Genomic DNA, 144,179 nt, shown 5'->3' with positions numbered 1-144,179 from the left:
GATTCCTTACAGAACATAATAGTTGGATACTCAACAAAAATTACTTTTATAATCTGTATCATTGCTACCTGTAAAAGTAACACAAAGTACCAGGCATTGAATGAAATACAATATTTGCTTCCAGATAAACATAAATGCCCCCTTCCATTTCCTTTATTCTCAACCATCAGCAATGTGAACAGAGAAAAATCAGAACTCTTCTTTGTTAGTTTGCTCCAATTGTCCAGCTCCTAAAGATAAAATGACACGAATAATAAGTGCCATAGAGGGCAAAGTTACAACAAATATATACATTAGTCCAACTATAAGCTTTTGTTGCCGCATATAGTAAATGAAAGTAAATCGTTTAGTTTCATAAGAAACCAATAACATGAACTCTAACTCAGACAATGCTCTCCCACTCCCCCTAAGTCATCCCTCATATGTGAGACAAAACAAGTAATCTTTTTACTAAAGAAACAAGACCGAACAATTGAGAACAAAATAACAGTCATCAGTGTACTTATCACCACAACTAATTGAAAGGCTTCACAGGAATGCTCATAGATTATATAACCAATAGTCAAGCAATAGAAGTACTACCAAGGAAAGCTTATAATTATTATATATGTATATAATGTATATTTAAGTATTTAATGAATTGTAACAACCCTGAATTCTCTCACTTGACAAGTTTTATATCAAAATCAAATTATAGTTCAAATTAAATTTTGACATTGACACTATCTTTTCTTGAGAACTCAGTATGTATCAACGATAAGATAATAATCCTATATGCAAATGTTTATTTGGAGCATTAACCCAAAAGATCAAAGTTTCCAACCAAGTACCCGAATCAATTTTAATATGTGCTATACAATTTGAGTTTCTCTTTTGCCTAACTGAGGCATGAAAGAAGACAGTATTAGCATCACCATACTTCATCCAATTGATGGACGATTTTTGTCTCCAGAATTCACCTTCAATCGCCAAATGCCTACATAAATTGCCCTAGCCTCATTGAGCCTCATCTTGGATTCCAAATCTCTAGAAAGATCATATTCCTTCTCCGTTCGAATAAGCTCCTGTTAGTCAAAACTACATTCCAAGAAACATTCCCAAATTTTTGGTAATTCCAACTATTAAGCCTCCTTTTAACAGCCATTAATTTACAAAAGAAATGGCCCATTCCCAAGCCTAAAGCCGACTGCAACCAAGCTACACGAACCACATACAAGAAATCCTCATAACGAGTCCAAATATTCAAAAACTTGAAAGGAATCTTTTTCACTATTGTTCCTCCATTGGTGCAATTAATGAAAAGAGATCAACGATCAGATCTACGCATTTCATAAGTGTGACAAGTGAGTAAGATTAAAAGCATTTAACCAAGCAACATTAGTTACAGCTCTGTTTAAGCACTGGCAAACTCTCCCATTGGTCAAAGTAAATTTTGAACCATCAAAAGCATGAGGAGCAGCTCCACCTACACGCTCCACTGAAGGAGAAATAATATTAAAATTCCCAATAACCAGCCAAGGATCCAACATAGAATCTGCCAATAACTCCATCACAGCCCACGAATTTCTACTACCAGTTCTAGAGCACATAGCATACACAACGGAAAAGCATAACGGCTGACTACAAGATAAAGAGATCTGAACATGCACCAGCGCACTGATCAGGTCAGGATGAAAGTGAACAGTCCATAAAATTCTTCCAAAACAGCCAAATCTTGCCACCAATAAAGGACTTAGCTTCATCAAAATACAACTTGATTTAACGAGGACAAATGATGATCACCACACATAAGTTCAATCAAAGCTAAACAAAAAATAGCATGAGTTCGACAATGATAGGCAACATATCTCACTGAATCCATTTCAGTGTCACCTCTAATGTCCACACTGAAAATCTAAGAGGCATATAACATATCAACACAATATTTAAAGTAGTACTAGAAATTAAATGTGCTGATCTTCGACTGAAAGACACCTGCAGAAAATGACTAGCCTTGAACCCTTCAAAGTGCATGGATTTGATCTTCAAGAACGCATGAAATATTCAATCTCAAACATATATAAGCACACGTTTTGAGTACATATGTAACATTAATTATTGTAGAATATATAGTGAAGTGAAGGTACTTTAGATTTTCCAACCTTACATTATTCAAAAAGAACACAAGCACGACGAATACACTCTCACACATGAGAGTCACAAATCACAAATTGAAATGAACGCACGAACAGCGGGAGACAATATTCTGAAGACGAAGAGAACGAGCCTAGTTTGCATGCATGCATGCAGGGGCTAAGGGCAGATGAAGCCGTTAGGAGTATTTCTACCGCAATTGTTGAGAATGAGACTGAGAGAAACTGGAACGTTTAGATTGATCCCCAGCACATTTGCTCGAATGGTGGTGCAAAGGCAAACTGCTGCCTCAAGGTCTGCTAGGCCTTGAAGCAAGCTGCAGCACGGTAGGGTAGGAGGAGAACCGATGGTGACTCCAATCAATCCAAGCACATTTGCGCACACACCCAGTTTTAGAGCATCTCTAGGGCACCTTCCTGCTGATCCTGCTCCTGATCCACTGTCATTCCCGCCTCCCGTTCCTGTTCCTTTTCCCATTCCACCGCCTCTGCCTGTGCCCCGTCTTGGGTTGCCGCAGGTGCCACATGAATATGAGGGGGTGAGTAGAGTGAAGACGAGAAGGTTGATGAGGAGAAAGGTTGCTGAGAATGGGGTTTTGGATGCCATGAGAATTTCTCAACTTAATTAGACAGGATATTTGATGTTTTGTGCAAACTTAATTGGATGATTTGAGAATCGGCTTGTAGGATAGGGTATTTATACTTGAAAAGGGTAGGTATTTTCGGTTAAATTAATACTTAACAATCACAAGAAATTGCTGTTTTCTTCCTGAATGAGGGTTCGAGTGGAAATTGGCTAGAGAGTCATAATTGCGGATGCATGACATGCGTGGAGTTGGAAATCTCGGATAATAACATCATATTATCAATAATGATCAATGGCAACATCAGGCACTGGTACTAATTGATCGTATCAATTTGCACAGCTTTGTGTTATACATCACTGTATCAATTGAGAAATTTATGTTATATTAGTTCAGAGCAACCTTTCAAAATTTCCACTTCACCTCCTATGTTATACATCACCGTATCAGGCATTGTGATTTCGTCTATTATCACATGGCCCCTTTAACGTTTCAAAATATTCACTTCACCCCTTATGGTTTTATGTAATGTGAAAATTCGACAGAAAATAACCTATGTAATGCCATTAATTGAAATATTAATAATACCTTTACTTCAATGTTAAATCAATCGATGGCTTAACTTCCTTGTATAAAAGTATAAAAGGATTACGTGAATAAATGTAAAAATCATAGAAGGGTAAAGTAGATATTTATAGAAACCATAAAAGAGTTACATGGAAATTAAGATTTTATCACACGTGCTTTTAGAGCGTGTTTGGTATAATTATCGTAATTGTACATTTCGTCCATTTTTCACTTTATATATAATCATGGGGGAGTTATATAGCAATTTTAAAATTTTAGGGAGGTCATCTGCCATTATATAAATTCACAAGGGGTTATAAGTAATTTATCCAAAATTTTATATTGGTCTAGAGCAACTACTAGACATGCTTAATAGTAGGTCCAAAACTAATAAAAATAAATAATAAAAACTCTATGTGGACATATAAAAACTCAATTTGCTAATTTACATGTTAGGTGGGATCCACTTGACACATTAAATGAGATCGAGTGGGATCTTTGTATATCTATGTCAAATTCTTTCATTGGTTCGGGAACAAACATGCCAAATAGTTGCTTTGGAACGGCATAAAACTTTCCTAGGTCAGTAGGTTACTATTACCCTCAAACTTGACATATTAGATGAGATCGAGTGAGATCTTTGTATATCCATGTCAAATTCTTTCATTGGTTCGGGAGCAACATGCCAAATAATTGCTCTGAAACAACATAAATTTTTCCAAGTCGGTAGGTTACTATTACCCTCAAACTTGACACATTAGATGAGATCGAGTGCGATCTTTGTATATTCATGTCAAACTCTTTTATTGATTCGAGAACAAGATACCAAATAGTTGCTCTAAAATGACATAAAATTTTCCTAGATCAGTAGGTTACTATTACCCTCAAATCACAAGGTAGGCCAAGAAGTCAGTGGCTATTATTTTCAATTCGTAGTAGGTGATTATTATTTTCAATAACATCTTCGCATGCGACTTTGAAGGTCTAATTGCGCTTGTGAATTGAAATTGATCTGGACATCGCATATTACATACTTGTGACAACCCCACCTCCCCTTAGAGCGTACCCTAGGGTTTAGTGAGTCGCCTGCCTAGCCTCACCAGGACTCATTCACGCTTAATTCGAGAAAAGAACTTACAACCATAGAAAAGAAATAAAATAACGATTTCAAACTTAGCATATACACTGATGCTCAAATCCAACTACAAGTCTCATACATGCCCAAATACATTAAAATGTTTACAATCCAAGTACAATCAACCCCTAGTCGGGTGCTAGCGTGAGAACAATTGTAAAATTCAAAAAAACTAAACCACACTAGTTTGTACAAGTCTCACGCCTCGCTCGTACCCCTGTAAGGAAAACAAATGGCGTGGAATGAGCTAAAAGCCCAGTGAGGTTCCAAATAGCAAGTTGACCATTATTTAAAAGTACAAGTATCAATGTAGAAAAATAGCGAGCATAATAAGTTCATAAAAGTGAGCAATAACACTTCAAGTAGCAAATCTCAAAATAGGCGAGTGTAAAAGTTTTTCAAAAGAAACAATAACACAAGAGTAACGATCATGTCAAAATATAAGGATACGGATGGCTCTCAAGAGCCAAGTTCCTATTGCTTCACCAGAACTTGATCAAGTAGTAGTTGACACTGTGACGACCCCACTTCCCCCTAAGGCGAATCAAAGGGTTGGCGGGCCGCCTGCCCAGCTCTCGCCAGGACTCACGCAAGCATTCTAACCCAAAACCTTTCGAAGAATAACCTAATCTATTACAAAATAATTTTCCCGAAGAAGACCGTCACTAAAACCACATTAACTTCAGAGATAGCGGTGATTTAAAATAGCCAATCGAAGCTCTTAAACGTCCCACATGCTACAATCCAAGGTATAAAGTCGTACAAAACCGGATAGATAATTACATACATCACTAATACAAACTTATAAGCCAAACGCTCGAATTAGGGTTTACACATTTTCCAGCTTCAAGTGGCAATCCAAAATAAAAGTACATTATCCAAATTAACGCATTACAGCCCACAAAATAAGTCATAGCATTCAAATGCATTCCAAAAGGAAAACATGAGTAAGTTTCAAAGCTTTCAATTTCCAGCACCTGTTAAGGAAAACAAATAAACGTGGGGTGAGCTAAAGCTCAGTGGTGCCCCAAAGCATGCAATCACATAAGGCAAGTAACGAGTATGAAATTTAATAATTAAGAAAGCGTAGAACAGCACAAAGTAGGATACAGGGGCTCTCAGGAGCCAAATTCCTCGCTTGATCTGAAACCACCGTAGTTGACCCTCCGTCAACTCTCACTACTTATGATCCATGTAGAGTATCTCATTTTGTTTCCTAACCCGTCACCGTTCATACCCCTGTCCCGGGCCCGAACACCGACAAAGGAAGTAGTATACTCGAGATATACCCTTATAAAATTGGGAACAGTATACATGAGTATACCCTCAGGAATTGGTCGAGGGATTCACCCAGCGACGTTATGTCCAACACGTGGTTACTAGGTCAGGATAAGAGGCCCTCCCACCTTTAAGGTGTGGTACATTCCCCTGCCTAGTGATTTAGTACTTGAGATAGGATAAGAGGCCCTCCCACCCTCAGGTGTGGTACATTCCCCTACTCAGTACTTAGCACATGAGATAGGATAAGAGGTCCTCCCACCCTCAGGTGTGGTACATTCCCCTACTCAGTGCTTAGCAAGTATTCCAAGGTTTTAGCACTTGAGATAGGATAAGAGGCCCTCCCACCCTCAGGTGTGGTACATTCCCCTACTCAGTGCTTAGCAAGCGCAAGCAAGATATTTACGAAAAACACTTCACACAAGTCACCACTCGAACGGCTAGTGTGATAAAGTACACACTGCTCACTTCAATGGATCAGAAATCATTTTTCCCAAATTATCACGTATTGAGTCAAGAAAGCACTTTAACCAAATAAGCATAGAATAAGCAGGGACACTCACCAAGAGTGAAGTTCAGATGTCAAGTTGAGAATCAAATTCCGCGTCCTCGCAATATCCTAAAATACCAAATTTTGAAACTATAAGTTTTCTATTCAATTTTTAAACTTATTCGTATAGGGAATTATCTAATATATTACTAGTTTACTTTCTCAAGAAATTTCAAAAATCTACTTAGGTTGAAACTTGACAAAAGTAGTAAGAATGTTTCTTATAGTTTTCCTTGAGATACTTTTCCTTAGAAAAGGGTAACTAGTATTATTTTCTTGAAACAATTCGACCATCCACTTAGGATTGAAATTTTGTAAAAGTAGGAAATGTTTTATATGGCTTTCCTTAAAAATATTTTTCTTTAAACGAGTGCGGCTAGTACTATTTTTTTTTTTTAGAATAAATTTTCCTTGCCGAGGAAGTTTTCTGCTATTTTTAGTTAAAGTCACTAAAATCTTGTATTGGGAAATTTTCCTCTAGACAATTAGCCAGGGACAATTTTAAGGAAAGAAAAGGAAATAGATCAAGACTTAGGGTTTTAAAACTAGTGAAATCATTTTCTAAAAGTAATAAGGCTAGTTTACGCTTAAAGGAGAAATATCGAGTTGGCAAGGTTTAGAAAATCCCTACACGAAATTTCTAACTTTAACCTTCAGTGCTAAGTTCTATCGTACCATACTAGAGTGAAGATATATTTAAATAGCTTGCTTAAAAACTTCTCAAGTTCACAGGACCAAAATGGATTCCTTACGATTCCGATTTACAAGCGCATAATATTTAAGATTTGTCAATATAACCAACTCACATTTCAAATAGAAATCTCACTAGGGCTTCGTCAATCATTAGCCCTAGGTTTTCAACAGATTCAATTCTGATCAAGAATAAAACGAATGACCAAGGCTTCGTCAATCATTAGCACTTGGTTTTGGCAAGCTCATATCACATCTTAACTAAAACAAAATGAAGGTAAGGCCTCCAGAAATTCCAGCAATTAAAGTTCATCATCCTTTAATATTTATAACCCATTCAAATGGCCAAGGGCTTCATCAATCATTAGCCCTTGACAACCATCAATCACTTCCAACCACAATTCAATCAGGAATTCAAATCACAATTAAGCTAAATGTTCGATCCAAGTCAAAATTCAGTTTCATGAAGAAACAGGACATTCAAGCAGGACAGCCTACTTTGAGGAGTCACGGACAGCAGTACATATGGAGGAAAAATATGACATTTTTACAGAACAAAGGCCCATGATTCTAGTTTCAAATGCCACTAACGTCACCTTAAACGGATTTTCCTACACCAAGATATAAGCATTTTACTGAGACTGGTCAGTAAAATCCGAAAATCTGAAATCTCATTTTTCACTTGTGAAAAACTCCTTTTTCTCTTTTAACACCATAAGGTTTTTATTCAAACCATCCATACATTTCTTATAGAATCCTAAAACAACATATTCCAGGCATTTCCCACCATTATGTTTCAAAGAAAAGTTTCGAAACCAAGCTGAAATTCCAACTCAACCTTCGGCTATCACAAAGAAAAATTCCAGCATTTATATTCCAACATTCTTGGTTCAGTCTTCCAATATATTGCATATTTCATCGCTAAGCAACTTACACAGCTTAAAATACACATCTCTCATGCATTTCTAAACCATTACATTCCAAGGAAGAAATAAAATAACATTCCAGAACCCATTAAAATTTCCAAAAACAAACTGAAAATTCCTGCTCAAACCTCTCGGCTATCAAGACTTTTCCAGCACTTAGAGGTTTATAAATCCAGCTTTTCCTTGGCTAAAACATGGTTTTAGGTTCTCAAATTTGACATGCAAAAACTTGTCTAGCTAATTAACATATCCAGTTCAGAGTTAAGTTCAAACAACAGTCGTAAACCTCAAAAATTTCCAAGTTCAAACCTCGCGGCAGTTCACAAAATTTTCCAGCAATTAGATGTTCTTAATTCAGCTTTTTCCTCGGCTAAAATCAAAGTGTTAAGGGCTCAAGTTCAACATGCCATCACTTAACTAGTTAATTAACATATCTAGCTCAGGAATTAAATTCGATTAACGACGAAAGTCATCCAAAATTTCCAGAAATTTCCAGCTAGCCTCGGTTGCAGCTGCATGAAGACTGATTGCATTTTATTTTATTTTATTTTATTATTTTTTTTTTAAATCATCATCTGAGGTCTAGATTCCACATGCAACACCCTAATCGACTTAATCATTCACTTTTTAGTTAGCTAATCATGATCTCAAACTCAGATTATCAAAATTGGACAGATTAGAAACTGCATTGCCTTATTAACCTCTCAGCCGAACCATTTATCCTTCCAATCAAATTTTTCTTTTTCCAATGTCTCATCCGATGGTTTAAAATCAACATGCAAAGCTTTAACCAGTTTAATCAGCTAGTGATTAGTTGATTGGGCACCAAAACAAGCTCAGATTACTATGACTAAACAGGATTACATCTGCATTTCTGATTAAAGCTCACGGTAATTCCATGTTACCAAGGCAGATTTTTCTCAAGCTTCAAATTTCATCATCCGAATGCATAATCCAACATGCAACCTCTTAAACACTGTCATCTACCACTGATTAGCTTAATCTAGCACAGAAATTACCTCAGAAGCAAGCTAAGCTTACGCACAAGAAGTCTGAAATTTTTTTTCTTCCTCTCGGTTCTCACGCACGGCCTGAAGTGCTGGTTTGCTTGGCTGTGGCAGCCGGTGGAGCTGGTGGTTGTTGCGGCTGGAAAACTGGGTGCAGCTGGAAGAAATGAAAGTGCAGAATGGGTGGAACTCGCTCACGGTTTCTCCCTAGTTTCACTCTAGCTCACGGACAGAAATTTGGAAGTGTTGCAGCTCGCGGATTGCAGCTCTCTCACTCTCTCTCTTCGTCGATGATAACAAGGCAGAGGGGAAATGTTGTTGTGGGTTTGGGGTGTGGTTTGGAATATGAAATGAAGAGGAAGAGGGATGGTGCCGCTGTTTTGAGTAGGAGATTGCGTGTTGAGATGGTTAAAATTTCTATTGGTCGGATGTGCGGTGCTTGTAATGCTGTCAGAGGGATTGTTTGGTTTTGCATGAAAATGTTGTGGTTGTATGGGCATTTTAGTCTTTTCACTTTTCTTCCTAACCTCTACTTAATTCCTCAATTCTAACTTAATTCCAAAAATTATCCCCAAGTGTGATTTGAATGCCTAATTATACACTAGTCATGCAAGACTTTAATTATCGTAATTTCATGCCTTGAGTATGTTTCGCATACTTGTATCATATTTATCTAAAATTCATTGATTTTGTCTTACCGTGAAAAATTTCCTTTAAACCTATAACGCTAGCAACTAATTGAAAATAGTCATTGAGTTTCAAGTAATTTATTTTTAAAGTAATAAGATTAATCGGCTCAAGTATCATTAATTTTGCATAAAGGAATTTAAGTATTCTAACATTTTATGTTAAGGCGAAAAATTTAATCTAACTCTAAAGATATTATTTTAGTTTAGCAAAACCAAGAAATTTCATAAATTAGAAAAATTATATTATTTTTCACATAAAATTGTTTTTACGTACTTATCTGCAAACAAGTGAAAATAATGCTAAAATTTATTAAAGAATTAAAAGAAATGCAAATGAAATATGCACAGGCTTATATATATTTTTGGGATTCTCACAGACACTCCGTCAACTTTCAAGTAAAGGAACCAGTCCAGTAAAGCACCACTTAGCTACAATCTCCGTCTACCAACCAAACCCCCTACTGGGCCCAAAATTCTCAATAAACACTGGTGGTAACACTCGAGTATATTGATTAGTCGAGGAGATAGCACTCCACTCGACAAAACTAATGACCCAGGGTTCGTTAGTGAATCGACCAAGCCCTTGCCGGCTCGACTCGACCAACTAGCCACAGGGTTTCTGGAATTCCAGACAAGATACAACTCATATGCATGTATATCAATTCAATTGAAATCATTGAACAAGAATATGTCACATTAGGGCAAGTGCGATAAAGTACACTCTTGCCCTATCAATCCACTCATATATCATGTAATCACATTGGTCAAGTATTAAACACAAATGTCAAGTTCAATCAAGTATTCGGAAGCACTCACCAAAGATGTAGTGCCTTTATGGGTCACGGTCAGGTATTACTCCTTGTTGGGAGTCCAAATCTGCGATAAAATATCGTTGATGAGCTTTGAAAATCAACTAAGGTTTGAAACTTAAACGTTTCGTTTAACAAGAATCAAGTAATTGAAACTCATTTAGAGAATATTCAAAAAAATCTTGCTCGCTTTTCAAACTGTAAAACTTTGAAACAATTATACTTTGAAATACCATTTGAGTCGAAGAAACGAGAAAAACGTATTTCTATTAGTCGTAAATTTCATTTTTCCAAGGGTACAAGTTTCGGCCGAATTCTAACTTATATACCTTTATGAAAGAAGACTTGAATATCCTAAATGATTCAAGTGATATTCGTTCTCAAATCCTTACTCAAGTCGCACTTACATCTACCTAGCCCTCGAGTGCAAATTTGGGCAGCACGCCCTTTGTGTTTACCTATTTTTCAGCCATTTATGGCTTCATTATTTTTCTCAATTCAGCCCCAAAATCATACATAAATAATCTAACCACAATAGCTTTTCAATAGGCTCAATGTCATTCAATTACAAAACAATGCTAGAAAATGGACCAGAACTAATGTTTAAGACAATTAACAAAATGACAGGTTTGACGTCTCTTAGCATTTTGGTCACCATCGAAGCTACACTTATCGGATTGGGGTGCACCTTATACCGTTTTGAAGCTAAGACAAAGGTTTACAACTTTCACGAAGACAACTCAACCCATTTCACAGTTGATCTAGGTCGAATTTGCAAATTACAGAACCAGAATTCATTATCAGTCTGGTTATAAGCACTGGATTTAAATGGCAAGAACTCAAACTACAAAATTCCGATTGAGAAGTTTTCAGATGCGTTGGAAAGCTGAAACATAGGTTAAAACTTTTATGTTTTGGCCAAATGCTGATTTGATACAGATCAAAGTGAAAAACGAAGCCAAACCTGTGAAATCTCAAAACTGCCTGCTGAAAAGAACATTTGGCAGTCGGGGGGTATTTCAGTCATTTAACATGATACAGTGCTCCGATTGAACTGAAATTTTATAGGAAGCTATATAACATCATTTCCTACAACTTTCATGTTTTGATCTAAGCCTGATTTGGCCTCTAACATGGACGAATTACACTGGTCAGAACAGAGCAGATTCCACTATCAAAACTGGAAATTCAACTTTTAAGGCTAAAAATTACAATCAAGCCACTAATCATCTCACAAATTCCATATCCAAACCAATTACCAACATTTGAAAGTTAAACAACATATTCAAGGCTTAAAATTATCAAACCCTAGCTGAAATTTCATGAATCACCACCAAAACTACAAAATCTTCCATAAAACCTACTACAAACAAGCATAATCTCATTCAAGTGCAAGATTAAAGAAATAAAGTAGCTTCTTGCCGAAAGTACCTTTAAACCTCAAGAAAGATGGAAGTTTAGTGCTTTTCCTCCAAAAATCTCTCCACTCAAGTCCTTAATCTTCCCTAGTGAACCACTTTTATGGAGTATTTTTCAAGCTTGTGGATTGAAACTCAAGATTCAAGCATGAAGTTGGGGTTGAAGATGAACTTTTCTCTCCTATTTTTCCTCTCAAACTCACGGCCAAGATGGAGAAAAAAGTGCAGGAATTTTGGTCGAAAACAAAGTTAAGAAGATAGGAAAGTTTGTTGGTTAAACTTGGTTGGCCAACACTTGTCAAGCCGCCATTGGTCCTCTTGTTTTTTTTTCTTTTTTCCTTTTCTTTTGGTCAAAAATGGTGGCTGTTTTATAGGATATTTTAGGGATGATTAGCTGAAATAAAAGCAAGGTGATTAAGGTAATAAAGTAGTGTTCAAGTGGTGTACTCACTCGGTGACAAACGGCACATGTCGGTTCACACCGTTTTTCCTTAACTCACACGTACTAGGGTTTTCACTTATAATTCACTAATTTATTATTATTACTTCTAATCACACACTTTTTCTTATTTAAAATCCACTTTTAACCACCAAATTTAGTACACACTCCGTATCGATTACTCACACTACCAAAAGACGTAAGAACCCGTAAAAATCCTAATTTACCCTAACGATGAAAGTAAAGGGGAAATTCTTAATTCTATTCTTTATTTCAACTATTGAGGGAGTAAATAAATAGTAAAAAAAATATTATAAAGTAATTTAATCAAAATAAGAGGGAATTTTAAGAAAACATGAGCGAATTTTCCAGTCGTCACACTCTCTCCTCCTTAAAAGAATTTCGACCTCAAAATTCATACATGTATTCATAAATAACTTAGAGTATTTTCCTTGCATATCCGTTTCTAGCTCCCAGGTCTCACCGTAGCCAAAATTTAGCTAAACAATGAAAAACACGAATCGTACCTTCTACTACCTCCGATGGTTCAGGTACTGCCTGTTGGTCCAAGGCGTACACTCTAGGGGACATTAACCCTAGGTATTGCTCAAAACTTGACGAAGTACAACTAAGTACGTATGCGTGAATAGTAAGGGTCCCCAATCTCACTAATATTTTCAATATATCCCAAGTCCAGACTATTCGCATCCCCCTTGCCTTGGCTTTCACCATCCAAACTTATCCTCATATTACTCGGGATACCGACTTATCATAAAGGTATCACTCTTTGGTACTCGGGTATAGGAATTCGAAAATATGATAATTCACTACTCAAGTTAGCTAGGCTCAAGAGGAAATCAACAACTTTTGAGATTCCTACCCAACATACATATCTAAAGTCCCCAACAATAGACATTTATTTCACACTTAACAAGCCAATCCCCACAGTCCGAGAACCCTCTCCCAGCACGAGCTCGATAGGAGCTCTGATACCATCTGTGACGGCCCCACCTCTCCCTAGGGTGTACCCTATATGACGCCCCCACTTCTCCCAAAAGCGAACCCGAGGGTATCGGCGGGACGCCTGCCTAGCTCTCGTCAGGACTCACTCACTCGTATCTCTAGAAAATAACTTACATCCATAGAAAAGTAAATAACACGGCAATTCAAGCTTATAATATACATTAATGCCCAAACCAAGATACAAAGCTTCTATACATCAAAATACTTCATAGCGGTTACACTTCAAGCACAAATCACCTAATCGGGATATAGCGCGAGTACAAATTCAACATTTAAAATAACTAGACTACACTAGTCTGTACACGTCTCATGTCTCGCTCGTACCCCCTGTAAGGAAAACAAATGGCGTGGAATGAGCTAAAAGCCCAGTGAGGTTCCAGACACATAAACAAACAATGAGTTCAATACATTAACCATCGATAGCAAGTAATTCCAGAAAGATGACAATATAAAGCAATAATAACATTCATTAAAAGGATACGTGCTCACATGGAGCCATTCATTCATTCATTCATTCTCTTTTCATTTCCTTATTCCTCCATTCGTTTGCAAATGCATTTTGATAAGTAAAACCATTCATTTCCATTGACATTCGTTCATTCATTTCATTTCACCCCCTCCTGGACATTGGCCAGGTTCCACCAGACTACAAGGTAATACTCGAGTATACCAAACGTTCACCCAGGGTCACCAAATCCCCCGACCGAGTCCGCTTCTGGCTCGAGTCGACCGACAACGAAGGGCAAGGGCCCAGTTCAGCCAAACGGCTTACATTCATGTGCAACTAGCATTTAATTATTTAATCATTAAAAATTTCGCGTTCATTTAGGTCGAGTGCGATGAAGGACACACTCGCCTAGAAAACTCATTTTAAGTAATCATTGAAGATATTTAACATGTTATCATTCGTTCGTAACAAGTCATATAATCAAGAACAAGCCACATAGTCAATGAAAATATAACAAACAAGGAACACTCACCTATTTATGCAAAATAATGTCCAAAATATCCTTCCAAATAACATCCTCAATCACCAAGAAACCCTAATATAATCAAAAGAACACATTATACTTCAACCATCAAAGATGTAAGTGATTCAAAGAAAATTTGAATACGTACTCGTATAAAGTATAAATATGATTTTGGTAGTGAAAAGAGGACATAAGTAATAAGTAAAATATTTGTAAAACTTATGCTCACTCGTAAAACTTTAAAATTTCCATTTGAGTCGAAGTGACAAAGAAAACGTATTTCTATTAGTCAAAAATTTCATTTTTCCATGGGTACCAATTTCGGCTAAGTTCTGACGTATATACCCCGATAAAAGACGACGCAAATACCCTAGATGGTTCAAGTGGTATTCGCTCTCAAACCTTACTTAAGTCGGAAGTATCTCTACCTAGTTCTTGAGCGTAAATTTGGGCAGCACGCCCTTTGTATTTACCTATTTTCCAGCCATTGATGGCTTCATTCTTTTCCTCAATCAATCCCAAAGTCATGCACAATATAAGCTCCTCACAATAGCCGTTCCATAGGCCCAAAGTCATTCAAGTACAAAATCAAGCTAGGAACATGTGCGGAAATAAAGTTTGAGTCAAGAAACAAAAGACAGATTTGACGTTGTTTTACGTAACGGACACAACCGAGGCTACGCTTATCGGATTGAGGTGAAATTTATACCATTTTAAATCTAAGACATAGGGCTACAATTTTGTTGAAGACCACTCAGTCCCGTTTGCAATGTATCCAAGTCAAATTCACACATTACTGTACCAGATTCCTACCGACAAGCCAGTTAACCATACTATGTTTCAATGGCCATAACTCAGGCTACCGAAGTCCGATTGAGGTGTTCTTAGGGGAGTTGGAAAGCTAAAACATAGGGATAAAAGTTTTATGTTTTGGCCAAAGACTGGTTTGGAACAGATCAAGGTTAAAAATGCTGCCAACATGAGGAAATGTCAAAACTGTCTTCTGGACTCTACCTAGGGCAGTCTCAGGGGTAATTTTGTCTTTTCATGAGTTACAGTGCTTTGATTGAGCTGAAATTTTGTAGGAAACTATAAAACTTCATTCCCTACAACTTTCATATTTTGTGATAAGGCTGATTCGGTCTCTAACATACTCAAACAGAAACGGGCAGAACTGAACCATAAGAAATCTCAATTCTGGAATTTCAAGAATATAATGTGCAACTTCATATTTCTAGTTTAAAACCACTACTACTACCTCCTATACAAGCCTACATACACCATATACCATCCAAACAACCATCATTCCAACAACCAAAGCTGAATTTTTTTACACTATAGAGCTGGAATTTACCAAAACTAATACTAAAACCATGAAAGTTACCTAACAAGCCATAACTTTCACTTGTAAACCAATAAGTAGCATAACCATGAAATAATGCCATCCTTACCTAGAATTGGAGAAGCACAACAGCCCCTAGGAAGCTTGAACCACCAAAACTCTCCACTCCAAGATGATAATCCACCCTCCTAAGCAACTTCTATGGATTATTTGGTGAATCTATCGGTTAGTTTGCAAGATTGAGCAAGAAAGCAAGCTTGAATGAAGTGGTTTCTTTCTCTCTTTTTCCTCTCTAAATTTCATGCACAATGAAGCTTAGAAGACAGAAATTGAGCTCCAAGAAAGGGATAAGAAGCTTAGACTTGAGTTGGTCAAAAATGGGTGGATGCTTGCCAAGTGCCATCACAAGATTACATCTCACTTTTTTTTTCTTTCTTCCTTTTCTTTAGTCAACAAAGATGGCTGGATTAAGGGGTAATTTAGGGCTGATTAGTCAAGTAAACATAAAGGGATTAAGGTAATAAAGTGATGGTCAAGTGGTGTATTCCATCGGTAACAAACGGTACCCGTCGGTTCAACCCGTTTTTTCTTACATCGCGTATACTAGGGTTTTAACTTATAATTCACTAACTTATTATTATCACCCCTATTCACACACTTAATATCATCTAAACTCACTCTTAATCACCAAATTTGATCCCCATTCTGTACCGGATAATCACACTACGGATAGGCATAAAAACCCTAATTCGCGCTAACTTAAAAACCAAAGGGAAAACCCTTAATTCTATGTTCATTTACACTTATTGTCGGGTTATTATAAAGTAATCTATTCCAAATAAAAGGGAATTTTTGAAGAAAAATGTGAGGGATTTTAGAATTCCATTGATTACAATTAGGGTTTCAATTAAAAATGAGAGATTCAAGAAAACCGGTTAGTCACAAGTAAACGAGGGTTTTTATTAGACTTTAAGGTTTCTAGTTTTTAAACAAAAAAAATTTAAGGGTTTAACTCAAAACCAAAACGAAACAATTTCCTACCATTCGGGGTATCACACCCTAGGGTTTAGTGAGTCGCCTGCCCAGCTCTCGCCAGGACTCATTCACGCTTAATTCGAGAAAAGATGAAATGACTGAATCAAATGTTCTTTTCAGCAGGCAGTTTTGAGATTTCACAGGTTTGGCTTCGTTTTTCACTTTGATCCGTATCAAATCAGCATTTGGCCAAAACATGAAAGTTTTAACCCTATGTTTTAGCTTTCCAACACATCTGAAAACGCCTCAATCGTAATTTTGTAGTTTGAGTTATTGCCATTTAAATCCAGTGCTTATAACCAGACTGATAATGAATTTTGGTTCTGTAATTTGCAAATTCGACCTAGATCAAATGTGAAATGGGTTGAGTTGTCTTCGTGAAAGTTGTAACCCTTTGTCTTAACTTCGAAACGGTATAAGGTGCACTCCAATCCGATAAGTGTAGCTTCGATGGTAACCAAAATACTAAGAGACGTCAAACCTGTGATTTTGTTAATTGTCTTAAACATTAGTTCCGATCCATTTTATAGCATTGTTTTGTAATTGAATGACATTGAGCCTATTGAAAGGCTATTGTGGTTAGATTATTTGTGTATGATGAAATTCTTAATTCTATTCTTTATTCCAACTATTGAGGGAGTAAATAAATAGTAAAAAAAATATTATAAAGTAATTTAATCAAAAGAAGAGGGAATTTTAAGAAAACATGAGCGAATTTTCCATCATCACAATACTAAATCCGGTAAGGATCGCATATGTCCTTTTTGCGTGCAAGTTCGGAATGCGCGTGAATTTTAGGTATCATTTACTGTTCACTTCACGTTCATAAAATTTTGTAAAGCCTCAATCATCGAAGAGGCTAGATAAAACTGGCAAAATAGGTGTTGCTACACTGAAATATTTGACAACTAGTTTTCAATCCCCGTTCGTAGAACAGGAATGCAAAGAAGGTCTACGCTTTAATAGTAATCTTAAGTTTTAAAATCGTACGATAAATCATTGAGATAAATAATTTAGTTTCCTTAAAATCTAAGAGGGAGCATTGTGATTTTTTGAAAAAATAAATTACCAAATAAGTCATAGCCCTATTTTTTGGCTCAGAATTATCAGTACATATTTGTATAACATGTTCTTCTATATAATCATCGGAGTGCCATGAATTTTAAGAATACTAAAAACGAATTACATCACTCAGACCTATAAAGGAAAAAAAAATAAACTGTAACTTGGAGATGCAATAATAATAATAATAATAATAATAATAATAATAATAATAAATAAAAAAATGAAAATCAAATGAAGCATTGAAAAGTAATCTCATCCCTATTTTCACCGGTTGTGGCATTTGTTAACCACAAATAGGCATATCAATGGATCCGGTCTTAACCAAATCTAACCCAAACCCAATGTACTTGGGTAGGGTTTGGATTTAATTTCTCAAATCCAGACCCTATCTAGACCCAAACCCTGTAAAAGAGTCATGGGTCTGGATAGGATTTGATTTTCTAAGATCTATATCCAAATTCAAACTCATACCAGAACCTACCCAAACCCATGTATATATAATTAAATTTTACACACACGCATATATATATATATATATATATTAGTAAATTTATAAAATATTCTCATATTTTATGGTTATTGGATCAAATACTATAAGACTTCATAACTGTTTTCTTTTTTCAACCTAATCCTAGTTGTCAATAATTAGTACAAAATTTTTCAAAAAAAAGGAGAAAAAGTAAAGGCAAATAAATGAAAGATTTGATATAGATACAGTTGAAATTTTAATAATAAATAGAAGCAGTCGAGGATAGTTATTTTTTTTTGAGTTCATAATACTGCATTCAACTTCTTGAATATTAATTTTATTATTTAAAAATAAAAATTGGATGGCATTTATATTTTTTTGAAATCTATATATTTTTAATGTATTTTTATTTTAGAGCGTTTACAAAAATACAATGGATATCCATTGGATGCCCAAATCCAGGAGGGTCTGTGTTTGAATTTATTTTTTCAGACCCATAAGGGTTTTGGTCTGGGTCTAACTAAATTTAATGGGTCCGGATCTGGAACAAAGGGATCCAATCCAAATTCTATCCATTGACATGGCTAACCACAAATCAGGATGTTACAATTAATACTTCTTTTTTTTATACATAAAATGAAAACCCTTATTTTAACTCAAACTTCCTTGAAAACAAAAATACATAATACTTTCACTCAGTCAGTATCTAAACCTGTTCTGACACAATTGCGTCACTTGATGAGCTACCTAATTTCTCCTCCAGTAATCTACCGTTCTTTAACATCCACAATTGCCCATATGCCCAAAAATTTTTGACAAAATTTTTCCCTCCCCAAATTCCCATCCCTTCTGCACAAAACGAAAAAACAAACCAAAGTTATGCACCAAATAATGGAAAAATGTACCAAATTATGGAAAGTATAAGCACATACACAAACTCTATCAAACCTTGTATATCATCCATTATGTGAAACAATACAAATAATTAATCAGAAATTACTACTAAATTATACTTACTCTTGTGTATGCTTTGCTTTTCTTTTTCTTTTCAATAAATTTTGGATTTGTAGTTGCTTGCACGAAGATATGGGAGATACAGTCTTGCTAATTGTTGTGGCAAATGAGGCTTTCGTGAGTCTTTCAGGTTATACTAAAGAATCCAGAACTAAACCTCCAATTGATATAGTCTAACACACACAAATAATAGAGTTCACTAAAAAATTTAATGAAATTTGGGAAAAAAAATTTACTTACCTCATCAAAAGATCATTATGTAAGGACAACTATAAGATCATCACGAATTTCTTTTGAGACGTAGTAGTAATCAAATTAAAGAATTTTTTCCAAATGATATAATAACGGTAATTGAAACATAGGCAAAACATTCGAGATATGTACTTATAGGTGTAAGCACAAGTGCAAAACAGAATATGTAAAGATCTTGTAACCTTCGATTGCTATCATCACCAACTGCTATCTTCACCAATTTTCAAACGAATATTATGTTCAACAGTTTTTCAATAATTTTCTTGGCAAGATATGGTAACCATTAACAACAAACCGAGAAGGAAAAGAACAATTATCCATTGACACGATGGTTTTTTTATTTTTAAATTGACATGATAGCTTTTTTTTTTTTTTGAAATCAGAAGATACATAACAAAACAATGGTTCTTGACATCGATTATGATGAGGATGGCATATAATAAGGATAATCCTAAATCTTAAATTTTGTAAAAGAAAAGATAAATAACAGATTAAGTTGTTAGTTAAAATGTGAAATAGGTGAGGCATTTGATTGGAAGGAGAGTTGGATTGAGTTATAAACTAAGAAAGTATGTAATTTAGAAGATTTTGAAAACAATATCTCCAACTTACAAAGAAAAAAGGAGGAAGAAGAGAGGGGGGATGTGAGTCATCGGATTTGGGAGGAATAAAAAGAGATCGTCGAGTGTTTCAGGAGAAGCGCTGACAGTAATTGCTGTCTGCTTAAGCCAAGTAGAAAAGAGAATGACTTATTATATATATATAACGTCCCTGTAAAACCTCCCTGTGCGATTCAGAAAATTTGCATGCTTAGAGCGTTGAAAGAATGGAAATGATGTTTTGACCATTTCTGATTCCGACAGAGCTTGATTTCAACCATTAATAAACACAGTCAATTCTTACCAATTATTTCTTAATTTAAAAAAAAATGAAAAAATGGATCAATCTTCTGTCGGGCCAGTTAACGCTGTGTTTGGCTTGGGCTCATTTGACATGGTTGTTCTGTAAAGCCCGTAAAGTTTGACGCTCAACCAGATTAGTGGTGTATGATATTTCAGGCGTGCACTCTTTGTTTGCGGCTGCGGATATTCTGCTGATAAAGTTCGGATATCAGAAGGGCTCCAGGCCCAAATAAACACTCATAGGAGTGCCTAAAATCGTAAAATCTTCTAAAAGTTCAATAGTCACACTGCAAATAAAATCGTCACCACTATTAGGTCTTATGTGTTTATTTTTCTTTATAACGTGGCCAGAATTATCGTGTTTTTAAACAAGCTAACCTCAAACCAGTTCACTTCTTCAATCTATAATGGCTATTTGTGAGTTTGGGATAGAAAAGAAAATATGGGAAATGTTAAGTTATGAAAGAAAAGAAAGGAAAAAAATAAAGTCTTATGTTGTCTGGGAGTTTTAAGAAAGAAATGGAAGTATATTAGACATACATGTCATTAAAATTTCTTTCAATAGCCATCTAAGGACAAAATCGGCATTTAAAACATTAGTGAGCTTTTTTTTTATTAGCAGTAGGACAAATTAGTGAAGCTTATTCTATCTTTCCGTCGTTTCCTTCCCATATTTGGGTTGAAAGCTTCCTTCAATTGGTTACAAAAGTATTCCATCCTTAAAAATCTCCCGAATGACAAAAATCTTCCTCAATTTCTCACTTTCCATTTTTTTTGATGAAATCTCAACTCCCAAATCAGCTGTCAATGAAATCAAGACAAGAGCCTAAAAATTCTTAATTTAGGGGTTCAGGAATAAATTGATTCAAATCACCTTGTTTTTGAGCCATGTTGAATGGACATGAAAGTTAATAGGTCCAAACCTCAAGAATTTGATGATAATTACTTGATAATATTTTTGAACAAAATATTTTGCCCCTTCAAAACAATCAATGAATCAAATATCCAAAAATCTTGTGTTTAGATAAGAGATTATTTAAAATATTATTTGAAATAATTACTATAACACTTATTGTAATGTGATATATATGATATAAAAAAAGTGATTAGAAAGATCAAAATGTGTTTGTAATGCCAGAAAATATATTTTTGACAAATAATTCCTATCCAAAACACACTTAATTGCCCGCAATAGTTTAAGACACAACGAAAATTTTGTGTTCTATCTCAATTAGAGTATACATAAAAAGGCACAAAAAGTACAAAGATAAGCATGCCGAATAATTTGCATTGACTTTGTAGCCTTCAGCACCTAAGGTTTGTGTCAAAGACTTCATCAGGAACATGCAGTTTAAATAGACGTGTGATTTAAGGCAAGTTTGGGAGTTTAAGATAGAAAAGACAAGAAAAGAAACCCTAAGTTATGAAAGAAAAGAAAAGATGAGAAAAGAGAAGAAGAGATTTTAATGTTGTTTGAGAGTTTAAAGAAAGAAGTGGAAAGATTTTAGATATATATGTCATTAAAAATTTGTTCAATAACCATTTAAGGACACAATTGGTATTTCAAAAAAAAATTATAGTCACTCTTCCACTTTCCATCCAAATCAGCCCAAAATGGGCAGAATGTTTTTCTCTACCGTAGCCTCAAAACAAATCCAACCAAATCAGCTCATTTCCCTTCTTTTCTGACACAAAGAATTTCCCAAATGGTGAAAAATTGATTCTGTTTATCACTTTCTTTTCTTTTCTGGCCAAATCTCTCCTCCCAAACGCACTACTAGTTAAAGATGGACAACAATTTTGGGTCTTTTTTATGTTTATATGATTGTTTCATACTTGTAATTATTTGGTTAATAGTACTGAATATTAGCTTCAAAATGAAATATGGGTGAGTACATGGATTAAGTTCCTGTTTCTACAAAACTGGTTAAATTTGGTGCATAATTTTCTGTAACTGACGTATGACAAGGTTGTCATTAGATTCCTTTTTTTGGTGCCTGATGAAGTTGTAGCCACTTAATTGTCATGTGATGGTAATGGGATCGCAATTCACTTCAATTTTTGGGATAATTTCTTTTCTAGGCCGACGGACGAAGGTATATCTGCTTCTTCTTCCATATTCCAATCCTAGTACTCCATTCTTCTTACAGAAAAAGGAGCTCGAAAGGCTAATTCCTAACCAAAAAAATGATAAAAAGAAACGAAACTGCATTTAGCACAAAAGATGTTATCCTTTGATCCAGTTTTCTACAGGCACTTGCATCTAACTTTAAATAAATTTTAGGGCAAAATACACTTTTACTTTCCTATGGTTTAGTAATCCTTCACATAACTCCCCTATAGTCTCAAAGTTATATAATTCTCATAGTTTGAATTAAAGTGTCAAAATGACGGAAACGATTATTTGTAATGAAATTCATAAAAATGTCGAAATTACCCTTATTTAAAAACTAAAGACCAAAACATTTAAATATAATATGCATGATATTCTAATCCCATATGATTTTATATTTATCATATAACCACCTTATAATTTAGTACTTTACCATATAATCCTTTTATAGTTTTCAAAATATATACATAATTCCCCGATAGTTAATAAATTTTAATTGACACTGTTATGGAATGTAAATTCCGTCAATTTTACACCTTAATCCAAACCACGAAAGTGTTATGTATAACTTTTGAAACCATATAGGGGTTATGTGAAAAAGCGCTAAATCATAGGAGAGTAAAGTTACTTTGCCCTAAATTCTATTGGAAACCATACTTCGGTTGCAGCATAATGGGAGTTAAGAGAAACGTACTTGGATTGCTTTGATAGCTAATCCACTTCTACTCCCACTCTAACAGAATTCTATTATCCTAGATGGAGTCCCTCTCAACAAGAATTCTATCATGTAAAACTAGAAGAAACCAACTGATCTGACTCTGAAGATTCATTTTGCAGGTTAATTATGCACCAACCTCCCATTTGGTATACATTACGGAACGGCAATGGCAATAACTATCAAATATGGCAGTGAGTTTTGACAAAACCTTAGTGGTTGTTTGGTATTTGTAATCAAAAGGAAAGGTATTAAATTTTTTTTTCTTTTTCTTTTCCTTTCCTTTCCCTTTCTTCTTCCTTCTGATAATAAACCCTAACCTCGTTCAACCACCATCACCACGACCACCGTCGCAACTCCACCATTTTAACCTAATCGAAAGTATGTTGCCAACCAAGCAGCATTAGTTACAGCTCTATCTAAACATTCAGAAACCATAAAAGGAACCTTTTTCACTGCTGTTCCCCCGTTGGTGCAATTGATGAGAAGAGGACGACGTTCGGATCTGCCCATCTGATAAGTACAACAGGTGAGCAAGATTAGAAGCATTTGACCGAGCAGCATTAGTTACATCTCTCTCTAAGCGCTGACAAACCTGTCCATTGGTCCAAGTGAACTCTGAACCATCAAAAGCAGCATCTGATAAACCACATATGTTTGTAAAGACAAATTGAAGTCTTCCATTTCATGAACACAAGAAGCAGCTCCACCTACACGTTCCTTTGAGGGAGAAACAAGTTAAAATCCTAATAACCAGCCAAGGATCCAACATGGATTCTGCCAATAACTCCATTGCAGCTCATAAATCTCTAGGACCAGTCCAAGAGCACATAGCATACACAACAGAAGAGTATAATGGCTGACTAGAAGATAAAGAGATATGAACATGCAATAGCTCATCAGCTAAGGATGAAAGTGAACAATCAATAAAATTCTTCCAAAACAACCAAATCTTGCCACCGAGAAATAGCATGAGTTCGACAAACATCAGCAGCACATCTCACTGAATCCATTTGAGACTTTTGAGTATCACCTCTAATAGTCCACACTGAAAACTTAAAGAGGCATATACATATCAACACAACATTTAACGTGGTACTAGAAATTACTTTAATTTCTTATTAGAATAATGGTTTACAATGTTACTTTACTTATCCCGGAATTGATCATTGTGCATGTGATGAATTTAAGATTTTTTTTTCAACCATAAAACATCCATTTTTAAAAAGTATCCACTAGTTTATAATTCACTTTAAGGCTGAAGAGTTTTAAAACTTCCTATAATTTTCAATTAACTAGTACAATAAATACTCAATCACATGGAAAACTAGAAAAAGTCTTCTTCAAGTGACAAAGCACTAGAATTTGGTATAGATTTGAAATGATAATTTTTCAAAAACAACGGATGGTTTTGAGTTGGAAAAAATAAATTTTGCCATTATGCTTTTGTACGCTATAGAAAAAGATCAATCAATTTTTATCACATTAAAATTTAAAAATAAAAGCCTAAAACAAGTATTATAAAGCACCTATAATAGTGAATCAGAGTGTTGCTTAGCAAATTGACGATAATATTTTGCTTGACATGAATTGCTGAGCTTTTAAAATAATTCTTAATTAGTTCTATTCATGCTAATTTGTAATTGCAAAAAGTTGCTAAAAAACAAAGAACAGTAGTTTGTGCAGAATAATTGGGAATAATATAAAATAAGTTTCTTGAAAATGAAAGTCTACTCTACAAAGTTTTTCATGTTATGTTGACTTTAAAGCAATTTATAAATTGCAATAATTACCCTTCGTTGAATAATTAAACAATGGTTTAGAAGTGAAACAATATTAAGTTGTAAATATTTCCAAAAAACAATTCCATTCAGGATTCATCTAGTTTCATCAAATCCATTAGCTTGAGAACTCATAAAACTAAAAACTCATGATCACACATAAAACACGACTGCAAAATTCCAGCAACAACCTAAATCTTTTATTGGCATATTTGCATGTAACCAAGTTGCATGTAAGGTTGAACAACTAACTTATAACCTATGGCTATTTAAGAAAAGAAATATAGCTTTAAGACCTATGGTTCTTTAATCTAATTTCAGTACTAGATCGGTTATCATGAATACTTAAACTTACATCTAAAATAATTACCAAAACCAATAAGATAAATCTCATAAGCTAGCATATGAACTAGATCAAAGAAATTTGTTTTAAGACAGAAGTATATATGCATGAATAAAACTTCTCGCAAACTTTGCACCCCAAGTACCAATAATATCATTTTTATTTAATAAACTTACACACTCCTAGCCTTGCCTCTCTTTCATGTCTCGCTTTATAATGTAGTCTCATCTTCCATTAATGACGAAATTTGGAACCCCATCATTTACACTTAACGAATAATCATGTAGGTTACAAAAACATTCCAACTTTGCCATCTTTGTTAATAGGTTTGATATTAATCCAATTAATCATTAATCAAATATTCTAGAACTCGTTCCTTCTCATTACTTAATTAAATTCTAAACTCCCAAATGACAAGTTTTCCTTCTCTAATATTAACCTTCAGAATTAATTCAAAATCATCAATTTTTACTCCAAATACTTAATTCATTCTTATCATTCGTTTCTTTTAATTAATCTAACCTGGTGGTTTTGGTTACAAAAGAACCATTACCATCCATATGCTACACGTGAATATACCCTCTCACAAGTTATTAGGCCTAATGTTTTTGTTCTTTGTTCATTATTTGCTCCAGTCAGTAAGTTGTCATGTTATATTCGTAGTTTATATTTCTAGAAGAACAGCTCTTTTATATTTCGTTCCAACTCCTTGAATAATCTCAGAATAAAGTTTTTTTTTTTTTTGCTTCAACATTAAAATTACATTCCGAATTTTAACTATACACTTAAAAATTTAAACTAGAATATGTGGGGTGTCACTTCTTATGTGCTTGTTTCTCTTTAAAATGTGACCAGCATTATGGCGTTTTTAAACAAGCTGACCTCAAAATTGGTTCACTTCTTCAATCTGTAAGTGAAAGCGAGACAAGACCCTGAAAAATCTTGGATTCAAGGGTTCAGGAATATCCATTACAAATTCCCTATCCTTAACATCAACACCCACACTAGAATGGCTAAAAAAAAAAATTCCCCAAACACCTACTAAATCAAGGAAGTAGATTCTCACCCTGTTCTCCTCAACATTAGATGTCGTTCATGGCACCAATACATCTTGAATCCTCTGAAATTCACTTTGAAAAATGCAATATGGAGCTTAAGGGGCAGCAATCAAATGCAACATTGATCTTGTATGCAACCATTTGTTGCTTTTATAAAGAAAGACGATTTTACACATAACAAGGACTTCTACACAGAGGTTTTCTATTAACAATTTCAGATTCTACCTTCACTTCTTTTGAACAGAAGCATACCAATTATTTGGTAAGTTGGCAAAGAAAAAATTCCCTTCTCCAGAAATTAGGAGACTACACACAAAATTTACTTTGTACAAGTCTCCGTGATCAGGTCAACGATGAATCATGCGGGAAAGGGATTGGAAGATTCACCAAGGCAAAAGGAGAGAAAAGAAGCCCAAGAAAGTAGGAAAAGAAAGACGAGCATGCCAGAAAAACAGCAAGTAGATAATTCTTCAACGGGTCAATCATGGCCAGGTAGTGTTCTTTAACCAGTCTGCCTGGGAATCTGCTATCTCTTGAATTCGTTGTGTTTTAAATCACCTTCTAAGCTTTTTGGGGCGGAATTACCCGTTATTTGTATTCTCTTCGTTCCATGAAGGATCCACAATTGGTAGCCCATACTCTTCAGGTTTGAGGGCCAAAGCAAAATCAGGTAGCGTTGGCGCTGTCTCCATGATTCTACAATGAATTTTTCTAATGTAAGTATTACCTAGTATGCAAGTAACGTGGAATGTACCTAGAATTGAGTTATACATAATGCGTAGTCTTTGATATGTTTCTGCATAATGCATGAGTATACCCTCTATTCATAGAAATATATCTGCGACACATTTTTGTGTACCAGAATTAAGAAGCTGAAATATGAGCTATTCAAACATAATGAGAATCCAAATAGAATTTTATGAGCTGCATCAGAACGTTATACACAGATGGGAAATGGTTTCCAAAGTATGCTAGAAAAGATCAAGGTTAACTATTACTGTAATAGATAAAATTTACTAAAATGCTATTGACATCATGGATTGAGAGGGAAACAGACAAACGAGGAGGTCATAGTAAATGGACTCCCTTGTGAGTCATACAACAGAAATAAATCTAAACTTAAATATTTCAAATATAGCATAGATCCATGTTCTGATGTAAACTTGCTCCCTCTACATATTACCTTTACTTAGCAAAGAAACGAAGAAGAATGGCAAATTAAGTCTACATGTAAGAGTGGGTTCCATAGTGTCAATCACAATGTACTCTCCTACTTGTCTCGCCTGAAGTGCTATTAGTAAGGAAATGATTTTCCAAAGATTAGTTAGTTCTGCGATCGGTATCCTAGACAGCATCCCCCACTGTATGCTGGGATGTGTAATGCAGCTTCTCCCAACCAAATACCAAAGTGAGCAAAAAAGAACACTTACTTCTCATGGGAATACAGATCCCTGTTGATTCGCACCTTGCTAGAAGTATCCTTTGGAATTTTCTCAGAGAGGAATTTCATGGTTCCCCAAAGAGGTGGATTTCTGCATTAGAAATGGCAACAGGTCAAATTCAAAACAAACATTTTGCTGCTATCTTCACAATGAACTATCATGACTGTGTTGAATTTGTAGAGTTTATAGAGGAGACTCATTAACTTAATAACATTCTTCTCCTTTTAATTTCAACTTGCGTACAACCATTCAGTTCCAATTAGAAGGGCAAGAGGAGAACTACCAAAATTAATACCATGAGGATGGCAAGAGAACCATAACTTACCCTAATGCACAGACATAAATACACGTACTTTAAAGAATTCTGCTATATATTTGGATCCATTGAAAAAGGATGCCAGAGGATTACCTAGATAGAGGTATTGCAAGGTTAAAAGCTTCACATGCCTTTTTACTTTCTTTCAGATACTCGTCCGCTGCTTGCAGAGCAGCCACTGCCATTCCATGAGATTTTTCTGTGTTACCCTCATCAAGAATCAGACCATGGTAATAGTAAGCTGCAGCCTGGATAAGAATGCAACGTTGCACGAACTTAAGCTTTAACATCCACGATGATAAGCATAACAACTCTGCTGACCTAATGTCCCCTCTCCCTCTCCCTCTCCCCCCTCCCCCTCCCCCTCCCCCTCCCTCTCTCTCTCTCTCTCTCTCTGGAAAATGTTTCTTTTTGCCCTTAATCAACTTTAGTAGGCAATGAAATTATCATCTCCATTTTCATACTCTAGTGGTGAACTTAAAACAACAAAACACTTTATTTTTTTTATGTTATATTTTATATTAACCAGTTACCAGCCACATAATGATAGTGTCTGGGCAGTGATCTACTGTCAAATTGCAGAAACAAAAGCACTCTGGCATAAACATCTTTGCCAAGATTGCCAACCAATTTAGATATCAGGTGAATGAAATTATCAAGCTCTAGAAAGAAAAAGGAACTAAACGCAAATAGTAAGCAAAGGCAATCACAAGTTACCTTCGCCTCAATATACTTCCATTTAGTGAAAAGTCTATGCTTTTCTCCCCAGCCATTTGATAATGGAAGATTCATTAAATTATCTTGAGCCTACAAATAACAAAGATGAGATAAATGTTCATGTTGCCCAGTAATCAGAATTCACCATGATAGAGTTGCATGACTTCAAAGCTTTCAAAAGAATACAGAATTGAAAAGAAAAGAACTAAAATAGAGATTTAAAGCTGAAAAGAAATTCAGAGTAAGAGAAAAAGTGAAATTGAAGCTCAAAGTAGATAATTACAATAACCATATTGATATTAAACAAGCAAGAAAAGGGCTGCTAAATTCAATCACCATGTAACAAGATCAAAAAATAGCCACAAGAAGTTAATTCAAGCTAAGATTCCTATTCAAAAAGCAAATTCTGCAATATCGGTAAAATAAATGTATCCAGAGAATGAAGAACATAGTTGAAGACATAAATTCATCAGAAAGTTCAACCAGGCTTAAAACCTAAAACTCTGTCGACTATAATTCACCAAAAAGGTACATTCAACCTCATTGAACTAAATAACAACTTAACCATCCTTTTGAGACTGGTTTTATCCAGAAACAACCCCATGCTTCATAAACCATATCTCATACAAAGATGAGTTACACGACCCGTCCAGATAAGTTATAAGCACCAAAACGTATAACGAATAAAACAGGCACCTTGTCTGTTGGTGAAAGAGGAAATCCGTGTATTCACATAAAAGTTTCAAGACATGACAATATTAAATTTTACCAATGCATAACAGGTCAAAAAGATGAGTCTGGAAAACAAGACTAGAGATATGAGGGCAGTATATTTGCAAGGCGCATGCTAACACTTATCACTCATTTGCTGTTCTGTTATTCATGTTTATATGTGACTATTGCTCATAACATTGGAATCCCTTTGATATTCAGAAGAAAAAGAAGAAAAAGAAGGTGACTATGTGACTATTGCTCATAACATTGGAATCCCTTTAAGTCCAGTGTATGCTAAGCCTTCTTTTGCCAACTGGAGCTACTCTTTACTTCAATTCTGGTAAAAAGAAGAAAAAGAAGGTGACAAGGCTTGACAAAATATCCATCAAGTAGAAAACTGGACTAATTCGTAGATTTGCTCAGTCAGTAGTAAATGCAGACTTCCTCCCTTAAATTGCTTCTATCAATTAAAGAAAATGCCTAAAATGAAAAAGTATGAGCAATGACATAGTTGACATAACTTTATGAGTATACCGCATATTGATTAAAAACTTTTTAAGTGACGAGTATCAATTGGCTTTTCAGCAGCAAATGAAAGTACTTCAAATGCAACAAATATTTTTATGAAAAAAACACTCCGAAGGAAGCCTTATTGCTGATCAAATCCATATAGGGGCAGCTTAATTATTTCTGCATCACAAGTAACAGCCAGTTCTTTGTCAATTTGCTGCCTCCTCGACAAGCTATGAGATAGTTTCCTTACTTCTTTTCTGATATAATGTAGTTTATTGCTTTAGTATAAATGCTTTAATAAGGGTGAGCATCGAATTCGAATTTGGTAAATCGGTAGAATGAATTTGGCAATTTCGGAAAATTCACTCCCACAGATTTCAACCTTTTTCGATTTCGAATTTCTTCTATTCTGATTTAATTTGTATTGAATCCAATTCAGAAATTCAGTAAATGTTCCGTTTTTCAGAAATAGGTAGTAATAATAATAATAATGATGATGATGATGATGATGATAATCGTGATGATAATCATGATGATAATCGTGATGATAATCATGATAATAATCATGATGATCATGATCATGGTCAAACGATAAGGATAATGACAACAATAATAATCATGATAATAGTAATGATAACAATAATAATCATGATAATAGTAATGATGATAATAATAAAGTTAAGGATAATGATAACGATAATAACCATCATTATCATGATAATAGTAATGATAATGATAATAATCATGATAATAGTAATGATGATAATAATAAAGTTAAGGATAATGATAACGATAATAATGATGATGATGATGATGATGATGATGATGATAATAATAATAATAATTTGTTGATCAGTTGATCAACCCTGTGAATCATGTGATGAATTAACCCAAGTCACAAATTCAACTAAGCAACTGGTGACTAGAGGAAGAAGTTCGATGGATGATGGCTTAGACTTCAAAGATGAGGGCCACAACTAAAGAATAAAAGGGCAAAAATAGAAATGGGAGGAAATGGAGAGGACTGAAAGCAGGCCGGTGCTGGTGGCAGGTAGTGGACTGGTGGTACCAGACTTGAGTGGTTGCAGTGAGAATAAACAAAAGAAATAGAGATTTGAGAAGAAGGGAATGAGTAGTGGTAGGAAATGGGGGCTGTTTCATTAGGTCTTGTTTCTTCAATTTATCTGTATATATACATCAAAAGACATAGATAATCACGAAATCAAGTGCAGAAACCCAAAGTGAATTCAAGATAAGAAATTCCAAATTCAAAAGTGCATAAAAAATTTCCTACCTACTTCGAAGCTATGAATTCAGAATTCCCTGATTTACTGTCCATTTTACCAATTTCAAATTTTCAAATTCAAATTGAATTCAGTCGGTTAATCAGTATTTTTTGAGTATGCTCAACCCTATGCCTTACAGCACTTTCAGGAATGGAATCTAACCAGTTATCACTACCTAGAATCCAGCAACTAAAGCTTTAGCTTAAAAGATGGGAGTGAAACGCCTTGTCCTGATACTCTCCATTTTAAGTGTGAGATAAACAAGAAAACGAAATTGTTGGGATGATAATGACTCCATCAGATGACATCTTTCCAAGATTAACTAGGAGGAAGAGTTCTTATTGTTCGCTGACCACCTAAATTGCTTATAGGAATTTGATAGGCTTGATTTGAGCTGACTAATTATAACGACTATAAGATTCTGTCAGGTTTGTTGTAGAAAGTAGACCAACTCTGCATTTGTGCACATATAGACCTCTTGTACATCTTAAAAGTGTGAAAATATACAGGATAATTTCTCTCAGTACTATTGTATCAGAGCTATTTCAAGGCAGTAGGACTGGTGGTTGAGGACAAGATGATCAAGAATCTCTATCATTGTCAAACTCCTAGTCTGACGAAAAAGTATGCATATGGTTACTTCAGAGAAACCTCAATAGCATTCCCAGGTTGCTATTATTCCAACTCAAGAGAGTAGCCATGTATTTACAATGTCCTTAGCTACAGATACAATACTCATTTCCGCTGATAAGTTTGCTCATTTTACACAAGTGCTGAGCCTAATTAAAATCAGCTTCTCCGTCTTCTATGACAATGTGAGGTAAACCTACTATCTTATGTCATCCTCTTGCAAATGGGTCATTGGTTTAGGTGCTACAGACAATATTACAGGTCATAGAGGTCTTGCTTCCTCCTCTAGTTCTCACAAATATCTTCCAAATGTTACTATGGCCCATGACTCAAAGAACATCAGTTGTAGATTTTGGAACGGTTGTACCTACAAAATTTTCTCTATTGTCATCTGTCTTGCATTTGCCAAAAACATCATAATTTTCATTCAATATACTTTCTATTTTCTCTCGGTCTGAATTGTTGTACCTTATTTTATCCACAAATCCACTAGACAAGGAAGATTTTTGATAGAGGGACAGGGTCATAAATCTGGAACTTCCTTTAGTCTGTTAATTTGAAACATCATAGTGCCAAAACCAATAGCCTTTTCCTATTCCGACACCCTTTGAATTTCACTGTAGTTTTGTACCATACAGTAATCATTGTCATACTTCCTATTGATTGTTTCTGAGATGTAATTTGTGTAGGTTCCAAAATTGATAGAAGATCTATGGAGAACTGTATCTTTGCTGGATGCCTTGGCTTTCACACTTACTGCTTATGAAGCTGACTGACAATCAAGCAGCTATCCACATTGCATCTTAGTTCAAATTTTTAGCAGAGGACTAAACACATTACAATTGATAGTCACTCCATTCATGAACGGGTATACCAAAATTTAACTTCAACTGGTCATGTCATAGAAACTTACTGGTACTACCATTGCTTACATCCATAACAAGATGGACATGCTTAATATCTGTGCTCTATCTTCATGGGGTTGTTTTTACATGATAAGTATCAACTAAATGACTTGATTGCTGTCTGTTCAAATAATTGATCATAGGACCTTGACCGACTTCTTTTTTTGGCTGGTGAAATATGCTGGTTGGTTCTTGGAAGTAGAAGATTCTATAATTGTATACTTATGGACCTCTTATACATCTGAAAAACGTCAGAGAATAAGCAAGGTATTTTTTTGATAACAAAGAAATAGTAAACAAATTCTATGATTAGCATGGAACATTAATCATGGATGCACCAAATTAGAAAGATGACCCATATATAAGGCCATGCTCCCATGTGCTAAAGTATAAGAAGGCCTACCTGCTGCCAATATTTCACCATCTCACATGCAAGCCTTCGCTTTACTGCTAGGGTGGCCTTAGTGCTATCAATTGCAAGTCCAAGTTGGATATCAACCCCCTAAAGAGAAATCAGACAAATATTATATGATCCAATCGAGAAACATTTGCCACAGGGATTAGGGAAATAAAATTTCTTGTTTACATTATCAGCTGATTGACAATAAAACCAAAATTATACTTAATTCCAGAAGCACTTAGACAAAAATCTCCAGGAACAATTGACACTGCACTTGTTTTTATTAAAAGAACCCAATGAAGATATAGTTTTGTTTCTCCAGTAAATTCCTCATTATACTGGTTGTACCATTTAAAGAAGCCAATGAAGCAAAACTATATCTAAGAATAAGTCGTCACTTTTTCATACCTCACATGAACAATAGTACTGTTAGATTTTTTTTTCTATTTTCATATTTGGCCATATACCTCCAGAATTTTAGCTTCACCTACATTTAGAAATCGATAAAAAGTGACATGACTATATTGATATGCTTTTACACACATTTAGGTGATGAAGCAATTTGATTGTACCATTTACAAGAGTACCTTTATCTTTATATACATTGTTGAGAAATGTCATCACATAATACGAAAAGTTTCATGGTTATTATGCAATATTAGTAATGTTGTCACATAATATTAGAGAAAAGAAAAACAACATATGTGACGTTTATACTTGGTCCTAATTTGAACTATCTTAACACTTAGATAAAATGAAAATAGTTATAAAATATGACTGTGGTTCCCTTCTCCTTCATTTTAAAATAATTTTTTTTACCCTTTAATTACATACAATTAAAATAACAACATATAGAACAATATACATCTAAACCTCATAAGATTAAGTAGTCCAATTAAAAGTTAGTAGTAATTACTATAAATTCATTTTAGATTTAACTTATATAACATATGTTAGTGGGTGCACAAGTTCTTAAATTACCAAAATACTTCTAAATTTCCAAAATTTGTGCATAGAAATATAGAGGGGAGGAATCGCTCAGTGGGGGAATGTGCACCACTGCCAACAATGTGGCTCCGCCACTGCTGTCTGGTCAATTGTATTTGGGATGTCGGTTATTGAGATTTAGATGCAAATTGATGACAGCATTAGTACTTTTCCTTGATGACAGCATTAGTACTTTTCCTTGGAAATTTGGGGATTCCATATGCCAAACTTTGTGGTATGAAGCTTAGAATATTTGGCTAGGCCATATGCATAATAAGATATCCCTTTCGTAGTGGTGCTGATTTGCATTTCAACTCCTTATCCATTACTGCTATTACATGCCCAACTTGCTTGATTCTACCAGTTCTTTGCATTCTTATACGACTATCAATTATGTGTAATTTGATGTAGGACTTGTCTAGGCCGTCCAGGATAACTTATCTAACATAGGGTTGGTATGAGCATAACCTCAAAAATCTTACATGTGCCCAATATTGTAATGTCTCGTGATTGCATCATCACAGGATCACTATCATGATACATTAGACACCTCATACAGCTGTGGTTTTAAACATCCCTTAGAGAAGAAAAGTAAATAACACAAGGCCTTGGATTATCTAAGTGACAAGAGCATTGTAAAGATGCATTATTGGATTAAGCTTTTATAATAATACGAATCTCTATGGCAAGGCTCTTTTGCTAATATAAGTAAGATGTACACTGAGTTAGAAATACCTGTCCTAATGCTTGAAGGCAAAGTGCTCGTAAAACTCCTTCTGCAAGGTCTACTGGTAATTTTCTCCTACAACACATACGTTGAAAAGATTAAACTCTTCAATCTCTCATGTTGGTTTGAATTAAAAAATGGAACTTAACTGGAAAAGTTAAAGATTCTAAACCTCAATTCACTGGGAAACTGTGGGAGAACTTGTCGAACAGCACAATCAAGATATCCGGCTGCTTTTAGGAAGACATCAATACAACATCGTCTGCTCTCTGTTACACATAAGAAACAGGTTGGTGCACAACTGGAAATATCCATTAGAAGCATTTGACAGAAAATAGATCCATGGAACAAGTATGCAAGTATTTTGACTCCCAAGAGTAGTGACAGATGCGTCAAACTTCAGGAAAGCATTCAAAAATATTGCATACAATCAATTATATGGTGAAGCATCTTCTGACATGATCATATGTGATCAAAGCATTTGCCATACCAGAACCAATATAGTGCAATTTATTTATTCCATGGTGCCATGGCATCGTTGTTGATGCTTAGAAAAGGCATTGATCCTTCTCATCATCGAGTGACAAACACCCATGAACAACAAGGAAAATGTCAAAGTAAAATTTGGACACGGAACAGCTTGCCCATACAACCAACAAGAAGAAGACAAATAGAAGATTATATTGTGACAGAAATTTTAAATCTCAAGCTGCAAAAGCAAGGTGTGAAAAGATCAAATAGTGATCATGCAGTGCCTTGAAATCAAATCCCACACTTCACATTCTTTATCCATCATCAAGAACATTGATTTACATTTCCTACATGACAACCAGATAGAACATGCTATTGAAGATTGCAGTGGATATAATTCAGTTTGAACATTTAACGTCACTTTGCTCGCTATAGTGGACAATGTAGCGGCTTTGATAAATTTCACTATTAAGCAGATTCATACATTGGTGATAACCATCCATAATTGGTCAGACTGACAGGATTACATTGCAAAAAGAGATTCCCCTCATATTCACTTGTTAAGGAAAAAAGCCAATGCAGCAAAACCAAGGGAAAAAAACACACGAACAAGAGAGAGAGAACTAAACTCATGGCCAAGGAAAAACTCTAAATGATGAAAGAAACAATTCAGGATGAAGGGAGACAAAAATGAAAGAGAGAAAGGGCAAGAAATTCCCAGAGTGTAGAAAAGATGTCAAAAGTCTAAAATAACCCTTAAACATAAAATTGAAACATGAAAAGTACAAAAGAGACAAGCCACAAGCTATGACAGTTATGCGATGGCTAGATGAGATGGGTGAATGCGTATAGTATGTTTACAAGAGGGGCAAATTTAGTGGAGAAGGAGGCATGGCAGTGGCACAAGAGATGAGTGCCAGGACTGGAAAGTGCATTTTCTGTAACTTATCGTCCCTGCCTCTGTACTTGTTTTCTTCTAACAACTTGGCCCCTCTCTAGCTTCCTTCCTGTAACTCCTTTAAGTGTTTTGAATCCTGTTTTGGGTTTTTACTATGTTTCAGACTTTCCGCATTTCTTAAATGTTCTTTTTTTTATTTTTTCACTTTCTGTTTCTTGTGAATGTAAAATGATGAACAAAACCATTATTTTAGAAGGTAAAAGTAAGTAACATTCTATCCAAAATGTATACTTTGCCCATTACCAAGATTAGTCTAAAAGCTTCAATCACCTCAAAAAGTAGGGGTAACTCTTTCCCCAAAGGTCAACATAGTCAATCCAAGAATTCAAAGCTTTTGCCGTATTACAAGAAAAGATATTAAACTGAAGGTTTACCTACTCTCTAACTGCTAATTCAAGCTAATAATTGAATGACCAAATCTCCTTTTCATGTATGAATAAATTGATCAAATTTCATTTTGATCTTCCGGAAGAATTCATTGTTGCTTTTTTGTAGTCAGAGCTGTAACTCAAAAGAGGCATAAGAATTTTTCTAGCATTTGTAGATTAAATGCTCCTAGAAACAGACTTTTGTACAGTGTCATGTGTATGATGATTTGAGTTGGTGGCTGCTATTGTTGAAAAGAAATCTCATACTATGTAGTGAATGTATACATAATTAAGAGCTTCAGAAGATCTTCACAGAATATCATGCCACCATTGCTACAAGAACTTCAAACAAAATTGAAATGACTGGAGTTCTTCTATCTGGAATCGTGTTAGATCTAATTTATAGTCATGCCTAGTGCTTACAGCTTCTGCTGTGGGAGAAGAAGTGAGTATACATTTCACATGCACTAGATACTTTTGCATGTTACAGTCATTACTGCAGCTTCTTTTCTAGCATTGGCAAGTTTTCAGCATCAATTTATACTAAAATCAGATCATATGAAATAGGTATTCCTTCTTTTCCATTTACTTATACTTCACTCAAAGCTACCTATTTGGCTATATTTGGTATTTGGGGTTATGGTTGCACCACATCTCACTTTTGCCTATTTTACTAACAACTCAAGTATGGTTAACAACCATGTAAATTAACTTTCACTTAAAAAAAAAAGTATCTGTACGACCGGCTACAATACAACTGTTGATGGCAAAACAAAGTTAACAAAAAGTCAAAACTTTTTTCTCTAAATTTTTCAAATTTTTCAAAAATCTGACAAAAGTTGTGTTCAGAAGTTTTAAGTAATGGGAAACCTAGAATAGAAGATACAGCTTAGTCTATGTTGCTTAAGACTCATTTTGGACATGTTAAAAGGGCCTAAACATGGACAGTACAACGACTAGAGTCAAGCTGTTGTTCAAAGCTCAAGACAAAGCAAAGTTAAGAAAGAACTCAAGAAATGGAATACAAGCATGGTTCGATTGAGACCTTAAATAAATGGTTTATGATTTAAATGTATTCTGAACTTCAGAATAACTTCTAATCTGTACAATTAACTGATTCTCCTGTCCATTACACATGTTTTCCAATGCAATAACACAGCACATGGTAATGTGCCATGGCCTCCAACAAATGTATCCATCATTTCGTGATTTAACAACAAAATTGCATCTAAGTTGAGTTATTTTATTAAAACCATATTAATATTCTTTCACTTTAGTAGGATATTTGAACACAAAGAACCAAAGTATCTCTAAGGAATCATCCAACATCAAGTGTTGATCAGTGAACAATGATATCTACAGTTGACAAGAAGCAGAAGGTGTAGCGTATAGATCCCAAAAATGATGAAGCAATCAGTTTGGCTAATGAAATGAGATCAAGAAAAGTGACTGCAAAAGCATGACTTCCTTGAAACTTGATATAGATAAGGAAATCTACAACACTTCAAAAGCTTCAGAATTCATTGTGTTGATTAGGTGCCAACGTACTCTGTTGATTGACTTGCAATTTCATGCAATTCTGACCGAAGCATAAATGCATACCTTCTGATACCTTTGGCTGATAACCATCAGCTGAAATCCTCGGCAGAAGCAGCAAATTGGCTTGAGATAGTGACAGCATTGCCATCAAGTGCAAAACTGACAATACTTCATACCAAGTGCTATGCATTGCTGTTTCCTGGAATATCAACAATTTGCAGTTTGAGTAAGCACAGTGGAGAGTAGAATGCACTAATCATCTCATACACCCGGATATGCAAGCATAAATATTAGATCTCACCTCATCGTCATCCTCCTGATTGATCCAAACAAACTGCACTTTGTGCTGTAATGGACTTCCTGCACGAAACAATATAACAAACACTCAGGAACATGTCCAGAATGTGCGTCTCTATTTAGTCATGTATCCAATGTGTAATACCATCTTTGACTAATCCCAAAAGCACTGGCAAATAATCTTCAAGAGCCTGCAGAAGATCAGCCAGTGTAGAACCTCCTGTAGAGACAGCCAATGGTGCATCAGTACCAGCTGGCCAACAGAAATAAAAATGAGACATAAATGTAACTAACCATGCTGAGTGGCAGTTCTCCTTCTTGTTCTTGTAATTGTAGGAGCTTCTTGGCCAGCCATGACAACTATTCTAGTTCTAAGGGCAGAAAGGCGCTCCACTAAGCTTTTGGACAAGTAGTCACCAAGTGCTTGAGAGAAATCCACAGCCTTTGGTATCCGCAATCCAGGAATAAACACAGAAACTTCTCCAATATTTCCAGGCCGCCTCCGGTTTCCACCAGTATCCTTCGGTGTTGATACCAGGCATCCCATAACTTTTTGTATCCACTACTGCAAGCAATAAGCATTCAGAATTGTCATTCTAAGCATAAAGAAAACAGGGAAAACACTACTAAACTTGAAGATCACAAGAAAAAAATTATGAAAGTGCACGAATCTAAGACCGAGTTAGGTATGATGCTATGCTTTACTCTGCTAATGCAGCCTAAAGATTGCATTGACAATCACAAGGAAGATCTGAAAATTTTGTACCAATTAAAAGTCAAACAGTTGACAATTCATTAAATGAACAACCAGCAAACAGTTGGCTGCTCACGAGCAATATACCAGTAATTGATGCCAGGACCAATCTGTCCAGTCCAGACTTCACGCACCCGAGTAAATAATCTTTGAAAACTGGATCGACTAGCTCACCTGTCTTCTAATGATCAGAGAATCAACACAGCGGTCAAATTCTCTAGTACCTTCTGTACAAAATTTTTAGAAAAAAAAAATCTAATCTATTAGAAAGGCAAATGCAAACAAAAATAAAGGGCGGGGGGGAGGGGGGGAAGAAACGAAAGACCTCGGAAAGCAATATTATCACAAGAAAGACGTGACAAAATAAAATAACTGATAGCTGCTATGCTTATAATTTCCCATCCAACTTGTATTTCAGGAGCCTATTTGTAATGCAACTGAAATGCCAATTCACAAAGAAAGGAAAAAGAGAAACAAACAAACAAAAAGGAGCAAAGCCCTTTGTAAAAGTTTCCCTTTTCCCCTCAAAATCTTCTTTGTAAAACCAAGTTTCTTGTTTATTTAACCAAAACGGGTGGAAACTATTGTTGGTTTTAGAAAAGGGTCATCAAAAATGCTCATCTGATTTGCAGCTTTTCACTAAATTCCATTCCAATACTAACCGTGGAAAGCATAAAGACAAGGAAATCATAAAGAATCTCAAGTGGGCGTTGCAACTTGCAGGTGAAGCAGTTGCTAAGGAAAAGTTAAAAACCAACCACAAACCCAGGATAGAAATTCAATGACGCCCAATTCAATTGAAAAAACCCATAATTCTCAATGAACCCACCTCAAGTCTTCATCTTCCTAACACAAGTACACGTGCAAACAAAGAATTGGAGAACACGAAATTCAAATTTGACACAGTCAAGGACTATAAAAATACCTGACAGAGAAAGAAACTTGTCAGAGGAAACAAATATTCCCATGAAAAACAAGCCAGTTAAAAACCAAAAAGAAACAATTTTTCCCTTGAAATTTGTAAAACTCAGAAACCCCAGAATTGAATCAAATGATAATTCAACCTTTCTTATTTTCTTTTCCTATTGAAGGCCTGAAGCAGCAGAATTCTGAGAGCATATGGTAGAAATGGAAGAGGAAATAAGGTGGTGGATCTAACATACATACACAGTAACAGAAAGAAACATATGATGAGTCTTAGAAGTCTCAACCTTTCAACTTAGAGTGGAATTCTTGATAAGTAGTGTGGGCAAAGCAATAGTTTTGCTGCTAGTAATCATCAGAAATACTACAGAGCAAGCAAGCAAGCGAGCGAGCCACACTTCTTTCTTTATTTGTTTGGTGTTGTTTAAATAGTAGTGGAGCCTGTCCTATATTCTGCTATATAGTACAAAATTGTTTATTAATTAAAACTAATGGTAGTATTAGATTAGATTACCACAAAGAAAGTTGAAACAGTATAAATTAGTACAAAATTATTTATTAATTAAAACCAATGGGTAGTATTAGATTAGATTACCACAAAGAAAAGTTGAAACATATAAATTAATACAGGGGAGCTGATTGCTGATAAAGGAGAGTTGTTATAGGATGTTGGCAGTAATAAAGACAACTGGTCAACATATTTAAATATAGTTGGTGGATTTAAAAAAGAGTTAATTTAGTTTTAGCCTTGTTGGTTATTTTGTTTACTTGTTTTTTTCCCCTAATGCTACCTGTAGGAATCAAATATGGCGCCATTTCAAGCCTTTTGAAGGTCATTTTCTTTCTAGGTTTAAGTTTGGTTGATTTCTACCATGAATATTGTCACATGAGGGCAACATAGCCTCTTCATATCTCCGATGCTGCTCTTTCGGGTCCCGGCAGGAATTTTTCCATTGCGATTTTCTCGGCGAGTTCGGTTAGGAGAGAGAGAGATGGCTTTTGTAACTATCAATTTGTGCAAATATGAGAATCAATTAGGGGTGTCAATTGAGGATTTTGAATCGGATTCTGATAACTAACCTCTGCTTATAAATTAGATGAATTTTAAAATTTCGAACTTTTGAATTTCGTATTTAAATTAAGAGATTCAAACTCACTTCACGCTATTATATGAATTTTGGAGTTAAATCAGATTTGACCCAAACTCATAATTAAATAAATAATTATATATAACATATTTTATAATTATGGATTAATATAAACTTATTTATAAATTATTAACATTTTATGTCATAATATGTATAATTATAAATTATAGATATTATTATATACATATAATTATTCTTATATATGATCCGGATCTTAATTGAGCCTGAGTCTAATATGACTCAAACTTGACTCACATTTAGTTTGGTCCTAATATTTATGCCCAATCTCTGCTCAATCCAATTAAAGTTTAGGTTTAGTGAACTTTTTTTTCGGGTAAATGGGTTAAGTTAGATTGACCCAATCCTATTAACAGCTCTAAAATCAATTGAGATCAGACCTATATTAATTTATTCACTCCTATTTCGATTACTTTAGACGAACTAAAATACCTATATAACATTATGGTAAAACCTTTTATTGAATTTTTATAGGCAATGATGTCCACGTACTCCTTAGTGATGTTCGTACAATCTTATCACCCTTTCTTCTGATCAATGAACTAAAACACCCTTTTTTTCACACGTCATGCTTTTACATATTCGAGTTGCATTTTACCCTCTTGAACTTTTCTATAGACACTTAAGGGCCTCTTTTAATGTGTTGGACAAAACCATCTCTAGTGCCTCGTTTATTTATGTATTTCTTTATTCTCTATTCTTTGTTTTCTTTTTCTTCCCTTTTTCATTTGCTTTCCTTCTTTTCCCATTCTTGTGTGCCACTAACCAATTCTTGCCCTTTGATTTAAAAATACTTGCACTAAATCTTCAAATTTTCTTATCCGAATCTTCTATTTTAATTGTGATTCGTCTATTTGATAGACTTAATAGTTAATAATTTATCATAAACTCTATAATGCAACAAACTCACGTTCCTTACATCAGAAGTCATATGAAAATTAATAAACTGAATAAAGTAAGTACATTACAATCTAATTAGAGTTCAATATTACTCAACCTTTATCCTAAAAGTAATAGATAGATAGATCATGAAAGGAATAAGGGTGACAAGTAATTAATAGTAAAATATAAAAATAAATAAATAAAAATAGTAGTCGATTTATGTATGTGTTATTTATGGCAATCAATAATTGATTGGAGGCAGCCAAATTTATTGTAATGAGATGTGAATGGAGGTTCTACGGCTAAGCGTGATTTTGGCATGGCAAAAATGATATACGGGTATTTTAGTCCTTCAAATAAACGAAAGGTAGTAAGGGTGCTTGGATATCAATTAGGGATGTATGAATATCATTATTCATTTTTATTTGCGAAATAGTCTTAAATTCTTTATGTAGTGATACATACATCATGATTTTTAAACTTTTTTAAGGTATTAAATTCTAATGCTAATAATAGTTTTTTTTTTTTGAAAAAGTAAAATATTCTAAAGAATTATATATTTCTTACCTTACAAATTAGTTTGTGTTTTTGAAATAAATGTAGTAAGCTGTTAAAAATTACTACTTATTAGTTTCATTGGCTTGTATTACAATTCACAAAGGTTGTGTTTAAATTATTTTCTTCCTTTACCCAAGTACTTTTGAGATTAAAGTTATTAAAAAATTAATTTCGAGGTATTTATCCCATTTCTGTTAATGAAAAAGGAAGAGAGGAGTATCTAAAATTAATTTTGAAGTGTTAAAACCATTAGTCTTTATTTCGCAGATTTTTCAAACAATCTTTGTACATATAGTCTAATCCAAATTGTCAATTGCACCCTCCAATTACATTTGCTTATTGTATGGAACATAGTCCCCTTTCTCAGTTGCTAACACTCATAGGCATTCTCTAGTTAGTATTTTTCACCTGTCTTTTTCAGTTTTTCTTTTGATTTTGGATGTACTGGAAAATGAAAGAATTTCAATCCTCTAAAATTGATTTGAATCTTAGATGGGGATGGCAATTGGGATGGGTACCTACGGGGAGTTAATGAGGTGGGATGGGAAATCAAATTTTCCTACCATTGAAAAACGGGGCGGGACGGGTAACATACTTTTTTCAATTCTTAGAGGTGAACATTTTTCCTTTTTCCAATTCCTGTTGATCTTTTTTGTTATCATAATTTTACGAATTGCATTTAGTTAACTCTCATCCTTATTTTGTTTCCTTGACTCTTTTTTTCTTATTCTTTTATTTTTGCGCCATAGTTGGTTGGCCAATTGTTAAGTTAGTTTCTTGTGCATGTGACAATGTGCATCCACTATTTTATTGTATAGTCGAAAAAAAACCTAGGTTATTTCTTTTTTTTTTTGGTACTTAACAGCATTCCCATACCAACCTTGTGTGCTTGAATCTTCTTCTGTTTTAAGTTGTTTACACAAAGGGATCGAATTATGCAAGACATTTCTCATGAATAAGTTATATATATCCTTAATTAGTTACCCTCTTGGTTGTTCAATTGCACTGACATAGTGACATACTTAGTTCAGTCGAGTTGATAATTGTACCATCAATTTATCAAAAATTTTAAATTTATTTTCCGATTTCAAGTGTGAGAGCTATGAATTCTTTAAAACATCTTGGACTTCTATTGTCTCTCGTGAAAGATAGAAACATTTCCGGAATTCGAAAAAATAGCATTTTGGCTTTCAATTATTGAGGTTGAACCATATTTGTCTTATACTTATGGGCCAAGACATGTAATCTTTAAAGTTTTTAAATTTTTCGAAATTGGTTCCTAATGTTTCAGCCTAAACCGACAAAGCCTTTGAAGTATTCAACTCCAGCTAAGTGGATCCCTGATGTTGCATAGTAATCTTAAAAAGCTCATGAAACAAAGATAAACGTACATAAAAAAATCATAAAAACGATAAACATGATACAAAAATTATTAAAAAAAAGACTCACAAATACTGTAAAAGTCATAAAGGTAATATTTTTTGATAATACATAAGCCAATATTATTAATAAACTAGTTGAAAATCATCTAACATGATTTGTTTGACAAAGATAGTTGCACTAATGACAAAAATACATAGAACGTATTATAGATATATATTTTCTGAAAAATTATCAGATTTAATAGAGTTATAAAATATAAAAAAATTACACTATGAATCACAACCATCAGATTTGATCAATTGCACTAGCTGCTCTCTATAAACATCTGTGCATGCTTATTCTCTCAGATCTACTATCCAACTGATTCAAGTTCAAAAATGATGATGAGATCTAATGAGAAGGCCCAAGAAATTTCAGATCTAACATATAGATCTAAAAAAACTCTTAAATCTAAGAAAAAATAATGAAAAATTAAACAAAAATTTCACTAGGATAGGTTAAGAGAAAAGAAAACTCTCACTAGTAAATAATAAAAAAGAGAAAACTCTCATTAGAATACCTTAAAAGAAACTTTATTAAACGTAAAACAAAAACAAAAAAGGAAAAGGAAAGGAGATCTTGATTTGAGGCCAAGATCTTTCTCCTATGGAGGAAGAACAGTGGTAAATAGGGCTACAACTTATTCGAGCAACTTGACTCAAGCTTGTGAGTAGTTTGGTCAATTGCTCGACTCGAGCTCCGTATTGACCGAGCTCGAGCTACTCGATTGGAGCTGCGAGTCAAGCTCGATTAGGAATAATATGTGCCCGTGAGCTCTAACGAGTACTCACGCAAATATTTTATTAATAGTTTAAGAATAATCAATTGACTTCTTTGGGCTGGTTGTTTGAAATAATTACTACCATAACCAATTTCATTATAAAATTTGTAAATTATTTCAGTAATCGAACTTGAGTACTCGAGCTCGAGTACGGCTCAATCTCCAACGAGCCGAGCTCGAACCTGGAATACAATACTTCGAGTCGAGCTCGAGCGCATTATAATGAGCTTACTCGAGCTCGAGTTCAAGCACTGTGTATGGCTATCAAGCTCGAGTATTGGGATACTCGAGTTCAGCTCGACTCGATATCATCTCTAGTGGTAAGAATGAGAGTAGAGAGAAGGCAATAAGAATGGGGGTGGACAGACAAAGAAAGGTAATAACTTTTTTGCTAAACGGTTTGTCATAAAGGTAATGTAAGTGCCCTATCTGTGTGTTTGTACTTTAGGTAATGGATTTTACACTTAAAACAGAAAAAGCTAATTTTACAACTTATGAAATAACTTTTCTATTACTAGATTATCTACACCTAATAAATGAAGCAATTGCAAAAGTAACTTTTAACAATTATGTACTAATTATATTACGTAATCTATCTAAATCAAAGTGCAAAAAAAAAGTAAATTAAAAGAGCACATGCATAACAAATGATTTATGCATTTACTGAATTGAAAAAATATATCATTTGTCTTCATTTAATCAAAATTGAATACTTTGAGTTTATTTTTCATTTTTCAGACTCTTTAAAATTTCTTTGATCTATATGTTTCTTCTTTTATTTTTGTGGTATCCTCTACTATGACTTTTGTGCAGTTTTACGTAGCTTTTATAATTCTATATGAATTTTTTCAAAAATTTTTATGGAACATTAGGGATCAATTTGATGAAAATTGAATATTTTAATGATTAGTTTGGCTAAAGTCGGAAAATTTTTGGCAACATTTGTTTTGGTAGAAATATTAGGGATCAATTGAGGTCATACCTCAGAGTACGGATATTGCATTTTTTCCTTTTCCTTTTTTATTGTCGCAATGATAACATTTTTTTAATCTCATCTATCCTATTTTACAAAAGAGAAGTCTAAAGAGGCTGTGTAAGAGACTAGTAGGTATACAAATCTGATTAAATCAAAGGCGTGTTTTGACACTCCATTTGAATTTTTTTTACTGCAAATAGAGTTCGAACTTCCGACCTACAGTCCAAGAGAATTTAGTCCTTTTTTAATGGTCAGTCAGTGGTTGCATTTTTTACTTTCCTACATTATGGTTTCTTAGCTGTAGATGTGACCCCTTGTCCTAAAGAACAGAACTGCTACCGCCTCTTAGCATATGGACCACATTCCATGAATGAAGCACGGCAACATATATCCGCTTGAGCAACACTGACGAGTGTTACGTTGTTTCAGAAGGTATCATTCGCCGTAAAAGTTAAGAGAAATTTGTAAAAAGAGAAGAATAAAAACAATGCTGCTACAAGAATAAGATTTGAGATTATGGTCTTCAAATTGAGAACTCATTGTATTGATGAAGAAAAGAAACTTAAAACCAACTGTTCAGCCTTAAATCACCAGACGGCATCATCCATTTCCTAGCAGTGTGTTCCAAACTAAATAATAGAATGTTCGGTGATTATTAACTTAAGCATACTCACCTTGTAAGTCAAAACACAATTTGCGAGACACTATGGTGTAACTAAGCACTACTAATTCAGGAGCGTTCAAGCTTGGCTTGACTAAAAGTAGAAGCATTCAAGCCTGATTTAAATACGTTTACTACTAATTTAAGCTCAATAATGAGTTGAGCCAGATGGAGCTCGACTTTAAAGTTAATCATGTTCTAGCAATTTGACGTAATGACTTTTAAATTTTTCAGAAAGGATAGAATCGACATTGGAACAAATATATATATATATATAGAGAGAGAGAGAGAGATAGAGTTAAGAGTCTGATTAAGCATTATTTCAGCATTAAACAACTTAACCTTGATGTTATTAAGCTGAACAACACGTTGAGCCTAATTGAGCTTGGTCAATTTCCCCTCTTTAAATGGAGTATGTGACTGCAGCCGTGTGCGTAAAATATGGGTGTATATTCCATGCACAATGTACATATATTACTTTATATTCAAATTCATTTTACATGATTTTTTTTTGCACGTAAGAGAGAGGACTCGAATAGAGAATCTCTCACTTACTTTCTCTCTTTCCGAATCACCCAACCCATCCCGTTCCCACATTTTACATGTATATGTATATCCTTAAAGAAGTAAAATGTTTATATAACAAAATTTTTTTGGCTACATAACTAAGTGACTATTGTGTATTTTTATCGATCTATTAACGTTCATACCTTGAGTGGTTTGAGCTTTAAATGTAGTATTCAGGTATAGTTGTTTTATAGTCTGCAATATTTTTTTGTATAGCTTCAACTTTCTATTAAACTTTGAGTGATGCTTTTTTAATATTCTATTGGTTTGTTCATTTCACCTAATTATTTCACTCTTCCAGTAATTGAAAATTGTAAAAACAAAAGCTCAAAACGGGCATTCATCTGGGACTGCCGGGGATGTGGGGTTGGATCGCCCCACCCATGCCCATGCCTAGTCCTACTTGCGTGCTGAAAATTGTAAAAACAAAAGCTCAAAACGGGCATTCATCTGGGACTGCCGGGGATGTGGGGTTGGATCGCCCCACCCATGCCCATGCCTAGTCCTACTTGCGTGCTGCTTTATTACTTCGAACCTCAACACAAATGCATAAATCCTGTTTGATAATCCAATTTAATCTAATATAAATTTAAATATATCAAATTTAATACTTAATAATTTAACAGATTCAAATTTTATATTTTGATTTTCAAATTTTAATTTTATCAAACTCATCCTTAGACCACTTCTTTCTTTTTTACTATCAGATTCAAGATTTGAATCTTCTACCTGACCATTGTAAAAGATAAAAAAAAACTTTTATTGGTAAATATAAGAGACTTTGTGGCTGACAAATGTAGAAAATAAAACACTTTTTATTGGCAAAAATGAGAGGACTTCTTGGGAATGGTAGCACCCACGAGCACGAGCTACCTGGTCTGCTTTAACTGGGTGGGAGCTAAAATCCAAGAGTTTGGGGCTGGCAACCATTATTAAATGGTTTACAAGTTTTTTAACAACAAATATCATGTGCAACTTTTACACTTCTAGATGTTAGGATCCATTGTAAGAGACTTACATATCCTTATTCAAAATGTACATTTTTAAAGTCTTGCTTTGTTGGCCGAATCTTGACCTTTAGAAATAAGGAATGATTGCCTCGGGCAATCATACCTGCTCTAATGCCCAGCGTGAATGGTCCAGCGGTAGCACCTTCCACCGGTGACCGAGAGATCCCAAGTTTGAGTCTTTACTCTGCTGGATTTCTTCGCGCACATATCGTGCTTGGACTGGGTTGGGGCGCCTGGCCGGACCGCAGGGGATTAGTCGGGTCCCGTAAGGATTGATCCGGACACCCCTGTATAGATAAAAAAAAAAATCATATCTGCCCTAATATCCCCTCGAATGCCACTGCTCGTAAGTTAACCTCAATAACTTGAGTAAAGGGAAGGAGCAACCATTCCAAAAGATCTTTTTTTTTTGGCTAAGATCCCATCTTATTACATAAAATAACAAGATTACATGTAAAGAATGGGGACCAAACCTTATCCTCTCCGAACTCGAAAATTACAAATACCAGTCTATCTAAATGCATCAACCCTCTAGACAATTTAGGAAGACTATTTCGCGAATTAAACAACGCAAAGGAACCAGAGGATAAAGAAAAAGAAGCTAATGAGTCAGCCACCGTATTGCTTTCAACCATTCCAAAAGATCAATGGTTAGTTTTGGTCCAAATTTCAAAGTTGGCAAAATGTGCCATTATGACAACAAAATGTACCTTGTCACCATAATTTCTTTTATGCGGTGATGTACATTACACAAAATATCAAAATTAGTTTGTCTGGTTAGTAATTTTGCTCCAATCTGCAGTAGGTTAGTTGTCCATTCGCTTGCATTAACCAATCTGTTTCCAAAACAAAATTGAACGTGAACAACTAAATGTAAATGCACCATGTCAGATTCGAAATATCCAATTGCTACTGTCATAATTAGCCATCCAATATACTGGAGTCCATTTTCTTCATCACACAAGTACGAATAAAATCCATTAGAATGATACGTGCAAATATCCAACAGAATGTTTTTCAACCACTCAAGGTAAGGAGGAAATGAACTCATCAAGCATGAAGATTTGGAACTTGGATATTGCCCTTAATATGAGGAAAGACTATGGATTCTGTCATGTTTTTACCAAAGTACATGATACAAACTGAAACAGATACATGTACGAGTAGCTTTGCTGGACAGCTTTTAGGAAGGTTAGGACCGATTAGATAGTGACGAAGCACACCCCATTCAACACCACCAAAAAGGCCATATCTATGTTAAGCCTCTTTCGCTTGCTTTTTTGATACAGTTTTTTCCCCATGTCACGTAGCTATTTCATCCTAGACATAAAAATCTATTAAAAATCTCAAACTTGGACAGCGTATGAAATGCTTGTTTTGTGCCACGTAACCAATATCTAGGACAACAACTAATCGTACTGATAGGAATAGAATATGGATGTTGACTATTCAAGTTTATATATTTGGAAAATTGAACTTCAATTTTTTAAGTGGATATTTTATTATATACCAAGGCACTTTATTTTAAGTGACTATTTAAGTGAGATTTTCTTTTGATATATGGTGAATACTTTATCATATGCCAAGATACTTCTTATTGGCGGATAAACGACAAGCAATTATAATCTTTACAATTTTAGAAATCTCATTATATTGCTGTAAGATATTAAATGTTTTTACTTATATCTTTGTTAGTTATTTTTCTTTTACATACAACCCTTGAATACATTATCAACTAAAGTTCTAACAAAGCTGAAAAGTATTCTTTGAAAGAAAAAAAAAGCAAAGTTGAAAAATACATTCATGCACTAGAGTTATGAAGGAAAATTCCATAAAGAACTTTATGAATGAACCATTGCAGTTGGGTCCACATTAGGAGATGACTTGTTCCTACGCGTCAACAAATATCGACGGTGTATGTTTGAGTAATGTAGTTGACCTAAACGTGGCAAAGAATGAATGGTGTTTAAGTCCCGAGAGAGGGAGAACCTGTGGTTCTTTCCTCGTTCCAATCAAATGATGCCAAATGTTGGGCTTAATTGCATGTGCACCCTTTAGGTTTAGCAGTTTATGTTTGGACACTTTAATCTTTGAGAAATATTATGATCAAGATGATAAAATGTCCTTGCATGTAACTCTGCTACATAGTGTTTTACTCCCTCCTTCCTATTTAAAGGATCAACTCTAATAAGCTTCTCAAAAAATGCCTATTCCTCATATCGTTTTCCTAAATGTTCAACTGAGTCCGATTCATCATTATGCTATTAAATTTTTTCTAATCAGGTACAATTAAGTTGAGCAGCCTAAGCAGAATTTATCATGTGCAATGAACATGGTTTTGGGAGATGACCAAAATACCTCCAAATGCAAATTAAAAAGGACCATGAGACTTTTACCTTCAACACATTATTGTGGCTTGTATACTTTGAACCACCATGCAGTTATAAGAGCTCAAGCGCAAGTTAACAGTGCATAATAATGAATATAGTTTTTCATACAATTTTTGTTAAGGAAAAATACTAATTTTGAAAAACATCTCAAATATCAATATGGTGGGATACCATACTTCTATCTTAGAACTAGCAGTGACTATTAATGCTTCATAATAACTTGAAATTTGGGAAGCAATGATGTTGAGATATGCCAGTTCCTTGCACTTTCTTTTAGATTCTTTCGATACTAGAATAATTTATTTAATTGCTGAATAAATGTGTAGTTGTTAGGATATTTATTAACAAAAAATCATGTTAAATTGTTAACAAATATTTTTGCTAAAATTTCTTATGTAAGATTTGTTAAGTAGAAGACAATATTAATTTGCTAGCAAATGGTTTTATTGATTTTTTTGGGAGAATTGTTAGTCAAAAATTATGTTAGTTTTTTTTTTTATAAACACCATATATAGTGAATTGATAAATGAAGAACATGAGCTCATTTTCAAGTCTCAATATAAATCTTATCGAGCTATTTTTTTTCAATGCTAAGTGTTGTTTAGCAATTTATGCTCTAAATTCCAAAATATGACCATAAAAGTCTAGGGTGGCTGAGCCTAATTTTGAACATTGGGAGCCATGAGAGCAAGACAGTCAAAGCAAAGGGATGCAAATGTAATTAACAATGGATAATTTTAGAGACCTCCTCTGAGGCTTTTGACAGTTTTACTGTCCTCCCTCGACATTTTAAAAATTTCACTAACTTCCCTTAAAACTAATTTTCTTGTAACAAATTAGACCAATTTAAAAATTTAATAATAAATAATGATTTCAATGGTGAGAAGAATATTTCATATCAAAAGTGCCCATCAACTTATTATTAGTTGGTTGATTTAGAATAAAAAAGGAACATTAGTTAAGAATAGAAACTAAAAACTATAACACTAGTATGAGTCAAGTAGAATTCAATAACAATGGCTCGCAAAATCAAAGAATTGGAGAGGAAATTTTATTAATTTAGAATCAATATTTACATGTAGAATTCCTAAATTCTTAGTAGTGGAATTTGGAAGATTTTGAACAAGAATTGGACAAGACAAAGTATGGCCACTTTAAAAAAATTCCATAATAAATAAAAAATATGTTTTTTAAAATTATTTCTTTCATTTACGAGGTTCATTATTTCACATGATTACTAAGAAATGTCCAATATTTGTAACAAAAAAATAACAACTCTCAAGCAATGTTTGCATGAATATAAAGGAAATGACTTAGTGGAATAAGTAAATCAATGTGGAGAAAATCATTTTTAACAATCTTGTTGGGATTACGTATGCAAAGAAAAAAAAAGATATTTTGGAAAAGAAGTAAAGAATAGATTATGTGTAGTTACATTTTATCCATAACTTAATAAAATCTTGTAAGTCCCAAAGACAACCAAGAGGGGGGGGTGAATTGGGTTGATTAAAATCTTAACCAAATTTATGCACTTTTTCTTTAATAAAAATTTACCTTCTTTTCTAGTAATGATCAACCAAGTAGATTAGAAGACAAGAGCAATATTGATCAGAAACACAAGTATAGACAAGCAATGAGAATTTTATTAAACAGAAAAGTAAATTAGGGAATCAAACCAAGTGTCTACCAAGCTATCCTCAAACTTGAAGACCACACACTAGGAAGAGCAACTTCTCTTAGATGAAAGAAGATCAACTAGATGTACAATGGAGGGAGCACTTCTTCCTTACCCTAAGCCTCACTTAGTCAAGCTAAGAAGTTTTACAATCACTCAGAAAAACCCTCAACAAAGCTATACTAAAGATCCTTTCAGTCACAAAAGAAATGCTCACCAGAAATTCACACCACTTTAAAACAAATCTTGATTTGGAGACTATTTTCTAGCTAAAATATCTCTTGAGATCTTGTAAACAAAGTGTGCAAAAGTCCTTCCTTCGTTCAGAACAGTTTGCTTTTAAAGGGGAACAAAAATGGGCTTCATTAAAGCTTCCCACGGATAGAAGGCAGATGAAGGGTCAGCTAGCCGTTGGGGCTTTCGGACGTCCGACGATCAAATCATCGTCCGAACCAAACGTCCGAAAACCGCCAAGTTGAAGTTCGGACGTCCGATGAGATTTTTGTCGTCCGACAGCACAGCGTCCGATCGTAGGCCGAGAGTTAGCAAGTTATCTTGGAATTTTTCGGACGTCCGATCTGGTTGATATGCGTCCGAGGTGTGCGTCCGATCCTTCCGGACGTCCGACAGTTTCCTTTCGGCCGTCCGACCTGATTGTCCTGTTTTTGCTTCTCATTTTGGTTGTCTTGCATTTCATGACATATTTGAACCTGATTCTTGGATAGACAAAAACACTTGTATTTGAAGGAGGTTAGATAAACATTTCAAAGTACCAAGAATGACAAACTAGACATACTTAAAAGACAGTATCTTTGATCGGAACCAAAACAATGACTAAATTCGTTTATATTATTTCAATCTTGTTTGCCACATCCAAAGCATCGTAGATTGGAGTCAATCAAACATATGCTTTCCTTGTTCCATCAGGCCTGATCAATCTTGGTCAGTATAAACGAACTTTTGTGATCATCAAAACCAAGAATAACAAATCTAATTGTAAACATATTTTAACAATTTATCCTTTTTTGTGTATTTCATATTTATCTTGTTATTCTTATGAAAATTTTATGAAATAATAATATCTCAATAGGAATTTTAATCTTTTTTACGGAGAAGAAATTACAAAAACTACTAAAATTTAGAAAAAGAAATTTAAAATATTAACAATTATCGTTATAAATTTTGGTATTCAAGATTTTCAATTTTTTTACATTCCAAATTATGGCGGTACAAGTGGTTCTATTGTTTCTCTCCGTATAATTATATAAAATTTTCTAAGTTGCTTGGGTGATAAAGTCATTTGAGCATCAATGAGGTAAGCATTGGATCCCAATTAATTGACAGGATAGGTAAGTGATATTTTAAAAACCTTGAGAGAGGACAGTGAAATTGTCAGAAATATCAAGGGAGCTTTTTGAAATTATCCCCAATTAACAAAGCAAATTTCTCTTGAATGCAATTACCAAACAATAGCCCAAAGGCGTTGCAGGCAGATCCGCAACGGAAAACTGAAAGCAAGCAATTGCCTTGCCAGAAAGGACAGCATCACGTGGTGGCCACACCAACCAGCTATGGATGATCACCACGTGTTAATTTCTACTTTCGGTAATTTTCACAATTAATAATTGCTGCAGCCAATAATAGCCTTGATTTAGATCCGGGCACGTTTTCTCAACATTCTAAGTGGGGTTTGCTTGCGCCATGGTCGCGCGAGGCTCCTGAAAGAGTTCACGTGGCAAAAGCTGGGAGCTTGGACGGCCAAGTGTGGAGTCCAGGCAGGTGTGACTCCACAGTTTGCCGCTGTCAACGAGAAGCAAAGAAGCTTCTTCATTCATTCAATCATTCCACAAATATCTTCCTATGTCTTCAAGTTTCTTGTAGGATAGGTTGAACCCAAAAATAGAAAAAATCTTAGAATAAGATTTCAATCCATATGGTCGCACCAAATACAAATATTAGTCTTTTAAAAAAATACTAATATATTAGCATGCAACATGATTACAACCAATATAAATTTTTTTTAGCGGGTATTCAACAATCATCCGTTAAAACACCTAACCCAACTTATCATGTGAAAGTATATAATAACAAATTTTTTTTTATAATTATATACTAACAATTTTAAATCTCCCTTTCATTTGTACATCTTCTCATGATTACAATTAATACAGTTTTTTTAATGGATGCTTAGTGTATACTTGTTAAGACATATAAATTACACCCAATTTATCACATGAAAGTATACACAAACAAGTATAAATCTCCCTTGCATTTATATACTTTCTCTAATTAAATTTACTTTTCCAAAAATTTAACTCCTGAACTACATGTGGGCACTTGTTAAACAGATTCATTAATATACACCAATATAAAGATGCACTAATAACTCGTGAGACTTGCATCTAAAATTTCTAACTTTTTCTGGTTTCAATTTTGATTGCTTCATGCTAATTCAAAACCTCATTACATGCCAATATTCTATGTGTATGGGTAGAATCAAATACTAACATATTATGTTCAACATGATCACAATTAATACATAAGATTAATTTTTTTATATTGTCAAATATATGCACTAATAATGCATAAAACATTTATCTTATTACATATATGATATAACGCTGTACTAATGATTTATGAAATTTGAATTTAAAACCTCTAATTCTGATTGTTTCAAACACTAAAACATGCCCTCATCAGTACGACGGGTACCTATTTGATTACTATGACTGAGGCGGAACTGAGATGTTACAAACCCCAAAGCCGAGTCGAATATGCTTTCATGTTGTTTGGTGCTTAGTATATTCAATTCTGCATTCGTCATTGAGGCAAATTATACCAATGATATCTTCATGCCCTCTCATCCGTGCAAATTTGTCTCGTACTCCTTCAATGTGACTTACTTTCTTTTACCTTTAAATTAACCCAACTTGATGCTATAGAAAAAAAAAAAAAAAAAATACAACACGGCCTTGAGATTTAATAGCATCTAAACAAAGTCGGCAACAATCTGATCGAAGCCAAAACAATAATACCTTTTTCCTCCCTCCTTCTCGTTATTACATACACTGATTGAGCTATTAGAGAATGCATTGCATACTTTATAACTTGGGAAAAATCTCTGTCTCTTTAGGAAACCATTCTCTTAATTTTTATCTCTTAGTGACTATTCATGCTATGCATGGGAATCACAAACGGTCAAAAATCATTTAAATTTTAGAACAAAGTATTTAATATTATTCTTTAATATTAATATAATAGAAATATCTAAAATCCTATTCGTGTAACGCAATTATTGATTATTACTTTATTATTGAACTTGAAAGCATAACATTAGTCAAATTTATCTTATAATAAAAATAACTCAAAAAATTTAGAGGGAAAGATATTCAGAACAAAATAGATAATACTAGATAGATTCTAGAAGACATCAACCTGTGAATAATATAACAGTAGATAGTGGTTCAAATTTTAAACAATTAATGTCAGGACAAACTAATGGCTCAAAACAATTATTTCACCATCCCAAATGCTAAATTTTACTTGAGGGTTTGATACGTAAAAACACACAGTAGAATATCCCTATGTCTTAAGATTCTTCGTAGCCAACTTCCTAAATTTAATATATTATCACACTCTTATCCATTTCCGTCCAACTTTTGAATTGAATTGTTAAAATGTTAGAACTCCAAATTCATGTTGTAGCTTTAATCATGGTCAGCTTATATAGCATGATAACATTACAAATGCTGATGACAGAATTCGTACGGTCAGTTCACTACACCTCTCAACAGATTGTTAATGTATCTTGACTCAAGAGGCCTTCATAGATAGAATCAGTTATACTAATTGATCATTTTATTGTAGGGGATAATATTAGAAACCTCCCTTTAGGTTTCTCCTAATATCACTTGGCACTCATGATGTTTTAAAAATATCGCTACATCCCCTGATAATTATAAAAAGACTATATTAATCCTCACTTGATACATAATTTACATATCAAATAAATGGAGCTCAAAAAATAGAAACAAAAAGAAACAAAAATCACTTTCTTCTCTCTCCTTTCTCAAACATTTTCCTTTACTCATTTTTTTTGGATGACTATGAGGTCTTTTACTTGTAAATTATAGTATATTAAATTTTGTTTGCCTTTTAATTTTTGTAATTGTGATAGAGTGCGTTATGATTTTATTTTGTTTATTTTGAGTTAAATTTTATAATGATGAGTATAATTTAAAGGTTTGGGCACGGATTGAGAAGAAGTTAGAAAAAAAAATATAAGGTTCATAAGGAATTGGTTTTGAGCATATAGAGTTAAATTGGTACTAGTGTATTTCTTTGTAAATATCTTTTCTGCTTTATAAATTTATATTTTTATGGACTATAGTATTGTGATATGGTAGTACTATTAGAAATTGTTTTTTAGGTGATAGTTTTCTTAGACCAAACAAAGTGGGTTTGGAGTATTTTTATTTAACAAGTAAAAGGATAGTTTAGGATTTTTTTAAAAATTTTGTTACACAAATAATCAAAGGAAGGGAGGTAAGTGATATTTTTAAAATCTTAGAGGGGCTAGGTGATATTTAAAAAAATCCCCAGTGGAGGTTTCTGATGTTATCCCTTATTGAAAACTAGAAAACAAAAAGGAAAAAGAATTGAGCTTTCTATTCAGCTTACTGATTTATGAATTTCGATCTAAAGGAGATAAAATGTCATGTCAAGAACTTCCACTTGAAAAAAAAAAAGTCGTTAATGTCATGACCAAAGAAATTGACTCCAGCCAAACTCTTGGATACAAGTCGATTTTGAAACCCTTGGAAACAACTAAAGAGCTCGACAGGTTAGCTCTCAAATATTGTTTTTTTACCCCGTTCTATGTTCTTCCTCCTCCATAATGTCCCAATTCTTCTCCTCAGATCCTTTATATTGTAATTGATCCTGCCTCTTTCTACTCAAAAGAAGGGGAAAATTAAAAAAAAAAAAAATATTGAGCCTACCTCCCTCTATTTATGGTGGAGGAACTCGACACTTTGTGTCTTAGCAAGTGCTTAGCGATTCAGGAAAGTGTCATAATTAATTTCTGGAACATCGCTTTTGAAGTGGATTTTCACGAAATGAGTTGCATATTTGGAGAAATCGAACAAAAATTCCATCATTCTTACTATTCTTAATAAGAAGAGAAGTATTAATGTGAATAACCCCTTTTGATATAGACGATAGGCTGGAACACAAGAAGGAAAACAAAATTGCTAAATTCCTTTAGTTAAACGTTATAGCCGGCAAATCCATTTCTCATCAAAAAATATGCACAACAAAGCTTTTTTCGCCTGAGCTCATAATCTCAATCCTAGAAAAATCTCTGTTGTGCTTCCTCTTATGCCCCTAGATGTTCTATGCAAATGACACTCTGCTGTTCTTTTCAGGAGGAAAACGAAGACCAAAAATGAAAGTTGTGCCTTAAATGTGAGAATCTTCATCTGAAGAATTAAGAATGCCTCGTGTCAAATGTGAGGAACTATAAGTCAGAAATGGATATGTGGAGGACTGCTTCTGCTATTTTCCCTAGTAGTATCACTTTCGTGAAGATATCAGAAACTACCAGACCAGGGAAAACAAAAACTGAAGAACATGAAACAGAAAGCCAGAATATTAGAGAAGAAAAACAGATTCCCTAATAACAGCAGAGATCGAATTTCAACACAGCAGACCCAGTTTCCGCCTACCAGAATTTTCCTGCTCCCCGTAGTCTGCTCAAGGCACAGGGTTAATACTCAAGGCTCAATCTAATATTTATGTAAATCCCTATACCAATTCCTAATATTCCTACTAAATTTCCATATTACAAGCCGCGTCCCAACAATGAATTGAAAAGTCAATCTTCTCCATCTGCACCTTCTTCAGATAATCTCCTCCTCTTTTCTTCTTCCGCTGCAAGAGACACAAAGTTGTCAAGCAACGAAAGTTTCCAAGTACCACAAACAACAATGGGGTTGACATGGAAAACAAAATCAAGGCATGAAGCAAAAGCTCTTTTCCCCTATGGATAAAAAATAAAAAGACAAAATACGAGAGTTAAAAACTATGAGAAACATAGAGCAAATGATAAATGAGTTTCTTTTTCCTTCCTTTTTTTTTTGGCGAGGGTGCTGGGGGTGGTGATTAAAAGAGAAAAAAAGGAAAAAAAAAAAGTCGTAAGAGAGATGGTTCATATATGCAACCAACTTCAAAATCATACATGAGCAGGCCTTTTATACCAAGAGTTTTGCTTGACACAACCATCACATTTACAATTTTCGTAGTACTCTTAATCCTTTCATAGAAAATCTGCAAATGTGGTTATATTAACTCCCGTTGGTATGACAAGCATAAATCTGCAAATGTGGGAGAATTTGCTCATCCTACTAGAATCTCCCCAAAAAAGGGGATTTCAAAGAGAACTAACTACATAAGGAGGACACAGAAACATCAAAATTTGCTTGGTAGAGCGAAAATTTGGAAAATGGGAAAATAAGAGTTTAAACATTCATTTATTCAGTAGAAAACCATACCACATCCAGACACCATACCACTTCAGACAAATAGCTGACACAACAACGAGAGTACCCACAAAAGAAACCAAAAAAAAAAGGATAAAATAAAGCAATTCAAAAAGATCTTATAACAGAATAATCATTTGTAATACAGCTCTGAAAAGAACCTATAACTAGATTGATCCTAAATCTTTTGGATTTGCCCCCAGTTACTTGACACTGTTATGAGGAGGTGGCACAACAAAGGACAAAAAGGAAAGCAAGATTTTTTTTTTAATTTTAATTTTTTGTTTTTAAGGCAAAAGGAAAGGAAAGTGAGACGGAGACAAAGTAAAAATAAAAATAACACAGGAAAGCATCAAATTAACATAACAAGGCCTACATGAGGAATCCAATCAACATGAAAACCTGGGAGAGTTTCAACAATGTCAAAGTGAAAACATTGTCCCAGAGATTTTTTAAAACTGGTCATGGTCTCAAGAGTCCCCTTCAAGAAACTGGTACAATCTGTTTACCATGACTCGACATTCAAGTGTGTCTATAGTCTCACTTTAATTGTTGTACCTCCAATTTCTTCCCTTTCTGATATGCACATTGGAATAACCCAAAAAAAAAAAAACCAAACTAATCATTAGAAACATAAAATTTTCTTAATCTTTGAATTAGTTTACTCCAAAGATTGTTCTGAGAGAAGCAATCTCACTTACAGATTCAATCGTTTTGTTTTGTTCTCTATAATAGTTATCATCATAAGATTTCAGAGATGAAGCAGTTTGAGCATGCTTCTGTGTGTACAAAGTATGTTTATTTATCAGCAACTTGCTAATTGATCCCTTAGTCCACTACTAAATTAGATTGATGCAATTTTGGACAGGATTATAACTTTTATGCATAGTCAATTTCTGTATCAGAATTTTATTGCTCAATAGTTAAGTGGTCTAATTTTTCATGATATGTGATCATGGAATTTTTGCGAACTTGAATTGCAAAACTAAAACTAGTGTTACTAAGTATTTGTCCAGTACAACAGGGAACAACCACTAAAGAACGAAGTAAAAGGAAATCCCTAAAATTTTAAAGACATAAATGTTGGTTTGCACAAATATTACTTGCTCTTTAACCTTCTAGATTGCTTTCTCGAAGCCCTGGTCAGAAAGAAAAAATTCTCCCAGGAATGATAGTGTGCCTTACAGCTTTATGATCATTTAGAGATATCCATGATGAAGAATACAAAGACAAGTGCAAATGTTTGGAGAATCCAGTGAACGACAGACTTCTGACATTTCCCCTATTTTCCCCCTAATATCGTTTAAAGCTTCATTTCACATTTTTGATACTAACACACTGTTCCATCCAAAGTAGGAAAATAATTAAATAGATCTGGAGCACCAGCTGTCCATAGTTCATGTGGCTAGCATTTGTCATCAGAAACAAAACTACTTTATTCTTTGTTTGGGACAACATTGTAGTTTTGTGACATTGCCAACAAAATGGCCTGTGAACAGCTAGTAAGCTTCTAGAAGTGAAAGTGTGAGTTTAAAGTCAAATTAGATAGCAGCCTTTAAAAGTAGTCATATCAGATAGCAGCCTCTATAAGTAGTCAAATCCAATTCAGTTTATTACACACTTAGCTTATAGCTCATTTTGTCATGATGTCTACTTAACTACAAAAATTTATTAGTCCTGAAGAAGTCTTGGCCTCCAAGAGTAGCTCTCTCAACACATAGGTATTATCAAAGCCTTAGGAAGTGAAAATGAAAATATTTGTTTTCACGCTTTTTTTTTTTGAGCTGTCACGTGTTTGTGTTGTGTGTTCTTATCGATTCTATTTCCTTTTTCTGAACTTGCGCAGTTAATCATATGGAAATCCAGGTAACATTTCCTAAATTTCTACTCTTCTTCATTTCTTCGGTTCTTGTAAACTCTTACTTCTGCCCTCATCTATCTACTGATTCTCACAAGTTATAACATCAAAAGTTCTGAAATCAGATAATATCCACATAGCTTCTTGCTGCTGCATCAATCCCTTTTTCACATATCATGATAGTTCTATGATCTTCTACATCTAGTTTAAGAAAGGCAAGATTGAATTGAGTTTTATGTATGCTCATACTAGGAATTATGGTGTTCGGAGTCTAGATGCCTCCTAGGATAACATGAATAATCATGTCAAATGGCAAAAGGTGCTCAATCATTGAATGGTATCTGAAAGAATAAGTTTCTCTTTAAAGTAATTACATTGCATACAGCTTTATAAACAAAAAGAATGATATTAAGATGACTCCCTTAGTATTTGATTGGTTTGTGAAGGAATGATGAAGTATCTATGCTGGTGCAATTAAGGAACGAAGACTAAAAGTTGGGACCATTTCATATTGCAATTGCAAATTAAGAAGGCGCTTTAGCTACCGCAAAGTTGGCCAAAATTATTCACAGTGATACAGATCATGTTCTTTTAAGCTAGTCAAGTACATTAAATTGGACAGAGAGAAAAGACTCTCATAGGCTTCAAGCAAGTTGCTTAGTTCAGCAACTGCAAGATCCTTTGCTTTTTACAGCATCAAATTATTTCCATGGAGGGGCTAGAGAGGGAACTAGAAGAGAGATTTATTAATTTTTAAGAGAAATAATGGCGGTCAAAATGAGTTTATGAAAAATTTACAACCATTGTGATGACCAATCTCAAGTAAACATGTCCAGGGATGAGATAATTTTCATGAATGATCCAAAGATGTGTTATTCTATATGATCTAAGTTCCACTTGCCACAGCATCTATTTTATCCATTTGAATGCATGTTGAAAGTTCCTTGCCGCTATTTTACTATTTCCACATGAGAACACTGCTGGAGCAACTTCCAGCAGACAGACAATTTGTCTGTCAGAAAGTCAATAAAAACTACTCTCTTCTCTCTCTCTCTCTCTCTCATGCACCTACACATAGTTCTTAGCTTATCCGCCTGTTCCATGCACTACAAGCTAGATAAAAAGAGACCAACATCATATTCAAACTAAAAAGTATCAACTTATGACATCTCAAGTTCCAAATATGGAACCTTGCTGCTTTCTCATTAAGGCATAACCATCTACAACAACCAGAATGTTGCTTCAAAAGACTTCTCTTATGATGCAAGAAGTGGGACAAATACAAAGTCTTCATGATCAAATGCATGTTTTTTAGAAAAACCAAAAGAGAACTGACTTTCTTCCCAAAGCAGCAGGTTCTTAGGAAATTTAGAACTCTAGAGTTGAACTGTGATGAAGATCATTGTCTAATCTTAATGCCTGAAATCCTCGTGTAATTCAGTTCCTTATCCTTTTGGTCCAGATTTTAGACCTTATCTGCTAGAGTCATCTTCAATCAACTGGCTTGGGTTGGATGGCATTTGTTCGCAAAATTTGAGTTTTACTTAAAACTTTCTACCATCAAAAGGATTTCCACCACAAAAAGATTTCGGCCAAGCTTTGATTAGGTGGCTAATTTAGCACAATACCCTAAAGCTCACAGAGATGGAGTCAAAGAAGAAGTAATTTTGATAAAGGCAAAAGTAAACTGATTTACACAGCTAAAACAGAGAACTTTTAAGTCTGACAATTGAATGGAATTTTAATCTAATTAGCTTATTTTTCCTATTTATTTGAACTCCTAAAGTCCAAAAGCATTTCACTCCTCATCATTTTTCTTCATATGCTTTCTACCTATGCTTAAACTACAACCCTCTCGTCCTGTAATCCAATCTAATAGAACTCCTGTATCAGTTCTCAGTCACTTGGAGAAATAACTCATCTTCTGATGATTTTTAATTGCAAGTTTACAACAACTGGCTAGGAATCTACATGTATGTCTCAACTATGGACTCTATCTGATCACAACCTAATCTTCCATCCTAATGCCAAAAATCCTAATCTACTGCAATTCCTTACCCTTTCATCACGACCTAATGTTATCTAACTTATCTAACGGAATTTATCCTGCATCATTTTATTAATAGTTTCTTGTCTTTGTAGACATCAATGGTCAACAATGTAGACCAGGATATCACTGAGCATAAAAAATGAAAAAAAGAATTAGCCAACCAGTCATAGGTTCCGTTTGATAAAACTGAATCTTGATTCTGAAGTCTGAATTCTGAAATCTGAATACTGAAACAATTAATTTGCTGAATTTTAAGTACTGAAAAAAATATATGAATGTCTGAATTTTAATGCTAAACCTATTTATACTGTTTGATAAATATTTATAGTTGAATGCTTAATAAGTTTAATTTGACAATTTTGCCTTATATCCTTTCATTCAAAAAAGAAATAGAATCTATGATTTAATTAGTTTAAATTTGTTAGGTATGAAAATGACAATATTTGTTTTTAAATCAAATTAATATAAAAGATGAAATATATTATATGAGGAGTATGGAGAAGATGTGGAAGTCATTAAAAAGGGAGAAAAGAGAAACTAAAAATCGTTAGATAGAGAATATTAGATTGTTTAATTAGATAAGAATTTTGAACATAATTAACAAACAATGGTAGATTTGGTAGATAAGATAAGGTAGTTGAAGTAATTCTATTGATTCTTATCAGAATTAAGCATTCAGTTACGATTCTTGTGCTGAAAAAAATACACACAGGTTCAGCACTGCTTAACAAGTTCAGTAAATAGATTTTCATTTATCAAACATTCAAAACATCTGAATGCCTGAAAAAATTTAGATTCAGCACTTTTTTATGTTATCAAACAGACCCATAGTCTAAACTAACAGCTCAGAAAAGTATCAAATGCTCAGTTTTGTCACCTATTGGTTTCACCAATAGAAGTCTCAATTTCTTTTCATTTGATTGGGGGCAACTTTGCCACACAAACTCACACCCCTATATATAGTTCTTCACATATAATATGTTATAACAAACTGCCCTTCACTACAACTGTTAATATCCAACCCCAAGATTAATTTCCACAGCAAGACATTCTCCAATAACTACTCTATTATGAAAGAACAAGGTTCGTTACTTCATAGACAAAAGAAGGATAACTATCAGTTGACTTTGTTAATTGTGATTTTATATCTTTAACAAAATAAAATTTTGTTGAAAAGTTCAGTTTCTGTTGCACATATACTATAACAATGCTTTCCATCAATTCCATCCAAGTCTCACTATGAAACTCACAAAAATTCAACCAGACAAAGGACATGATAGGCAAAAGATAAAAGGGATGAAAAAGCAAACAACTATTACTTCCAAACAATCAGGTTAAACTTTTAACCAATGGCCCAGGTCCTTCAACAATTAAGCCTCAAATTATCCCTTAAGTTTTCAGATAACTCAGCCCACATGTAGGGGTAGCGATGATTCAGGTTTGAACCAGAACTGGCCTCGTGGTTTGTTGAACCAGAACTGGAACCAGATTTTGAAAACCGGAACCACAACAGTGACTAAAGGTGTAGGTTCAGGTTCACCAAAATTTTGGTTTGCAACCTGTTTAAACCGTCTAAAAAACATTTGCTACCTAAACCTATTTGGCCAGTTTAGAGTTCAATATCGATAGTTAGCACCTAATATGAGAAGCTCCAATTCTAGCCCAACAACCCATTGTCCCATTCCATTAGTCAGTCTGTACCTCATGACTAATCTAAATTCAAGACCAATCTAATCCAATCAATAATGAGATATTTTTTCATAAAATTTGCATCATTTTTTCTATTTCCTTGCATATGATAATACAATAAAATTCTCTCTTTTTTTTTTTTTTTAACATTCATCGCCATTTTTTTTAGAATCAATTTTACAACAAGTGTTTAAACAGAACTAAAAGAATTGGAACCGTAACTAGAAGAAACCGTGACCGTCCCTATAAGGGCTGGTTTAGGTTCCACCTTTCAAAAGAAGCGGAACTATCGATTTTTGAATCAGAATAACTAGGCCGTGGCCATGTCTATCTACATGCATGTATCAATTCAATGCAGAAAAGTCCATAAGCAAAGTATGTTAAACTCCATTTTCATCCAACTTTTGGTAATCAGCATCAGCCCAAAACAAAGAACAGTTTCTTATGGAAAGTCCCAAACCATAGGTTAATTGATTTCTCAAAGGAAAGTATGTTGGGGAAGAGATTACACAAGCAACCAGACAGAGGAAGTAAAACAGAAGTTCAGAACAGTCAAGGTATAGAAATTGGTTTTCACGGGAGCAAATCGCACTCTTCTACAAACCTATGCAGGACCATCTAAAAATAAGCCAACAAACAGCAAGTGGAATATGCATGTACACAATGGCAATTACATATATCTAAACTATCAATAGAACACTGACTGAAACCAATAATGAAAATGAGGACAAATGAAACAAATAGCATACCCATAAGCTGAAACATTGCTTTTTGTGTACGTTTCTCTAGCTTGTCAAGCTTCTTCTGTACATCCCTCCGCAGATCCCAATTCGGCTTCTTTGGGGCAATATTTAGAAACGGGTCCTGCACATTCAGAAGCCAAGACATGAATACAGGATTATACCTCCAACGAGGTAAACAAACAAACAAAACCACATAAACAAAAGCAATCAAGAAAAACCTCTTTCTTCTCTTGACAAGGAGGTGCTTCAGCCACAGGGTCTTCAAATTTTGGTAGTACCGGAGGAGCAACTCTCCCCTCCTGAAGCTGCTTATCATGAGGAAGGTAATTCCGGAATTTCATGTTGACATTGCTGCAAATTTCACATGCAAATAACTTGATCATCTGCTAAAATACGAAGTAAATAAATAAATAATTTATCAGACTAATGGCTCCATTTGAGTTACTTATTACCAAATTTTATGCTCAATGTCCAAAAAACCATATGAAAATCGGGCCAGCTGCCCTACCAAAAACAAAATAAAAAAATTGCCCCCTCTTATCTATCAGAATATTTACAACTTTCCCTTAATAAAATAAATTAATTGTTCAATGTACAACAGCAACATAAAATGTCATCCATCGTAGCATACACTCCGAAACATAAAGGAGTGAAAAGAAATAGAAAAAAGTGGCAATTTTAATAACTAACTGCTACTGTATCCAAACCCTAGTTTCTCTAATTCTTCTACAAATGGAAAGAGTTGAACCAAACAACGAGAGGAAGAGGCAAGTAAAACTAACTACCATCAAGTTCTTACTCTTCTCGTTCTTCTTGGCCTTCTTCTTCTTCTTCTTTTTCGTCATCGTTGTCGGCATCGCGGTCTGGAGGACCAGGAGGAGGAGCGGGGGCGGCGTGGTGGTGGGGAAGGTCGTCTTGGTCAGGAGTGTTGAGGAGTTCCTGAGCGGCTCTGAGAGCTCTAAGCCGCTGTCGCCGCGTCGCTGCTGCCCCCTCTATCGAATCTTCCTCTTCCGTCGCCATTGATGCGAATAAAATTCCAGAAACTTGTCTGAATAAGGACAGACGAGATCCTCTGTCCAATTTTCTGTGTCCAATTTCCTGTCCAACACAAAACTACGTAGTTCCACTTATTCTTGTGGCTGACGTGGCACATAAAAATAAATGCCTGTTTGGCTCCATTATACTTTTGAATCTCTCTTCTTTTTTGGATTTCCTTTATTTACATATCTTTATTACAATTCCCAAAACCCTATTACTACCATAACAATTCCCAAGACCTGTTGCCGTGAGCGTCAAGAAGATTTGGGACTTCTTTGCCGATGGTAAGAAAAAAATAATATTCATCTGCACAATTGTTTCTGGCTGACTTATAATTCAAAGACAATGCAATCAAATCACAGCACCTTCTACTTCCCCCGGTTTAGCAGTGATCACAAAAATCACTGTATGTGAAAAGGAAATATATAATTCCATAAAACCAAAAATAAAAAAACTGGCTAAGCATATAATCTTCTAGGCATTGACATCTGAAACAACAATCATCGTGAACCAAATTGCAGCACATATATTTGTTTACCACTGCAATCTGTATGCCTTATAAAATGTGTATGTGGGTGGGGTGGTGTTTTTTTTCTCTGGGAAAGGGGGGTGGTAAGAAAAGAAAACAGCTATTACATCTTAAAATAGCAGAGGTCTCCATGATGTTTAAAGGTTTTCAATTTTTATCCATCACATGGTTTTTCATTGAATTAGCAACTTTGTCAACCAAGCCAATGAAATATGTCAGTTTTTAACCATATTTCCCCAAGAGATGGATTATAAATTAAATGAACACTGTATCAATGAAGACATAATTCTACTTAAAAAACAAAAAGAGGAATCAATTTACCAGAATAAAAAATAGATTGCAAAAGGTACAAGAAACACTTTTTCTATCTGAAAATGTTAAAACACAATTTGTTTTCCTTCAAAGAAAGCGAGAAGGACAATTTGTTTTCCTTCACCAATTTTTTAGATTATTCTTTCCGTTAGGCCCAGCTGCAAATTTTGCTTTGTACTTCCAAGGATTTGATTGTCTCTCTGTATGTCTCAAATTTTGTATTGGACAGGAAATTGGACATAAAAAATTGGACAGAGGATCCCGTCTGCTTAACATAGGATGTAGGAATAAACAATATTTATTTGTAACTATTTTGCTTCTTCACACTAGATTTGTGATAACTGAAAGGAAAAAATAATTATACTAAATCTCGAACAAAAAACCAAAAAAAAAAAAGCAATAGTGCCACCATAAAAAATTTGAAAAATGTTTTCTAAAAGCATGTAGGGATTATTTATGTAACCAAAATGATTTTCAACTATATCAAAGCATAATTTTCTATGTATAAAAAGTTTTATATAATTTCTATTTGCCATGTAATTACTACAAACTCCTAACTTTAAAACGTTTCCAATGGAATGAAAAAAAAATTTTACTTCCTAATGTAATTATTTAAAACTACAATACTTGAAGAAGAAAGGTTTCGGATTTGCTTACAATTGTTAAGAATTTATAGTAAAAGTCAAGCAGAGAACTATAAATAAAACTTTTTTTTGGTAAGTGGGAGGTCTCAAATCCGGGACCACTCACTTACACTTCCTTCCCCCATACTACCCAGCGCATCGCTCCGCCAAATGAAACTTTGATGATAGATATATCTACAACTGTAAAGAAAAAATAATTGAGCGTATAATATGTAGAAGTTAGATGATAAAGATAATGTTCTTTTCAAAATTTAATTTGAAAAAAATTCTAATAGGATCGATTAAAAATGACCCATCAAGAGTGAGTAATAAATTTGTTAGAAGAAGCATATCGAGAATTCAACATGACAACATATGTGATAAGGATAATAATAAATTTTAAATTAAAGATATTGGTGGAAAGATTATCCAAAATTGAGAGAAAAAAAAAAGAATAAAGGCAAAAGGAAATTGAGAGAAACAATAGCTAGTCAAAGAGCATGTAGACATTGAGAGAGTAAGTATGAAAAACTCGCTATGTCAAATAGCCACATAGGAAAGATAGGGAAAAAAAAGAATAAAGACAAAAGAAATTGAGACAAACAATAGCTAGTCAAAGAGCGCATAGACATTGAGAGAGCATGTACAAAAAACTCACTATGTCAAACAGTCACGTAGGAAAGAGATAAAGGTAAATGGATAAATATTAGAATACAACTTTATTATATATATATATATATATGAATTTTGATTTATTATTATTATTTTGAATTTATATGTATTATTAGCAACTTGATTTACATCTAATATTACAACACTAACCCCTCAAATATTACTCTCTCCATTCCATTAAAACTGTCATATTTTTCTTTTTGGTATGCCCCAAATTTATTTTCACTAATCCAAAATAGCAACGTTTCTACCCTTTAGTTTCACTGCTTTTTTTATTGAAAGCGATGGATCTATTAATTTTTTGTTTCATCTGTTTGCTTAATAATCAATTTGCATGAGTTGCACTGTACTCTATTGGTTCATTAAATATCGAAGCATGTTAACACGCAAGAAGTTTGTTCAAATATAAGATAGTACCAATCAAAAGTACCCTGACCCCCATGTCATGATATTTGTCCCATCTTGTAACTATTGCAATAGCAAATGGCCAATTAATGCAATCCCATGTGGGCAAAATAGGAAAACATGCAAAATATACCACTGCTTTTTTCATTGTTCATAAAAAGTGCAAATACTAAAGTTCGACAAATATTGTAGAACTGAGGAAGTATATGTCATATTACGGCTACTCTTAACTTGGCCATTCATGCTCTACATGCAAAAATTATTGATGTAAGTACTAGACAAACCCAAATATAAAAATTTATAATAATCAACTAAGAGTATGAAACTATTACATTTTTCATATGATAATTGAATATCCAATAGAATTACATGACACTTAAAGTTTCATTTATAAGATGAGAGCAATTATTCTTTCTATTTATGAAAACTACATCCAAAATGAAGTCATCTATCTCCTAACATCAACCAGCAATAATCATTTTCAGGCCTAAGATAAGCCATTTTATGATAAAATATTTCTAACCGATTCAATAAATATCACATCTTCAATATATATATATCCCTTAACAAATTCTAACTATAATATTATTTTTCTCAAGGACTTCTATAACTCTACAAGCTACCACAATTATAATGCATAATTTGGATATATTCATATGCATAATTGGGGAATTGATACGAGACCATGTTAGATAATCAAATTAATTACATTACAAACACATCAAAGCTCTAACCCTATTTTAATTTTCATTTTGCAATAAAATATGCTTCTATTTGTGAACTCCATGTTAAATATTTAAGAAAATGAAAATTAGTTTTTTTATGCCATCAATCAAATTTTTTTTTATGATTTCTATATTTTTGAAATATATACTCTATAATTTCACCTTTTTCCTCTGTTCAGTATCTTTTACTAAAGTTTATCAATTTCAATAATTGTTACTAAAAATCAACAAACATTTATTAGTCTAAATATAATTATTATTAAACTCCTAACATTTCAATAGTTCACACTTTCCAAATACAAGTAGTCTCATGCGATCTCCAACTAGTGTAATAGTAAATGCTAATGTCTAAAACTCTAGACACTTATAAATATACTAGTGTTAAGGACATACCCATGTATGTGCAATTTAAGAATAAATTAATTTTTATAAAATTTTCTTTATTGAATTGATAGTTATGCCCATTGGTAGTTACCTTAGTAGTTAAATTATATTAGCATATTAGCAATTTAAGCATATTAGCAGTTGTAATGAAAAATTATGTTGGTGATATATAATTGGTTAGTTAGGATAAATTTTAGCTTTTATAAGGATTAAATTGAAAGTTTAACAAGTGATAAAAGATGTTTACCCCAATCCCTTCATCTCAATTTATATAATAGAATATAGATATATAGATATAGAAAAAATATTTATTTATTTATTCCCTCAATTTCCATTGCCCCACTATAGGCGGGGATGTGATGCATAAGTTCAAAAACATTTTTAGCAACTGGCAACTAGCAAACACGAGTTTTCTAATTCCCAACTATGTGATTAGAATCCTACTTCCATTTCTTATTTTAAAACCTTGCAAGTCACTTAATTATAAAGGGCAAAAAACCTATACGCTGATCAAACATTTAAGTAGGGCAACTTGTGACGATCCCACCTCTCCCTAGGGCGTACCTCAGGGTTTAACGGACCGCCCGCCCAACTCTCGCCAGGACTCATTCACTCTCTTCTCTCAAAAAAAAATTTATAACTTCAAAAGTAAATGAAACAACAGTTCCCAAACTTGGAATGTACATTTATACTCATTTCTATCTCAAACGTTCATACATTCCTAAATATAACAAAAGATTCAAGTTCTATCTCAAAAGCGAGTCCTGGCGAGAATTGGGCAGGCGGTCTGCCAAACCCTTGGGTTCGCTCTAAAGGGAGGTGGGGTCGTCGTCGTCACACAACTTTTAACCCCTCAACTATTAAATGAGCACTTTTAGACCTCGAGTTTATAAAAAGGTCAATTGCCAACTCTTTTGGCTAGTTTAGTCGGTTTTACAATTGGTAAGACCATCATGTGAGACATAGCCCCCAAATTTGAAGAATCGTTTTGTCCATATAGAGATAAGAAATCGAAAAAAAACCCCTTACCAACTATTGAAGAAATCCCTAGTATCATATTTTCATCAACTAGAGTTGTAAAAACTGAGAAAAAAAAGGTGAACAAGGATGCCTTAGTCAAAGGCAACAATATACAATTTTTGTAGCCTTCCCCTTCCCATTATGCCTTCCCCTTCCCATTATGCTCATGTGACAAAGAAATGAAGATAATAACTTCATGGAATGATCAAAATTCAAGGAGGAGGCGCATTATTTGCTTGATAGAAGTCGATGGCTGTAGGTATTGAGATTAGATCGATGAAAAGATATGGCGTCTGTCTATGGAGTAGATACTTCGGGCTTTTAAGGACAGAAATGCAAAGAGATGAATTTGAAGAAGTTGCAAGAACAATTGAGGCAAAAGCTGATAAATTGGGCAAAATTGAGAGGATTGGAGTAGCAATTGAGGTGGCACAAATGGTTGAACAAGTTTCTTCGAAGGCTACTTGTGGTGAGTTTATTAAGTGTAATGTTAATGGTTCCTATTTGGAGAAAGAGTAATCAAGGCTCTTCTCGGATTCCATGTCTTTTTTTTTTAGTGTAAGCAGGAGGACTCGAACCCAAGACCTCTTGCTTACACTCCCTCCTCCTGTACCAACCAACCCATCCCTCCCCCCTTTTTTTAAAAAAAAAAAGAATTTATAGTGTAAGCTGAAGGATTCGAACTCGAGACCTCTTGCTTACACTCCCTCCCCCCATACCACCCAACCCATCCCTTCCCCCCCCCCCGATTCCATGGTTTGGTTGGGTTCATCCTCTGGGGAGTTCTTAGTCAACTCTTCTTGGGAGCTTACTCGTCAGCAACGTCACATCTCCCCGGTGGATGGTTGCATTTGGAACAACTTGATGCCGCTGAAGCTGTCTTTCTTCGCCTGGAAGGTGGTTCGGAATCTGGTCCCTTTGGATGTGATCTTGCAATGACGTGGAGTCTCCCTGGCATCCAGGTGCTTGTGTTGTCTTTCGCAAGAGGAATCTTTGGTTCACCTCTTTGTGACAGGCCCGATAGCGTTGGAGGTATGGAGCTCTTTTCGATAGCAGTTTGGGCTAATTGATTCCCATCCCACTTCAGTGTCTGCGATGTTTCTGTCATGGTTTAACTTGAACTCGTTGGTGACACGGGGCCACATAAGGACTGTTGTACCGGTAGCGATATTGTGGTTCCTATGGAAGTCCAGGAATCAGGCGCTCTTTGAGGGTGCCGATTTTGGGGCTCGTAGGGTTATATCTTTGGTGAACGAGTTTGTGGAACAGCTGGGGATGGCAAAAAAATTCTCTGCACGCTATTTCAGGGGAGACGCGGAAGACCCTTGGGCTCAGCTAGGCAGCGGATTGGTGCGGAGAAGACACGCGCGCGGGGTGTCTTGGAAGCGTCCTCTGGTGCATCATGTCAAGTTGAACACGGACGCTAGTGTCTACCACAATCGGGCTTTTGGGGGCGGTTTACTCCGCGACTAGGAAGGCCGTTTAATTTTGCCTATTACAAGGAATTCGGGGAGATGGATGTCTTGAGGGCAGAAAGCTCAGCCTTGCTGTATGGTCTTCAGCTATGTAAGGACATAGTTAGGGATCCTCTGTTGGTGGAGGTGGACTCCAAGTGCCTGGCCTAGCTACTTATTGCAGGAACGACGTCTCAGTGGCCCCTATGCAATACGCTGCGGTGCATACGCGTGTTGCTTTGGTCCTTGTCAGCGACTATATCGCTTGTTGTTAGAGAGGCAAATTCTTTGACCGATAAGCTAGCAGGTTTGTGACTTCCATCAGAGCTATTTTGCACTTCACTACATCATCTCCCAGCGTTAGTGCGGGCCTTCATATGTTTAGATAGCAGGGAATTTTCTTCTCTGCGATGGCAGTATTCAAGGGACTAGCCCTCCTTTTGCGGTTTTTTGAGATAGTTGGTGCCCATAGCTCTATGTACTCTTCCTCTTATTCTTAGATCAAAGATGCGGCCTTTTTTTTTTTTGGGAAATCCAAGACAAAGATTTGATATGTTAGTTTAGGAAAAAATGGACATATAGTGCAAAGTTGCTTGAATTTTGTGTATTTTGTTATAGTAGTATTTTCCTACTTGTAGTAGTAGTAGTTATGTTATGGTGGAACAGATAGTACTTATAGTTTTGTTGCTTCTAAGTGTAATATTGGTTTGGTTGAATGAGTAATTAAATTCTATTTTTATGCCGATTAGATTTATTCATAGAAAATAATGACTTGACAGAAAGATGAAAGTTAGATCAAAATAATAAATGAAATAATAGCAGAATTAGCATAATAAAAGAACACGAAATATTTTCTGCTATACATATTCATCCAACTAAATTGGCAATTATCAATAACTACTGGCATATTTTCTGCCCACAAAAAATATACATGATAAGAATCTTTGACAGCCCCATCACATAATAAAAAATCATTAAAAACTATTTAAATCAATAATGTCATATTACAACCATCCAAAACATATTAGAGCATTAGTACATGTAACCAAATTCACTAATTCAATAAAAATAAAGATCAATTGTGATAGATTGTCCTGGTGATTAACTGGATGCCTCTTGGTTATTTCCAAATCTAGAACCTCTTCCTTCTCCTCTTCCTCTTGTTTTTCCCTTCTAATTTTCAACAGTAAATGGTGGGTTTTTTGTGAGGATCGGAAATTTGTCTAATCTTTTATTTTATTCCTCTGAATACATTTTCTTTACTTTACTTTATTGCCTTAATTTCCCAGATATTTTTATAAGAAAGTCAAGATTTTTAATCATTTTTCTTCTATAAGTTAGTGCATGTTAAGTTCGTAGCGTATTATAGAAGTAGGACCCACTAATGAGGTGTATGCGATAAATTTTAAGATTAAGAGGAGTTTTGTGCAAAAGGATATTATTTTATAAGGTGTTAAGGGATAATTAGAGGTTGGCTAGATATTTTAGTATTTGGGAAGACCATTAGATGAGAATTAACCTTTGGAAGCCATGTGTCAACAATGCCATGGAGTTTTGACTTGGACCAAGACCTTTCTAAACCTTTAATTTAAAAAAAATTGACAAAAAAACCTCATTTCTTCTTCTCCTTTTGGCCGACTGTCTTGAGAGGAAAAGAGAGAAAGAAACTCCATCTTCAACCTTCAATTCTTGCTTGAATCCTTAAAGTTTCATCCAAAACTTGCAAACCACTCCATAAAAAGTGATATTTAGTAAGAATTAAGGACTTTGGTGGAGAGATTTGGGAGAAAGAAGCTCTTGGGTTGCATTTCTTCATAGGGTTTTAAGATAACCATGTCTAGAAACCATCTCTTCTCTTTTAACTTGCATATGAGTAGATTTAAGACTTGATTTTGGTAGATTTCACGAAAAATTTCATAGTTTGTGTGGTGGTTTGAAAATTCCGCTTTGATTAAGAAATTTCAGCTTTTGATATGTTGATTTGAGCTTGGGTATGATCTAGTAGCTTTGCCATGTGAATTTTCTAGCTTTTATATGTTATTTTGGCTTCATTATAGAAAATTTCAGCTTGTAGAGGTGAATTTCAGCTTAGGGTTAACATTTTCCAACTTTATTATGGTTGTGTTTGAGCTAGATAATTATCTATTTTGGGTGGCTTTGTGGCCTTAAACAAGTGTCCTTTATAGCCTATGACTTGTGGTTGTGATTGAAGTTGAATTGCTATGAAGATAAGTGGTGAGTTTGGAAGGGAAAGCTAAGGAAATAAGGGGAATTAAGGAAATAAGTTGTTTAAAGCAAACTACTTGTGACTGAAATTTATGAGTTGTATGATTGTGACTTTGGTTTAATCTAGACTGGACGAGTGTGTACTTTATCACACTCAATTCCACTTGACTGCTTGACTGGTCTACTGTTCATTTGGAATCTGTTACTTGTGCATGAATTTGATGTCATTTGGAGCCTAATATCCGACGACCCTACTATGAAATTGAGCTCAAACCTCATTGGTAGTTAATTGAATCGAGCCAATAAGAACTTGGTCGAGGTAGATTGACGAGTCATGAGGAAATTGTCTCTGATTTACTGAATACTGGATTCTTCTGATATTTGGTATACTCGAGTATTACCACCACTGTTTCTATTTGGTGTTTAGGCCCGGTAAGAGGTAGAGCGAGGATCAACGGTCAATGTTTTTGCTTCTCTAAACGTTGACGGAGTGTCAACGGGCTTGGATCAAGCTAATGTGACTGGGAATTTGGCTCTTAAGAGCCATCTGTATCTTTTTACTTGAAACACTTTGTGTTAATTGTGGTGTTTACTATTCTCTCAAATTGATACTTATATGTGATAGATTAAAGTTCGAACTTTGTGATTTTTGACTATGTGACCCTGTGGTACCTCATTGGATGAAAATTCACTCTGTCACCTTTGTTCTCCTTACAGGGGGACGAAATCTTAGGAACATAATTTTTGGGGAAAAGTTGAGCTAGTTATAGCTTTTAGACATTTTTTTTAAACTCCTCTGTAATAGTAAACTTTATATGTATTTGTATAAGATTGAATACTTTGGTATGTACTTTAAGTTTGAATCGTTAGTGACTTTATTGTATATAGTTCTGGGTTGACAATTTGAAGTTAATTGTGTGTTTTAGTACCTTCTATGAAATTTTGGATTAGTTAATTCTGATGAGAGTTGGGCAGGCAATCCGCTAACATCTAGAGTACGCCCTAAGGGAAGGTGGGGCAGTCACATTCTTACCCAAATAAACATAATTCAAATTTATAAACCCTTTGTCTGCATCAGACAAAGGTCTTTTAACTTTGGATTTCTTTTGTGTATGAATCAATTTCTTGTGTTGCTGTTGAGGAGGCTGTTGCTGCTGAGAACTTTCTTGGGCTGGTTGTTGTTTCTACTGCTACAGGGTTTCTACTACTTTTAGGTAATCTATTGATGTAGGATGGTCTGCTACTAATTCTTGTTTTGTTTTCTTTGTCCCTAATTTTGGCTTGTCTGTCAATAACATTGCTAGTTTAACTTACAAAGTGCCTTGATACTTTAAATAAGAGAGAATTTTTTGCAAGTCTTTTTAAAATAAAAACTTACAAGACGTCTCTTTACTGGAATGTTGATGCTAAGAACCTGGTTCTACCCTACCTATTGCTTGCTGGGTAGACGATTGACCTCACTTGAGTTAGTAGAATTCTTGTAAGTGGTAAGATTGTGCCCAACACTCCCACACTTCCTACAGTGGATAACAATCTGCCTTCTCAATCTCTTTCCATGATTTTTACCCCTACTTACATCCCTCCTCATAGCTTTCCTTAGCCTGTCAAGTTGAGTTATACTAATAGGTGGGTCCAAATCCAACATGGTTGATTGAGACCATTGAATTTCACCACCGATGGGTTGTCATATATTATTATATAACGTAATAAATTATTTCCTAATATAACATGGATCCAACATCTTGTGTGGGTCCTTGTTAACTCTATGTATAGCAACAATGGCATGACAACATGGAATTCCACTCACATCCAATAAATTATAAGTGCATTCATTTTTTGTAGGTCCATATCAAATTGGGTGCCTTTTACCCTTTTACCTAATAACTAGTGTGTGAATTCCAGGTTGGTTGCCACTAAATAGCTTGTTTGACCCTGTCTTCAACAATTTACTCAATTAGTAAACCATTGAGACCCTTGTATTTTTCTGTTGCTACTCTCCTTTTCTGTATCTTATCCATTAAGTATTCTCTTATTGTCTCTAACATAGAAATAATGGGTTGACCCCTTGCTTCTAGAATATGTCCATTGCAGGCTAGTATCGTTTGTTGACCACTATATCACACTTTGTATGTGAGGAAAAAAAGCTTCACATCAGTGGCTTAGGTGTGGTGCGTTCTTCAACCAGCAATGTATTTCTTTGTTATACCTCTCAAATTCTTCCATGACTTTATTGAATGACTCAATTGTGGAACAACTAGCAATTACCCAAAACCTTTCTTTCAAACCTAAACCCAAGCACTTCTTCTTGAAGTTCCTATACATATGTTGATTATCTTTTGTTTAATATTAGCAAGTGCGCTATCTAACCCCCTACACAAATTTGATAGGCAAGAATGATCATCAAGGTATATTATAATAAAAATCACACCAAATAAAAGAAGTTTTCTTTATCATATCTTTTGTTGGTAAAAAAATTAATGTGTAGTGGCATTGATTTTCAATTTCTAGGTCAATACTTTAGCAGATTTAAGAACCATCTCCATTGATCCATAGCTTCCCTCTCCACAATAGCCCAAATAATTGGTCAATACCCATAATTTTTGTCTACAACCACAGCAGTAAGTAGTTGTCTTGGATAGTCACCTTTGATATAACAACCGTCTAGTCTCACAACTGGTCTACAAACATCCTTGAAGCCTTTTTTCAGTGGCCCAAGATAATAATAAAGTTTCATAAACATTGGATTACCTCCAGATTCTCTAAATGGAATGAATATTACTTCCATTGTACTTCCAATATGAGTTTTCTTAATCTCTTCAAAGTATTACTAGATTTTTTGTATTGTGTTTCGGCTGAACCCTTAATCATTTTTATAGCTAATTTCCTTGCTTTTAATGCAACATGCTTTGAAACTTCTTCCTTATAATTTTCATACATAGTTAGCCTAAGTTTTCTAGGAGACAGCCTAGTGTTTGATTTTATTCTCTCCATGCACCTATTGGACACTCACTTGGCATTTAAATTTCCATTTTTTCATTCATGATCACAATTTTCGTGGACATCATTCATGGTCTTCACTATGAGATCTTTTGTCTCAAGAGCTTTCTCTATTGAAGAAAATACAAAACCATTAACATGGTTCTCTACACTTGGCCCTCACTATGACGACCCCATCTCCCCCTAGGGCATACCCAAGGGTTTGACGGACCGTCTGTCCAACTCTCGCTAGAACTCATTACATTCATTACAATAAATTCTCAAAATAACCATTCAAGCCTCCAAATTAATATCAGAGTTATACAATTCAGCCAATAATTCAAACTTAATTACAACCCAAAAGTGAAACGTAAGATACACCATCAAATATCAAAAGTACAATTTGTCTACCAAAAGTACATGTGCAAGAGGATCAGTACACGTTAGTTTAAGTTTATCCGCTCCGGATCTCAACTCCTATAAGGAAAATAAACTAATGAGATGATCTTAAACCCAGTAAGATTCCCAAACAAGCATCCAAGCAAAATACCAGTCACATCACAAAAAATATTGCATTTAATAATTTCATACACTTTGGACAGTAGTAAACAGTAATAAACAGTCTCAAGGCATTCAAGAAGTAAACTTTCAATCATTTAAAGGATACGAGCTTACTTGGAGCTATTCATTCAGTCATTCATTCATTCAGTCTCCACCCATCCCTTCCTCATAACTTCCAATATTTGAAAACATTCGAAAACAAAAACACTTACAGTGATCCTTTCATTCAGTCAGTCATTACATTTCATTCACTGGCTAGTACTCCACCCGACTTCGTAGTCATACTCGAGTATACCAAAACAGTGGCTCAGGGTTACCAACCTACTTGACCGAATCCGCTTTTGACTCGAATAGGCTAGCGACGAAAGGCAAGGGCCCAATTCAACCAATACGATAAAGTACACATGACATACATTCATGCACAAGTAATATGCAATCATTTGATCATTGAAGAATTCACATTTACTTAGGTCGCGTGCGGTAAAGTACACACTCACTTATCAATAGTAAAGTGATCATTGAAATACATTTAATAGTCAAACACGTTTATAACCACACAATCAAGGCATTCAATTCACAAACACAAGGAACACTCACTACTTGACCTTAGTGTTTCCACTTCAAACCCTGATTTGTCTTCTCAAGTCCTGTGGTCATATAAGCTATCAAGAGTCTATCCATTTAAAGCCAAGATAAATGAGAAAATATGAGTTCGAAGCTTCACTTAACAAACATAGAAAATTGTAGGTTTAACTTTAATATAGCTTCCAAAAGGACCACGATTTCTTGTTCAAATCAAAGAAAAACCACATGTATGATAGGTCCATGTTTCATGTATAATATGGAGCAAAAATATGTCGATTATACCCAAAAATTTTGAAAACAACAGGACAAGATTTCGAGGCAGAAAACTAGAAATTTCAAGCAAGAAAAACATGGTGAAAACTCATTTTCCTTCTCTTGTCCTCTCTGTTTTGACTCAAATCCAACATGCATGTGAAGATTTACATTTAACAAAGTGTCTTGAGCAAAACCTTGCCAAAATCACCATAAAATTCTGGAGATCAAAGCTGGAAAATGGCCCTTTTCTAGCCGGCCAACTCTAATAGAAATTATAGCAAGTTTTTCCCAAATTTTCCAACAAAACTTTCAACTTTCAATCTTATTTTCTTGGTGAAACCACTATCAATCAAGATATCATATCATGACATATATGAACCATCTTCATAGAAAACACACCCTTCAAATTTCACATTTTCAAAACTCTAGACTAAACTAACTAGATTATGTACCAAAGTTGGAAATTGCAACGTAACCTTGACAAACCATGAAAATCTTCCATAAAATTAATGCCTTTTACCTTATAGAGTATCATCCATGAAGTAGATGCAAAGACAAGTGAAGAAAGATAAGGTTTCTGTCATGTTTACATCTTAAATCCCACAAAACAAAACTAGAAATGCACAACATAACCTGAAAATCATGAAATCCACCATACAAGTCCTTCCTTTAGCTTTTATAACATCATATATCAAATAAACTCAAAGAAACTCAAAGATAAGGGAAGATTTCTAGCAAAGTTCACCTCTCTACCTCCAAAACCTTAGATGGACAGCTAAGCAAGAAGTACTCAAGGGTTTCTTCCTCCAAAACTTCTCCAATAGCTTCCTCCAAAACTTGATTCAAGGTTTGTCGGAGTAGGCTAGGGTTTTCTCTCAGTAATTAAGAAAGAAATCAAGGCTTGAACTTGTAGTTTTTCTCTCCCTTTCTCTCTCACATTTTTGGCCATCTCAAGAAAAAAATGATGGAGTTTTGGTGCTAAATTAGAAGATAAATACTAAGCAAGTCTTGGTCAAAGAGGATCTAGATGAGCGACACTTAGCGAAGCTTAGTTTCATGCCTATCTCTTTGTCTGTCTTTTGTCTCTAATCGTTAACATATCTAACACTTCTTGTCACATAATCCCTTTTGCATAGTGCTCCTTCTAATTCTCCAAATTTATTGCACACACCTCACTAGTCGATAACACTAGTATAATACACTATGAAACTCATGGGCTACCTGTATATCTGATTGTTGTGTTCCCTATGGTTGGCCATCCATGTCTGAATGCTACTGCTCTTGAGTCTGATTTACATCTATATTGTGGTTTCTAGACTCACCATTGAATTCAAGATAATCCAACATACTATCTAGTAGCTGCTTTCCCCACAGTAGTCACCAATACTACTAAATTTGTCATCTTCATAATCTGAGTCTGATTTTAATTCATTTTCCATGGTTCCCTCTTCATTCTCAATAACAGCAAGCCTATGGTAGTCATCATTCTATACTACAAATTTTTGACTACCAACACCAGTATTTGAAGTTATTCATCCACCTATTTTTTCTGTAGGTACAGAGTCAACTGTGCAAGTTCTTTTCCTAGTGACCACTTCCAAACAAGGCATTTTTATTACACAAACTTGTTCATCCAACTCTTCAATGATAACTCAAGATTTGCCTTTTTCATTGCTCGCCTTGTATCTGATTTTTGCTTGAGTTCTTGATTTCATTTGTTGTTAATTTATTGTAATACACTTCCATCACCTTATACTTATATGACCAGGCACATCAATATACAACTCTTGTAGTCCGCTCTACACGTTCCTATTTGGCTCAAGGTAATAGTAGAATATGGTTGCCATTCTATGTCCTAGCTTTTCAACCATCCTATTCAGCTCATAAATAGAAATTCGTTTAGTATTGCAAATATCTATGTGGTCTACATCCCTATCATCATAACTTATATAAGTTCCCCAATCGATTCTTCCCACATGATGCAATCATACAGTAAATAGTTCTGATTCAGTAGTTGTATAGGAATATTCACTAATCAATTTATGTTGAACTCACATAATGACAAATAAATAATCAAATAATTAACTATTTGAAAATTGCAAAGCAATTAAATTAATATAAAAATCAATAACTACATTCCAAAGTAACTACTATAAAGTGTCAATTACGAATCAAATAATATATACAAATTGCAACTTATCACTCCCAATCTGTAAAAAGAAAATCTGGATCTCAAAATTGTTCGAATTTCCACACAAAATCCAACTTTAGGTCCCCCAACACCTCAGTAGCATCACTACCACCAATATATTTAACCCCACACAGTCTAACCATATTTAACAATTTCTACAGACCTAAAAACTCTAAAGACCAACATTTCATATAGAGATCTTGAAAGGTTTGAAAGACACTTACAGTGCACCATAAAGGGATCAAAATATTCATCCCTCGCCCTGATTACCCACTATTTTGAATCAGAACTGTCACTACCAATTTGTTTGCCTAACCATGTCTGATCACATACTAATTTGTTTGCCTAACTGTGACAACCCCACAGTCCCTTAGAGCGTACCCCAAAGGTTAGCGGACTGCCTGCCCAACTCTCGCCAGAACTACTAAGCCAAAATTCACATTTACCATACTAAAATGCGCCATTTAACTTCGATTAATCAATCCGTAATATATACAATGGAGTCTCTAACGATTCAACTTAAATTACAAGCCAGAGTATCCAAACCTATACAAATACATGTGAAGTTGCTAATACAGAGGAGCTTAAACAAAAAAAAAAAAGCTCAACTAGCTCAACTCTTTTCCAATAATTCACGTTCCCAAAAATCCACCCCCTATAAGGAAAACAAAGGCAACAGGGTGAGTTTTCGCCCAATGATTTACCAAAAGGTCACGCAGTCAAGAATCAAACAATTTAATCGATCAAATATAAACATCAAATAAAGATATAAATAAAAACCACACGTTAAATAGAGTAATTCAAGTAAAAGGATACGAATGGCTCTCAAGAGCCAGTTTCCCCTTTTGCACTATTTGATCCAAACCCGCTGACCCTCCGTCAACGTTTAAAGAAGCTGTGAGAACTCAAAAATTTTCACATTTTCTAGGCATTATTTTATTTTTACCTACATTATTATACTTGCCTTTAAAATATTAAAGTTTCTATGCATTTTTATAAGCAAGTACAGTTTTAAATCATTTTCCTAGCATAAGTTAGTGTATGTTAAATTTGAAATGCATTATAGACGTGGGACCCACTAGTGCGATAAAATTTTGGTGATTAAGTGATTTTGTGCTAAGTGTTATTATTTTACAAGGTGCTGGGAGATGATTAGAGGTTAGCTAGATATATTAACCATTGGAAGAAAGAAGATAAGATTTAAACACTAGAAAGGCCAAGTGTCACTACCTCATTGGATGTTAGACTTTTGACCAAGCTTATTTAACTTTCCTAAAATCAAATTTTGACCAAAATTCCTTCATTTTTCTTGCTTCTTGACCGAACCACTTGAGGAGAGAAACAAGATAGAGTTCTTCAATTTTAGCTTCCAAACTTACTCAAATCTTGAGTTCTAGCCAACTAAATTGGAAACTACACCATACAAGTGTTCAACTAGGAAGCTTAAACGAGTTGGTGGAGTGATTGTGGGAGGAAAGATACTAAGCTATCATTTTTCTTGAGTTTCCAAGGTATTTTGCCAAGAACTTCCTATTTACTTCAATTAATTGCTAATTAGTGGCTTATAGTTGTTATAGATGTTGTTTTGTGGAAGATTTCATGGGTTGAGCTAGAGTTATGTTAAATTTCAGTTTTAGGGTTTCAAATCTGCCCTGTTTTTACACTGTGTATTTGTGACAGCCCCACCTCCCCCTAAGGCGAACCAGAGGGTTCGACGAGCCGCCTGCCCAGCTCTCGCCGGGACTCAGTCGCTCACTACATTCCTCAAACAGATTACAAGATAAAACTCACATATTATAATATAAATCTCCAATATACATCAAATTCTCCAATAATTACATGTTAAAAGCGAAGCGTCCATGCTTCCACTGCGCCACTCTGATCCATGATCCCAATTATTATACCAGAGGAATTCCACAACAATAAAATCACAACAAGCCTTCCTTTGCTACGAGCCCTATGAAGGGGAATAAAATATTTTTGGGGTGAGCTAGAAGCTCAGCGAGTAACCAGTAAAATCCTTAAACAAATATATTTCACAATGTTGCATTTCGATCATTTCAATGATGTCATGATTCAGAGATCAAATGTTCGTTTAGTGCTCTCGTGAGCCAGGGAAATCATAGCACTTGAACACCCAACGCTCAAATAGATCATTTAACATTAACATTAACATTAAGAAGGAGCCCCTTCTTGAGCTCCAGATAAACATGAACATGAACCATAAACAGAGTGGAGACGTTGGTGTCCAGCACAAGACTTTCCCAGAACTCATTGAAGCCAAATCATGTCATGAACTCACATGCAAGCACGCATGATATGCAATCGAGTACATAATGCAAGAAACATTTCACAAGTACTTTGGAAATAGTTTAGGGTCACTCACCTCCATGGCTCAGAAACCATCCAGCATATAATATTACCTTGTTCAAATCCAAGTCTTAGATCACAAACTCAATGCAAACAAATCCCTTCAAAGTTCGGACAGCACTTCCCCTGAATTTGCTGACTTTTCCAGCCATCATGGCTTCATTATTTCCTCATCCAGTCCCAAAGGTACACTCACAACAACAAGTTTATCCAATAGCCATTCAGCAAGCTCCAAGTAGTACTAGTACAAGTCAAGCTAGGGAAAAGTCCGGAAATGAAAGTTAAGCTCAAAACCAGAAAAACAGGTTTTGACGTCATTTTGCGGTAATGGTACCAAAGGCGCTACGATTGTCGGATGAAGGTGCAAGACCCACCGTTTCAAAGCTAAGAGATAGGGCTACAATATTTCAGAAGGTCACTCAACCCAGTTTCGAGTGTAACCAGGTCAAAAATGCAAGATACCATACCAGAATCACAAAAATAGAGTCACAGAACGCATTCTAGCGGAAACATCATAAATCAGGCTATCCAAGTCCATATCCAGAAATTCCAAAACCAGATGAAAGCTAAGAAACAGGGATAAATTTCATCAGAAGGCCTCAACAACCAATTCGGAAGTAATTCTAGTCAAAACAACCAATTACAGGTGCAATTCTTACATTCGGGTAAAACCAGAATAGCAATAGTAATTTCGACTTTTCTCACTCTACGCTACTCCGATTGATCTGAAATTTTGTAGGCACCTATAAAATACCATTCTATACAACTTTCATTCTTTTACCTAAGGCCAATTCGGCCTCTAACATAGGGCTACAAAACCGGACAGAATGATGGGGAAAATTTTCCAGATTCTGGAATTTTTGGTATTTAATGGAACTTTCTCAATTTTCTTGTTCTAATCACTACCAAAGCCCCTTTTATAACCTTATTTACAACATGTGCAATCATACATCAAGTTTAGGCAGAAAACTATGAAACCCTAACTTGCTTATTCATCCCATATTCATCACACCCACTTGCATAATCATGAAATCAAGCCAAAACTTAAGCTAAAAAAAAGCATCTTAAAGCAAGATTTAAAGCAACAAGGATCATGATCAGATGTTTATACCTCAAAAGCAAGGCTTGGATGAGTGATAGTTCACTCCCTTTGAAATTTCTTGGTTCCTCAAGCTTCCCAACTCACACTTAGCACTTTAATCGGTTTGGAAATTTAATTTGTCACTTGGTTGGTTAGAATCAAGAAGAAGGAATTGTTTCTTGCTCTCACTTTCTCTCTCTCTCTTGGTCGACCAGCTGCTGGAAAAAATGAAGAGGAAAGTGCAGAAAATTGGTTTAAGAAGGCTAGTTGATCACTTGGCCAAGAAGACAAGTGTCGCCACCACCACCTTTCATTTTTCTCTTTCTTTTCCTTGCTATTTTTAGTCCACATTTTCGGTCAAGCTAGCTGGCAATGAGGGGGAAATATTTTGCTCAAGTATTAATGCTCATGTGATAAGAAAGTGGTGGTCAAGTGGTGCGTTCAAACGGTAGTGCGCGGGACCCGCCGGTTCGCGCTATTTTTCTTAAAAACACACGTATTAGGATTTTTACTTCCTATTTACTAACCTTATACCATTGTCCCTTATCACATATTATTTCTCACTTAAAAGTCACTTTTAATCTCCACATTTAATCCTTACTCTGTACCGAAAATTCATCCGGCGAAAAATCGCGAAAACCCTAATTTTGCTCCAATCTTAAAACCAAACGTGAAACCCTACTTTCTAGGTTCATTGGCACTTATTGTGGGGTGATTGAGTAGTAGGGCCATTATAAAGTGGTATTTGTCAAAGAAAAAGGAATTTTTAAGAAAAATATAAGGAATTTGCACGGCTTCTGGCCGGATTCCCCACAAAACACTATTCACCAGAAATTTTTCCCTTTTCTTCTGCCTCAGGGCGTTACAGTATTCATCCTTGAGAGAGACCGAATCAGCCCTTTCTCAAAACATGAAAGTTGTTTGTATTTGAGTTAGCTAGCTACTGGCAAAATTTTAGCTCAATCGGAGCACTGTAGCTTGTGAACTGACCGAAAAACCCTTGACTGCCCACAAGTCTTGTTTCACGGACAGTTTTCTGTCCTCTTTGTAATTTCAATATTTGACCATGAAAATACATGATTTGGCTTTGGAGGTTTTCATAAGGAATGTAGGTATATGTCTTGGCTTCGAAACGCCATAAGATTCGTTTCAATCTGATAAGTGTAGTTTTAGTTGTGGTTGTTATGCCGAAAGGTGTTTTATCGCCTATGATTTGTATGTGAAATTGTGGTTGAATTGGGATGAGATTTGGTGTTTGATTGTATGATAGAAAGTGAAGAAATTAAAGGGAAATGCTGTCCGTTTATTTTCTTGAAGTTTGAGTGGGTAAAAGTGATATTGAAAATGTGATTTTGTGATGCTTTGGACTTACTTTGCTTGGACATACTTAGGTCCACTTTAATGGTGTTATTTGTGCTAGATTACATTTGAACTTGTACATTTTCACATGGTGAATATGACAACCATTTTAAACATGATACTTAGATACAAATGTCAAGTTTTGAACTTCAAATGTTTACTCATTTTCTTTCAGAAACAAAAAAAGTTGTATAGGGTTTCTCGGCCGCAAAACCTAATTTTATCAAGCGAGGCTTTAGATGTGAATTTAGGGTTTGTTTCTCTTCCTTTTCATATGATTTTACCCAAAACACTTGTTATACGTTATTTCTTTGCATATGTGTTAGTTTCGAGCCAAACAAAAAGCTTTGCAAAAAAAATTTGAAACAAATGCTTTTTCATATCCGGCCGTGTATCCGGCCAAGTCTTGGCCGGATTGCTGGCCAGATTGAAAGGGGAAGAAGAAAAAAATTGGGATTGCTCACTGTCTTGAATCCGGCCAAGAATCCAGCCGGATATCCGGCCAAGTTCTGGTCAGATTGTGACGTGACACTGTTCATTTGTTTTCCGCGGGAATTTTCTAAAAACTTTTCTTAGTATAGTTTTGTGGTTGGTTTGGGGAAGCTCTTAGTTACTCATGTTCTTTGGTTTAAATTACTCTTTTCACTTTAAAACTCATATTTATATATTGTACTAGTATGTATTCGAATTTTCTTTGAATCACTTAAATCTTTGATGGTTGAAGCATAATGTGTTCTTTTGATTATATTAGGGTTCCTTGGTGATTGAGGGTATCACCCGGAAGAATACTTTGGACGTTCTTTTGTTTAAATAGGTGAGTGTTCTTTGTTTGTTATGTTTCCATTAACTATATGATTTGTTATGGATATTTGATTAAATGATAAATGTTTGTTAAAAATGAATTTGGCTAGGCGAGTGTGTACTTTATCGCACTCGACCTAAATGAAATGTGAAATTTTCAATGTTTAAGTGATTAAATGGTAGTTGTGCATGAAAGTAAGCTTTTTGGCTGAACAGGGCCCTTGCCCTTCGTTACCGGTCGACTCGAGCCAGAAGCGGACTCGGTCAGGCGATTTGGTAACCCTGAGTGAAAGTTTGGTATACTCGAGTATTACCATGTTGTCGGGTGGAGTCTGGCCAATGTCCACAAGGGGGAGAAATGAAATGAATGAACAAAAGGAGGTTTTCAATTACAAATGAAATTTTAAATATTGGAGGAATAAGGAAATGAATGAGAAGGAACGAACGAAAGGCTCCACGTGAGCATGTATCCTTTTAATGAATGTGTTATCATTGCTTCATATTATAAATGTTTCCTGGATTACGTGTTATGACATGATTAATGTCCTTGTTTAAGTTGATTATGTGTCTGGAACCTCACTGAGCTTTTAGCTCATTCCGTTAGTTTTGTTTTCCTTAACAGGGGATACGAGCAAGGATGAGAGATCTGTACAGACTAGTCTAGTCTAGTTCTTTTGAATTTTTGTAATAGTTCTCGCCCTAGCGCTTGGTAAGGGTTGGATGTATGAAGAATTGAGAACCTTTTTATATTTGAGTTGTATCCCTTTTGAGATAGAAATGTATATAAGTATATGTTTTATGTGAGAACCCGTAATTTGCATTTTCTAGGTTTTCGCATTTTTCATGGCTTGTTTTCTGCACTTTCTGTATCCGGAAAATTTTCTAGATAAATTTTATGAGCAATTATAGTTTTTAGATAATTTTTCTAGTATTGGAGAGTTTTAGAAAATTAAGAATATATATTGGACGTGGGACCCGCTAGTTTGAGTTTAAAGTTCGGTCTCATATCGGCCAATAAGGTTAAGTTTCGGATACTGTGTAAAATTTATCGGGTGTTAAGAGATAAGTAGAGAGTGAGATTGATTGATGTGAGAGGAAAAAGAAAGATAAGATTGCATTAATGTAGGTGACAAGTGTCACCACTACATTGGTTTTGACTTAAGAGTTACTATTCACTATTTTGACTTTTGACCAAAAATTGGTTAAATATCTCAAAAATGCACAAAAAATTACCATTTCTTACCTCTTGTTGGCCGAACCTCTTGTGCAAGGAAGGAAGAAGAAACTCTTCAAGTTCTAGCTACTACTTGGTGCAAATCACCCAAAAACATTTGCTTACATCCATTTCTACTCCATAAAAATCTTTCTAGTTGGTGATAGAGGTTGTTTGGTGAAGTTTTCTTGAAGAGCTAGGGTGGTCTACAACTCCTCTTCTCTTATTTCTTAGGTAAGTGATGATTAAACATTCTACTACACTTATTGATGCTTATATGGTGCTTAATGGGACCTAAAGTGATGGATTATGTGACTTGTTTCTTGATTTGAAGTGTTTTGGTGGAGTTTTCAATTTTATGATGAATTTTCTGGTTTCATATGATCTTGATGGTGTGGTTGTTTTTGATGGTTGGTAATAAGGGGCTTTAGCTCTAGTAGGTGCATATGATAGGAAATTGCAATCAATTTTGAATTTGGAAGAATTTCTGGAAAATTAGGGTTCTTGGTTGAACATTCTGTCCGAAATTTTAGGTCATAGATAGAGGCCGAATTGGACTTTGATCAAAACATGAAATTTGTAGGTATTGATGAGTTTGAAGTGCCTGCAAAATTTCAGGGCATTTGGAGTAGTGTAGAGTGAGTTATGCCGTTTTTACTGTTGCTGTTCTGGGTGAACAGAATGTACGAACTGCGATAGTAATTGTCTATTTTGACTGGCATTGGTTTGGATTTTGAAGTTGGTGTCTTCTGATGAAATGTAGCTGGATGTCTTAGCTAGCTTATGCCTTTGGAATTTCGGCATTTGGACTTGTACAGACTGAGTTGTGTTCATTACAGTTTTGTGTGTTTTGCAAACCTGTTTTGGTAATTCTGGTTTAGTATTTGGCACATTTGACCTAGTTGTGCTAGGATTTGGACTGAGAGGCCTTCTACATTGTTTTAGCCCTGTCTTTTAGCTTCGAGATGGTGGGTCTTACGCCCTCATCCAATAAGCGTAACGCATTTTGTGCCATTACCGCATACGGAGGCCAAACCTGTTTTTGTTGATTGATCAAATGAGTTATATTTTCTGATTTTCTGGTTTGCTATTATGCTTATATATGTATATGAAACCCTATTGGGGTTGTGATTGGCATGGCTTTATGATTCGTTATCGAGTCTCATTGTACTTGTTTGCATGTTTTAAGCCTTACTCTTATTCCGGTCATTTCCTAGCTAACTTTTGTACTTGTATTGCTTTGAGCCTAGTGAACGGCTTTTGGGAAATGAGATGACTTTTGTGTGAGGTTTTGGGACTGATTTGAGGAAATCATGAAGCCTTAATGGCTGGAAAAGTAAGAAATTTGGGGGAAATGCTGTCCGATTTTCTAGGCCGTTTGGTTCTTTAAGTTGATTTGCCTTTTGATGGAAATGAAGGGCTTTTGGGTTGTTGACCCTAGGTCTTCATGTTATCTTTTGTTTCCAAGAAAATCATGTTTTTGCACCCTTGCATTAGTATTTTTGGGCAAGGCGTACGACGTGTAGTCGAGCCTCACTTGTGCATTCCGTTTACTCGATTTTGGATATGAAACCTTCAATTGGTTTATTTTGATTATTTTAGGGTTTCTTGGCGATTAAGGCCAATCTGAAGTAAAAACTTTTGAAGTTGAGCCGGTGAGTGTACCACTCCCCTCCATTGCTATTTAACTTGATTTCTGCTCTGCAATCTGTTTATTTGTTCGAGACGAGGGTGTACTTTATCACACTCGTTCTCTAGTCTGTTCATATGCCAATTTACTATGCAAAATTTGAATCTGTTATCTGTGTCTGCATCTGTTCGGATTTCTATGACCTATGAGCTCAATCCTGTGGCTAAGTTATTCGAGTCGGGCCGGCAAGGGCCTGGACGATTAGATAACGAACCACGGTAGTCTGTTCGGGGATTTTGGGTATTGAGACCCTTGATTCCGGGTATACTCGAGTATTACCATTTTGTTCGTTTGAGGTGAGCGGGCCCGGTAAAGGGGTGTTTGGTGGACGGAATTCGGTGATAAGAGGGGTCTACGGACGCATTGGTTCTATATACGTTGACGGAGAGTCAACCGGTTTGGATCAAGTATTGCGCTGGAAATTTGGCTCCTGAGAGCCACCCGTATCTTTCTGATTTGAATCATTGGTTCCTTTGCTTTACATCTGACATGTGTATCTGATTTGTTAAATGTGAAATGCCATGATTTTAATGCTATCTGTTTGGTACCTCATTGAACGCAAGCTCACCCCTTTCCGTTCCTTTTGTTTTCCTTACAGGAAAATAAACCCTTTTGGTCTGGATTTGACAAATGGCTGCCAAATTGAGCTAGTTGAACATATCTTTTGTATAGCTCATGTATTAAAACCCTAAGTGTACTTTTGGGGCGTTTTCTCTTTTGATTTGGTAAACCGTGTGTATATATTAACTTGTGACAGCCCCACCTTCCCCTAAGGCGAACCAAAGGGGTTAGCGGACTGCCTGCCCAGCTCTCGCCAGGACTACGGTACAGTTAACGTTGTTCTATAACGTTCCGGAACATACCATTTCGCGCAAACAAGTCAGAAAACACAAAATAAAAAAACGAAAATTGAAAACCGAAATGAATAGTGCTGGACACGCCAGAATCCGGCCGGAATCTGGCCGGATTAGCGGCCGGATTCTTGGCCGGATACTGTCCAGTGAGCCACTCGATTTTTTTCAAAAGTTCCACCCAATCCGGCCGGCAATCCGGCCAAGATACCGGCCGGATTGTCTGGCCGGATACCGGCCAGTGAGCAACTGGCCGGGTTTCCAATTTTTCTCAGGCAATCCGGCCTTCAATCCGGCCAGATTCTGGCCGGATTCCTGGCCGAATTCAGGCCAGTGAGCTTTTGCCAATTTTTTTCTCTTTTGCCGTTTGAAAGCCGATTCGCTCCGAAGTTCATCCAAACATCAATTCAACATATAAACATATATATACAATGGAAATCATCATTTACATCCATAATGGCATGCCAACCATTCATTAAGGAGTACACATTCGATTTGCCTATCAAAAGGAAATGAACCCGTTACATTAGGGTTTCACTTCGAGAGCGATACAAAAGACATGTACAAGCTCAGTATGGCAATTGACTATCCAGTCCATTTTCAAAAGCATTTATATTCCTGTAAAGAAAACAAATAACACGGAATGAGCCAAGGCCCAGTGGTATTCCACCCAATAAGCAATCAAAGTCATATAAGAATGAACCTTCATTTAAAGTGCACAAATAAGCAATGAAGCAAAATGGTAAAAGGATACGGTCGGCTCTCAAGAGCCCATTTCCACGCTTGCAATCTTGAACCAATCTCATTGACTCTCCGTCAATGTTAAAATACCATACCGTAGACAACTCTTTACTTCCATTCCTTCCACCCAACATACCCCAACCGGGCCCGCACTCCATTTCGGTAGCTTTTGGTAATACTCGAGTTTACCGGAACCAAGGGTCTCATACCACAAGGTTCGCCAGTACAGTCCCCGTGGCAATTCAATCTTCACGACCAAGCCCTCGCCGGCTCGATCCAATTGACTACCAAACGGAGTTGAGCTCAGTAATGCAGTATGGCCGTTGGACATCGTCCAAACGACATCAATTCGGTTTCCATGAAATGGAATTTACCAACCAATATATCAAGTCCAGTAATGCAATAAAACGGTAACCAATCAGTGACAATAACAAAAGAGGTGAGGGCGGTCAAGTACACCCTCACCTTGATCAATTTCAATATCCAAGTAGGCCATTAAGGCATCACATAACATTTAACAAAGCCACACAGTAATCCATCAAGTGAGTGGTCTACTCACCAAGTGAGAAAATGGTGTTTCATACACCGTGATCACCAAGACGCCGTGAGCTACCGTCACGCCCTAGAATCACACAACAAATGCAATGAGACTCGAGAACGAGTCATCAAACAATGCTAAACACAACCCCAATAGGGTTTCACATGCATAAGTAGGCATGATAGCAAACCAGAAATTAATATATGGCCTTAACTTAAGCCTCGATAGAAAAACCGTGTTTGAGCTTAGAATGCGGTAATGGCGTCAATTTCACTACGGTTATCGGTTGGGGGTGTAAGACCCACCATTTCGAAGCTATGAAACAGGGCTACAACAATGTAGAAGGGCACTCAATCTAGTTCCTAGCTTAACTAGGTCAAAATTGCAAAATACTAAACCAGAATTACCAAAACAGGTTTGCAAAACACAGAAAACTGTAATCGGTATATCTCAGTCCATACAAGTCCAAATACCGAAATTCCAAAGGCATACGTTAGCTAAGACATTCAGCTACAGTTCATCAGAAGACATCAACTTCAAAATCCAAACCAAAACCAGTCAAAATGGCCAATCACTATCGCAGTTTTCGCATTCTGTCCAAAGCAGAACAGCTACAGTAATTTCGTCATAACTCATTCTACATTAATCCAAATGACCTGAAATTTTACAGGCATCTCCATCACATCAATACCTACAACTTTCATGTTTTGAGCAAAGTCTAATTCGGCCTCTAACCTAGTGATCTAAAACCGGACAGAATTGGGGATTTTCAAACCCTAACTGTCCAATTTTCCATCCAAATCCAAAATTAGTTGCATTTAACCACATTTCACATCCACTAGAGCCATAATAGTCCATTGCCAATCATCACAAACAACCACACCATCATAATCCAATTAAACCAGAAAAATTCCCAATAAATGAAAAACTTCACCAAAACAAGCCAAATCAAGGGGTAAATCACATGTTCCTTCACTCATGCCCCCATTAAGCACAAAATAAGCATTATTAGAGGTAGTAAGGGGTTCAAGCAACACTTACCAAGAAATCAAGAGAGAGAGAGATGTTGAACACTTTGCTCTTCAAACAAAGTTCACCAAACAACTAACTAGCACTATAAGGAAAGTTTTTATGGAGTAGAACTAACTTAAGCACTTGATTTGGAGGATTTTGGATCAATTGGAAGCTTGAGAGTTGAGGAATTTTCTTCTTCTTTGAGAGAGAGAGGGCCGGCCAAAGAGAAAGAAAAATGAGGAAATTTTATGAATTTTTGAGATATTTAAACCTTGGGTCAAGAAAGTCAAAAATTTGTCAAATGGTGAATAGTGTTTCTTAAGTCATAACCAATGAGAAAGTGACATGTGGCACCTCATTAAATGTCTTCCTATCTTTCTTTTCTCTCTCACATCAATCACTTCACCCACTCTACTTATCACTTAACACCCGATAAATCTTTCACAGTATCCGAAACTTACACTTAATGGCCGAATTTTTCCGAACTTTTCGCACTAGTGGGTCCCACGTCCACTATTCACTCTTAATTTTCTAAAAATTCACCAATGCTAGAAAAGTCATCTTAAAACTAGAATCGCTCATAAAATCCACTAAGAAAATATTTCTAAGCCAGAAAATGCAGAAAACATGCAATTAAAGGGAAATAAACCCTAGGAAAATATTAAGGTTTTACGGGTTCTCACACTCTCCCCCCCTTAAAAGAATTTCGTCCTCGAAATTTCTCACCTTACTTCCCGAAAAGGTTTGGGTATTTCTTTCGCATTTCCTCTTCCATCTCCCAGGTGGCTTCCTCAACTCCGTGGTTTCTCCATAACACCTTCACTAATGAAATCCGCTTGTTTCTGAGCTCTTTGACTTTTTGATCGAGCACTTGGACCGGTTTCTCTTCATAGGCCAGTGATTCATCTACTTCGATATCCTCCGGTTGTAAAACATGAGATGGGTCAGGATGGTACTTCTTTAGCATCGAGACGTGAAATACGTCGTGGATTCGAGAAAGACTAGACGGTAGTTCCAATCGATACGCGACCGCTCCAACCCTCTGCAGGATCTTGTAAGGTCCGACGTACCGCGGTTGAAGTTTCTTTCCTTTGCCCGTTGTAAGACTTCGTAAAGGTGTGATTTTTAGAAACACATGGTCTCCAACTTCAAATTCCAAATCTTTTCTTCGATTATCCGCGTAGCTCTTTTGGCGACTTTGAGCGGTTTGGATCCGTTGCCTTATCAACTTGACCTTCTCTTGAGCCTCTTCCATCCATGGAATGGTTGCCGGATCTAGTGCTTTCTTTTCACCAACTTCATCCCAGTAAATCGGTGAGAGGCATTTGCGTCCGTAGAGAGCTTCGTACGGAGCCATTTGAATTGACGAATGGAAGCTATTGTTATATGCAAATTCGACTAAGGTCATGTGCTGACCCCAATTGCCTCCAAAGTCCAGAATGCACGTTCGTAGCATGTCCTCGAGCGTCTGAATTGTCCGTTCCGACTGGCCATCCGTCTGAGGGTGGTAGGTCGTGCTCAAATTAAGTTTAGTCCCCAGGGTTTCTTGAAACTTCTGCCAAAACCGAGACACAAACCGTGGATCCCGATCGGAAACGATGCTCACAGGAACACCGTGTAATCTTACTACTTCATCCATGTACAGTCGAGTCAACTTGTCCATTGAATACTTCATGTTCACCGGCAAGAAATGGGCCGACTTGGTTAATCGATCAACGATCACCCAAACAGCATCGTGTCCTCTTTGCGTCCTCGGTAAACCGGAAACGAAGTCCATGGTAATGTTTTCCCACTTCCACTCGGGTATCTCCAAGGGTTGTAACAGACCCGATGGTTTTTGATGCTCTGTCTTCACTTGCTGGCAAATGAGACATTTTTGTACATATTGCGCGATTTCCTTCTTCATATTGTCCCACCAATAGGTTCCTTTCAGGTCTTGATACATCTTGCTGCTACCCGGATGGATTGTGTACTTAGATCTATGAGCTTCCTCCAGAATTTCTGCTTTCAATGCCTCATCCTTTGGTACCACCACTCGGTTTCGGTACTGTAAAATACCCTCAGGACTCAAATTGAAGTCCGTAGTTTCTCCCTTATCCACTTTCTCTTTCCATTTCTGTACCATCAAATCTTTTTTTTGTGCCTCTTTAAGACGTTCCAGTAGAGTGGAGGTAACCCTAACATTGCCAAATATCACTTTATGGCTCCCTAGACAGGGTTTCCACTCGCACACGGATTCTAGCAAACCCCACTCCTTAATCATTAGCCCTGCTACTTGCACCTTACGACTCAAGGCATCTGCTACCACATTTGCCTTTCCCGGATGGTAATTGATCGTACAGTCGTAATCTTCCAGGAACTCCATCCACCTTCGTTGCCTCATGTTTAATTCCTTCTGGGAGAAAAGGTATCTAAGACTTTTGTGATCCGAAAACACTTCGAAGGTCACCCCGTATAGGTAATGCCTCCACTTTTTCAGAGCAAACACCACTGCGGCTAATTCTAGATCATGAGTCGTGTAGTTCTGCTCGTGAAGCTTCAATTTTCTAGAGGCGAAAGCAATCACATTCCGGTTCTGCATCAAAACGCATCCCAGTCCTTCTCGCGACGCATCCGCATATACTACAAACCCGTCCACTCCATTGGGCAAGACCAGTACTGGAGCCATGGTCAATCTTTTCTTTAATTCTTGAAAACTTGTTTCGCATCGGCCGTTCCAGATAAACTGGCCATGCTTCTTTGTCAAGTCAGTTAAAGGTCCTGCCAGTTTGGAAAAATCTTTAATAAACCGTCGGTAGTACCCAGCTAGCCCTAGAAAGCTGCGAATCTCCGTGGGAGTTTCTGGCCTTTTCCACTTTGTCACGGCCTCAACCTTCGCCGGATCCACCGAAATACTTTCATGGGAGATCACGTGCCCTAGAAACGCTACTCTCTCCAACCAGAACTCGCATTTACTAAACTTGGCATACAGCTGATGTTCCCTCAATGTCTGCAATACCATTCTCAAATGTTTCTCATGCTCCTCGCGTGACTTAGAGTAGACCAAAATGTCGTCAATAAACACCACGACAAATCGGTCCAGGTAGGGTTTAAAAACCCTATGCATTAAGTCCATGAAGGCGGCGGGAGCATTAGTCAGTCCAAAGGGCATAACGGCGAACTCGTAATGCCCGTATCTCGAGTTGAAAGCAGTTTTCGGAATGTCCTCCTTCCTGATCAACAACTGGTAGTATCCCTGTCGGAGGTCCAACTTCGAGAAGACCACTGCTCCTTGCAACTGGTCAAATAACTCGTCGATGTGGGGCAGTGGATATTTGTTCTTGATCGTTACATTGTTTAGGCCCCGATAGTCAATGCACATCCTCAACGTGCCGTCCTTCTTCTTCACAAACAAGACCGGAGCTCCCCAAGGAGACTCACTCTCGTGAATGAATCCCCGCTCCAAAAGGTCTTGCAGTTGCAACTTAAGCTCCTTAAGTTCTGCAGGCGCCATTCGGTAAGGGGTTTTCGAGATAGGTGCGGTTCCAGGTAAAAGATCTATTCGGAATTCTATCTCTCTTTCCGGAGGTAAGGCCACTAACTCATCAGGAAACACATCCGGAAATTCCCTCACTACGGCCACGTCTTCCACTTTTAACTTATCCGTAGGGGTATTAATTAGAAAGGCCAAATATCCTTGCGCCCCTCTACTTATCAGTTTCCTAGCTCGAATGCCCGAAATGAGAGCAGATGAGGCTAACCTACCCCTTATATCTAACCTTAAGGTTGCCTCGCCAGGAATGCGAAATTCAACTATTTTCGTTTTACAATCCAGTTGGGAGTTATATTTGGCTAACCAGTCCATACCCAAAATCACATCGTACCCCTTAATGGACAAGCTAATCAGGTCTCCTAAAAATCTCCTCTCTCCTACCCATACATCGCAATCCTTATAAACCATACTAGTCACCAACCGTTGATTCCCCGTAGGTGTACTAACCTCTAAGGCATATGGTAAGCTAGCAGGTTTTATATCGATGCCACACATGAAATCAGGGTTAACAAACGAATGAGTGGCACCGGGATCAATTAAAACTTTGGCAAAGCGGTGGAAAATAGGGATCGTACCTTCCACCACCTCGGAAGAATCTGGGACCTGATGGGGCTCTAAGGAATAAACCCTAGCTGGCACCTTAGGGTTGGACCCGTCTCCCTTGGCTGGTCCAGTGTTAGTCCTTGGCGGTAGCTGACTCCCCTTTCCATCTTGTTTCAGGACCGGACATGTAGCCAGCTGATGGTCCGCACTTCCACACCGCAGACATTTCCCCAGTTTCCTCCAGCAATTGTCCTCGGTGTGGTTTGTCTTTCCACAGTGCCCACAGGGACCACGAGGTGCCGAAGCCGAGCCACTCTGGGTGTTCCCCCTTTGTCCTCGCCCAGCTTGGCCGCCCCTGAACGGAGTCCCTCTGCCTGATCCCGATTGTCGACCACCTCCTGATCCTCGTCCAAACTTCGAGGGAGTACTCTTCTCACTTTGTCCAGATGTACTCCCAGGAAAACCACGCTTCTTGGCCTGGAAGTTTCGGACCTGAAGCCGTGCACTCTCGACCCGTTGGGCTTTTTCCATTGCCTCGCTAAAAGTAGTGATTTGAGCCGCTGCGAGATCTTTCTGGATCTCCACGTTCAAGCCCTGAATAAAGCGCCTCACGCGTCGTTGTTCGGTCATAATTAGTTCAGGCGCGAATTTGGACAGGCGGGTAAACTGGCTCTCGTACTCCGCCACAGTCTGAGCCCCTTGCCGGAGCCGGATAAACTCGTCCTCCTTCCTTTCCTGGACTAGAGGAGGGAAAAACTTAGCATTAAATTCTCGGATGAAGTTCACCCAAGTCCTCTGTGTCTGCTCCCGCTCCCATTTCTGCCTAATTACGTTCCACCAGGAACGGGCAGCCCCCTCGAGTTGGAACACGGCAAAAGTCACCTGCCGTTCGTCCGGATAGTGTAAGGCCGCGAATATGTCTACCATCTTCTCCAGCCATTTCTCGGCCACGTCAGGGTCGGGTCCCCCAACAAACTTCGGCGGGGAAAACTTTTGAAAACGTTCTAGAGCTCTATCTTCGCTCTCATTATGATGGCCAGGGTTTCCGGGGTTTCCAGGGTTAGGGTTTGGGTTCTGGCCCTGTTGTTGCACTACTTGTGCAAGTAGGTTTGTCATTTGCTGCATAGCGGCAGCTATTTGAGCATTGGGGTTTATTTGGGGTTCAGGAATTGGGCCAGTAGAAGCTTCCCCAGTTTCTCTAACCGGTGTGGGTTGTCTAATACCGCGCCCACGCCCCCGACCACTTCGTGTTCCTTCCATAAGGTATACTTGTTCTAGGCAAGAGTACTAAACCAAAGCAGGAGTAAAGCAGGTAAGTAACACATAAACTTTCACATAACACATAGTGATACAGTTCATACAGGGTCACAAGCACACGTATATACAAGCCAAACATTTATACAAGCAGTCAGTCAAGTACGGCCAAAGCACGTACGTACACAAAGATCCACCTGAGGATAGGCCTATCAAAAGAGATTTACACGTAGCCAACTCTACATCCAAAACGGTTAGCTAAGGCTCTATCCCTATCCCTATGTACATTCAAAACCACCACTATCCAAAAGGTGCCCTAAGATCAAGGCCTAATCAGTCGCTGGGGTCTGGGACCCAGGCGATGGGGTAGACTCCTCCCCAGGCTCGGCCCCAGCACACGAGGCCTCATCACTAGACTCCTCGAGTCCGTCGTCGCACAAGTTAAGGATCGCCTCCGCACGACCCCTGACCTTGCGAGCGCGCTTAACCTCACGCTCGTGACCATCCCTCAGTTGATCACATAGGTCATTAACTCGGTCCTCCGCCTCGTTCACATCATACTCTAGCTCCATGATACGTGCGGCTTGCTTCTCATTGGTTGCCCTAGCCTGAGTCACCTCAGCTTCCAATGTCGCAACCGCAGCTTCCAGCTTAGTATTATCCTTAGCAAACTCCTCACGTTCCTTTGCCACCGCCAACACTAGAGTGTTTGGATAGGCGTAGTTGCTACGACACTTGCACTGTCGAACACGGCTGGCCGGGCTCCAACGCACCACGGCCCCCTTCTGCCTAAGTTGATACTTAATTGGCGGCAGCGGACTACGAGGACGATCTCCTGCCGGACGGTCACTCGGGTCACCACTCGCATCCATCCTATAGCAAAGGAAGAAATAACAGGATTACACTTAATAGGCATAAACAATAAAATCCTCAAATCGAGCACTTCTATTATACCCAGGCTAATTCAAACCTAGGCTCTGATACCACCTGTGACAGCCCCACCTTCCCCTAAGGCGAACCAAAGGGGTTAGCGGACTGCTTGCCCAGCTCTCGCCAGGACTACGGTACAGTTAACGTTGTTCTATAACGTTCCGGAACATACCATTTCGCGCAAACAAGTCAGAAAACACAAAATAAAAAAACGAAAATTGAAAACCGAAATGAATAGTGCTGGACACGCCAGAATCCGGCCGGAATCTGGCCGGATTAGCGGCCGGATTCTTGGCCGGATACTGTCCAGTGAGCCACTCGATTTTTTTCAAAAGTTCCACCCAATCCGGCCGGCAATCCGGCCAAGATACCGGCCGGATTGTCTGGCCGGATACCGGCCAGTGAGCAACTGGCCGGGTTTCCAATTTTTCTCAGGCAATCCGGCCTTCAATCCGGCCAGATTCTGGCCGGATTCCTGGCCGGATTCAGGCCAGTGAGCTTTTGCCAATTTTTTTCTCTTTTGCCGTTTGAAAGCCGATTCGCTCCGAAGTTCATCCAAACATCAATTCAACATATAAACATATATATACAATGGAAATCATCATTTACATCCATAATGGCATGCCAACCATTCATTAAGGAGTACACATTCGATTTGCCTATCAAAAGGAAATGAACCCGTTACATTAGGGTTTCACTTCGAGAGCGATACAAAAGACATGTACAAGCTCAGTATGGCAATTGACTATCCAGTCCATTTTCAAAAGCATTTATATTCCTGTAAGGAAAACAAATAACACGGAATGAGCCAAGGCCCAGTGGTATTCCACCCAATAAGCAATCAAAGTCATATAAGAATGAACCTTCATTTAAAGTGCACAAATAAGCAATGAAGCAAAATGGTAAAAGGATACGGTCGGCTCTCAAGAGCCCATTTCCACGCTTGCAATCTTGAACCAATCTCATTGACTCTCCGTCAATGTTAAAATACCATACCGTAGACAACTCTTTACTTCCATTCCTTCCACCCAACATACCCCAACCGGGCCCGCACTCCATTTCGGTAGCTTTTGGTAATACTCGAGTTTACCGGAACCAAGGGTCTCATACCACAAGGTTCCCCAGTACAGTCCCCGTGGCAATTCAATCTTCACGACCAAGCCCTCGCCGGCTCGATCCAATTGACTACCAAACGGAGTTGAGCTCAGTAATGCAGTATGGCCGTTGGACATCGTCCAAACGACATCAATTCGGTTTCCATGAAATGGAATTTACCAACCAATATATCAAGTCCAGTAATGCAATAAAACGGTAACCAATCAGTGACAATAACAAAAGAGGTGAGGGCGGTCAAGTACACCCTCACCTTGATCAATTTCAATATCCAAGTAGGCCATTAAGGCATCACATAACATTTAACAAAGCCACACAGTAATCCATCAAGTGAGTGGTCTACTCACCAAGTGAGAAAATGGTGTTTCATACACCGTGATCACCAAGACGCCGTGAGCTACCGTCACGCCCTAGAATCACACAACAAATGCAATGAGACTCGAGAACGAGTCATCAAACAATGCTAAACACAACCCCAATAGGGTTTCACATGCATAAGTAGGCATGATAGCAAACCAGAAATTAATATATGGCCTTAACTTAAGCCTCGATAGAAAAACCGTGTTTGAGCTTAGAATGCGGTAATGGCGTCAATTTCACTACGGTTATCGGTTGGGGGTGTAAGACCCACCATTTCGAAGCTATGAAACAGGGCTACAACAATGTAGAAGGGCACTCAATCTAGTTCCTAGCTTAACTAGGTCAAAATTGCAAAATACTAAACCAGAATTACCAAAACAGGTTTGCAAAACACAGAAAACTGTAATCGGTATATCTCAGTCCATACAAGTCCAAATACCGAAATTCCAAAGGCATACGTTAGCTAAGACATTCAGCTACAGTTCATCAGAAGACATCAACTTCAAAATCCAAACCAAAACCAGTCAAAATGGCCAATCACTATCGCAGTTTTCGCATTCTGTCCAAAGCAGAACAGCTACAGTAATTTCGTCATAACTCATTCTACATTAATCCAAATGACCTGAAATTTTACAGGCATCTCCATCACATCAATACCTACAACTTTCATGTTTTGAGCAAAGTCTAATTCGGCCTCTAACCTAGTGATCTAAAACCGGACAGAATTGGGGATTTTCAAACCCTAACTGTCCAATTTTCCATCCAAATCCAAAATTAGTTGCATTTAACCACATTTCACATCCACTAGAGCCATAATAGTCCATTGCCAATCATCACAAACAACCACACCATCATAATCCAATTAAACCAGAAAAATTCCCAATAAATGAAAAACTTCACCAAAACAAGCCAAATCAAGGGGTAAATCACATGTTCCTTCACTCATGCCCCCATTAAGCACAAAATAAGCATTATTAGAGGTAGTAAGGGGTTCAAGCAACACTTACCAAGAAATCAAGAGAGAGAGAGATGTTGAACACTTTGCTCTTCAAACAAAGTTCACCAAACAACTAACTAGCACTATAAGGAAAGTTTTTATGGAGTAGAACTAACTTAAGCACTTGATTTGGAGGATTTTGGATCAATTGGAAGCTTGAGAGTTGAGGAATTTTCTTCTTCTTTGAGAGAGAGAGGGCCGGCCAAAGAGAAAGAAAAATGAGGAAATTTTATGAATTTTTGAGATATTTAAACCTTGGGTCAAGAAAGTCAAAAATTTGTCAAATGGTGAATAGTGTTTCTTAAGTCATAACCAATGAGAAAGTGACATGTGGCACCTCATTAAATGTCTTCCTATCTTTCTTTTCTCTCTCACATCAATCACTTCACCCACTCTACTTATCACTTAACACCCGATAAATCTTTCACAGTATCCGAAACTTACACTTAATGGCCGAATTTTTCCGAACTTTTCGCACTAGTGGGTCCCACGTCCACTATTCACTCTTAATTTTCTAAAAATTCACCAATGCTAGAAAAGTCATCTTAAAACTAGAATCGCTCATAAAATCCACTAAGAAAATATTTCTAAGCCAGAAAATGCAGAAAACATGCAATTAAAGGGAAATAAACCCTAGGAAAATATTAAGGTTTTACGGGTTCTCACACTCTCCCCCCCTTAAAAGAATTTCGTCCTCGAAATTTCTCACCTTACTTCCCGAAAAGGTTTGGGTATTTCTTTCGCATTTCCTCTTCCATCTCCCAGGTGGCTTCCTCAACTCCGTGGTTTCTCCATAACACCTTCACTAATGAAATCCGCTTGTTTCTGAGCTCTTTGACTTTTTGATCGAGCACTTGGACCGGTTTCTCTTCATAGGCCAGTGATTCATCTACTTCGATATCCTCCGGTTGTAAAACATGAGATGGGTCAGGATGGTACTTCTTTAGCATCGAGACGTGAAATACGTCGTGGATTCGAGAAAGACTAGACGGTAGTTCCAATCGATACGCGACCGCTCCAACCCTCTGCAGGATCTTGTAAGGTCCGACGTACCGCGGTTGAAGTTTCTTTCCTTTGCCCGTTGTAAGACTTCGTAAAGGTGTGATTTTTAGAAACACATGGTCTCCAACTTCAAATTCCAAATCTTTTCTTCGATTATCCGCGTAGCTCTTTTGGCGACTTTGAGCGGTTTGGATCCGTTGCCTTATCAACTTGACCTTCTCTTGAGCCTCTTCCATCCATGGAATGGTTGCCGGATCTAGTGCTTTCTTTTCACCAACTTCATCCCAGTAAATCGGTGAGCGGCATTTGCGTCCGTAGAGAGCTTCGTACGGAGCCATTTGAATTGACGAATGGAAGCTATTGTTATATGCAAATTCGACTAAGGTCATGTGCTGACCCCAATTGCCTCCAAAGTCCAGAATGCACGTTCGTAGCATGTCCTCGAGCGTCTGAATTGTCCGTTCCGACTGGCCATCCGTCTGAGGGTGGTAGGTCGTGCTCAAATTAAGTTTAGTCCCCAGGGTTTCTTGAAACTTCTGCCAAAACCGAGACACAAACCGTGGATCCCGATCGGAAACGATGCTCACAGGAACACCGTGTAATCTTACTACTTCATCCATGTACAGTCGAGTCAACTTGTCCATTGAATACTTCATGTTCACCGGCAAGAAATGGGCCGACTTGGTTAATCGATCAACGATCACCCAAACAGCATCGTGTCCTCTTTGCGTCCTCGGTAAACCGGAAACGAAGTCCATGGTAATGTTTTCCCACTTCCACTCGGGTATCTCCAAGGGTTGTAACAGACCCGATGGTTTTTGATGCTCTGTCTTCACTTGCTGGCAAATGAGACATTTTTGTACATATTGCGCGATTTCCTTCTTCATATTGTCCCACCAATAGGTTCCTTTCAGGTCTTGATACATCTTGCTGCTACCCGGATGGATTGTGTACTTAGATCTATGAGCTTCCTCCAGAATTTCTGCTTTCAATGCCTCATCCTTTGGTACCACCACTCGGTTTCGGTACTGTAAAATACCCTCAGGACTCAAATTGAAGTCCGTAGTTTCTCCCTTATCCACTTTCTCTTTCCATTTCTGTACCATCAAATCTTTTTTTTGTGCCTCTTTAAGACGTTCCAGTAGAGTGGAGGTAACCCTAACATTGCCAAATATCACTTTATGGCTCCCTAGACAGGGTTTCCACTCGCACACGGATTCTAGCAAACCCCACTCCTTAATCATTAGCCCTGCTACTTGCACCTTACGACTCAAGGCATCTGCTACCACATTTGCCTTTCCCGGATGGTAATTGATCGTACAGTCGTAATCTTCCAGGAACTCCATCCACCTTCGTTGCCTCATGTTTAATTCCTTCTGGGAGAAAAGGTATCTAAGACTTTTGTGATCCGAAAACACTTCGAAGGTCACCCCGTATAGGTAATGCCTCCACTTTTTCAGAGCAAACACCACTGCGGCTAATTCTAGATCATGAGTCGGGTAGTTCTGCTCGTGAAGCTTCAATTTTCTAGAGGCGAAAGCAATCACATTCCGGTTCTGCATCAAAACGCATCCCAGTCCTTCTCGCGACGCATCCGCATATACTACAAACCCGTCCACTCCATTGGGCAAGACCAGTACTGGAGCCATGGTCAATCTTTTCTTTAATTCTTGAAAACTTGTTTCGCATCGGCCGTTCCAGATAAACTGGCCATGCTTCTTTGTCAAGTCAGTTAAAGGTCCTGCCAGTTTGGAAAAATCTTTAATAAACCGTCGGTAGTACCCAGCTAGCCCTAGAAAGCTGCGAATCTCCGTGGGAGTTTCTGGCCTTTTCCACTTTGTCACGGCCTCAACCTTCGCCGGATCCACCGAAATACCTTCATGGGAGATCACGTGCCCTAGAAACGCTACTCTCTCCAACCAGAACTCGCATTTACTAAACTTGGCATACAGCTGATGTTCCCTCAATGTCTGCAATACCATTCTCAAATGTTTCTCATGCTCCTCGCGTGACTTAGAGTAGACCAAAATGTCGTCAATAAACACCACGACAAATCGGTCCAGGTAGGGTTTAAAAACCCTATGCATTAAGTCCATGAAGGCGGCGGGAGCATTAGTCAGTCCAAAGGGCATAACGGCGAACTCGTAATGCCCGTATCTCGAGTTGAAAGCAGTTTTCGGAATGTCCTCCTTCCTGATCAACAACTGGTAGTATCCCTGTCGGAGGTCCAACTTCGAGAAGACCACTGCTCCTTGCAACTGGTCAAATAACTCGTCGATGTGGGGCAGTGGATATTTGTTCTTGATCGTTACATTGTTTAGGCCCCGATAGTCAATGCACATCCTCAACGTGCCGTCCTTCTTCTTCACAAACAAGACCGGAGCTCCCCAAGGAGACTCACTCTCGTGAATGAATCCCCGCTCCAAAAGGTCTTGCAGTTGCAACTTAAGCTCCTTAAGTTCTGCAGGCGCCATTCGGTAAGGGGTTTTCGAGATAGGTGCGGTTCCAGGTAAAAGATCTATTCGGAATTCTATCTCTCTTTCCGGAGGTAAGGCCACTAACTCATCAGGAAACACATCCGGAAATTCCCTCACTACGGCCACGTCTTCCACTTTTAACTTATCCGTAGGGGTATTAATTAGAAAGGCCAAATATCCTTGCGCCCCTCTACTTATCAGTTTCCTAGCTCGAATGCCCGAAATGAGAGCAGATGAGGCTAACCTACCCCTTATATCTAACCTTAAGGTTGCCTCGCCAGGAATGCGAAATTCAACTATTTTCGTTTTACAATCCAGTTGGGCGTTATATTTGGCTAACCAGTCCATACCCAAAATCACATCGTACCCCTTAATGGACAAGCTAATCAGGTCTCCTAAAAATCTCCTCTCTCCTACCCATACATCGCAATCCTTATAAACCATACTAGTCACCAACCGTTGATTCCCCGTAGGTGTACTAACCTCTAAGGCATATGGTAAGCTAGCAGGTTTTATATCGATGCCACACATGAAATCAGGGTTAACAAACGAATGAGTGGCACCGGGATCAATTAAAACTTTGGCAAAGCGGTGGAAAATAGGGATCGTACCTTCCACCACCTCGGAAGAATCTGGGACCTGATGGGGCTCTAAGGAATAAACCCTAGCTGGCACCTTAGGTTTGGACCCGTCTCCCTTGGCTGGTCCAGTGTTAGTCCTTGGCGGTAGCTGACTCCCCTTTCCATCTTGTTTCAGGACCGGACATGTAGCCAGCTGATGGTCCGCACTTCCACACCGCAGACATTTCCCCAGTTTCCTCCAGCAATTGTCCTCGGTGTGGTTTGTCTTTCCACAGTGCCCACAGGGACCACGAGGTGCCGAAGCCGAGCCACTCTGGGTGTTCCCCCTTTGTCCTCGCCCAGCTTGGCCGCCCCTGAACGGAGTCCCTCTGCCTGATCCCGATTGTCGACCACCTCCTGATCCTCGTCCAAACTTCGAGGGAGTACTCTTCTCACTTTGTCCAGATGTACTCCCAGGAAAACCACGCTTCTTGGCCTGGAAGTTTCGGACCTGAAGCCGTGCACTCTCGACCCGTTGGGCTTTTTCCATTGCCTCGCTAAAAGTAGTGATTTGAGCCGCTGCGAGATCTTTCTGGATCTCCACGTTCAAGCCCTGAATAAAGCGCCTCACGCGTCGTTGTTCGGTCATAATTAGTTCAGGCGCGAATTTGGACAGGCGGGTAAACTGGCTCTCGTACTCCGCCACAGTCTGAGCCCCTTGCCGGAGCCGGATAAACTCGTCCTCCTTCCTTTCCTGGACTAGAGGAGGGAAAAACTTAGCATTAAATTCTCGGATGAAGTTCACCCAAGTCCTCTGTGTCTGCTCCCGCTCCCATTTCTGCCTAATTACGTTCCACCAGGAACGGGCAGCCCCCTCGAGTTGGAACACGGCAAAAGTCACCTGCCGTTCGTCCGGATAGTGTAAGGCCGCGAATATGTCTACCATCTTCTCCAGCCATTTCTCGGCCACGTCAGGGTCGGGTCCCCCAACAAACTTCGGCGGGGAAAACTTTTGAAAACGTTCTAGAGCTCTATCTTCGCTCTCATTATGATGGCCAGGGTTTCCGGGGTTTCCAGGGTTAGGGTTTGGGTTCTGGCCCTGTTGTTGCACTACTTGTGCAAGTAGGTTTGTCATTTGCTGCATAGCGGCAGCTATTTGAGCATTGGGGTTTATTTGGGGTTCAGGAATTGGGCCAGTAGAAGCTTCCCCAGTTTCTCTAACCGGTGTGGGTTGTCTAATACCGCGCCCACGCCCCCGACCACTTCGTGTTCCTTCCATAAGGTATACTTGTTCTAGGCAAGAGTACTAAACCAAAGCAGGAGTAAAGCAGGTAAGTAACACATAAACTTTCACATAACACATAGTGATACAGTTCATACAGGGTCACAAGCACACGTATATACAAGCCAAACATTTATACAAGCAGTCAGTCAAGTACGGCCAAAGCACGTACGTACACAAAGATCCACCTGAGGATAGGCCTATCAAAAGAGATTTACACGTAGCCAACTCTACATCCAAAACGGTTAGCTAAGGCTCTATCCCTATCCCTATGTACATTCAAAACCACCACTATCCAAAAGGTGCCCTAAGATCAAGGCCTAATCAGTCGCTGGGGTCTGGGACCCAGGCGATGGGGTAGACTCCTCCCCAGGCTCGGCCCCAGCACACGAGGCCTCATCACTAGACTCCTCGAGTCCGTCGTCGCACAAGTTAAGGATCGCCTCCGCACGACCCCTGACCTTGCGAGCGCGCTTAACCTCACGCTCGTGACCATCCCTCAGTTGATCACATAGGTCATTAACTCGGTCCTCCGCCTCGTTCACATCATACTCTAGCTCCATGATACGTGCGGCTTGCTTCTCATTGGTTGCCCTAGCCTGAGTCACCTCAGCTTCCAATGTCGCAACCGCAGCTTCCAGCTTAGTATTATCCTTAGCAAACTCCTCACGTTCCTTTGCCACCGCCAACACTAGAGTGTTTGGATAGGCGTAGTTGCTACGACACTTGCACTGTCGAACACGGCTGGCCGGGCTCCAACGCACCACGGCCCCCTTCTGCCTAAGTTGATACTTAATTGGCGGCAGCGGACTACGAGGACGATCTCCTGCCGGACGGTCACTCGGGTCACCACTCGCATCCATCCTATAGCAAAGGAAGAAATAACAGGATTACACTTAATAGGCATAAACAATAAAATCCTCAAATCGAGCACTTCTATTATACCCAGGCTAATTCAAACCTAGGCTCTGATACCACCTGTGACAGCCCCACCTTCCCCTAAGGCGAACCAAAGGGGTTAGCGGACTGCTTGCCCAGCTCTCGCCAGGACTACGGTACAGTTAACGTTGTTCTATAACGTTCCGGAACATACCATTTCGCGCAAACAAGTCAGAAAACACAAAATAAAAAAACGAAAATTGAAAACCGAAATGAATAGTGCTGGACACGCCAGAATCCGGCCGGAATCTGGCCGGATTAGCGGCCGGATTCTTGGCCGGATACTGTCCAGTGAGCCACTCGATTTTTTTCAAAAGTTCCACCCAATCCGGCCGGCAATCCGGCCAAGATACCGGCCGGATTGTCTGGCCGGATACCGGCCAGTGAGCAACTGGCCGGGTTTCCAATTTTTCTCAGGCAATCCGGCCTTCAATCCGGCCAGATTCTGGCCGGATTCCTGGCCGGATTCAGGCCAGTGAGCTTTTGCCAATTTTTTTCTCTTTTGCCGTTTGAAAGCCGATTCGCTCCGAAGTTCATCCAAACATCAATTCAACATATAAACATATATATACAATGGAAATCATCATTTACATCCATAATGGCATGCCAACCATTCATTAAGGAGTACACATTCGATTTGCCTATCAAAAGGAAATGAACCCGTTACATTAGGGTTTCACTTCGAGAGCGATACAAAAGACATGTACAAGCTCAGTATGGCAATTGACTATCCAGTCCATTTTCAAAAGCATTTATATTCCTGTAAGGAAAACAAATAACACGGAATGAGCCAAGGCCCAGTGGTATTCCACCCAATAAGCAATCAAAGTCATATAAGAATGAACCTTCATTTAAAGTGCACAAATAAGCAATGAAGCAAAATGGTAAAAGGATACGGTCGGCTCTCAAGAGCCCATTTCCACGCTTGCAATCTTGAACCAATCTCATTGACTCTCCGTCAATGTTAAAATACCATACCGTAGACAACTCTTTACTTCCATTCCTTCCACCCAACATACCCCAACCGGGCCCGCACTCCATTTCGGTAGCTTTTGGTAATACTCGAGTTTACCGGAACCAAGGGTCTCATACCACAAGGTTCCCCAGTACAGTCCCCGTGGCAATTCAATCTTCACGACCAAGCCCTCGCCGGCTCGATCCAATTGACTACCAAACGGAGTTGAGCTCAGTAATGCAGTATGGCCGTTGGACATCGTCCAAACGACATCAATTCGGTTTCCATGAAATGGAATTTACCAACCAATATATCAAGTCCAGTAATGCAATAAAACGGTAACCAATCAGTGACAATAACAAAAGAGGTGAGGGCGGTCAAGTACACCCTCACCTTGATCAATTTCAATATCCAAGTAGGCCATTAAGGCATCACATAACATTTAACAAAGCCACACAGTAATCCATCAAGTGAGTGGTCTACTCACCAAGTGAGAAAATGGTGTTTCATACACCGTGATCACCAAGACGCCGTGAGCTACCGTCACGCCCTAGAATCACACAACAAATGCAATGAGACTCGAGAACGAGTCATCAAACAATGCTAAACACAACCCCAATAGGGTTTCACATGCATAAGTAGGCATGATAGCAAACCAGAAATTAATATATGGCCTTAACTTAAGCCTCGATAGAAAAACCGTGTTTGAGCTTAGAATGCGGTAATGGCGTCAATTTCACTACGGTTATCGGTTGGGGGTGTAAGACCCACCATTTCGAAGCTATGAAACAGGGCTACAACAATGTAGAAGGGCACTCAATCTAGTTCCTAGCTTAACTAGGTCAAAATTGCAAAATACTAAACCAGAATTACCAAAACAGGTTTGCAAAACACAGAAAACTGTAATCGGTATATCTCAGTCCATACAAGTCCAAATACCGAAATTCCAAAGGCATACGTTAGCTAAGACATTCAGCTACAGTTCATCAGAAGACATCAACTTCAAAATCCAAACCAAAACCAGTCAAAATGGCCAATCACTATCGCAGTTTTCGCATTCTGTCCAAAGCAGAACAGCTACAGTAATTTCGTCATAACTCATTCTACATTAATCCAAATGACCTGAAATTTTACAGGCATCTCCATCACATCAATACCTACAACTTTCATGTTTTGAGCAAAGTCTAATTCGGCCTCTAACCTAGTGATCTAAAACCGGACAGAATTGGGGATTTTCAAACCCTAACTGTCCAATTTTCCATCCAAATCCAAAATTAGTTGCATTTAACCACATTTCACATCCACTAGAGCCATAATAGTCCATTGCCAATCATCACAAACAACCACACCATCATAATCCAATTAAACCAGAAAAATTCCCAATAAATGAAAAACTTCACCAAAACAAGCCAAATCAAGGGGTAAATCACATGTTCCTTCACTCATGCCCCCATTAAGCACAAAATAAGCATTATTAGAGGTAGTAAGGGGTTCAAGCAACACTTACCAAGAAATCAAGAGAGAGAGAGATGTTGAACACTTTGCTCTTCAAACAAAGTTCACCAAACAACTAACTAGCACTATAAGGAAAGTTTTTATGGAGTAGAACTAACTTAAGCACTTGATTTGGAGGATTTTGGATCAATTGGAAGCTTGAGAGTTGAGGAATTTTCTTCTTCTTTGAGAGAGAGAGGGCCGGCCAAAGAGAAAGAAAAATGAGGAAATTTTATGAATTTTTGAGATATTTAAACCTTGGGTCAAGAAAGTCAAAAATTTGTCAAATGGTGAATAGTGTTTCTTAAGTCATAACCAATGAGAAAGTGACATGTGGCACCTCATTAAATGTCTTCCTATCTTTCTTTTCTCTCTCACATCAATCACTTCACCCACTCTACTTATCACTTAACACCCGATAAATCTTTCACAGTATCCGAAACTTACACTTAATGGCCGAATTTTTCCGAACTTTTCGCACTAGTGGGTCCCACGTCCACTATTCACTCTTAATTTTCTAAAAATTCACCAATGCTAGAAAAGTCATCTTAAAACTAGAATCGCTCATAAAATCCACTAAGAAAATATTTCTAAGCCAGAAAATGCAGAAAACATGCAATTAAAGGGAAATAAACCCTAGGAAAATATTAAGGTTTTACGGGTTCTCACACTCTCCCCCCCTTAAAAGAATTTCGTCCTCGAAATTTCTCACCTTACTTCCCGAAAAGGTTTGGGTATTTCTTTCGCATTTCCTCTTCCATCTCCCAGGTGGCTTCCTCAACTCCGTGGTTTCTCCATAACACCTTCACTAATGAAATCCGCTTGTTTCTGAGCTCTTTGACTTTTTGATCGAGCACTTGGACCGGTTTCTCTTCATAGGCCAGTGATTCATCTACTTCGATATCCTCCGGTTGTAAAACATGAGATGGGTCAGGATGGTACTTCTTTAGCATCGAGACGTGAAATACGTCGTGGATTCGAGAAAGACTAGACGGTAGTTCCAATCGATACGCGACCGCTCCAACCCTCTGCAGGATCTTGTAAGGTCCGACGTACCGCGGTTGAAGTTTCTTTCCTTTGCCCGTTGTAAGACTTCGTAAAGGTGTGATTTTTAGAAACACATGGTCTCCAACTTCAAATTCCAAATCTTTTCTTCGATTATCCGCGTAGCTCTTTTGGCGACTTTGAGCGGTTTGGATCCGTTGCCTTATCAACTTGACCTTCTCTTGAGCCTCTTCCATCCATGGAATGGTTGCCGGATCTAGTGCTTTCTTTTCACCAACTTCATCCCAGTAAATCGGTGAGCGGCATTTGCGTCCGTAGAGAGCTTCGTACGGAGCCATTTGAATTGACGAATGGAAGCTATTGTTATATGCAAATTCGACTAAGGTCATGTGCTGACCCCAATTGCCTCCAAAGTCCAGAATGCACGTTCGTAGCATGTCCTCGAGCGTCTGAATTGTCCGTTCCGACTGGCCATCCGTCTGAGGGTGGTAGGTCGTGCTCAAATTAAGTTTAGTCCCCAGGGTTTCTTGAAACTTCTGCCAAAACCGAGACACAAACCGTGGATCCCGATCGGAAACGATGCTCACAGGAACACCGTGTAATCTTACTACTTCATCCATGTACAGTCGAGTCAACTTGTCCATTGAATACTTCATGTTCACCGGCAAGAAATGGGCCGACTTGGTTAATCGATCAACGATCACCCAAACAGCATCGTGTCCTCTTTGCGTCCTCGGTAAACCGGAAACGAAGTCCATGGTAATGTTTTCCCACTTCCACTCGGGTATCTCCAAGGGTTGTAACAGACCCGATGGTTTTTGATGCTCTGTCTTCACTTGCTGGCAAATGAGACATTTTTGTACATATTGCGCGATTTCCTTCTTCATATTGTCCCACCAATAGGTTCCTTTCAGGTCTTGATACATCTTGCTGCTACCCGGATGGATTGTGTACTTAGATCTATGAGCTTCCTCCAGAATTTCTGCTTTCAATGCCTCATCCTTTGGTACCACCACTCGGTTTCGGTACTGTAAAATACCCTCAGGACTCAAATTGAAGTCCGTAGTTTCTCCCTTATCCACTTTCTCTTTCCATTTCTGTACCATCAAATCTTTTTTTTGTGCCTCTTTAAGACGTTCCAGTAGAGTGGAGGTAACCCTAACATTGCCAAATATCACTTTATGGCTCCCTAGACAGGGTTTCCACTCGCACACGGATTCTAGCAAACCCCACTCCTTAATCATTAGCCCTGCTACTTGCACCTTACGACTCAAGGCATCTGCTACCACATTTGCCTTTCCCGGATGGTAATTGATCGTACAGTCGTAATCTTCCAGGAACTCCATCCACCTTCGTTGCCTCATGTTTAATTCCTTCTGGGAGAAAAGGTATCTAAGACTTTTGTGATCCGAAAACACTTCGAAGGTCACCCCGTATAGGTAATGCCTCCACTTTTTCAGAGCAAACACCACTGCGGCTAATTCTAGATCATGAGTCGGGTAGTTCTGCTCGTGAAGCTTCAATTTTCTAGAGGCGAAAGCAATCACATTCCGGTTCTGCATCAAAACGCATCCCAGTCCTTCTCGCGACGCATCCGCATATACTACAAACCCGTCCACTCCATTGGGCAAGACCAGTACTGGAGCCATGGTCAATCTTTTCTTTAATTCTTGAAAACTTGTTTCGCATCGGCCGTTCCAGATAAACTGGCCATGCTTCTTTGTCAAGTCAGTTAAAGGTCCTGCCAGTTTGGAAAAATCTTTAATAAACCGTCGGTAGTACCCAGCTAGCCCTAGAAAGCTGCGAATCTCCGTGGGAGTTTCTGGCCTTTTCCACTTTGTCACGGCCTCAACCTTCGCCGGATCCACCGAAATACCTTCATGGGAGATCACGTGCCCTAGAAACGCTACTCTCTCCAACCAGAACTCGCATTTACTAAACTTGGCATACAGCTGATGTTCCCTCAATGTCTGCAATACCATTCTCAAATGCTTCTCATGCTCCTCGCGTGACTTAGAGTAGACCAAAATGTCGTCAATAAACACCACGACAAATCGGTCCAGGTAGGGTTTAAAAACCCTATGCATTAAGTCCATGAAGGCGGCGGGAGCATTAGTCAGTCCAAAGGGCATAACGGCGAACTCGTAATGCCCGTATCTCGAGTTGAAAGCAGTTTTCGGAATGTCCTCCTTCCTGATCAACAACTGGTAGTATCCCTGTCGGAGGTCCAACTTCGAGAAGACCACTGCTCCTTGCAACTGGTCAAATAACTCGTCGATGTGGGGCAGTGGATATTTGTTCTTGATCGTTACATTGTTTAGGCCCCGATAGTCAATGCACATCCTCAACGTGCCGTCCTTCTTCTTCACAAACAAGACCGGAGCTCCCCAAGGAGACTCACTCTCGTGAATGAATCCCCGCTCCAAAAGGTCTTGCAGTTGCAACTTAAGCTCCTTAAGTTCTGCAGGCGCCATTCGGTAAGGGGTTTTCGAGATAGGTGCGGTTCCAGGTAAAAGATCTATTCGGAATTCTATCTCTCTTTCCGGAGGTAAGGCCACTAACTCATCAGGAAACACATCCGGAAATTCCCTCACTACGGCCACGTCTTCCACTTTTAACTTATCCGTAGGGGTATTAATTAGAAAGGCCAAATATCCTTGCGCCCCTCTACTTATCAGTTTCCTAGCTCGAATGCCCGAAATGAGAGCAGATGAGGCTAACCTACCCCTTATATCTAACCTTAAGGTTGCCTCGCCAGGAATGCGAAATTCAACTATTTTCGTTTTACAATCCAGTTGGGCGTTATATTTGGCTAACCAGTCCATACCCAAAATCACATCGTACCCCTTAATGGACAAGCTAATCAGGTCTCCTAAAAATCTCCTCTCTCCTACCCATACATCGCAATCCTTATAAACCATACTAGTCACCAACCGTTGATTCCCCGTAGGTGTACTAACCTCTAAGGCATATGGTAAGCTAGCAGGTTTTATATCGATGCCACACATGAAATCAGGGTTAACAAACGAATGAGTGGCACCGGGATCAATTAAAACTTTGGCAAAGCGGTGGAAAATAGGGATCGTACCTTCCACCACCTCGGAAGAATCTGGGACCTGATGGGGCTCTAAGGAATAAACCCTAGCTGGCACCTTAGGTTTGGACCCGTCTCCCTTGGCTGGTCCAGTGTTAGTCCTTGGCGGTAGCTGACTCCCCTTTCCATCTTGTTTCAGGACCGGACATGTAGCCAGCTGATGGTCCGCACTTCCACACCGCAGACATTTCCCCAGTTTCCTCCAGCAATTGTCCTCGGTGTGGTTTGTCTTTCCACAGTGCCCACAGGGACCACGAGGTGCCGAAGCCGAGCCACTCTGGGTGTTCCCCCTTTGTCCTCGCCCAGCTTGGCCGCCCCTGAACGGAGTCCCTCTGCCTGATCCCGATTGTCGACCACCTCCTGATCCTCGTCCAAACTTCGAGGGAGTACTCTTCTCACTTTGTCCAGATGTACTCCCAGGAAAACCACGCTTCTTGGCCTGGAAGTTTCGGACCTGAAGCCGTGCACTCTCGACCCGTTGGGCTTTTTCCATTGCCTCGCTAAAAGTAGTGATTTGAGCCGCTGCGAGATCTTTCTGGATCTCCACGTTCAAGCCCTGAATAAAGCGCCTCACGCGTCGTTGTTCGGTCATAATTAGTTCAGGCGCGAATTTGGACAGGCGGGTAAACTGGCTCTCGTACTCCGCCACAGTCTGAGCCCCTTGCCGGAGCCGGATAAACTCGTCCTCCTTCCTTTCCTGGACTAGAGGAGGGAAAAACTTAGCATTAAATTCTCGGATGAAGTTCACCCAAGTCCTCTGTGTCTGCTCCCGCTCCCATTTCTGCCTAATTACGTTCCACCAGGAACGGGCAGCCCCCTCGAGTTGGAACACGGCAAAAGTCACCTGCCGTTCGTCCGGATAGTGTAAGGCCGCGAATATGTCTACCATCTTCTCCAGCCATTTCTCGGCCACGTCAGGGTCGGGTCCCCCAACAAACTTCGGCGGGGAAAACTTTTGAAAACGTTCTAGAGCTCTATCTTCGCTCTCATTATGATGGCCAGGGTTTCCGGGGTTTCCAGGGTTAGGGTTTGGGTTCTGGCCCTGTTGTTGCACTACTTGTGCAAGTAGGTTTGTCATTTGCTGCATAGCGGCAGCTATTTGAGCATTGGGGTTTATTTGGGGTTCAGGAATTGGGCCAGTAGAAGCTTCCCCAGTTTCTCTAACCGGTGTGGGTTGTCTAATACCGCGCCCACGCCCCCGACCACTTCGTGTTCCTTCCATAAGGTATACTTGTTCTAGGCAAGAGTACTAAACCAAAGCAGGAGTAAAGCAGGTAAGTAACACATAAACTTTCACATAACACATAGTGATACAGTTCATACAGGGTCACAAGCACACGTATATACAAGCCAAACATTTATACAAGCAGTCAGTCAAGTACGGCCAAAGCACGTACGTACACAAAGATCCACCTGAGGATAGGCCTATCAAAAGAGATTTACACGTAGCCAACTCTACATCCAAAACGGTTAGCTAAGGCTCTATCCCTATCCCTATGTACATTCAAAACCACCACTATCCAAAAGGTGCCCTAAGATCAAGGCCTAATCAGTCGCTGGGGTCTGGGACCCAGGCGATGGGGTAGACTCCTCCCCAGGCTCGGCCCCAGCACACGAGGCCTCATCACTAGACTCCTCGAGTCCGTCGTCGCACAAGTTAAGGATCGCCTCCGCACGACCCCTGACCTTGCGAGCGCGCTTAACCTCACGCTCGTGACCATCCCTCAGTTGATCACATAGGTCATTAACTCGGTCCTCCGCCTCGTTCACATCATACTCTAGCTCCATGATACGTGCGGCTTGCTTCTCATTGGTTGCCCTAGCCTGAGTCACCTCAGCTTCCAATGTCGCAACCGCAGCTTCCAGCTTAGTATTATCCTTAGCAAACTCCTCACGTTCCTTTGCCACCGCCAACACTAGAGTGTTTGGATAGGCGTAGTTGCTACGACACTTGCACTGTCGAACACGGCTGGCCGGGCTCCAACGCACCACGGCCCCCTTCTGCCTAAGTTGATACTTAATTGGCGGCAGCGGACTACGAGGACGATCTCCTGCCGGACGGTCACTCGGGTCACCACTCGCATCCATCCTATAGCAAAGGAAGAAATAACAGGATTACACTTAATAGGCATAAACAATAAAATCCTCAAATCGAGCACTTCTATTATACCCAGGCTAATTCAAACCTAGGCTCTGATACCACCTGTGACAGCCCCACCTTCCCCTAAGGCGAACCAAAGGGGTTAGCGGACTGCTTGCCCAGCTCTCGCCAGGACTACGGTACAGTTAACGTTGTTCTATAACGTTCCGGAACATACCATTTCGCGCAAACAAGTCAGAAAACACAAAATAAAAAAACGAAAATTGAAAACCGAAATGAATAGTGCTGGACACGCCAGAATCCGGCCGGAATCTGGCCGGATTAGCGGCCGGATTCTTGGCCGGATACTGTCCAGTGAGCCACTCGATTTTTTTCAAAAGTTCCACCCAATCCGGCCGGCAATCCGGCCAAGATACCGGCCGGATTGTCTGGCCGGATACCGGCCAGTGAGCAACTGGCCGGGTTTCCAATTTTTCTCAGGCAATCCGGCCTTCAATCCGGCCAGATTCTGGCCGGATTCCTGGCCGGATTCAGGCCAGTGAGCTTTTGCCAATTTTTTTCTCTTTTGCCGTTTGAAAGCCGATTCGCTCCGAAGTTCATCCAAACATCAATTCAACATATAAACATATATATACAATGGAAATCATCATTTACATCCATAATGGCATGCCAACCATTCATTAAGGAGTACACATTCGATTTGCCTATCAAAAGGAAATGAACCCGTTACATTAGGGTTTCACTTCGAGAGCGATACAAAAGACATGTACAAGCTCAGTATGGCAATTGACTATCCAGTCCATTTTCAAAAGCATTTATATTCCTGTAAGGAAAACAAATAACACGGAATGAGCCAAGGCCCAGTGGTATTCCACCCAATAAGCAATCAAAGTCATATAAGAATGAACCTTCATTTAAAGTGCACAAATAAGCAATGAAGCAAAATGGTAAAAGGATACGGTCGGCTCTCAAGAGCCCATTTCCACGCTTGCAATCTTGAACCAATCTCATTGACTCTCCGTCAATGTTAAAATACCATACCGTAGACAACTCTTTACTTCCATTCCTTCCACCCAACATACCCCAACCGGGCCCGCACTCCATTTCGGTAGCTTTTGGTAATACTCGAGTTTACCGGAACCAAGGGTCTCATACCACAAGGTTCCCCAGTACAGTCCCCGTGGCAATTCAATCTTCACGACCAAGCCCTCGCCGGCTCGATCCAATTGACTACCAAACGGAGTTGAGCTCAGTAATGCAGTATGGCCGTTGGACATCGTCCAAACGACATCAATTCGGTTTCCATGAAATGGAATTTACCAACCAATATATCAAGTCCAGTAATGCAATAAAACGGTAACCAATCAGTGACAATAACAAAAGAGGTGAGGGCGGTCAAGTACACCCTCACCTTGATCAATTTCAATATCCAAGTAGGCCATTAAGGCATCACATAACATTTAACAAAGCCACACAGTAATCCATCAAGTGAGTGGTCTACTCACCAAGTGAGAAAATGGTGTTTCATACACCGTGATCACCAAGACGCCGTGAGCTACCGTCACGCCCTAGAATCACACAACAAATGCAATGAGACTCGAGAACGAGTCATCAAACAATGCTAAACACAACCCCAATAGGGTTTCACATGCATAAGTAGGCATGATAGCAAACCAGAAATTAATATATGGCCTTAACTTAAGCCTCGATAGAAAAACCGTGTTTGAGCTTAGAATGCGGTAATGGCGTCAATTTCACTACGGTTATCGGTTGGGGGTGTAAGACCCACCATTTCGAAGCTATGAAACAGGGCTACAACAATGTAGAAGGGCACTCAATCTAGTTCCTAGCTTAACTAGGTCAAAATTGTAAAATACTAAACCAGAATTACCAAAACAGGTTTGCAAAACACAGAAAACTGTAATCGGTATATCTCAGTCCATACAAGTCCAAATACCGAAATTCCAAAGGCATACGTTAGCTAAGACATTCAGCTACAGTTCATCAGAAGACATCAACTTCAAAATCCAAACCAAAACCAGTCAAAATGGCCAATCACTATCGCAGTTTTCGCATTCTGTCCAAAGCAGAACAGCTACAGTAATTTCGTCATAACTCATTCTACATTAATCCAAATGACCTGAAATTTTACAGGCATCTCCATCACATCAATACCTACAACTTTCATGTTTTGAGCAAAGTCTAATTCGGCCTCTAACCTAGTGATCTAAAACCGGACAGAATTGGGGATTTTCAAACCCTAACTGTCCAATTTTCCATCCAAATCCAAAATTAGTTGCATTTAACCACATTTCACATCCACTAGAGCCATAATAGTCCATTGCCAATCATCACAAACAACCACACCATCATAATCCAATTAAACCAGAAAAATTCCCAATAAATGAAAAACTTCACCAAAACAAGCCAAATCAAGGGGTAAATCACATGTTCCTTCACTCATGCCCCCATTAAGCACAAAATAAGCATTATTAGAGGTAGTAAGGGGTTCAAGCAACACTTACCAAGAAATCAAGAGAGAGAGAGATGTTGAACACTTTGCTCTTCAAACAAAGTTCACCAAACAACTAACTAGCATTAGAAGGAAAGTTTTTATGGAGTAGAACTAACTTAAGCACTTGATTTGGAGGATTTTGGATCAATTGGAAGCTTGAGAGTTGAGGAATTTTCTTCTTCTTCTTTGAGAGAGAGAGGGCCGGCCAAAGAGAAAGAAAAATGAGGAAATTTTATGAATTTTTGAGATATTTAAACCTTGGGTCAAGAAAGTCAAAAATTTGTCAAATGGTGAATAGTGTTTCTTAAGTCATAACCAATGAGAAAGTGACATGTGGCACCTCATTAAATGCCTTCCTATCTTTCTTTTCTCTCTCACATCAATCACTTCACCCACTCTACTTATCACTTAACACCCGATAAATCTTTCATAGTATCCGAAACTTACACTTAATGGCCGAATTTTTCCGAACTTTTCGCACTAGTGGGTCCCACGTCCACTATTCACTCTTAATTTTCTAAAAATTCACCAATGCTAGAAAAGTCATCTTAAAACTAGAATCGCTCATAAAATCCACTAAGAAAATATTTCTAAGCCAGAAAATGCAGAAAACATGCAATTAAAGGGAAATAAACCCTAGGAAAATATTAAGGTTTTACGGGTTCTCACAGTGAGAACCCGTAATTTGCATTTTCTAGGTTTTCGCATTTTTCATGGCTTGTTTTCTGCACTTTCTGTATCCGGAAAATTTTCTAGATAAATTTTATGAGCAATTATAGTTTTTAGATAATTTTTCTAGTATTGGAGAGTTTTAGAAAATTAAGAATATATATTGGACGTGGGACCCGCTAGTTTGAGTTTAAAGTTCGGTCTCATATCGGCCAATAAGGTTAAGTTTCGGATACTGTGTAAAATTTATCGGGTGTTAAGAGATAAGTAGAGAGTGAGATTGATTGATGTGAGAGGAAAAAGAAAGATAAGATTGCATTAATGTAGGTGACAAGTGTCACCACTACATTGGTTTTGACTTAAGAGTTACTATTCACTATTTTGACTTTTGACCAAAAATTGGTTAAATATCTCAAAAATGCACAAAAAATTACCTTTTCTTACCTCTTGTTGGCCGAACCTCTTGTGCAAGGAAGGAAGAAGAAACTCTTCAAGTGTAGACACCAAATTTTGAATAATTTGTATGTGGCATCTATTTCATGATTTTTATTTTAGATCGCTTGCATTTAGGTCATTGTTGTGTGTTTTGCATTTTTAGTTGTTATTTTATTTTAGTTTTATTCATTTTGCCCTTTTAGTTTGTCTATTCATTTTTATTTTGTCATTTCAGGATTTTAATCACTTTTAAGTTTTAGATTTTAGTTTTTAGTTTTTTTTTAGTTTTTAAGTTTATAGAGTTTTTAGAAAGAAAAGAAAAAATCATTTTAGTCATTTTGTTTTTATTCAATGCTTTCTTGAAAGAGAAATGAAAGAAAAATCATAAAAAATGAAAAAAAGAGGAAAAAAGAAAAAGAAAAAAAAATTTTAAAACCGCGGCATGCAGGCCGCGTTTCTACTCAGCTTGCAAAGAGGGGCTGGGCAGCCCCTTTAGCTGCAAATTTTGGAGAGTGTTGTTGAGGGTTTAGGGTTGATGACGTCCCATATAAATAGCAAAAGAAAGGCAGCCGCAAGGGGGGGGGGCTTCATTGGAGAGCTAACGGAACAAAAAAAACAAGAGCAGAAGAGAGAACGGAAAAAAAAAAACAAAAGAAGGCAGTTACGGAGGAGGGCCTGGGGTTTTTTTGGACAACGGAGGATAGGAGAGAGGAGAGAAAGGAGAGAAATCTGGGCTGAGGTCTGAGAGTGAAAGAGAGTGGAGAGTGAAGCTGGGGTAGATTGAAAAGGGGAGGAGAGGCTACGGCTGAAAGAGAAGGGAAGCCGCAACCAAACCAGAGAGAAAGGAGGATTGCTGGGGGGCTGCGGATTGCTGAAGGAAAGCAAGACCAGAAGGTGTTGGCCGAATCACCTGAGCCTGTTCTCCATTACTCGATTCAGGTATTCAACTCGTTTTCTGGACTATTTTTCGTATGAAATCTGGTCTGTGTAACCAGAAGGTTTTGGGCTCTTACACCGTGAGATTGATTGCAGACGTAGACTGTTTCATGCCTGCCTTTTATTGTACAGCCCGAAAGTTGCTATCTCTAGTTGATTGCTTGCATTTCTTGGTTGTTTCATGGTTCTATTTTTGCTTCAACGTGGCTGATTGAGTATCGAGAAAACTGAAATTTGAGTCGGCATCTTACATGTGTGCATCTTGGCCGAATCATTTTTGTATGAAAACTTCCAAGAATCTGCTTCATTTCAGCATATGTTCTTGCCTGTTTGAACGTTGAAGTTGTACATTTTGCTGCTCAGTCTCAAGTTATGATTTTGATAAAAATTTGTAAAGCAAAGCTGAATGTTTGGGTAAGCAATTTGAGTTTGGAAACGAAAAGGCAGCAGGCTTACCTGTCCGTTTGCTGAAGTTCATATAGTTAAAGTGTTTGATTGGTTGGCCATTTGATTGGAATACCATGCGTATGTATGCAGTGAAGTGGAGTTATGTTTTGAGATAGAGTCCAGCTGCAATATAGCTTGCCGCAACATGTTATTTGCTTCTTGCCCATCGCTGCATTTTGACGCATTAGCTGGAGTTTGGTGTTTTCTTTGTCATGTCTGGAAAATGCATATTTTGGCCCCTCTCTATCCCCGGAATCCCTTGTTTGTTTGTCTAGGTGTGCATTCATGGTGAACATGGTGAATCTTGAGCTGTAAAATTTTCTGCTTTTCTTGATAAAGCTGCGGCAATGTTGTAATTGGAAAATGCAGAAGTTGGCGACTTGTTTCCTGATTCGTTTGGGTCAGAGTTTAGCGTGAATGTAGACCATTTCTGATGTATTTTGAAACTGAAAGTTTGTTAGAAACTCATGGTATGAAATTGCTGAAGTTACCAAGTTATTTAAGAGTTCCTCCTTTCAAAAACAAAGCAAGCAAAAGCTGCTGCATTTTTTTTTCTTTCTTTCCTCTACTGCGTTTCCTTTCCCTTGGTTGCTAGTTGAGTTTTGCACTTCAGTTTCATGTTTGATCTTGTGTCGAAGGGAAGCAATGGAGGGTTGGGTGTTGAGTCTGCATATTTACATGTTTGGATCATGATTGAACAATTTGCTGAAAAGCAAACAAGCAGGCTGCCGAAACCATTTCTGCATAAATTTTAGAGTTTTGGCATGATATATTTCCATGTTTTCTGGTCATCTAGATTGTGATCATTATGTAGCCGGTTACTTGGTTTAAGTTGTGATGTTGGATAGGAACATATCTAGTCAAAACTGCGTGTTTGAATCAAAAATCTGGTTTGCATGATGAAAAAGAAAAGAAATGCCGTGGCTGGAATCTGCTGAATGCATGAGCTTCCTTGTGTCTTTGCATCAGTTTTCTTCTATATTTGAGCTTGTTTGAATTCTGAATGTGTGTGTTATGATGTTTAGATTAACTTTGAATGTTTGGTTGAAAAATTTTTGATCAGAATTAGTGTTGAGGTTGATATCTGCTTGTGAGAATGCAAGTTGCGATGGTTTCTTGGCTGCAGAAATATTTGTTTTGGTTGCAGAATGTTTGCTCACGTAGCTTGCATGAACTTGCATGGAAATTGTTTCAAAATTGCCTTTGAACCCCCCCAAGTCCCTTTTTGTTCTACTAAGGCCCAAGTAATTGGAACATTTAATCAATTTGATCCCTCTAAGTTTCTCTTTGTGCCACAAAAGCCCACCAATACTCTAAGTTCTTGCAATTGGGTCATGAAATAGTTACATTTTAAGTTCTTGCTTGACTTTCCTTGGCTCTTGGATTTTTAAAATTCCTAAAATGTCTCATTTTGTTTGGCATTCTATCGTTTGGGAAATCTTTGAGACTCTTGAGCGTTTCATTTGAACTTGAATGACTTCATGTGTTTGCAATTAGGTCCTAAAACAACGGCAACGAAACTTCCATGTCTACCTTAGTTCTACCATGGCTCAATTACTTGAATTATTTGGTTAACCTTGCCATTCTAGGATCTTAATTGATGGTTATATGTTTTGGGGTTGACTCTTGGATAGATTGGTAAAGGGTTTTAGGATGAGTTCAAAGGGTTTCAAGAGCTTCGTCTAGATTTATGTGGTAATGTGCATTTGTATGAATTTTAGATGTTTTGATGATTCAGTCAATAGTTGGGGGCTTTATTTCATGAACATGGAAATCTCAGGCGTTTAAATGCTTCTAATTGTTCAAATTCCGTGTTTATGTGTTGGATTGTTTGACCCTTGTTTGACCCTTGTTTGACCCTTGTCAAGTTCTTAAATGTTCGATTGACTCGAATGTTTGGGTAAGGGTTATGTTTGAGTCCTTAATAGATGCTTTACTTGGAAATTGAATAGGCCATGCTTTCTCCTTGATCTTTAAGTACCTTTGACTACATTTAAGTTGTGATTGAGGAAATTTTTGATGATTTGATGAATGCCATTTGGATTATTTATATTTTATCATTAAAGTGGTGCCTTAACCTTTTGTTTTGATGGTCTTAGCTTAAGCCGTCCTTTTCTTTGGTGACTTTGTTATATTCTACTATTTGAGGTACCTTGACCCTTTTATTATTTTGGAGGGTAAGTTAGTAATTTCACTACGTTAGGGCGTCGCTTCAAGGGAGGTACATTCTATCCCTCACTTGCACTTCATTTGACCCTATGTGCTCCTACGTGTTATGTGAATATGCATGTCTACGTTGCTTTCCTTACCTCCTTGCGTGCATTTACTTGTTTTTACTTTTATTTAAGTTTTATGGGGTATGTGTACACCTCTTGGCTTGTAATAGATAGGGCTCGGAGAGCATCTGGTCCATTTCCCCTTTCCCTTTATGCTTTTATGGGGTATGTGTACACCTCTTGGCTTGTAATAGATAGGGCTCGGAGAGCATCTGGTCCATTTTTCCCTTCCCATTGTTTGCTTGTTTTTGTTGCTACATGTTTAATTGCTTTGTTAGGGCCTTGCATCTAGTCGAGCATGCTAAATGTTATGTGCTATGTGTTTATACGTGTTTGGCATGTCTACTCGCTTTCTATAGCATGAATGAATGTGATGGATGAATGTACGTCACCACACTAGTCCAATGCTAGTTGTGGCTCATTAGGTATTTCCCCTCGTTAGCACATCATTTGCTTGTTCACCACATATCACGCATTTTCCTTAGTTTTATCATTTGGCATGATCTTCGAACCCCTTTCCCCTCATTTTAGGTTTTGCATCCCATACTAGCTATAGGGTTCATTTTGCTTGAGTGTCCCCTTCTGATAAGGGAAACGAGCGAGTGTGGCTACTCGATGGCCTTAGCACGCTAGTTTTGCCTTCTAATCAAAGGGAAAATCAAAGTCGAAAAGTTAGGAGTCCACCCCCGTACCCGACTTGTTGCATTCCTCTAGGGTCATGCTTTCATTTTTATCACTTACACACTCTCCCACATTTTTTCACATTTCTCAAACCATACTTTTTTACTACATTTTACCTATCACTTGCTTATTTTCACTTCACAAATGACATTCCACTTTACATTATATATCTATTATTCTATTTTCATACACTTGCACACAAACACTTGGATTTTTAATTTCTTTCATACACTTTCACACTTGCACACTTGAGTCTCATTTGCATTAATCGACCTCTATGGGGTTTTCCTTTGTTGGCCGCCACAATTCATGTGGTTTGGGACCAAAAGCCTCACGAGAGACATCGTAGAATTTAGGATTGCATTTTTCTTTCCGTTTTGCATTCATATAGTCATATCCAACGTGCGAACATATATTGGGTAGAAAATTAGGAAAGGTAAGGTTAAGTCGCGCAACTAGCCTTGGCTAGGTCAAAGGGGTGCCTTGGATTCTATCCTTGCCTTCCCCTTTGTCAAACGTGACCCCCGAACCTTTTTCTTTGGCTTACGTGGACTAGGAGTCGTTTTAAAAAGGGTTTTACTACTTTGTCTTTAAAAAACACTTTTTGGGTGACTTGGTACACCCCAAATCTATACCAAGTGGCGACTCCGTCTTCATATTTAAAAAACCCTTTTTAAAATTTCATTTGGCCAAATCGTCGCTTTCCAAAGTCCCATGGCCTTTTTACTTTCCATTTTGCACACGTTCACACCACACTTCACACACACATCACACATCACATTCACACCATTCAGATCGAAAAGTGGGGCGCGACAGTTGGCGACTCCACTGGGGACTTCCTAAGTGGGTCCAAGCATTTGGCTTAGCCATTCATTTCCTTTTTCTACCCTTTTTATGCATTGCATTTGGATATTAGGGTTGCATTTTCTATTTTAGGACTTTTTCGCCTCGCGCACGTATCAAACTATTCCCTCACTCACGTGTGTATGATTGGTTGATTGGATGTATGTATCTCGCGCTTGCATTGCATTTGGGGGGGGTGTGTGTCACCTTTAGAGCCTCGCGTGGTTCTCACCCCTTTCCCTCAAAATAGGGAGCACTTCATACGTGCACGTCTATTTACTGTTATCCCATTTTATTTTATTTTTCGTGGGCGTTTCCCACACCGCCTTATAGGATTAGGATCGATTGCCTTGGGTAGGCGGCTGGTGTGCTCTGCGCCCATAGCGCTACCTAAGGGATCACTCGAGCCACCGATCAAAGGCCCTGGGAGTGATGACCCTTCGCCTTTAGGTCTGAAGGCTTGGGAGCCGAGACTTATCGAGTCTAGTTGCATTAGTGAGCCCCAGCCTCATGCATCCATATTAGTTTGCCTAGGTTAGAGTCAACTTCACCCTTTTAAGCACATTAGGCACGAGGGAAGGGGTTCCACCCCTTTTACTTGTCTTTATTGTATTTCTTTTCTTAATTGCTCCCAATGTGTTATGTGTACTATCAACTGCACTAACCATTTCATTGTTTCCTTGGTTTGCATTCATGTGCCCTAGCAATAAGAGGCCTCTTTGGCACTCTTTTAGTGACTTACCCACTAGATGATTCACATGTTTAAATTTCAGCTGTTACACCTGATTTTCAATAAGTACATTTCATTTTAGACCTTTTTCCCCCGATGCATTATTTATGTCCTTTAGGCCATATTTGTCACATATTTACATCGCTTTAATAAATGGCATCATGCATAAACCATAGAAAGGGAATGCCATTTAGGGGATCCCGTGTTAGGAATAAACCACCCCATGTCTCGGATATATAATCCAAATGAGACTTGCACGTTTACCTTTCTCGTACCATCCGAAGGGGTAGTGCACAAGGTAAGGTAGGATCCGATCATTTTCATAGAGTGATCTTTGGAATATGAGCATCTAATAATCACTTTTTGGCCATTTTATCAAAAATTGGTAAAAATCCCTTGCGTGAAGGACATTAATTTGAAGAAATTCACAAGTGATTCCTCCTATTGAGATGATAAATAAATTGAGGCCAAAATTTGATTTTTAGAAGGTCATAGACCAATGCACCTCAATAATTTTGGAATAACCAATGGCCGGACAATTCAACCAATCCATTTTGCCAATTCATTCAATAAATCATCAATTCATTTGACCAATTTACCCTTTTTAGGGTCACCTGGTCGATTTTTGAATAAATCATCAATTCATTTGACCAATTTACCCTTTTTAGGGTCACCTGGTCGATTTTGAATAGATCGTTAATTCATTTGACCAATTTACCCTTTTTAGGGTCACCTGGTCGATTTTGAATAAATCGTCAATTCATTTGACCGATTTACCCTTTTTAGGGTCATTCGGCCGATTTTTGAATAAATCACTAATTCAATTTCATTCATTTGGCCAATTTACCCTTTTTTAGCCGATTTTGAATAAATCAAGTTTCGTTCAATCTATTTGATCAATTTACCCTTTTTAGGGTGATCTGATTAATTTTGGATAAATTAAATTGCATTCAATTCATTTGACCTATTTAGGGTGATCCGGTCGATTTTTAATAAATTGTCAATTTCATTTGACCAATTAGGGTTTCAATGTCGAATTTCAAAATGGAAAACCTAGTCGATTTTGAGAAAAGTTGTCAAAACGAATTCCAATCTCTTCGGTAGGAAGTTCGTCAAAATCAAACCCGTACGTTTTTGCAAGTTCTTGTATCAATCAAAAGTGATCAATCCCTTCGGACGAGGTCCTCATTTTGACAAACGTCTCTTCTCATTCCAACGGGCCAAATTTTTCAAAAATTATTTTTCACTCCATGAGCTGATTAGATTCATCAGGTATTGTATAGTGCCTGCTCTGGAGGATTGCATTCTCATTCTAGGCCTACCCTTGGCACAAAAAGGGTCCCCCATAGGACATGCATACCGATTTTTTATTCTTACTCACTGACTCTGGGTATTTTTCTTTTTGTTTTTCCCCTCCCCCTGCATTCATAAAAATGTTTCAATAAGATGAAAATATTTTCCTATATTGGATAACAATTTTTGATCCGATAAAGTTTGGAAAGTATTATTTGATTCTTGGGCAGATCCAACAATGGAAACCTGAAAGATCCATCTGAAAGCTCTAGGCTAAGAGCTTCTAAGAGATTTCATAATTGTTTTCAAGGAAAATTCTGTATATTTGACTTGTTAATATATTTGTGTGTCAAAAGAAAAGGAGATGAAAAGTGTATATGTGGAGCCCTTTACAAATTTCTCTTTTCTCATTTGTATCATAATTGAATGAGGAATTTGGTTTCAAACTTTTTCAGCAATAAAATTTTTGGACAATTATTGTTTTGTGTATATGTATGTACATTTCATTCTTTATTCGTACTCATTGGAGATTTCATGATGAATTTTGAGAAATAAGATCCAATTTGAGATTTTTCAACCTCCAGCCTGAAAATTCACAAGTGTAAGCTTTTCAAAAATCCTTATGTACACCAGATTGTTGATCCGAGTCATCCAATAAGAGTGCTCAGAAAGAAAGAGAGTGAACGGTTACTCAAAAGGCCCTATGAGATACCTTTCTCCTTCCCTTAATTCCAAAATAAAATCAGTCACATTGATTGATAAATTGCAAATTGGGACAATCTTTGCTTGGAAAAATCCCCATTGGTTTAACCGGATTCAATTCACATCTAAGTGAAAGCAAAAATGTGCATTATTCTTGTTCGTTTTGAAAATTTGGAATGATACTTTGAGCATTTGTTTCACTACCTATACAGATTTTTATCACTTGCTCTCCCATTTGAGCCTATGAAAGAATAATTTCGTTTCAAATAAGAGCCCTAATGATCACCACCCTATATTGGAAAATTTTCAAATATCAAATAGGGGAATGGATTTTCAATAACCGTTTCGTTACTTTGGTTGTCATGAAGTGTAAGAATGATGCTTTGGCCGTCGTTTCTACAACCTAAACACTGATCACCCCTTGCATCCTCATTTGAGCCAAAATTACTGGTTCTTTTCAAAGCACTTATGATCGCCCCCACACTGGGGAAGAAGATTGGAGAATTTTCCAAAAGAGAGAGAAAAGCCAAAATGCTAAGGCTAAAAGGGAGAGAACCGCAAATTGGAAATTTGATTCCACTTGGGTTCCAATGTTGAAAAAAGAAAAGGAAGAATTTCATCTGGTGGATCGTCTATGCAAGGGTCTTCCTCAGTCAATTAATTCGGATACATGCCAAAAATTTCCCATTAATGAAAATTTCTTTTCAGAGTTAATGTAGGGAACGGAATTAAAGTCAGGCCCTCTTCTTTTCCGATCAAGCATTCCAACCCTAGTTATCCCTTTTGAGCCTTCAGAATAAAATATTTCATTTGGCAACCCCTGAGAATCGCAAACCCCACACTGGGGGCGAGTTTGAGTTGAAAAGAAAATTTCAAAAGGTGAAAGGTGAAAAGCCACAAAATCAAAAACAAAAGAAGAAAAGAGAACCTCAGTCCACAAATAAACTGGGGCAAATTTCAAAAATGGCCGAAGGCCAAAAAAAATCAAAAAGAAAGAAAATGAAAGAGAAAAAGCCTCAATTGAGCAAAAACTGAGGCAAATTCTGATTTTACCCTAAAATAGGGTTGGCGCAACAATGCGATCTCAGATTCTTCAAACCAGTTCTGAAATCCGTTTTCAAGCCTTAACTTTTCTAAGCACCCCACCTGACCCCATTACAAAGCCGAAAGTCCTGACTTCTGTTCTTTGCACTGGCTTTGTCAAGGAAATCTCTGATGTCGAAAATTTTAGCTGTATTTCTGAATTGATTAGGTGTGAGGTTGACACTGCTCTTCATGTGAAACCCCGCGAGGGTATTTTTGAAAAGGGGGAAAAAGAAGAGAAAAACGAGCGAAATGAATGCAAAAGAAATGTAAAAGAAAAAGAAAAAAAAAAAAAAAGAGATTTGATGCCGAAAGACCCTGTTGAGTGATGACAAAAAGTCGAACAAAGTCCAAGATCTTGGAGTCCAAATTGAGGGTAATTTTGAGAAAAATGCGATCTTCGGTGCAATGTCCTTGAAAATTATTTCTTTCTTTAGCTATCGTTTTCAAGCCAAATTACAAGCTGATAAAGTCCATCGTTGACTTATTCCTTCATGACAATCCAAAGTGGCGATTATGCTCGTAAGCCATCAATCATTTGTTATCATGGGAGTATAACCAGTTTTCACAGGTTTAGCTATCGTTTCTACCCATTTTATTGCAAGCCTATCAAGCTTGTATGTTGACTAAGTTTTCTTGGAAAATAAGGGTGACAAACTATTTTGCTTTCATGAAGACGTGATATCGAATGAGCACAAAATAAGACAAATCTTGGCCTCCCATTTCCAAGTCAGAAATAACGCCCATTACCCAAAGCTTCGATGCTAAGGTAAGGAAGAAATATCTTGTAATTTGGCATTATTTTGAGGAATTCATCATGAAATTTCTGCATGAGTTCAAACTTGACGATTAAAGTTTCTTCACATTGTTGTATGTGCACTCTTTTCTAAATTTTAGAAAGTGCGGTTTTTCTTTGTTCAAGTAAATGGGAAATCATCTAAACCAATTTTTGCAATCAAATGGGCCCAAACTGGGGCAAAATTTTTATTTGCAAAATTTTGCAAAATAAGCCCACACAGGGGCAAATATTTTTGTAGTCCAATTGAGGATTTCGTCCAAGAATCAAAATAATGCATTTTTCAAATCAGTCACGCTCATTTGAGTGCACGTAAGCCCTGTGCAGGTATTCACAGTTGAAGTCGACGAAAAGCATCTGGCGATGTAGAAGGCCGATGCCGAAGAAAGAGAAGAAAGAAGGGAAAAGGGCCCTACACTGGGGCAAATTATTTTTGGAAAAAGATTCTCTCGAAAAATCAGAAAAATTCAAAAGTCAAAAATCGAAAATCAAGTTCAAATTTTTGTTTCTTGGAAAATCAAAATTTAATTTCTTATATCTTGACAGATCAAATCCAATTTAAATTTCTGTCCGGGTCTATCCCGTGGGTCTATCCCAATTTTACATTTCAGTCCGGGTCTATCCCGTGGGTCTATCCCAATTTTAAATTTCTGTCCGGGTCTATCCCGTGGGTCTATCCCAATTTTAAATTTCTGTCCGGGTCTATCCCGTGGGTCTATCCCAAATTTACATTTCTGTCCGGGTCTATCCCGTGGGTCTATCCCAATTTTAAATTTCTGTCCGGGTCTATCCCGTGGGTCTATCCCAAATTTAAATTTCTGTCCGGGTCTATCCCGTGGGTCTATCCCAAATTTACATTTCTGTCCGGGTCTATCCCAATTTTAAATTTCTGTCCGGGTCTATCCCGTGGGTCTATCCCAATTTTAAATTTCTGTCCGGGTCTATCCCGTGGTCTATCCCGTGGGTCTATCCCAATTTTACATTTCTGTCCGGGTCTATCCCGTGGGTCTATCCCAAATTTAAATTTCTGTTCGGGTCTATCCCATTTTTTTACATTCATGTTCGGGTCAGTCCCATTTTTTAGAATTCTTGTTCGTTGGAATCATTTTGCAGCCCCATAACACAGGTAAGTATTTGGTGTCTACTTCTTTGTCCCAAGTTTTTTCAAAACTCAGACAAAGAGGGGCAAACTGTAGACACCAAATTTTGAATAATTTGTATGTGGCATCTACTTCATGATTTTTATTTTAGATCGCTTGCATTTAGGTCATTGTTGTGTGTTTTGCATTTTTAGTTGTTATTTTATTTTAGTTTTATTCATTTTGCCCTTTTAGTTTGTCTATTCATTTTTATTTTGTCAATTCAGGATTTTAATCACTTTTAAGTTTTAGATTTTAGTTTTTAGTTTTTTTTAGTTTTAAAGTTTATAGAGTTTTTAGAAAGAAAAGAAAAAATCATTTTAGTCATTTTGTTTTTATTCAATGCTTTCTTGAAAGAGAAATGAAAGAAAAATCATAAAAAATGAAAAAAAGAGGAAAAAAGAAAAAGAAAAAAAAATTTTAAAACCGCGGCATGCAGGCCGCGTTTCTACTCAGCTTGCAAAGAGGGGCTGGGCAGCCCCTTTAGCTGCAAATTTTGGAGAGTGTTGTTGAGGGTTTAGGGTTGATGACGTCCCATATAAATAGCAAAAGAAAGGCAGCCGCAAGGGGGGGGGGCTTCATTGGAGAGCTAACGGAACAAAAAAAACAAGAGCAGAAGAGAGAACGGAAAAAAAAAAACAAAAGAAGGCAGTTACGGAGGAGGGCCTGGGGTTTTTTTGGACAACGGAGGATAGGAGAGAGGAGAGAAAGGAGAGAAATCTGGGCTGAGGTCTGAGAGTGAAAGAGAGTGGAGAGTGAAGCTGGGGTAGATTGAAAAGGGGAGGAGAGGCTACGGCTGAAAGAGAAGGGAAGCCGCAACCAAACCAGAGAGAAAGGAGGATTGCTGGGGGGCTGCGGATTGCTGAAGGAAAGCAAGACCAGAAGGTGTTGGCCGAATCACCTGAGCCTGTTCTCCATTACTCGATTCAGGTATTCAACTCGTTTTCTGGACTATTTTTCGTATGAAATCTGGTCTGTGTAACCAGAAGGTTTTGGGCTCTTACACCGTGAGATTGATTGCAGACGTAGACTGTTTCATGCCTGCCTTTTATTGTACAGCCCGAAAGTTGCTATCTCTAGTTGATTGCTTGCATTTCTTGGTTGTTTCATGGTTCTATTTTTGCTTCAACGTGGCTGATTGAGTATCGAGAAAACTGAAATTTGAGTCGGCATCTTACATGTGTGCATCTTGGCCGAATCATTTTTGTATGAAAACTTCCAAGAATCTGCTTCATTTCAGCATATGTTCTTGCCTGTTTGAACGTTGAAGTTGTACATTTTGCTGCTCAGTCTCAAGTTATGATTTTGATAAAAATTTGTAAAGCAAAGCTGAATGTTTGGGTAAGCAATTTGAGTTTGGAAACGAAAAGGCAGCAGGCTTACCTGTCCGTTTGCTGAAGTTCATATAGTTAAAGTGTTTGATTGGTTGGCCATTTGATTGGAATACCATGCGTATGTATGCAGTGAAGTGGAGTTATGTTTTGAGATAGAGTCCAGCTGCAATATAGCTTGCCGCAACATGTTATTTGCTTCTTGCCCATCGCTGCATTTTGACGCATTAGCTGGAGTTTGGTGTTTTCTTTGTCATGTCTGGAAAATGCATATTTTGGCCCCTCTCTATCCCCGGAATCCCTTGTTTGTTTGTCTAGGTGTGCATTCATGGTGAACATGGTGAATCTTGAGCTGTAAAATTTTCTGCTTTTCTTGATAAAGCTGCGGCAATGTTGTAATTGGAAAATGCAGAAGTTGGCGACTTGTTTCCTGATTCGTTTGGGTCAGAGTTTAGCGTGAATGTAGACCATTTCTGATGTATTTTGAAACTGAAAGTTTGTTAGAAACTCATGGTATGAAATTGCTGAAGTTACCAAGTTATTTAAGAGTTCCTCCTTTCAAAAACAAAGCAAGCAAAAGCTGCTGCATTTTTTTTTCTTTCTTTCCTCTACTGCGTTTCCTTTCCCTTGGTTGCTAGTTGAGTTTTGCACTTCAGTTTCATGTTTGATCTTGTGTCGAAGGGAAGCAATGGAGGGTTGGGTGTTGAGTCTGCATATTTACATGTTTGGATCATGATTGAACAATTTGCTGAAAAGCAAACAAGCAGGCTGCCGAAACCATTTCTGCATAAATTTTAGAGTTTTGGCATGATATATTTCCATGTTTTCTGGTCATCTAGATTGTGATCATTATGTAGCCGGTTACTTGGTTTAAGTTGTGATGTTGGATAGGAACATATCTAGTCAAAACTGCGTGTTTGAATCAAAAATCTGGTTTGCATGATGAAAAAGAAAAGAAATGCCGTGGCTGGAATCTGCTGAATGCATGAGCTTCCTTGTGTCTTTGCATCAGTTTTCTTCTATATTTGAGCTTGTTTGAATTCTGAATGTGTGTGTTATGATGTTTAGATTAACTTTGAATGTTTGGTTGAAAAATTTTTGATCAGAATTAGTGTTGAGGTTGATATCTGCTTGTGAGAATGCAAGTTGCGATGGTTTCTTGGCTGCAGAAATATTTGTTTTGGTTGCAGAATGTTTGCTCACGTAGCTTGCATGAACTTGCATGGAAATTGTTTCAAAATTGCCTTTGAACCCCCCCAAGTCCCTTTTTGTTCTACTAAGGCCCAAGTAATTGGAACATTTAATCAATTTGATCCCTCTAAGTTTCTCTTTGTGCCACAAAAGCCCACCAATACTCTAAGTTCTTGCAATTGGGTCATGAAATAGTTACATTTTAAGTTCTTGCTTGACTTTCCTTGGCTCTTGGATTTTTAAAATTCCTAAAATGTCTCATTTTGTTTGGCATTCTATCGTTTGGGAAATCTTTGAGACTCTTGAGCGTTTCATTTGAACTTGAATGACTTCATGTGTTTGCAATTAGGTCCTAAAACAACGGCAACGAAACTTCCATGTCTACCTTAGTTCTACCATGGCTCAATTACTTGAATTATTTGGTTAACCTTGCCATTCTAGGATCTTAATTGATGGTTATATGTTTTGGGGTTGACTCTTGGATAGATTGGTAAAGGGTTTTAGGATGAGTTCAAAGGGTTTCAAGAGCTTCGTCTAGATTTATGTGGTAATGTGCATTTGTATGAATTTTAGATGTTTTGATGATTCAGTCAATAGTTGGGGGCTTTATTTCATGAACATGGAAATCTCAGGCGTTTAAATGCTTCTAATTGTTCAAATTCCGTGTTTATGTGTTGGATTGTTTGACCCTTGTTTGACCCTTGTTTGACCCTTGTCAAGTTCTTAAATGTTCGATTGACTCGAATGTTTGGGTAAGGGTTATGTTTGAGTCCTTAATAGATGCTTTACTTGGAAATTGAATAGGCCATGCTTTCTCCTTGATCTTTAAGTACCTTTGACTACATTTAAGTTGTGATTGAGGAAATTTTTGATGATTTGATGAATGCCATTTGGATTATTTATATTTTATCATTAAAGTGGTGCCTTAACCTTTTGTTTTGATGGTCTTAGCTTAAGCCGTCCTTTTCTTTGGTGACTTTGTTATATTCTACTATTTGAGGTACCTTGACCCTTTTATTATTTTGGAGGGTAAGTTAGTAATTTCACTACGTTAGGGCGTCGCTTCAAGGGAGGTACATTCTATCCCTCACTTGCACTTCATTTGACCCTATGTGCTCCTACGTGTTATGTGAATATGCATGTCTACGTTGCTTTCCTTACCTCCTTGCGTGCATTTACTTGTTTTTACTTTTATTTAAGTTTTATGGGGTATGTGTACACCTCTTGGCTTGTAATAGATAGGGCTCGGAGAGCATCTGGTCCATTTCCCCTTTCCCTTTATGCTTTTATGGGGTATGTGTACACCTCTTGGCTTGTAATAGATAGGGCTCGGAGAGCATCTGGTCCATTTTTCCCTTCCCATTGTTTGCTTGTTTTTGTTGCTACATGTTTAATTGCTTTGTTAGGGCCTTGCATCTAGTCGAGCATGCTAAATGTTATGTGCTATGTGTTTATACGTGTTTGGCATGTCTACTCGCTTTCTATAGCATGAATGAATGTGATGGATGAATGTACGTCACCACACTAGTCCAATGCTAGTTGTGGCTCATTAGGTATTTCCCCTCGTTAGCACATCATTTGCTTGTTCACCACATATCACGCATTTTCCTTAGTTTTATCATTTGGCATGATCTTCGAACCCCTTTCCCCTCATTTTAGGTTTTGCATCCCATACTAGCTATAGGGTTCATTTTGCTTGAGTGTCCCCTTCTGATAAGGGAAACGAGCGAGTGTGGCTACTCGATGGCCTTAGCACGCTAGTTTTGCCTTCTAATCAAAGGGAAAATCAAAGTCGAAAAGTTAGGAGTCCACCCCCGTACCCGACTTGTTGCATTCCTCTAGGGTCATGCTTTCATTTTTATCACTTACACACTCTCCCACATTTTTTCACATTTCTCAAACCATACTTTTTTACTACATTTTACCTATCACTTGCTTATTTTCACTTCACAAATGACATTCCACTTTACATTATATATCTATTATTCTATTTTCATACACTTGCACACAAACACTTGGATTTTTAATTTCTTTCATACACTTTCACACTTGCACACTTGAGTCTCATTTGCATTAATCGACCTCTATGGGGTTTTCCTTTGTTGGCCGCCACAATTCATGTGGTTTGGGACCAAAAGCCTCACGAGAGACATCGTAGAATTTAGGATTGCATTTTTCTTTCCGTTTTGCATTCATATAGTCATATCCAACGTGCGAACATATATTGGGTAGAAAATTAGGAAAGGTAAGGTTAAGTCGCGCAACTAGCCTTGGCTAGGTCAAAGGGGTGCCTTGGATTCTATCCTTGCCTTCCCCTTTGTCAAACGTGACCCCCGAACCTTTTTCTTTGGCTTACGTGGACTAGGAGTCGTTTTAAAAAGGGTTTTACTACTTTGTCTTTAAAAAACACTTTTTGGGTGACTTGGTACACCCCAAATCTATACCAAGTGGCGACTCCGTCTTCATATTTAAAAAACCCTTTTTAAAATTTCATTTGGCCAAATCGTCGCTTTCCAAAGTCCCATGGCCTTTTTACTTTCCATTTTGCACACGTTCACACCACACTTCACACACACATCACACATCACATTCACACCATTCAGATCGAAAAGTGGGGCGCGACAGTTGGCGACTCCACTGGGGACTTCCTAAGTGGGTCCAAGCATTTGGCTTAGCCATTCATTTCCTTTTTCTACCCTTTTTATGCATTGCATTTGGATATTAGGGTTGCATTTTCTATTTTAGGACTTTTTCGCCTCGCGCACGTATCAAACTATTCCCTCACTCACGTGTGTATGATTGGTTGATTGGATGTATGTATCTCGCGCTTGCATTGCATTTGGGGGGGGTGTGTGTCACCTTTAGAGCCTCGCGTGGTTCTCACCCCTTTCCCTCAAAATAGGGAGCACTTCATACGTGCACGTCTATTTACTGTTATCCCATTTTATTTTATTTTTCGTGGGCGTTTCCCACACCGCCTTATAGGATTAGGATCGATTGCCTTGGGTAGGCGGCTGGTGTGCTCTGCGCCCATAGCGCTACCTAAGGGATCACTCGAGCCACCGATCAAAGGCCCTGGGAGTGATGACCCTTCGCCTTTAGGTCTGAAGGCTTGGGAGCCGAGACTTATCGAGTCTAGTTGCATTAGTGAGCCCCAGCCTCATGCATCCATATTAGTTTGCCTAGGTTAGAGTCAACTTCACCCTTTTAAGCACATTAGGCACGAGGGAAGGGGTTCCACCCCTTTTACTTGTCTTTATTGTATTTCTTTTCTTAATTGCTCCCAATGTGTTATGTGTACTATCAACTGCACTAACCATTTCATTGTTTCCTTGGTTTGCATTCATGTGCCCTAGCAATAAGAGGCCTCTTTGGCACTCTTTTAGTGACTTACCCACTAGATGATTCACATGTTTAAATTTCAGCTGTTACACCTGATTTTCAATAAGTACATTTCATTTTAGACCTTTTTCCCCCGATGCATTATTTATGTCCTTTAGGCCATATTTGTCACATATTTACATCGCTTTAATAAATGGCATCATGCATAAACCATAGAAAGGGAATGCCATTTAGGGGATCCCGTGTTAGGAATAAACCACCCCATGTCTCGGATATATAATCCAAATGAGACTTGCACGTTTACCTTTCTCGTACCATCCGAAGGGGTAGTGCACAAGGTAAGGTAGGATCCGATCATTTTCATAGAGTGATCTTTGGAATATGAGCATCTAATAATCACTTTTTGGCCATTTTATCAAAAATTGGTAAAAATCCCTTGCGTGAAGGACATTAATTTGAAGAAATTCACAAGTGATTCCTCCTATTGAGATGATAAATAAATTGAGGCCAAAATTTGATTTTTAGAAGGTCATAGACCAATGCACCTCAATAATTTTGGAATAACCAATGGCCGGACAATTCAACCAATCCATTTTGCCAATTCATTCAATAAATCATCAATTCATTTGACCAATTTACCCTTTTTAGGGTCACCTGGTCGATTTTTGAATAAATCATCAATTCATTTGACCAATTTACCCTTTTTAGGGTCACCTGGTCGATTTTGAATAGATCGTTAATTCATTTGACCAATTTACCCTTTTTAGGGTCACCTGGTCGATTTTGAATAAATCGTCAATTCATTTGACCGATTTACCCTTTTTAGGGTCATTCGGCCGATTTTTGAATAAATCACTAATTCAATTTCATTCATTTGGCCAATTTACCCTTTTTTAGCCGATTTTGAATAAATCAAGTTTCGTTCAATCTATTTGATCAATTTACCCTTTTTAGGGTGATCTGATTAATTTTGGATAAATTAAATTGCATTCAATTCATTTGACCTATTTAGGGTGATCCGGTCGATTTTTAATAAATTGTCAATTTCATTTGACCAATTAGGGTTTCAATGTCGAATTTCAAAATGGAAAACCTAGTCGATTTTGAGAAAAGTTGTCAAAACGAATTCCAATCTCTTCGGTAGGAAGTTCGTCAAAATCAAACCCGTACGTTTTTGCAAGTTCTTGTATCAATCAAAAGTGATCAATCCCTTCGGACGAGGTCCTCATTTTGACAAACGTCTCTTCTCATTCCAACGGGCCAAATTTTTCAAAAATTATTTTTCACTCCATGAGCTGATTAGATTCATCAGGTATTGTATAGTGCCTGCTCTGGAGGATTGCATTCTCATTCTAGGCCTACCCTTGGCACAAAAAGGGTCCCCCATAGGACATGCATACCGATTTTTTATTCTTACTCACTGACTCTGGGTATTTTTCTTTTTGTTTTTCCCCTCCCCCTGCATTCATAAAAATGTTTCAATAAGATGAAAATATTTTCCTATATTGGATAACAATTTTTGATCCGATAAAGTTTGGAAAGTATTATTTGATTCTTGGGCAGATCCAACAATGGAAACCTGAAAGATCCATCTGAAAGCTCTAGGCTAAGAGCTTCTAAGAGATTTCATAATTGTTTTCAAGGAAAATTCTGTATATTTGACTTGTTAATATATTTGTGTGTCAAAAGAAAAGGAGATGAAAAGTGTATATGTGGAGCCCTTTACAAATTTCTCTTTTCTCATTTGTATCATAATTGAATGAGGAATTTGGTTTCAAACTTTTTCAGCAATAAAATTTTTGGACAATTATTGTTTTGTGTATATGTATGTACATTTCATTCTTTATTCGTACTCATTGGAGATTTCATGATGAATTTTGAGAAATAAGATCCAATTTGAGATTTTTCAACCTCCAGCCTGAAAATTCACAAGTGTAAGCTTTTCAAAAATCCTTATGTACACCAGATTGTTGATCCGAGTCATCCAATAAGAGTGCTCAGAAAGAAAGAGAGTGAACGGTTACTCAAAAGGCCCTATGAGATACCTTTCTCCTTCCCTTAATTCCAAAATAAAATCAGTCACATTGATTGATAAATTGCAAATTGGGACAATCTTTGCTTGGAAAAATCCCCATTGGTTTAACCGGATTCAATTCACATCTAAGTGAAAGCAAAAATGTGCATTATTCTTGTTCGTTTTGAAAATTTGGAATGATACTTTGAGCATTTGTTTCACTACCTATACAGATTTTTATCACTTGCTCTCCCATTTGAGCCTATGAAAGAATAATTTCGTTTCAAATAAGAGCCCTAATGATCACCACCCTATATTGGAAAATTTTCAAATATCAAATAGGGGAATGGATTTTCAATAACCGTTTCGTTACTTTGGTTGTCATGAAGTGTAAGAATGATGCTTTGGCCGTCGTTTCTACAACCTAAACACTGATCACCCCTTGCATCCTCATTTGAGCCAAAATTACTGGTTCTTTTCAAAGCACTTATGATCGCCCCCACACTGGGGAAGAAGATTGGAGAATTTTCCAAAAGAGAGAGAAAAGCCAAAATGCTAAGGCTAAAAGGGAGAGAACCGCAAATTGGAAATTTGATTCCACTTGGGTTCCAATGTTGAAAAAAGAAAAGGAAGAATTTCATCTGGTGGATCGTCTATGCAAGGGTCTTCCTCAGTCAATTAATTCGGATACATGCCAAAAATTTCCCATTAATGAAAATTTCTTTTCAGAGTTAATGTAGGGAACGGAATTAAAGTCAGGCCCTCTTCTTTTCCGATCAAGCATTCCAACCCTAGTTATCCCTTTTGAGCCTTCAGAATAAAATATTTCATTTGGCAACCCCTGAGAATCGCAAACCCCACACTGGGGGCGAGTTTGAGTTGAAAAGAAAATTTCAAAAGGTGAAAGGTGAAAAGCCACAAAATCAAAAACAAAAGAAGAAAAGAGAACCTCAGTCCACAAATAAACTGGGGCAAATTTCAAAAATGGCCGAAGGCCAAAAAAAATCAAAAAGAAAGAAAATGAAAGAGAAAAAGCCTCAATTGAGCAAAAACTGAGGCAAATTCTGATTTTACCCTAAAATAGGGTTGGCGCAACAATGCGATCTCAGATTCTTCAAACCAGTTCTGAAATCCGTTTTCAAGCCTTAACTTTTCTAAGCACCCCACCTGACCCCATTACAAAGCCGAAAGTCCTGACTTCTGTTCTTTGCACTGGCTTTGTCAAGGAAATCTCTGATGTCGAAAATTTTAGCTGTATTTCTGAATTGATTAGGTGTGAGGTTGACACTGCTCTTCATGTGAAACCCCGCGAGGGTATTTTTGAAAAGGGGGAAAAAGAAGAGAAAAACGAGCGAAATGAATGCAAAAGAAATGTAAAAGAAAAAGAAAAAAAAAAAAAAAGAGATTTGATGCCGAAAGACCCTGTTGAGTGATGACAAAAAGTCGAACAAAGTCCAAGATCTTGGAGTCCAAATTGAGGGTAATTTTGAGAAAAATGCGATCTTCGGTGCAATGTCCTTGAAAATTATTTCTTTCTTTAGCTATCGTTTTCAAGCCAAATTACAAGCTGATAAAGTCCATCGTTGACTTATTCCTTCATGACAATCCAAAGTGGCGATTATGCTCGTAAGCCATCAATCATTTGTTATCATGGGAGTATAACCAGTTTTCACAGGTTTAGCTATCGTTTCTACCCATTTTATTGCAAGCCTATCAAGCTTGTATGTTGACTAAGTTTTCTTGGAAAATAAGGGTGACAAACTATTTTGCTTTCATGAAGACGTGATATCGAATGAGCACAAAATAAGACAAATCTTGGCCTCCCATTTCCAAGTCAGAAATAACGCCCATTACCCAAAGCTTCGATGCTAAGGTAAGGAAGAAATATCTTGTAATTTGGCATTATTTTGAGGAATTCATCATGAAATTTCTGCATGAGTTCAAACTTGACGATTAAAGTTTCTTCACATTGTTGTATGTGCACTCTTTTCTAAATTTTAGAAAGTGCGGTTTTTCTTTGTTCAAGTAAATGGGAAATCATCTAAACCAATTTTTGCAATCAAATGGGCCCAAACTGGGGCAAAATTTTTATTTGCAAAATTTTGCAAAATAAGCCCACACAGGGGCAAATATTTTTGTAGTCCAATTGAGGATTTCGTCCAAGAATCAAAATAATGCATTTTTCAAATCAGTCACGCTCATTTGAGTGCACGTAAGCCCTGTGCAGGTATTCACAGTTGAAGTCGACGAAAAGCATCTGGCGATGTAGAAGGCCGATGCCGAAGAAAGAGAAGAAAGAAGGGAAAAGGGCCCTACACTGGGGCAAATTATTTTTGGAAAAAGATTCTCTCGAAAAATCAGAAAAATTCAAAAGTCAAAAATCGAAAATCAAGTTCAAATTTTTGTTTCTTGGAAAATCAAAATTTAATTTCTTATATCTTGACAGATCAAATCCAATTTAAATTTCTGTCCGGGTCTATCCCGTGGGTCTATCCCAATTTTACATTTCAGTCCGGGTCTATCCCGTGGGTCTATCCCAATTTTAAATTTCTGTCCGGGTCTATCCCGTGGGTCTATCCCAATTTTAAATTTCTGTCCGGGTCTATCCCGTGGGTCTATCCCAAATTTACATTTCTGTCCGGGTCTATCCCGTGGGTCTATCCCAATTTTAAATTTCTGTCCGGGTCTATCCCGTGGGTCTATCCCAAATTTAAATTTCTGTCCGGGTCTATCCCGTGGGTCTATCCCAAATTTACATTTCTGTCCGGGTCTATCCCAATTTTAAATTTCTGTCCGGGTCTATCCCGTGGGTCTATCCCAATTTTAAATTTCTGTCCGGGTCTATCCCGTGGTCTATCCCGTGGGTCTATCCCAATTTTACATTTCTGTCCGGGTCTATCCCGTGGGTCTATCCCAAATTTAAATTTCTGTTCGGGTCTATCCCATTTTTTTACATTCATGTTCGGGTCAGTCCCATTTTTTAGAATTCTTGTTCGTTGGAATCATTTTGCAGCCCCATAACACAGGTAAGTATTTGGTGTCTACTTCTTTGTCCCAAGTTTTTTCAAAACTCAGACAAAGAGGGGCAAACTGTAGACACCAAATTTTGAATAATTTGTATGTGGCATCTACTTCATGATTTTTATTTTAGATCGCTTGCATTTAGGTCATTGTTGTGTGTTTTGCATTTTTAGTTGTTATTTTATTTTAGTTTTATTCATTTTGCCCTTTTAGTTTGTCTATTCATTTTTATTTTGTCAATTCAGGATTTTAATCACTTTTAAGTTTTAGATTTTAGTTTTTAGTTTTTTTTAGTTTTAAAGTTTATAGAGTTTTTAGAAAGAAAAGAAAAAATCATTTTAGTCATTTTGTTTTTATTCAATGCTTTCTTGAAAGAGAAATGAAAGAAAAATCATAAAAAATGAAAAAAAGAGGAAAAAAGAAAAAGAAAAAAAAATTTTAAAACCGCGGCATGCAGGCCGCGTTTCTACTCAGCTTGCAAAGAGGGGCTGGGCAGCCCCTTTAGCTGCAAATTTTGGAGAGTGTTGTTGAGGGTTTAGGGTTGATGACGTCCCATATAAATAGCAAAAGAAAGGCAGCCGCAAGGGGGGGGGGCTTCATTGGAGAGCTAACGGAACAAAAAAAACAAGAGCAGAAGAGAGAACGGAAAAAAAAAAACAAAAGAAGGCAGTTACGGAGGAGGGCCTGGGGTTTTTTTGGACAACGGAGGATAGGAGAGAGGAGAGAAAGGAGAGAAATCTGGGCTGAGGTCTGAGAGTGAAAGAGAGTGGAGAGTGAAGCTGGGGTAGATTGAAAAGGGGAGGAGAGGCTACGGCTGAAAGAGAAGGGAAGCCGCAACCAAACCAGAGAGAAAGGAGGATTGCTGGGGGGCTGCGGATTGCTGAAGGAAAGCAAGACCAGAAGGTGTTGGCCGAATCACCTGAGCCTGTTCTCCATTACTCGATTCAGGTATTCAACTCGTTTTCTGGACTATTTTTCGTATGAAATCTGGTCTGTGTAACCAGAAGGTTTTGGGCTCTTACACCGTGAGATTGATTGCAGACGTAGACTGTTTCATGCCTGCCTTTTATTGTACAGCCCGAAAGTTGCTATCTCTAGTTGATTGCTTGCATTTCTTGGTTGTTTCATGGTTCTATTTTTGCTTCAACGTGGCTGATTGAGTATCGAGAAAACTGAAATTTGAGTCGGCATCTTACATGTGTGCATCTTGGCCGAATCATTTTTGTATGAAAACTTCCAAGAATCTGCTTCATTTCAGCATATGTTCTTGCCTGTTTGAACGTTGAAGTTGTACATTTTGCTGCTCAGTCTCAAGTTATGATTTTGATAAAAATTTGTAAAGCAAAGCTGAATGTTTGGGTAAGCAATTTGAGTTTGGAAACGAAAAGGCAGCAGGCTTACCTGTCCGTTTGCTGAAGTTCATATAGTTAAAGTGTTTGATTGGTTGGCCATTTGATTGGAATACCATGCGTATGTATGCAGTGAAGTGGAGTTATGTTTTGAGATAGAGTCCAGCTGCAATATAGCTTGCCGCAACATGTTATTTGCTTCTTGCCCATCGCTGCATTTTGACGCATTAGCTGGAGTTTGGTGTTTTCTTTGTCATGTCTGGAAAATGCATATTTTGGCCCCTCTCTATCCCCGGAATCCCTTGTTTGTTTGTCTAGGTGTGCATTCATGGTGAACATGGTGAATCTTGAGCTGTAAAATTTTCTGCTTTTCTTGATAAAGCTGCGGCAATGTTGTAATTGGAAAATGCAGAAGTTGGCAACTTGTTTCCTGATTCGTTTGGGTCAGAGTTTAGCGTGAATGTAGACCATTTCTGATGTATTTTGAAACTGAAAGTTTGTTAGAAACTCATGGTATGAAATTGCTGAAGTTACCAAGTTATTTAAGAGTTCCTCCTTTCAAAAACAAAGCAAGCAAAAGCTGCTGCATTTTTTTTCTTTCTTTCCTCTACTGCGTTTCCTTTCCCTTGGTTGCTAGTTGAGTTTTGCACTTCAGTTTCATGTTTGATCTTGTGTCGAAGGGAAGCAATGGAGGGTTGGGTGTTGAGTCTGCATATTTACATGTTTGGATCATGATTGAACAATTTGCTGAAAAGCAAACAAGCAGGCTGCCGAAACCATTTCTGCATAAATTTTAGAGTTTTGGCATGATATATTTCCATGTTTTCTGGTCATCTAGATTGTGATCATTATGTAGCCGGTTACTTGGTTTAAGTTGTGATGTTGGATAGGAACATATCTAGTCAAAACTGC

The 144,179-nt window shown here is 37.5% G+C and overlaps 2 protein-coding genes across 15 annotated transcripts; both read right to left on the bottom strand.

Moving 5' to 3' along the window:
- Positions 1-26,421: 26,421 nt before the first annotated feature.
- Positions 26,422-40,694, bottom strand: LOC113742544 (uncharacterized). 14 transcript variants are annotated; one of them, XM_027270392.2, is made up of 15 exons: positions 40,543-40,641; positions 40,396-40,440; positions 40,161-40,256; positions 39,419-39,558; positions 38,872-39,142; positions 38,723-38,797; positions 38,582-38,640; positions 38,344-38,479; positions 35,117-35,213; positions 34,953-35,019; positions 33,234-33,332; positions 28,783-28,872; positions 28,159-28,313; positions 27,738-27,839; positions 26,422-27,003 (listed from the first exon to the last, which is right to left on the bottom strand). In XM_027270392.2, exons 5-15 carry the CDS (start codon positions 39,122-39,124, stop codon positions 26,889-26,891), a joined length of 1,248 nt encoding a protein of 415 aa, XP_027126193.1. In that variant the 5' UTR covers positions 39,125-39,142; positions 39,419-39,558; positions 40,161-40,256; positions 40,396-40,440; positions 40,543-40,641; the 3' UTR covers positions 26,422-26,888. The 14 variants fall into 14 exon arrangements, with proteins under 14 accessions (XP_027126193.1, XP_027126197.1, XP_027126199.1 ...); XM_027270396.2 differs by lacking the exons at positions 40,161-40,256; positions 40,396-40,440 and adding an exon at positions 39,278-39,328 and having other exon boundaries at positions 39,408-39,558; positions 40,543-40,694; XM_027270398.2 differs by lacking the exons at positions 40,161-40,256; positions 40,396-40,440 and adding an exon at positions 39,278-39,328 and having other exon boundaries at positions 40,543-40,694.
- Positions 40,695-57,970: 17,276 nt separating this feature from the next.
- LOC113741521 (uncharacterized) lies at positions 57,971-66,317 on the bottom strand. Its single transcript, XM_027269050.2, has 4 exons — positions 66,022-66,317; positions 65,441-65,573; positions 65,229-65,343; positions 57,971-58,274 (listed from the first exon to the last, which is right to left on the bottom strand). Exons 1-4 carry the CDS (start codon positions 66,240-66,242, stop codon positions 58,219-58,221), a joined length of 525 nt encoding a protein of 174 aa, XP_027124851.1. The 5' UTR covers positions 66,243-66,317; the 3' UTR covers positions 57,971-58,218.
- Positions 66,318-144,179: the final 77,862 nt, after the last annotated feature.

This window comes from Coffea arabica, chromosome 4e, assembly GCF_036785885.1.
Source record: "Coffea arabica cultivar ET-39 chromosome 4e, Coffea Arabica ET-39 HiFi, whole genome shotgun sequence".
NCBI lineage: Eukaryota > Viridiplantae > Streptophyta > Magnoliopsida > Gentianales > Rubiaceae > Coffea > Coffea arabica.
Note: the sequence above shows the minus strand (reverse complement) of the source record. Positions and strands in the feature narration are given on the sequence as shown.

Excerpts from the sequence above, each read along its gene's own strand:
- LOC113742544 (XM_027270396.2), bottom strand. The coding sequence starts at position 39,124 with ATGGGATGCCTGGTATCAACACCGAAGGATACTGGTGGAAACCGGAGG. Across the intron at positions 38,641-38,722 it reads TTTGGGATTAGTCAAAGATG|GAAGTCCATTACAGCACAAA; the intron begins GTATTACACATT and ends TGTTTCGTGCAG. Across the intron at positions 33,333-34,952 it reads GCCTTCAAGCATTAGGACAG|GGGGTTGATATCCAACTTGG; the intron begins GTATTTCTAACT and ends ATTTCTCTTTAG.
- LOC113741521 (XM_027269050.2), bottom strand. The coding sequence starts at position 66,242 with ATGGCGACGGAAGAGGAAGATTCGATAGAGGGGGCAGCAGCGACGCGG. Across the intron at positions 65,344-65,440 it reads CTTGTCAAGAGAAGAAAGAG|GACCCGTTTCTAAATATTGC; the intron begins GTTTTTCTTGAT and ends CTGAATGTGCAG. Across the intron at positions 58,275-65,228 it reads AGCAATGTTTCAGCTTATGG|CGGAAGAAGAAAAGAGGAGG; the intron begins GTATGCTATTTG and ends TGTCTCTTGCAG.